Source organism: Colossoma macropomum, unplaced genomic scaffold (genome assembly GCF_904425465.1).
Source record: "Colossoma macropomum unplaced genomic scaffold, Colossoma_macropomum, whole genome shotgun sequence".
Classification (NCBI taxonomy): domain Eukaryota; kingdom Metazoa; phylum Chordata; class Actinopteri; order Characiformes; family Serrasalmidae; genus Colossoma; species Colossoma macropomum.
The window spans coordinates 840,791-984,969 of NW_023494807.1; positions in this window are offsets into that span (position 1 = coordinate 840,791).

The following is a 144,179-nucleotide window of genomic DNA, read 5'->3' on the forward strand; positions in this document are numbered from 1 at the left end:
TACCCAATCATGTTACTGACCTGTTGCCAGGTAACAACCAGGTGTTTTAACATTACACAACTTTACCAGCCTTTTGTCGCCCCCATCCCAACGTTGGAACATGTTGCTGGCATCAAACAAAAATGGGCATATATTTAAAAAAAACAATAAAATTCTCAGTTTCAACAATTGATATGTTTTCTTCGTACTATTTTAAATTAATTATTGTGTTTAAATGATTTGCACATCATTGCATTTTGTTTTTATTTACATTTTGCACAGCGTCCCAACTTATTTGATGGGGTTGTACCTTTGAGGGAACATTTACATTGTTTGTACCCTGATGAATGAAAAACCTCCACAGAACCTTTATTTCTAACAGTGTACGTGTGTCGTCAATAAACAACTGTGAATTCTTTTAGACACTCATGCTAGGAGGCCAAAGTTCTTAATCTGTGCTGTTTTCAAACCTTTCACTTCTAAGATGAGTTCAGATCAAACAGCAGAGCTCACCCTTGGTTCATGTTGTATATCGGTGCTCTTTTCAAACATGCACATGTACATGTTGTACGCAAAAATTTGAACACTCCTGGTTGAATTACATGTTGTGTTGATTTTCTAAGTGGAAATCAGTTAACGCATCCTCCACAGGGAACACACTTAAAAATGGATTTTTTTCAGTTTCTGTTTATTTGCTAAGTTTAACCAATTTGGGGAAAATAAAACATAAGCTATGACACATTTTATGTTTTATGTTTCATTTTTTTCCCTATTCATTACAGTACAGTAGTTTATTTGCTTGCTAGGAGGCCAATGTTCACACAGTAGTGTGTTCTCTGTAGAGGACTCTGTAGTGTTAACTTATTTTCAGTTACAAAATCAACAAAACATTGACCACCGGCAGGAGAAACAGTTAAGATTTAAATCAAATGAGCCATTAAACAACAGAACATTTTGTGTTATGGCTTATTTGTTTTTATGCAGGATGTGTCATGCAGCATAATTATTCAGTTCAGTCATATCTCACTATCTTTTCATTTCTCTCCCATTTGCACCTCTTTTCTCTGCTGTTTTCCTCCAATATCTGTCTCTTGGGCCAGTGTTCCCATGGTGATAAATGTCTTTGAATGATCACTTTTCAGAAGATTGAAGATTGATGATGAAGTCTGTGCTTGACTCACATGCAGTGATTTGTAATTGGCTTTGAATGCAAGGCTATGGACGCTGCAGTGAAGGTGAAGGCAGACATTTCTGTAATTAACCTTTTTTTTCTCCCACAGTAAAACTCTGCTTTCTGTACACATTTCATAAGCAGCTAATGGGTTGGAGCAGATACGGTCTGCTTTCTTTCTTTTCGTCGTTTTTTTCACCACCTCCAGGCAAAAGGAGTCATCGATTTGCAACATAAGAACAAATGCACACACATATATACAGAAACATGCTCCGCCAGTGACCAAAGACAAATTGCTGCTTTCATTAAACCCAACTTAATCCTCTTGAAAGGGTAATTGGATGGTTCTCCTGGTTCAGAGGCCACAGCATCCAATTAAAGAGACAAAAACAAGGAGGGAGGCACCTCTATCTTCACCTGCCGTTGATATCTAAGCTCGTATGCAGTGATAAAAAAACATTTTTATCCATACCGAACCACCCTAACTGACCTAAGCATGAGCCGTCCACAAATGTGCTCCGTTTAGCGACTGTTTCCATGTTGGATCTGAAGTATTACAGAACGTTAACAAAAATCTCATTCAACTTAATGAGAAACCGTAGCTGGACTTTTGCCAAAATTTGCAAATTCAAAAAAATATGAAATTGTATTTATTTTCTATCAAAGTGAAAAAGTCATTGTCAAACTCAGAGTACACTGTTTGTGGGTTGGAAATGGGCTAGAATGCACCGAAATCCTGTTCCAGCAGTAAAAGTGCTGCAAAATTTTGAAAATCTCAGTAACTTTTTTAATGGCAAAACCATGTATGGTTGTTTTAAAGTGTGTGCATGAAGCAAAGTGTCTGGTAAACACTTCAGGTTTAGCCTGCAGCCCATTCAGCCAAGGGAATGGTCCCCCCACCCTGTCCGCATGGTAATGCAAGCAGTGTGTTTGGAATGTGGAAATAGCCAAAACCCTCCATTATTGGTTGGTTAGCTTTCTAATTTCCTCAAACCTTTGCAGCGTTCATTTGGATATCTACATTCACTTGTTTTTTGCTCAGTGTGAAATGTCCTTGATAAATTATCATGTTAGCCAAAACAACACGAGTGGAAGGCAATGGCTGACACTAAGCTAACTAGCCTGCTAATGTCAGCTATTCATTATGAGCTAGGTAGTTGATTACTCTTCTGAAGTTTGTTCATGAAGCGAAGTGTCTGGTGAACACACTTTAAATTTGCTCTACAGCCATTCAGTCAAAAATCTCACTTCAGTAATGTCCGTCCACTCAGTCTCAATGGTGAAACGTGGTGGCGCACGCAATGTGAAAGTAGCCAAGAAACTCCAGAACCGGTAAGGAGGTCAGTTGTTTGTTCTAATTTCGGTAACACTTTCTATGAATGTCACCTTTGTAAGCATCTATAAACACATTCATAACATGTTGTAATGCATTCATAAGGCAGTATAAACATAGCTATAAATATTTATAAATATGCATTACACGTTATAGCCATGTTTATTATGCATTATGAATTGTTTACATAATACATTATAAGTACTGATCATAACAAATTATAAGAGCTCATAAGTCGTATTAGTCCGCTCTAAGTAAAGTGAAGCGTACTGTACTAAAGCCTCCTCCAGTGTTCAGAGTGAGGCTTCAAGTTGAAGTATTTACTGAAGGATTTACTGAAACACTAAAACATTCACAGTAAAGCACATTACAGGCTTCAAATGTCAGAGTTTAAACTAGAGCTGCCATCAGTGTTTTACCCAATGTGGGAAAGGTAATGTACACCACCGTTAGCTTGGTATTTGTCTTTACTTTACGCTCTCCAAGCTGGGACTGACTTCTTTGACACTGACAATATAACGTTATAACAGTGCCAATTTCCCACATTGGGTAAAACACTGATGCAGCTCTAGTTTAAACTCTGACATTTGAAGCCTGTAATGTGCTTTACTGTGAATGTTTTAGTGTTTCAGTAAATCCTTCAGTAAATACTTCAACTTGAAGCCTCACTCTGAACACTGGAGGAGGCTTTAGTACAGTACGCTTCACTTTACTTTGAGCGGACAAATATGACTTATGAGCTCTTATAATTTGTTATGATCAGTACTTATAATGTATTATGTAAACAATTCATAATGCATAATAAACATGGCTATAACGTGTAATGCATATTTATAAATATTTATAGCTATGTTTATAATGCCTTATGAATGCATTACAACATGTTATGAATGTGTTTATAGATGCTTACAAAGGTGACATTCATAGAAAGTGTTACCCTAATTTCTTCTAATTTCTGCAAACCTTGGTGGCTTTGTTTGGATATTTAGCCTACTAGCTGTAATTAATATTTTTGACAATTCATGTATTTTTGGCCAAAAAAAAATCATGAAGCTCAGTTTAAAATGTCCATGATGAATTAGCAAGTGGGAGGTAAAGACTGAAACTGAGCTGACTAGCACACTAATGTGACAGTATGCTTTACCTATGATACTCAGGTTTGGTTTTTTAAGTTTGCTGTGTTGTTTTTTCATCTTTGCACATCTCATACGTATAATTTTATCTCATGTAATCTTCTTTAGGTCCACACGTTTGGAAACTGTGTCTACCAAACTGGTCTACCCACTTTTCACAGGCCTATTGCCAAAAATTAATTCTGCCTAAGGTCCCTGAATCAGACAAAAGACCACAGGTTGTCATAGATCTTGACTGTTTTAGTGATGCTAATGTACTTAAACTGTACTTAGTTTACTCTGTAAGTTCAGTGCAAATTTCAAACTTTGACCAACTGTGGCTTTTAGTGGTTTGGTTCTGAGTTTAAGTTTGGTGAGGCTGAAACTGGCGTCGTATCTGCCAGATTCTTATTCAAACATTCTGTTCCACCTTAAATAGTGCAGCAGTCACAGGTGTCAGATCATGACTGCAGCATCATTTAAGGTGGATTGGAAAATTCGCAAGAGAATCTGGTGGATAAACTAATTTCAGCTTTGTTTACATTTTTGCAGTAGCAGACAGAAATAAAAGTTTTGGTGTTTTTGGATGCTGTGTGTAACTAAACACGTGACCACCTTTAGCCCCAGGGCCCACGAGCAGGTTGAAGCACCCCGGTTATCTCAACCCTTAGTAGTAGATTGAAAGAAAGTGACATTACATTTCAAAACAATTTTTATAACATGTGTAAAACTCTTAGCTTATTAACCAATTCACTGATATTTAAAAATGGATATATAGCATTTAAAGAGCCAGACTGAGCTCCTTTTTCCTGACTATTCTTTTCCTGCTCTCCTTTGAAACAGTATCATCTGTATTTAGGTGAAATAAATATTTAAGGATTGAGGTTCAAGGTGAAATAAGCTGTTGTGTGGCTGAATTCCTGATGTTTAATCTAAGCATTAATAATTATAAGGTCTGTAATGAAAACATCTAGGCTGGATAAAAACCTATTATTTGCAACAGTGAGTCAAAAACACTGTTGTTGGTAACATGCAGAATTTGGGTTTCGGTTCTTTCAGTTTTAAAGGGGAATTTTTAGACATTTCTGCGTAATTAAATGGTTGAGATCAGAGCAGTTTGGTGTGAAACACTCTGTTCTAGAGAAACTTACAGAATTGTTCAGAGTGGTGTAAAAGTAACCAGACGTCTGAAGGGTCTAATGCCTCTAAAAGCTCCCTGACAGAGAGCTACAAAAAAAGGAAGGATTTAGGAATTTGTTACCTGATGTCTGAGACATTGTTTTACAGCAGTTTTGAGATCATTTGGCCTAAAATGTGTTTTTCGAGAGGAATAAAAAGCTGTCCACATAATGATGCTCACCGTGTATCACTTTTACACAGGAAACCATTGTTTCTGATGGTTTGCTGTTGTGCTTTGCCTTTTTAGTGGGTTGATATCACAGTGTAAAGGATCTTAATGGTTCAACAAGTGACCAGTGGCTGATTGTAAATGCGTTTGATCATGCAAAGTGTTCTTTGAGTGTTCATTGTCCTTTATAAAAACATTTTCTGTACTAAAGAACCCTTGATTTAGTTGCATCATTAAGCTCTGTTAAAACTACATATAATTAGAATATATATAATTACAAAAACAATAAATGCATTTTAAAAATATACTGCACAAATACATTTTTGGGGTATTTCCATACATTCTAATACATTTAGAATATATATTCTTCTCCATATGGGCAGTTTCAGTTTATTTTGAAAGACCATACATTGGGCAGTTCTGGACTACTATCCAATCCATCCTATCCACATTACATTTACATTAGCACTCAATCTATTTAAAATCCACCCCTCACCCAGCTTGAAAACTGCATAACAGAAATGGAAAACATGGATGAAGCACAACTTTCTCATGTTAAATAGTGACGAAACAGAACTTATTCTTATAGGATCCAAATCGACTCTCTCTAAAACTTCTCCTTTCTCTCTTTCCATCGACAATGTACCTCTGTCCCCTTCGCCTCTGGTACGAAATCTGGGCGTTCTCTTTGACTCAACTCTCTCATTCAGTGCACACATCAACTCTGTAGTTAAAACCTCTAACATTGCAAAAATTCGACCGTCACTCTCTCAGTCTGCTGCAGAAACCATTATTCATGCATTCATTTCTAGTCGCCTGGACTATTGTAACTCTCTACTTGCTGGTATTAACTCCTCCCATTTATGCAAAATCCAGATGGTACAGAACTCTGCTGCTCAAATGTCCCTGCACCCGTGCACATCAGCACATTACACCCATCCTGCAACATCTCCACTGGCTTCCTGTAAAATACCGCATACAATTCAAAATTCTTCTCCTCACATACAGAGCTCTACATAACCTCAGTCCTTCTTACCTCTCTGGTCTACTTATTCCCTACAAACCAACTCGCACTCTCAGGTCTTCCTCTGCTGGTTTACTCACTGTCCCACCTTCCAAACTACATGGGTACGGTGATCGTGCTTTCTCTAGGCTGGCTCCCCGACTCTGGAACTCTCTTCCCTCACATATTAAACAGGCCAACTCTGTCTCCACTTTTAAATCTAAACTTAAAACTTCTCTTTTCTATTGCTTATAACTGTTCTCAGTCCTAAACCAGCTCTTTGCCAAGTCCTGCTATGTTTTGCTTGTGATGTTGTGATGACTGTGCTTCATGTTCTCATGTTTGTCTTTACTGTTCTGTATTTCGAAAACCTGTAAGCGTCTTTGAGTTCTTGAAAAGCTCTATATAAGTATAATGAATTATTATTAGTATTATTATCCATTCGTCATACTAGCTAACTAGCTAAGCTACCCAAAAATGATCAAATTAGCTGGACAGTCATCCATATTTCTAAACATTCAACTGTTGTGCTTTAACACTTTAACACTCTGCTAATGCAGTAGCTCACTTCAACTACACACTGAGGTTTTGAGTTTTGCCATTTCTTCCAAGAAATTTAGTCTATTTTTATTGTGCACATTTCATCTGCTTACTTTCCATTTTTTTCCCATGTGAAATTGTTCTGCATTCAGGGTTAAATCTATAAGAATGATTGGATCACCTGTAATTCCATTGCGAAATCCTGAACGTCTATCAAACCCAATCAATGCGGAGCAATCAGGAAAAGTACAGTCCAGCCAGAGAGAGAGAGAGAGAGAGAGAGAGAGAGAGAGAGAGAGAGAGAGAGAGCAGGAGGGAAAGAGAGACTACACAGAATACAGTCAGGTCCAAATATATTTGGACATTGACAAAGTTATTGTTATTTTAAAACAGCTTATTGGAATTAAAATTAAGAAGTAATGTAATGTGAGGTTGTTTAAATCCACGTCAGGTGATTGGTGTAGTATTTACAACGATTTTCATACATATCCTCATATTTACCAACAGGTCCAATGGTAATTGGACATTTGTCTGCTCAGTTGTTCCATGACCGGGTGTTGTGGTGCATCATCATCACCACATGTAGTGAGACACGGTGTCACCAGTAGTGTGAGGCTACAAGCAGGAAAGAAGCCTCGTGTTCCCTTTCAAGTAATGCCGCACACACGTTCAGGTGGCTTCAAGTGCTCTTAATCATCTATTAAGTGTCAGTCGCCCAAAAACAAGATATTTACATATTTACAGCAGTGTTCGAGGTTTAAAAGCAAAACTAGTTTTTAAGGTGACTCCTTTAGCTCATCAGGTAATATTAGACAGTCTTGGTGATGTGTCCTGGCCACTGACATCATCATATCGGGTCTGTTACCTAGAAGAAAAAGGTCTAGACGTGATATTAAGGGGGCAGTTTTCATTTGGAATCTGTTGCACTTCAGTATGAAGTTCAAAAAGCTTCACTCTCAGTAAAGCAAGTCATCATAAGGCTAAATAATCAGAACAAACCCATCCGAGAGATAAAAAAACATTAGGTGTGGTCAAATTAACTATTTGTTAAAGAAAAAAAAACAACACACCACTGAGAATCTGGTGATGTCTGTGAGATTTCAGATTTCAGGCAGTCGTTGACTGCAAAAGGACTTGCAATCATTTATTAAAAATGACCATTTAATGACACTTTGAAAATATTAATTTGTCCAATCACTTTTGAACCCCTCACAGTGGTGGGCTACATATGAAAATAGCTGAAATTCCTACACCATTTACCTAATTTTGATATATACCCTCATATTAAAGCAAAAGGTCTTTACTTTCAGCTCATATTCATCAACTCCAACTGTAGTAAACAGCTAAAATAACAATAATTTTGATGTGCAAATATTTGTGGACCTGACTGTAGAAAGGAGAGGTAAAGGGCAATATAGTGGTGACAAAAAGAAAGAGAGAGAATGAGAGGTAAAGAACGAGAGAGACTGCATATTATTTAAAGAATTGGAGAGGTATGGAAAAAAAAAACAAAAAGAGAGAGAAAATGGACAAACAAACAAAAGGAAGAGAGAGTAAAAGAAAGAGAGGATGAATGAAAGATGTCTATAGGGCTATTAAAGAAAGAAAGAATGGGAAGAAGAGTAAAAGAGAAAATAAGAGAGGAGAGATTGAAAGATGATTGGATGAGCAGTAGAGGTGAAGAAAGAGCAAACAGAAAGAAAAGGAAGAGAAAGAGAAGAGAGAATGACGGAGAGACTACACAATATAGACAATTTGGAGTGACAGAAGGGAGACAGGAAGACTACATAATACAGAACAACCAGAGAAAAAGAACAAAAGAGAGAGAGAATTAAAGAAAGAAGAGATTGTGACTACACAAAATAGAGAAAGGAGAAATAAATAGTGAATTACAGAAAAGCGATAGAGAAAAAGAATGGACCAATAACAAATGCTAAAGACAGGGAGAAAGATAGATACAGTGGTGCTTGAAAGTTTGTGAACTCTTCAGAACTTTCTATATTTCTGCATAAATTTGACCTAAAACTTCATCAGATTTCCTAATGGTGGATAAAGTGAACCAAATTAAGCAAATGAGGCAAAAATATTAGACTTGGTCATTTATTTATTGATGAAAATGATCTAATATTATATATCTGTAAGTGGCAAAAGTATTTTGATTTGCTTTCAGGATCTGGTGTGACCTCCTCATTCAGCAATAACTGCAACTAAACGTTTCCGGTAACTGTCGATTAGTCCAGCACCTCGGTTTGGTGGGCCATTCCTCCATATAAAACAGCATCAACTCTGTTATGTTGGTGGGTTTCTTCCCCTGAACTGCTGCTTCAGGTCCTTCCACAACACTTCTATAGGATTAAGGTCAGGACTTTGACTTGACCATTCCAAAACATGAACTGTATTGTTCTTTAAACATTCTTTTATAGGACAACTTGTGTGCTTAAGGTTGTTTTCTTGCTGCATGACCCACGTTCTCTTGAGTATCAGCTCACAGACAGACGTCCTGACATTTTCCTTTAGAATTTGCTGGTATAATTCAGATTTCATTGTTCCAATAATGATGGCAAGCTGTCCTGGCCCAGGTGCAGCAAAACAGACCCAAACCATGATACTACCACCACCATGTTTCACAGATGAGATAAGGTTTTTAAGCTGGAATGCAGTGTTTCCCTTTCGCCAAACATAATGCTTCATATTTAAACCAAAAAGATCTATTTTGGACTCATCCGTCCACAAAACATTGCTCCAATAGCCTTCTGGCTTGTCCATGTCATCTTTAGCAAACTGCAGATGTGCAGCAATGTTCTTTTTGGAGAGCAGCAGCTTTCTCTTTGCAACCCTGCCATGGACACTATTGTTGTTCCGTGTTCGGCTGATGGTGGACCTTAACATTAACATTAGCCTCTGTGAAACAGGCCTTTAGTTGCTTAGAAGTTATCCTGGTTTCCTTTGTGACCGTGTGGACTATTACACACCTTAGACAGGGTGTGACCTTTGGACTTATATTTTCAGTCCATGACGGTTCTTGTATCAGTGTATCCCTCTCTTCTCTTGCCAAAGGCCAGTAGCTGGGACAGGTAGTCATCAGCATGTTCTCTTTGCCTGTCCTATGACAGACCTTGAACTGGAATGGTTGTAGCTCAGGGTACCACTGGTCTTTCTGCTGTTCTGGTTTTTCCTGGTTTGAATCCAGGTCAATGGATGGTGATTAGCCTGGAGATTGAATTCTCGGCCCAAAAGATAGTACCTTACACTGTCCAAAGCCCACTTGATGGCAAAGCTTTGCTTCTTAACAGTGGAGTATCTAGTTTGGCAGCAACTTACAGCTAAGATACAAGACTGGCTGCTTCTTCCCAGAATCACCTTGTGCCAGAACAGCCCCAAATCCCTATCCAAAAGCATCCACCTGCACCAGGAACCTTCTACTGAAGTTTGGGAGAAATGAGCACAAGTGCCAACAAAACTGAGGTTTACTTCACCATGTCCAAGCAGACAATCCAGATATCAAGACTCCCTCTTTGCTCATTCACATTTCTGGAGCTTGAAGATCAGCCATGCATTGATCTAACCCAGAAAGTGGTCTTTCCAGCTATCACTGAAGATGACCACATCATCTAGATATATGGTGCCGTTGTCTTCACATCCCATTGGAAGGTTGCTGGGGTGCGATGGAGACCAAAGGGCACAACCAAGAACTGGAACAGCCCTAGAGGAGTCTGGAAAGCTGTCATTGGCTGGGACTGTTTCTCCAGAGGGACTTGCCAGTAACCTTTACAGAAATACAAGGTGGTGATAAATCTGGTGTTGACAATCCTCTCCAGAAGATCATCGATACTTGGCTTTGGGTAGGTGTCAAAGAAAAAGCAACTGTTGTAATACAGTCAGATTAAATGTTAAGTTAGTTCACACGGTTGCATGACTGAATGAAACAAATGCATGAATGAGAGAGGGAGAGAGTGCACAGTAGAAAAAAAACAAAGGAGGGATACAGTAGAGCACTACAGAGAGAAAGAGTAGGTCAGAGAGAGAGAGGGAGAGAGAGAGAGAGACAGAGTAGGACAGAATGATAGAGAGACAGAGTGACAAAGTAGTACACAGAGAGAGAGAGAGGAAGAAGAGGTGAAGTGAACATACTGTGCTGCTGTTGAATGCTCAGAGAGAACACGCTCAAGATGAGCTCCTAGAAGCTGCAGAGTGCAACTGTCGACATGTAGACAAAGTCATTCAGAGTGTTTTTTTATGTGAAATGAAAAACGTACTCACCGTAGTGGTGATATGAACCAGACATCTAAAGAGTTTCATACCTCTAAAATCTCTCTCACACAAAATATCGATAAAATACACGTCCTGATTCCTGAGACAGTTCTCAGATGAGCTTTTGGCCAAAAATATGCATTTTTTAAATCCATTCGTGGTGCAGAGTACATGCAGGATGTTATAATGTAATGGTACCCAGATGGTTTTCCAGATTTACCACTATTTTACCATCACTTAAACAGAGAAACTGCAGCAGCGGCGAGCCGCTCTACCGGGAGAACACCAGAGTTCTTGTGAGTTAGCATGAGTTACTTTTGATGATGATAACTTTGCTTCTTTAAGTTAAAGTTTGCTCTCTCAAAGCACTTTTTCAAACAGTTTGGCCAATCAACCATCCAAGGAAGACAAACCTGAAGTTCACTTTTTATTTGCCAGCTTTCTACTTAAATTGCTATCAGATGCCAGAGTGTAACTGCTGCAGCGTTTAAGGTGGAATGGAAAAGTTGAAAAGAAGCTGGCGAATAAGAAGCTAACTTTAGCTACGTTCAAGGCAGATTAACCAAAACATTTTTTCCCACCTCTGAGAGCAGTGCAGCAGTTATATTTAGGAATATCATGGATTGTGAAAAACAGAACTATAGAACTCTCACATTTTATAGCATGACATCTGGCTCAATTTGATTCATAGCATGTGATCCCCCTATTAAAATATGAAAACATGGGTTTTGTGACACCCCTAGTTCTGTGTTTGTGGTCCAAAAACTGTGAACAGATTTCTAGGGGTCCTTTGACTATAGGACTAAAGCTACAGGCCAAGCTGCAGCAATCTCTAACCCAACATCTTGGGAAATGCCATTAAAAATCACTTGTCCAGGGAAACTACTTTCAATGGCCACTGCTTTGCTTTCTTTCCTTACCAATGACCATAGCTCTCCCTTTCCCCCTCTCTCTCTTTAATCCTCTTTTTTCCCCCAGGCACTTCTCTATGGACCCTGTGTGCTACGGCCTGATCAAACACTCGTCTCTAATCAGGGGCTTTTGATCAGGAGAGAGCAAATGCTCGCCGAGAGCCTGATTTTGAGTGGAATGTATGATTGAGCTTAACACCTACCATCCCAGAGTCCAAGAGAGGAACAGGCAGAGTATCGTATGGAAGGAGCACACCTACAGAGCACAGAGAGGAAACAAAATCATGTCTAACATGAAAGAAAAAAGGGAAGAGACCACATACTGCCAGGGTTGGAATGGTTACTTTAGAAATATATTCCATCACAGATTACCGATAACCTGTTAAAAATGTAATCTGTTACTCAGTGTGAAGTATTGCTACAGTCATAAATATTTGGACATCAACAAAGTTACTATTTTAAATTATAAAGTTGAGTAGTGCGAACTCTCGCGTTCTCCCGTTCATAGGAGACGCGAATAAACAAAAGTATAGCGGCTCCTGCTGTTTTCTGTACTCTGACACGGTACAGAAGCAGCAGGTAAACGTTTAAGTGAGACTAATGGATTTAAAAATGTGATCAGCTGGTATTTTTTAGAAGTACATGAACTCGATAAGCTTGATTGTGCCTTAAATTCAGCTCATTAAAGACCTTCGCTCCACACTCGAGTGATTTCTTGCCATTTTTCTGTGATCCAAAGATCTGTCTGTGCCCCTCAAACTCTACTCAATTCTCTCTCCAGCTGTCCATTCCAACAGACCCAGAAATCTGCAGACTAGAGCCGACCAGCACAGACTCAGCCAGTCTGAGAATCGGGGCTAAAATCAGGGTAAAAGTTGTGTAGAGTAACTCTGGCTTTAGCTGAGAAGGTTTCTAACACTCAACATGCAGAGTTTTTATGAAGAAAGTCCCACCCTTCAATAAAGAATAGCCAATCACAAGTGGGAAAAGCTCCCCCTCATTGAGGAGATATGCAGTATTTGAGCCAAACTCAACAATATATTTACTGCAAATTTGTCAGATTTTCTGACCAAACGATTTCAAATGCTTTTCAAACGATAATGTGGCTTTTAATTTGGGGTTTATCGGTTTTTCCTTTCTGTTTTTATTAAAATACATCCTTCTACTGTCTAAAATTAAAGGAAAGTTCTGGGTAAGTGATTAGAAACTATTTTAACTTTTAATTTTTATCCATCTAGTTTCCATTTACTCCCATTCATTAAGGACTCGCTCGTGGTCGCCCTCTGCTGTTTTACAGTCATGTTTTTGATATAATAGGGGAAATAGGAAGTAGCCAGGCTCTAGCCTCGTCTCATAAACAGAAATGGCGTGCAGTGTTGCTGTGAGGAAAGGGCGGAGTTTTGAAACAGGGCACAAATAAGCATTTACAATTTGCATAATGGTGCATATTCATAGATCTTCACATTCTTAATGAGGGTTAAGGTTTAGAGACACTCTTATAAAAAAATTTAACAACTTAACAATTATTAGACTTTTTTGTGCTTTAATTTTTGGCTTTAGGGGCACTTTAACAAAATGATATTTGTTCAGAGAAAAATGTCAACTACTCAGAGGGCTATAAAGGCAAGGCAAGTTTATTTATATAGCACTGTTTACACGACTGTGGTCATTCAAAGTGCTTTTACAAAGGAGAAAATTCAAAGATGATTCAAAATAAAATTTAAAAAGATGTATAAAATAGAAATTAAAATTATGATTAAAACACAATTTAAAAGAGAAGAAATAAAACATTAAATTAAGAATCAAATTAAAAAGTATTCTAGGATAATAAAGTGCTGTTACATAAGAGGAGTGAAGTAGAGCTAACAGTGTTAAAGCACAGAGATGGAAATGTCAAACCTGTTTTTCCCACCATGGCGTCGGTGGGCTCATGTTCGTTGATGGGATCATGATCACTCTGAAGCGTACAGAAGCATTTTGGATGTAAACCTGCAGAAGAACTGCTCAAATGATAATCATCTGAAACACAGCAGCCACCTCTGAAAAGGTCTCGGAGTTTTCTGTTTACAATAAATGCCGCTTGCTTTGACATTTTGTTTTGTAACACAATGAACTTAGTATATTTTGCTATATAAGTACAGCACAAATATCCAAAGACTTTTTGGGGCCTGTTGTTTTTCATAACCTTAAAGACATTTTGATCTAATGCTTATGATTGTTTCTAAGACAAACAAAAGAAAAAGAAAGGTAAAAAAAAAAAATTAGGGCTGTCAGTGTTAACAAGTTAATGCTTGCGTTTGACTCCAACGTCCTCCCACAATTCCTGTGCGGATTTACTGAAAGACGCAAACATAACACAATGACTGAGGAAAAGGTGGGCGGAACGGCAAGTTTTGTTTTAAAAGGCTCTCAGATGGAAAGTTTAGATAAAACTAAAGTTCCATCTGGAGCTGGGTGACTAAAGGTCACCACTGTAGGAACAGATAGCGCTCGCAATATGAACACAGCAGCAAGGAAGCCACCATTCGAGCATATATATGCCCTGATAGCGTCCTAATACAAGAACAGAAAGATACTGATCAGATTTATTTTATTTTATCTTCTACTTTCCTATATTAAAGGCACCTCCCAAAGTTCCTGCATAAATATCTGGAAGCCTGTTTAATTTTTCACTTTTAGCTTTTTAGCCACACTCCCATTCATTGAGGACTTGTCCTCTAGCATTTTATGCACCTATGTCTTTGATATAAATAGGAGGTGGCCAGGCTCCCTTTAAAACCTGTTAAGATTACATCTCAATATCTACACACACAACCACAGTGCTGGGAATCCCACCAACAAAGCACTGATAACATTATACATTGCATAATGTAGTTATTTTGAACACCAACCAAACAAAACAGCAGTAAGAGATGCTTGACATTTATTAAACCAAGTTTCTGTTATGGTAAAGAATGAGTCATGTTCTCCGGAGCTCCTAAACAGAGTTGCAACTCCATGAAAGTTAGACAGCATAGTGGATAACTTAACAGCCATGCATGCAATTTCAATTTCAGAACTCTGCTTTGGCAGCTACTGTGAAAAACTCTACACACTTAAAAAAGGTTTTTCAAGAGTTCTTTAGTAAAGAAAATGGTTCTGCATGGAAACATGAACAATCAAAGAACCCTTTCTGATTCTTTCCATCATGAAAGGGTTCTTAACAATATGCTGTAGATGGTTCTATATAGAACCTTCTTAAAAAGCTTCTATATAGCACCCAAAAAGGTTTTTCTATTGTTACAAGCTTGACTTTGTAACAACAGAAGAACTCTTTTTGGTTCTATAGAGAGCCCTTTTCAAACCCTGTCCTTTACTAAAGAACCTTTGAAGAACTTTTTTAAGAGTGTACATACGGAAGTATTTGACTCAAGTTCAACTAATTTTGCTCAAGTTTGAACTAAGGGTTCTACATAGCACCAAAGGGGTTCTTCTGTTGTAACAAGCCTGACATTGTAACAGTAGAAGAACCCTTTTGGTGTTATATAGAACTACTTTCAAACACATTCTACAGCAGATTCTCCATCAATCTGGAGAACTCTTTCACCATGGAAAGAACCCTTTAATCGTGCAAAGAGTTCTTTGAGTGTTCATGGTTCTATATAGAACTTTATTCTTTATATAAGATCTGTTGAAGAACCATCTTTTTTTAGGAGCGTACATTTGATTTCAACTGAAACATGAAAACTATTTCTTGATAGGAATGTTTGAAATATGCTGTTACATAAATTTAATTCATGTTCATCTTGCCAGTTTTTTCCTCTGGAGCACCGCACCCCCAAAGTGTCTGTGCACAGGCCTGTTCTCACCGGTGTGTCACAGATGTAATGTGTTCAGCAGCGCTTCTTAAACGAAGCTCATGTTTTTTCACTGCTAATGTACTTTCAGGAGAGTTGCTGTCACACTGCCGTGACTCATCAAGGCTCTCTTTTATTCTATAGTGCTTGATTTTTTTTTCATGAATCTTCAGAGCAATTAAAATGCTTTTATTCCTCCTGATCTGTATCTGTCTGCAGCTCTTTATATAACATGAAAGATTCACAACTGAAAGCTCTAAACTTTGCAATAATGAACAGGCTGATAACTCTGAAGGCTGGTTAGCTGATACGTAGCGCATTCTGAAACTGAAGCATACAAAGACACGGGCGACGCTCGCCATCTGATGCAAAACATTTGAGCAGTCTTTGCAAACTTTAGTGTCACTGATATGATACTGAAACAGTGCAGTTCACCTGATACTGATGAATTGCAGGTCAATGCTTTGATGCCATCTGTGCATTCATACAAAACAGCACAGCAACAAACTATAAAGTAGAAAGTACTGGCAGGTGTATTTTTAAACAATAAGAATAATAAACAGATAAAACAGTTAAAACATTATTCATATGTGGGATTGGAGGGGCAGGTTGATTAAAATTTGATCAAAAGTGGGTCATGTTGCCTTTCAGTCATGTGCAGTGTTGGGGTTTGAGGGCATTGCATTATGCAGCCCACAAAAATGACACAAAAGCTTCCGTAGATTTAAACGATCAGATCATCGTTTCCTGATTCACCCGATGAGAAGGCTGATTTGGTGGCTGCCTAGTGCTGGATGGCAGGCTGGGGAGAGGAAAGCTGTGAATAGATTTCTGGTTCAGTTCAACAGGTTTAAATACATATTCATTATGTTTAGTCTCTGAGTGACGATGTAAGTTCATTTGAAAACACCTCTGAGCAAACATCTAAGTATTTAGCCGTTAGCCCATTATTACTAAGTTATGCTCATTTTACAACTATGCTCTGCTGGTAATGATATGCTAATTCAAGTTGTTTTGCTAAGTCATGGCTGGACTGGCCATCTGGCAGATCAGGCACGTTCTCGGTGGGCCAATGTGACATTTGGGCCAACACAACTGTTCATTTTTTTTGGCCAACTGGCCCATCAGACAGGTAGATTGGCCCACTGGCCCGAGCACAGCTTTAAACACCTCTCTGGCTTCAATCAGATTAATGATAGAGAAGACCAAACGCAAAGGAGCCGTGGAGAAATTGCAGGCCAATAAAGACAAGCCTTTGGGCCAAGTGCTCTAAAGTAACTGACATGTTTGCTGTGGTCAGTGACGGTGGTGGCGTGCACAGTGAGGAGGATGAGGAGAGGGAGAGAGATGAGGCAGAGAGAGAAGTAAGCAGAAACTAACAATGAGCTGCCCGGCTCAACAATGTGTCATGAGAGATTATGATGATTAGCATTAGGCTAAGCTGCACTGGAGTCCAGGAACCCATTGAGATCTCACTGATAAAAGGCAGCAGTGGTGAACAAACTAGCTGGTGTTTGCAAAGTTATGTTGAAAACATTATAATAAAACTAATTCTGTGTGCTTTGCTGTACTTCAGTTTAGCTAGCTTACTATTTCTATGAACGCAGGTGTGGTTTGTAGGTATAATGTCAGTGTTGCTGTGTAGGGAGGTCACAGTGGCTGGCTAACACATTCTGCACAATTACTAAGACTGTTAGTAAACATTTGCTCACAGCTAGCAGGCCAGCTTTTTAACGGTTTCCCTGGTGAGCTAAAAATTTAGCCAACTGTGTCTGAACACATCGGAATTAGACCTCCACATTTCACCTGTCCGTGCAGTGAAACACCACATACACTAGGGGGCAATGAGCACACTTGCCCGGAGCGGTGGGCAGCCCTATCCACGGTGCCCGGGGAGCAGTTGGGGGTTAGGTGCCTTGCTCAAGGGCACTTCAGTCACGTACTGTCACTGTCAGCTGAGGGGATCGAACCAGCAAACTTCCAGTAACAAGGCTGGTTCCCAGTCAGCTGGCAGCATTTTTTTGTTTTTGTTCATTTATTTATGTATTTATTTATTTTATTGTTTTATATGTGCTTTGTTTTGCTCTCTTTATATGATAATGGTGATTACACTTTAGAGGTAGGCAATATGACAATATTTTATCATTATCCAGATACATTTTGGTATCGCAACAAGCAAAATACTTTTTTTTCTGATGATAATTTTTATTATTTATAAACAGTACACAACATACAGACGGGAAAAAAAACATTTGGGAGCCAGCTTTTGTGTGGGTGATAATGGACAATACATACAAATGAAATTGAGACATCCATGCATTTATTTATTTTTTAAACAACAGTTTGTCCATTACTTTTACTGTATCGTTTTCTGAATATACCTCTTCATCAGGGAATCTAATAATCCTGGCCCTGACTGTATCATTATTTAAAACCTCACCATCTCGGTTATCCAGGTAGAGCTAGAGAGAATAGCAAGAATCAGGAGGATATAGATTCCTTTGCCTGCCCTGAGCCTTTTTTTGTTATAGATATTTTTCGATCACCACCCACAACAGAATACCAGAAATCCAGCAGGAAGTGGCTCACATATTGCAAGGGATGTCATACATTGTTTAGTTTTGTATGTCTGGCATTTGGGGAGAGGACTGATACTAGCATATTCATTGCTGGAATCTCAGGTTGGAGGAATGTACACCAGCATAGAGGAGCACGAAACTACAGGTACTGCACACTGAACCTGTGCCAAAGCTTTTTTCCTAAAGTGCTTAAAATCAACAGCATGTTGGCTGGCAGTCAGATGTCTGCTCATGGGGAACAGGTGAGAAAGAGACGCCAAAAGAATGAGGAATGAGGCAGCGTATACAGTGCTGTGAAAAAGTATTTGCTCACACTATTTCTTCCTATTTCTTACTATAACCCTTTCCAGACTGGTAGATTTCAATGACTCTCAATGACTCTCTATAGAACGTGGCATCATGTGCTGCTTTTTGAGACCTAGTCTGCTTCACATTGCCAGACAGGCTCTTTTTAAGCAGATCTTTAGATTCAACAGCTCTGGCAGTAATCATGTCTGGATGCGGCTAGTGAAAATGAACCCACAAGCCAAATGAATTTGGTTAAGTGGTTGATTTACTATCTAAGGGGGCAATTACTTTTTCACATAGGGCCAGGCAAGGGCTGAACAGTATTTTTCCTTCAATAAATGGAATCAAGATTTAAAGAACAGCCATTTGTGTTTGCTTGGGTTATCTTTGTCTAATATAAAGAGCAGTTTGTTGATCTGAAACATTCAAGTCTGACCAATATGCAATAAATAGATGAAATCGGGAAAGAGCAAATACGTTTTCACGGCACTGTCCACTGCATGACAACAATATTCACCATAGGAACTTTGGAGCTCATCCTTTTATTTAGTAAGTATAGAAAAGCAAGAAATTACATCAATACAGCAGAAGAGTTAGAGGGTCTCGTATCACCCTACTCTCCAAAACTACTGTGAGCTCAGTAATAGATCCCATTGGGCACCTGATGCAAGAAAGTATCTCCAGTGATATCAGACAGCTGGAATTCTCCCTGTTCAGCTGGACACAAAGAGCAGAATATAATCTCTCAAGATCAGTGTTCAGTATTCTTAAGGTATGTTACTAAGGTCAGACATGAGAGGCTTGCTGCTTTAGTGAAATGCCATGCATCCTCTGGGTAATACGTCGTGAACTCAGATCATCTGAAACTGGACAAAGCCATCTGTACAGTGTATGCAACAGATGGGGTGTCCAATGTGAGGGCCAGTACAAAAGTTTCTTTTTTCAGCACTGAGGACCATCCTGTCTCCAGCTCATGTGCATGTGTAGCGCTACGCTCACATACTTAGATCCAACCCCATTTCTTATTTTTACCCTTACCCCTTGTGTAAGAGCGTCACTTTGCCCCTTGGAACTGAGTTACATGGGGTAGTGGTTGAAATCTTACTCCTCAAATGGGCCAACCCTCAAATAAAGAAGAACATTGCTTCATTAACGGGCTACTAGCGGTGTGACGATCTAAGATGGCAACTCAGGCCGCACCATTTAAGGTGGAACGGGAAATTTAGCTAGCTAGCTACTGAGATTTTTTATTCTTGTTTTGAAAAAAGGACCATAATACACTGAAACAACATTAAACTAAGCTAATACAAAAGCTATCATAACAGAGAAAATACCCTCATCTGTGGGTCTCTTTGATCTCTTGCACAACCAGTTTTTCTTTTTTTCTCGTAACACTGTTTGGAATGTACCTCTGAAAAATTTTGGAGGATCATATAGCCGTAACACTTCGCCCATTGTCCTCTATCTCAACAAAAACTGGGACACCTTACGTGCAAATTGGAGGGATAGGGCTAAGTGGTAGGGGCGAGGGGTGAAATGGGATTGGGCCTTAATCTTGTGCTGGCTGAAACTACTCAAATTCAAAAGTGGAACATTGTCCAATCTACTGAATGACATAACTTTGTTCATCAGGAAGTCCTATCAGAGGATCAATCTGTGGGAGAAACAAACCTAGAACAAAAGCCACAGATGCCTCTCTCCATTTGGAGAAATATGGTGGTGGGCCAAGCATGATGCTCGTAGCCTCTTGTGCTCCTTGGAACCACCGGTGGTTCCAAAACGCACTTCGTCATATTCTTCATAACTTTCATATTTCATAAGCTACATTCAAAAGGTGGGGGTCATATAAGAGCTGTCTTCTATCCAGTCAAATAGATGGGTGATGTAATTTTAAACCCTTATAATAAAACAAGCTGAACTCACATTTTTTTTTTTCTACTGAAAGTCGACCCATTTTTCCACAAATCTGGGCTATAAACTATAAACAGATGGCGTCTCTTCAGTGATCTGCTCTGTAAACATTATTTTTATAAAAAAATACAAAGAGCATCTAAGATTTTTAGCTTTCAGCAGTAAATTGTAAGCAGGTAGCAATATGTGTATGAATTTGAGGGGAGCTTTTACAAAAAATAAATAAATAAATAAAATACAAATTTGCATTTATTTCATGCAGTTACTGAATTATTTGTCTTACGATTTGGTAATGTGAATTCAGATGGACAAACCAAAATATACCCTGGAGAATAAGAGGTTTAAAAAGTGGACATTTTGGTAAACCAGAGCCTTGTCATCGATGCAACGCTCACACGAGCAGCCAGCCATAGAACAGAAGGCAAATGAAAAGCCAACTATATGTCACAGCAAAAGGCTTTAAATAGGGCCTCCTGATGAATGAAACAGTAATAACAGCGCAGATGTTCCTGAGACTATTTGGCCAAACTGTTCCACTCTATCTAAGTACCCCCAGACAGAAGTAATGGACATCCTCTCTGCCCATCGAATGGGGACTGCCACACAAGAGAGCCTCAAAAGCATCGCCAGGGATTTTACAACTGTGAAGGCACCTGCAGGCACATTTGTCGAAGGGACAAATGAAATCATTGAAGTGGAGGCGGCACTGCCTCAGAAAAGAACAAAGAAGAAAAAAGCAGGGCCAGAGAGATGGCGACCCCGAGACAACATATGAGGTGAATGCCCACAGCACAATTCTGGACACAGCTATCACGGCCACCCACAAAAATGTATGATAGTCTCTTTGCTGATTTGGTTTGGCTGGACTTCAGCAACTTTCATCCAGTCAGGACCACTTTTGTTCCCAATAATGCACTCCATGACAGCAAAGGTCTGATCAAATTTGACAGATAAGCTATGATGGACAGTCTACAGTCTGAGCTGAAAAGTTTACCCGGACAGTGGGACAGGCTTAACACATCACATATGACATGACCAGAACAGTGGAGGATGAATCTGCAGGAAGGAAGAGGAGACATTTATCCTGAATAAAAACTGCCTACTGTGCTGCTATGAAATCCTCAGGTGGTTCACCATGTTGTCAGCTCCTTATCAGCTCCTCGGGCTTGTGCACAAGCTCCTGCTGACCCTTTCCTGGACTCGGGTGGCCTGTAAAAGAAAATTCTCAATGTTCAAATTCAAGCAAACTGAGGAGCAGCCTGTCAGCAAACAAGCTGGAGACGTTTATGTTGATGACCACTGAGAAAGACATCCTCACGGCACTGGACTTCGACCTGGTCATTAATAGGGTCGCTGAGAAGAGTGAGTTTTTGAGAAAGCTCTTTTATAATAAATAAGGTGAAATAAATAAAATGATTATGAAAAAATATTCAATGTAATGTAGCAGCTCCCTATGGTTTCCTCAAGCCTGAACCTCTGCCCCTCCCCTCTCCGACAGGATGCCATCACTTGTTTTTAAGTGGTTTTCTTTCATTAAAGGAGTTCACCTGCATCCTTTCTGAACTGGTCGGATCATCTGATCAATTATTTATCATATCTACTCTCTCACATGCACACAGGATGCCCTCACTTGTTTTTTAAGGAGTCATCAAAGGAGTTCACAGGCATCCGTTTACCTTAGTGAGTTCATAATGTATTCAACACTTCTTTATCTGGTAAACAATCATCGGATCAATCATTCATCATGTCTGCTTTCTCTCTCTTACTCAGACAAGATGCTTGTTTTAGGATTCACCACTCTTAATCTTCCGTAATTCCCTCTTAAATATGACCAGGCTTTAGGGATTTATTTGGATTTTTTTCTAAGTTTCTTCCTAGTTTTAGTTTTAGCCTTAGATTTAGTTCAATCTAATTTCACTCACTATTTAGGCCTCCCCCCTATCACACAGTACCACCAGCACATGGAGGGCAAAACTCGGACTCCTCCGAGTCATGTGAGCTGCCACTGATGTTACATTAGCCAACAGACACACTGCCTAGCATTGGCTGTGTGACGGATGGCTGTAGCATCACCAGGGATCGAACTTGTGATTTCCTGATGATAGGGCCAACGCTGATGGTTGCCCCTCAGGAGCCCCTGGATTTAGTGTTTTTAAGGAGTGGCATGGTTGGTATTCATATTCAGGTGACTGTGAAGATGGGTGGTGTGAGCGATTGATCCTAATGGGCCGGTCTGTGGCAAAATGCCAGGTCTGAATTTTTCCCCAGTCCAGCCCTGTGCTAAGTTATGCTACTATTAGAATAAGTTATGATCTAGCTTTTATTAAAGCTCGCCAGTGCTGGAAGGCCACTATATCTCCATGTCAGCAAGAAATTAATAAATCCCTCTATGATTTCAGCCTTGCTGATGGTTTCAAGAGACTCATCAGCTTACAGTGGGAGTAAATGTCTGTGTTTCAATAATGATTGTGCTTTTTTTTTAGCCACAATAAAGGTGCACCAACCAAATACACACAATAATTACAAGAACATTGTTAATTACCACAATTAAGGACATAAAACTGCCTCCCTTCTTCTGACTTTAGTAACAGTTAACAAGGCAACTCCACCTGCCATCTGTCACATTACATGACTTCAGTGTCTTTTCTGAGGCGAAAAATAAACTGTTTAGATACAGCCACAAAAATCTCTTCATTATTTGTGCGTTTCATCATTAAACTCCCTGACTTTCTTAGCTATTAATCTACATTCTACCGACTGCTGACCTCTGAGCACAAACTGGACCGACAGTGCAGGAGTAGAGCAAATAAAAACAGTTTGGAATATGAAACCTGACTCAAAGGCAAGGAAGCCTTAAAGCTACAAATTTGATAAATTTTGCAAAAGATTTTTGCACGATTAAGCTAATGTAGCTAATGAGTAAGAGAAGCTAATTCTGTATCAGGCTACATCACATGCTTTCTTAAACAGCACGGAGTTAAGTCATCTCAAATAGACTAGCTTCTGTGGCTTCTGACACTGTGTGACACTTAACAATGGACAGTTAAATGGACAAAAGTATGGCCAAACTTCAGGATCATACAGCATCAGAAACTATATAATTAAATCTGTGTGGGATTATTTAACAACTCAACAGAGTTTGTGTGATGATGTAGGCCTGCAGATCACAGTGCTAACCTGGCATCTGGCATCTTCCATTACTTCTAATATGTAAAGAAATACATGGAAACACAAAATGTATTTCGGAATATTTTGCCATATTAACCAATTTTCACACATTGCAAAAAATATGTGATAAATACATTTGGAATATATTTTTCCCCATATGGGCTGTTAGCAACATTAGCGTCGTAGCTCAGATGCTAAAACTAAAGAAGTAAATTTCACACGCTAAAAACGTTTCAGCGGATCAACTGCATTTACTGTGTAAAATAAATTTTTGGCCAAGCCAGTGCTTTAAGCTGTCCTACCTATCTGGTCATTCTTGGATCATTGAGCTGTTATGGGATTCACTTGATGTATATCAAACCAGTGGCTAAAGTGAGCCTCCCTTTGCATTTAGGCAACCGTGCACTGAAATAACCGCGTGATTGTAACGGATTCTGCCTTTGTCCCTCTCAGTGTGTCTTTCGTCCCCTCTATGGTAGCCATGTGCCTTTTGTTTTCTTGTACCATGTGCTTTTGTTGTTGTTCTGTGTCTCCTCCCTGGTCCTGCCTCTTGTTATCTGTTCCACCTGCCTGTAGCTCCGCCCCTCATTAGTCACAGGTGTTTCTCATTTCCCCTGTGTATTTATACCCCTGTGTTCGGTCAGTCTTTGTCTGGCATTGTGGATGTACTCTGTAACTTGTTTTCTTTCATTTTGTAGTTTTGTTTTTTGGTCATGGACATGTCTGTTTTTCAGACTTCTGCACTTAACTCTAATTTAAATAAAAACAACTCGCATTTGCATCCCTGCCTCCTTGCCTCCACCATTACAGTGTTATCACAGATTCAAGAAGAGTCCATTTTACATGAATTCTGATGGAGATAAGCATGTGAAGAGAGTGGTGAGCTAACCAGAGGCAAAACTGTGATTTGTCACATGCTTATTTATAATTCTAAAGGTTATAATGTCAGTATTGAATGTTAAAAGTATACAGACCTGGGATACTTTTACATACAGCAATAAAAACTTCAAAATGAGGACAAAACCTTAGGATAAATAGGGGTCTGAATTCATGTGTAGGGCAGTTTTCTCAAAATAGGAGCTGTGGGGTAAATAATGCCCAAGTCTTGGGGTAAGTTGAGCCAATGGCCCATGGTAAATCCCACATCTGAATTTTCAACATAGGCCTTTAAACATTAGATCACCCCCCAGAAATATAACATAAAATAACATACCAAACCCTTTTTCATTAGAAAGAAAACAGTGCATATATGCATCAAAACCTTCAAGGTTACTTACACTGAGCTTGAAAACTGTGTTTTCCCAAAAATGACCTTGTAGGAGCAGCAAAACCATACACAATAAACATGTTCGCATACCACCAATGATTGTGTTCTCACTTTTTTATGGGTCATTCTCCAGAAACGTCCACTTTTCTCTCTCTCCATAGGGGTCAGTGGTGTTACTGATCCTCATTGGTGTTACACATAATAAAGGAACACCAGAGACGTTTTTAATGAACAATGCATTTTACAAAACGGCTGCAACAGAGCATCAAACCACATGTTGTCAATCATGGAATATCCACTAAAATATGTAATTTAATACAATTGTATTCTATTGTTTTCACAGTTACCTCAGAATAAAGTCGGTCACACCAGTGACTTCAGCTAAAAGCTTCATATGAAATCATGAGCTAAATGAGAAAATCTCTGATAACTGAAAGACACAGTGGACTCACCATGTGCTTTTCTTCATAGATCCTCAGAAAACAGGTAAAAGGAAGTCAAGTGATGTCATCAGTGTGGCTTTTATTTCAAAATAAGAGATTTTTTGTTAAGCAGTAACACCAGTGACATGACTCCTGTTTACTTTCATTACGTATTTTATAATATTTATTTTGAATTTGTCATTTAAATCATATATTTCATAGTCATCTATAGATTATTGCAGTTAAAATTGCTGAAAAATATGTTTTTTACCTCAAAATACGACACTTATCCTTTACACATGACTGTGAGGATGAGCTCTTGTGTGGTGCTTGGAATTCTATATAATTGTTTTAAAACCAGTAAGTATTAAGCCAGTGGTTCTAGTGGTTCTAGTGGTCTTTTTTCAGCAGGGTTGCTAACCAGTTCCACCCTCTTGAAGTGCAAAGACCTTGCATTGAAAACTGACATTCTTCCCTCTAAACTACATAACAAACACAACTACCCTTCTTTGTCTATTACTTCTTTGATTAATATTAAATCTAGAGTGCAGAATCACCAGAATGGTTGTGTTCTTTATGTAGGCAAGTTATTTAAGGGTGGCACTTTTTACCCCCTTCTGCCTGGGGGCAAGTTGTGCCAAAGGACCAATTTTTTCGATGGGTCATACTTCTAAAACTGTAATAGCCAGATGTATTTTTTTTTTTTATTTCCATGGATGCACAACAAATTAATCGTCCAGAATAAACACACATTTGTTTTTCTGTAAAATCATGAATTATAAGAAGTAGCTCATTAAACTCTGTTCTCTCTGACTGATCATTCTGATCTTTTCACTTCCAACAAAGAAGGACAGGGGCACTGTGTTTATTGCAAGTGATGCAACCACTGAGAAATGAAGGCCATTTGCAGGTTGGCAGCACATTTCCATAGAGAAAATACCATCTGAAGCCAAACACTTCAAGTAGAACTGCTAATTGTATTTGTTGCATAAACAGAGCCTGGTAAAAATCAATGCTCAATGAATTGAGCCATGCCTATTGACCTTGAAAATAACCCAAGGACCCGAGGACTTCTGACTGTAATCAATATATGCATGTAACCGAAAACAACACACAGTGTAATGTAAAAAACAATATCAGTCAAATGTACAAGGAATATGTTCCTTGTAGTGTTAGCCTTTTCAGTCAGATCATGGTTCTGCCTCCTTTGTGCTATATATGTGGTTTGCACTTACACTTGGCACGCAGACTGCTAGTCACCACAGCAACGCAATCTCGCCTAGCTAGTAGTTAACGAAGCAGCAAAGAGGAAGACTTAAGACGAACATCGATAATTTAGAAATGAATTGACTTATTAGCATTTATAAGCATTTACGTTTGTTACGTTTAATCTGCAACGAGAATCTGTCAAACACTAAAGTCTCAAAGCTTCTTGTTCAAATTTTTCTGTTCCACCTTAAATGATGCAGCAGTTACACTCTTGCATCTCAGGCTCCATTTAAGGTGGAATGGGAAAATTCAAACAAGAAGCTGACGAATGAGAAGCGACTTCAGCCTCGTAAAAAGTTGAATATTGAGAGACATTTTTACAAGAAACTGTTCTACTTTCACTGAGAAGTTTCCTGCCGGAGATGTGAGAAATGCAGCTATAGCTGAGCTAAAGCTCAAAGCAGAGCAAAGTGAGTCTGTGTTTTTGTTTATATATGTTTTCAGCATATACTACAACATATTTACAGTCAAGATGGTAAAAATGACATAAAATGTTGTGGCTCCCAAGGTGGTTAGATTTTTGTTGAAAGAACAAAATGGCTCTTCTTAACAGAAGAGGGCTAAGCATAATTACCCATGCAAAAAATCGCCTTCAGTGAATATAAAGGCCCAGTCCCATTTCTTCTTTTTACCCCTACCCCTTGTTTTCGAGTGTCACCCTAACCCCTTGGAACTGAGTTACAAGGGGTAGTGGTTAAAAACTTGCCCCTATGAAATGGGACCCTTCATTAACAACCTACTAGCGCTGCACTGCAGGCGACCCAGCGCGTCTTCAGTGGTCGCAGAGAAAGGAAAAGTTCAGCTGCTGGGCTTTAGTTACATTTAGCGCATCAAATGCTTTTAAAGAGGGGGGATAAGACAGTTAGTTATTATCCCCCACGCCAATTATTTGGTGATACGAAGCTGAAGTCATCTATTCGCCAGCTTCTTGTTCGAATTTTCCCGTTCCACCTTAAATGGTGCAGGAGTTACATTCTGGCGCTTCTGGCGTCAGAACTGCCGGACTATTTAAGGTGGAATGTGAAAGTTAGCTAGCTACTGAGAAATTAGCATGCTATTAACGATTTTTATTTTTTTTTGTGCTTGTTATGAAGAAAATGACCATAATACATTGAAACGACATTAAACTAAGATAAAACAATAGTTATTGTGATTTTTTAATGGAGAAAATTCTCACATTTGTGGGTTTCTTCGGTCGCTCGCGCAGCCATCTTGCCGGTTATTCTTTTTTTTTTCATAACACTCCGTTTGGAGGGCAATGTACCCCTAACACTTCGCCCTAGCCCTCTATCTCAACTAAAATATGGACACCCTTACCCTAGATGTGAACGCGCAAAACAGAGGGCTAAGGGCTAAGTGGTAGGGGCGAGGGGTGAAATGGGATTGGGCCAAAAATTACAATGGAACTGCTTAGTTGCATAGATTTCCTGAGAACCATCACAAAAATACATCATTTTACTGTTGAATGGAGACCTTTTGATCTTTTTGAAGTTATAAATAATAAATATCATTTTGGGAGTCACAAGATGTAATGAGGGCTATGGAGGCTTAGTCTGGAATCACTCTTATCGGCACTGGTTTACTCTTTTTCATCCCAAGTGGTCATTTTTTATTACATGGCAGCTGTAGTAGCAAGTTCAAACCTGAAAATGCCCGGTAGACAGAAGAGTCTGACGACTCGAGTCAAAATGGCGAGACAGACGATGCTACGTGCTCCCACACTGAGAATGGCTGATGACATTGCCAGCATATTCTCAATTTTGAAGCAAATGTTGGGTGAAATGCAAAGTTTGAAAGAGACTTGCAAAGTTACACTCTTTAAAAAGATGGTTCTTTAAAAAACAAGTCATACTGGATTCAGATCACGGCTGCCTTTGAAATTGGTGTATCTGTAGAAATCAATAGAGACTAAAGCTTGTTCCAGGATTCAATTTAACAGGCTATTTCTAGAAACTGAGCTAGTGTACTGAAAAGTTTAAGCACTGTGGTGTGGGTTGCCAGATTGCAGTTTTACAGGTAATACTATTAAATGAGTCTTGTGTAGATTTGGCAGTGCAGTGTGACAGAGCAGCTCACACAAAGCAGTGACGTTTAATTGTACAAAGACAAAGCAGTCTTCAATAAAGTTTCAACTGATGTGATTAGAATGAATTATTGGCCTGTTGTATTAAACATAATAGCTCTGGCTGTTTCATTAGGGCAAATATTAGCTGCTAAAAGTCAGACATTGTGATAGTGTGATTACTCCTGCCACTGTTTACGCTCTGTATAAATAATTGTGTTGACTCTGTTATAAATCATGCGTGTCAAATTCCAGACCAGCGGTATCACACGTTTCCCTGTTTTCCTCACTTTAGTCTGCCTGATTCATCTCACAAACTCATTATCGAGCCATTTATAACATGAATAAGGTGTTAATTTCCTTTTAGACCCTTCTGTCCCAGGTTTATTGCTTTATTTATCCGAAGCCTCGAAGTAGCAACGAGGAAAAATGTGTATTCAGGCATTGTTGTTTTTCTTATTTACTGTGCTTTCAGTGTTTATAAATACATCTCTTTTTACTATGAATATGAACAAAAACTGTATTCATGTGCCTAAAGATACATTATATGGCCAAAAGTTTGTGGACGCCTAACCATCACACCTATATAAACTTGTTGAACATCACCATAGGAATTAATATGAAGATATAGGACATGCGGTCAGATAAGAAGCTCTGGCTTGTAATCAACATTTCAGTTTATGCCAAGGGTGTTCAGTGGGGTTAAGGTCAGGGCTCTGTGCAGGCCACTGGAGTTCCTCCACACCAAACTCATCAAACCATGGCTTTATGGACCTTGCTTTGTGCACAGGGGCACAGTCATGTTGACAAAGGAAAGGGTCTTCCCCAAACTGTTCCCACAAAGTTGGAAGCAGATTATAGTCTTCATACTAGTCTTTCTGGGCCCAAACCCTGAAAAGCAGCCCCAGCCCATTATCCCTCCTCCACCAAACTTTATTGTAGGCACTGTGCAAACCCAGATTCGTCCATCAGACTGCCAGATAGAGAAGCATAATTCACCACTCTAGAGAACACGTTTCCACTGCTCCAGAGTCCAGTGGTGGCGTTCTTTACACCACTCCAGCTTGGCATTGCGCATAATCATTTTAGGGTTATGTGCAGCTGCTCAGCCATGGAAACCCCTTTCATGAAACCCCCAGTGTACAGATCATGTGTTGATGTGGCTTCTAGAGCCTCCTTGGAAAATAAAACAGCAGTGAATATGATTAATCTGTGTGTATATTAGTGCTGCATTATTAAGTGTGCCTCTGTCATCAGACAGTGATGTGGTCTCGGGTCTTGCTGCAAGCCAAGAAATCCTCAGTTGAACTGCTGCTACTGACGTGACTGTAATATTTACTGAACTCCTGCAGAGTCTGACGCTCAGAGATGTGAGTGTGTGGTCTAAGATGTACCTATGATACAAATGACAAATGAGATTTAGATGTGAAATAACATTGAGCAGAGCCGGAGATGCTGCTAATACGCGCCACAGATTTATGTATATAATGTTCGGTTCTGTTTTTAACTGTTTTGCACAGAAAAAAATATTTGACATGTACTTGAGTGGTTAAATAAGGTTCTTACTAATAATTATGTAATATATGAAGAGTTCATTAGCAAAAACAAATATCTCCACTTAATGAATTTTCATAAATCACGTTTTTTATTCTGCATTCCGGGTAATATCAGTCGAACTGCTGTTGGGTTGTTTTGGTTAAGTGAAAATAACTCAGTAAATTACATGTAACTTACAAAATTAAACTTATTAAAAACTTTATTGTTTATATTTTGTGTTTTTTTTTGTCAAAAGCAGATAACACCAATGGTCATTTTAATGTTTCAGAGTTAAACAAAGCCTTTTAGTGCACACATGTTTTTTGTAAGTGCAATATTTAACATTATTTAACATAAAACAAGCCAGACAAACAAGTCAGTATTAAACTATAAGATCAGACCATCAGAAAATCCTAAGGCTGCATCTCAGAAGGCTCACTGCTCCCTATATAGTCACTATATGAGTTATGAAATGTTGACTTTTACATCCAAATGTTGGTCTTTATGTCCAGTTTCATAGCCGTGGAGTAGCCGTTATTTTAAGACCCACATGCTGCACTTTGTAGGGAGAAGGGAGCCGTTTAAGATAAGACTAAAACAGTTGGCAGCATTGTTGCGAATATATATATATATATATATATATATATATATATATATATATATATATATATATATATATAATATAACAAAAAAGTCATGGTAAAATTGTTATTTGGAGAAAAGAACCATGGGTATTGGCTGCAGCTGCTCAGCCAACACTACAGGACTATGCACAGCCTCTAAATGAATTTCCAGAGCAGCTGTTGACCCCAGAAGCTAGTAGAGCTCTGGCATTAGCATGGATGCTTGTTTGAGATGAAGGCAGAAAATTATGCAATAGGCTACCGAAGCTGGAAGCTGTTTTGATTTGGAGGTGCTGACATAAATGCTGACGTCATGCAGAACGCCTATTTTAAGTTTGAATATTCTGAATAAATTATATCAAGCACAATGCGCCAGAAAAAGAGCTATGATTTTTAAGAGAAGAAGTGCTGCAAACAACAGTAACATAGTAAAAAAAAGCTGCTTTTAATTTTAAACTCAAGAAACAAATTTCTTCTCTTCAAAATTATGTATATGAAAATGAAAAAAGAGCATCTTAAAATTTAACTTTCAATTGTAGGAAATTTTTATCATATACAGTGTCCTTTCTCATTGGTAAGGATTCAAGCCTTTTTCCAGTTCATTATAATTGCAGTAATACTATTTACTTACTATTTATGAACTAAAGTTTAACATCTGGTTATTTTTATTACAATTTAAAAATAAACTGACGCTGCAATTCGAATTATTATGACTCATTTTAGCTTTTATTTCCTACTTTTTTTGGACTCAGGATTTTAATTTACCACTTAAAAATTACATCTTAACTAGTAAATGTTTCATTCTTGATATCCGAGGTTTGATTTGCACACTTGCAGTGAAAAAACTTCCGCTAGTAAATATAAAATTTAGAATAAAAATTCTAATTTTGACTAGTAAAAAATTAATGCGCTGTGGCGTGCGCCCCCCCCCGCCCCACCCTATGTCATGCACACTTCCAGCCTCGACTCACACAGGGACTCCAGAATCCATTGGGAAATCACGTCACTCCCCAAACCCAGCACTCAACATATCATCATTTGAACTCTCCTGAGTACTGATCTGATAAAAATGTGAAGAAAATTACTTCACATTTTTAAAAAAAAATTTAATGTTGTTTTTTAAAAGATCTTTTTGATTTCTTAAAGGAAGTTCAAAGGATATGCAGGTGGAATAAATGTGGGTTTGTGATAAATTCTTGTTTGTATTTTAACTAAAAGATTAACACAAACTATTGTTTGAACGCTTAAAGACACACGATAAATACTACACAAACATTAGCTTATGAGCTAAGTAAGCTTAATATCGCTCAAATCCCTTTGAATTTAACCTCAAAATTGATCATTTGCTTAAAAAATGTGTGAGCTTTATGTGTACACTTACACTATATGTGCAGGATTAAAACGTTACCTCAAAAAGGCTTAAACTGACCACAGTATTAAGCTTTAGGCTAAAACAAACTTTCATTTTTGAATGCATATAGACATTCACAGGGTAAATATACACAACTTCAGCTTATGCAGTCCGGTAAGCTAATGGGTTTTGTAGACACCCCAAAATGACATGAACAGTTCCATGACTTCTATGGTTTTGAATGTAAAATAAAATGGGGTCCTTATTTCATCGTCCTCATCAAGAAGAGCCATACAGTGTATATGCAGTTGTGCAAGAGCATTCAGTGCATCGCCCTCCGCCAAGAAAAGAACTTGTGTTGTCAAGCATTTGTTCTACACACTTAAAAATAATGGCTCTTCAAAGGTCCTTTAGTTAATGGTTCTATAGGTAAATGGTTCTATATCGATCCATAAGCACTCAAAGAGCCCTTTCCATGATTAAAGTGCTCTTTGCATGGTGAAAGTGAAATGTGTTGTATATGGTTCTATAAACCTTTATGAAAGTAGTCCTATATAGCACCCAAAAGGGTTCTTTTATTGTTACGATGTCAGGGTTGTAACAAAAGCAGAACCCTTTTTGGTGCTATTCTTAGTCTGAACTTGATTCGTTTGAACTTATGTAACCTCTTAAAAAAGATGGTTCTTCAAGGGTTCTTTAGTAAATAAAATGGTACTAGATAGAACAATGAACACTCAGAGAACCCTTTGCATCATTAAAAGGTTCTTTGCACCATGAAATTGTTCTTCAGATTGATGGAAAATGTGCATGAATGGTTCTATGTAGCACCAAAAAGGGTTTTATCTATTGTTACAAGCCTGAGATCGTAACAATAGAAGAACGCTTTTTGGTGCTATACTGAACTACGTTCTGAAAGGTTTAAATAGAACCATCTACAGCGCATTCAGGCACATTTTCCATCAATCTGAAGAACGCTCTCATGATGCAGGGATTTCTTTAATCATGAAAAAGAGTTTTCTGAGTGTTCATGGTTATATAGAGAACCATTACCTTTACTAAAGAACCCTTGAAGAACCATCATTTTTAAGTGGGCTACAGCAGATGTTGACTTTTCTCCAGTCATTGTCTTGAGCAAAAACCTGGTTTCCACACAGAAAGGAGCATCATGTCCGTAGATACTGCATCAATCTTAGAGATTAGATAAAAAGAAAATGCATACAGAAAGTCAGAAGTACGACAGACAGAGTTTTAATATCAATGAGTACCATAGACAATATCACTAATACAGCATCAGTGAATCAGAAAGAAAGTGATCACTCAGTAGAAGAGACAGGATTGGATCTGCTTCCAGAGAGGGCGTCTAATTTGCTTTCATGTATGCATTAATTCCACGTACATTCTTTCCCTGACAATTGATCTCCTCAGTAATTATTATGACTGACACAGTATCTAATTCTCAGCATATCAAATGCAATTAGTGAGTGCAATCAATTGTACCGACATACCTGATGTATTCCAGTTATACCGATCACTTCGGAACAGCAATTGGTAATCTGTAATATTGCACAAGGTATGCAGAAACATAAGTAATTAGGGCAGGGGGCGGCAACATGCGGCTCTGGAGTCACATGTGGCACTTTTACGCTTGCCGGGTAGTAAAAAATAATCCTCCTTTACAGTAACATGAAGCTTTGCTGATCATTCAAACACACAGTCCCAACAACAAATGGTCTTAAATGCTGCTAATTCACTTGTTTAGACTTCTGGTCACCATAGCAGCACAGACAGCAATTTCACCTAGCTAGTAGCCTAAGAAATGGCAAAAAGAATGATTTAACGAACATCAATAATTTGGAGACAAATGGACTTATTTTTATTTATAATCACTCCAGCTGGTTTTCCAATATGTTTAATCTGCAGTGAGAAACTGTCAAACACTAAAAAGTCACAAAGCCAAAGTGAGCTTCTCATTCTCCAGCTTCTTGTTTAAATTTTCCTGTTCCACCTTAAATGGCGCAGCAGTTACATTCTGGCACATCAGGCACCGTTTAAGGTGAAACGGGAAAATTCGAATAAAAAGCTGGAAAATGAGAAGCGACTTCAGCCTCATAAAAAGTTCAACATAGAGAGATGTTTCACCAGAAGCTGTTCTACTTTTGCAGAAAAGTTTCCTGCCAGAGATGAGTGAAAAGTGGCTATAGCTGAGCTAAAGCTTAAAGCAGAGCATAGTGAGTCTGTATTTTTGTGTATATAATATTTTTTAGCATATTTTAAGACATTAGCCCATACTGTGACATATTTACAGCCAAGATGGTAAAACATTACATAAAAAACCCTGAACTAGGGCTTTGCCAATTTATGTGTAGTTGTGTCGTGGTAAAGAGAACTTCCTGATTCCGCTTCTTGACATAAACTCAATGACATGAAGTCAGACCGTTTTACTATGGTCAACTACTGGCTCATCTGGAGTCCTTCTTGTGTCCTGAACATAATCATGCTTGAAACCGTGTTCAGATATTGAGATGTGCAATTATATGAGTTAAATAAATGAATAAATTAATTTTTAACAAACATTTTGTTTGGATATTTTTTAATCAAACCAGTGCCTTCTGACCAGAATGTAGAGTGAAGTTCCTGGCAGCTCTTGTGGCATGAATGTTGTCCAGTGATGTCAGATGTCAACATTCATCACCACGTATCACACCACAGACTGAACATGATCCAGGCCAATCAAACGCCTCACTCACCACTTGAAATCGCCATTTGTGTGTGGGATATTTCAGCAGGGATCTCAGAGGAAACTGCAGTTCCTGGAATAACAAAATGAATCTCTAAAACGGAATGAAACAAAACACTTTTATAACATTTAGTACAGTGCTTTTATTATTATTATTATTATTATTATTATTATTATGTTTTAAAACATTAGGTTACGTAAGGTACAAATATGTACTTTTCACCTGGAAAAACTTCAAAGCACTGTTGTACCTTTGAGGGAACATTTACGTAGTTTGTACCGTGATGAATGAAAAATGTACCTGCACTGCACCTTCATTTGTAACAGTGAAGGACAGTTTGGCTGTCGACGTTCATTGAAACCTCAACTCCATTCTGGATTCTGTTCAGCCTTGCTTTGTTTTTTTTCTGCATTCATGTGATGAACAATGTTCCTCATCAAGAACACATGAGCAGAGGGCTGGCTCATGTTCAGGAAGTGTTTTTTTCATAGTTTGGCAAAGAGCTCTGCCACTTGGCTGTTTACTTCCAGGGAGATTTTCTGTCATCTTTTGTATTTGCCTCATGAAACTTGTCATACAGGTAATAATGCTCTGCTGAACCGGTCACTGGGTGACCCCCTCACTGTCTGGGACTACTTCTCTCCAGCCAATGTAGTGAAACCTTCACCTTTCCTTGTTTTGCAAGGCTATCTCTTTCTTTAGAACGTGCCAGTAGATGACCTTCAAAGGGACTAAAGGCCACCCTTTCTGGTTCCCTCAAGTTAGTATGGATGGCCAGCTCACATGCAAAGTCATACAGTTGCTGTCGGAACAGAACCTTGTATCTTCATTTTGGTTGTTTTTCAGTTTTTGACATAATTTGAAAATGCCTGTTGTCCCTTCAGCTGTGTGTGAATTTCATGATGAACGGACCAAAAGAAACTGAAAAATGACCTGGAAACATTCTGGTTCCATTGGCTTTCATTGTTTTTTGCTTCTCCTGTAAAGATACAAGGTTTTGTTCAGACAGCAGCGATACATAGCTACATTCGGCATGTGGGCTCCATAACAGAAGGATGTCTGCAAAGTCACGTAGACTCTCAGCACGAATGTTATGTAAACAATCCCACAGGGACTGCCCATCCTCCTGAGACAGAATATATGTACATGAGACCACAACGACGTCAGAGCTAGAAAATGAACTGAAAAACAGCCATTACCCATCACAATAACAGTCATTCTGTTTGAGTACAAAACATAATTTACATTTCAAATAACCTAAAAGTGAATGCATCATAATAAGGTTCCTTCCATGTTAAACCTCAAACATTTTAAAGACGTGTCGTTATACACTTTTCCATACTGAAATATGCACCTTTCACAAACAACACTTTGTTTCAGTCAAAAATGGAATTACCTGAGGCGGCCCAAACACCAAGTGTGTCTGGATTTCATCTCACAGGAAAGTCTAAGAAAGAGATCATTACGAGATCCTCTGGAGTCTAAGCCACACTCTCTACATAATTTTCGTATTACTCCCACAGAGTCAACAAATTAAAAAAAGGACTGCAAGGCAAAGACAAGGTCCAGCTCAAGGTACAGTAGTTCTATTAGGAGAAGATAAAATTACATAAGATTAATTTAGATTTAGTCACAGTCAAAAGGCACCACGAAACAAAGTTCGGCATCCACCCTGAACTGTAAGTTTTCTTAGTTTTCAGTCATATTTACCTTTTTTTAGAAAGCTCATCTGCCAGACGGTCCTCAGTGACAGTTAACTCTTCTACTTCAGCAACTGATTTCGGAGGATCTATTTGGCAAACTCAGATTGAGCACAATGTCAGACTTGGTTTGTATGCGGACCAATCCATGGAGCCCAAAAGTGATAGGTTGGTGGGACTGCAAACGAACTGTGTTTTGAACCTTGAGAAAATGCCAAAAAAGAGTTATTTGTTATATCTTGGTCTATTATGCATGTAACACTGATTGCATAAGGCCGTGTTTCCCAGTCCTGGACCTGGATCACCCCTGCCCTGCATACTTTGCTGCTTTTCCTCTTCTAACACAACTGATTGAATTAATCAGCTAAATAAGAAGCCCTTCCTGAGATAAAGTGGGTTTGTCACAGCTGGAACCACACACAAACACGGCAGGGGTACCCCAGTATTGAGAAATGCTGGCATAAGGCACACTTTCTCAGGTTGTCATTACTTGTTACAAATCCATGACCAATCATCTGCATGCAAGGGCATCCCAAAACCTCTCAATGTCCACTTTCTTGGTGTAATTCTCTGGGGGTCCTTCCAGGTCACTTACATAAGTAGTGTAGAAGAAAAACGTATAACATCACATTATTAAATACTTTCAATAATTTACAAAATGCAGAGAGCAATTGCATCTGTATGTTCTACAAAAACGCTCTCACCTGACAAATGAAAAGCACCCTTTTTATGCAGTTATCCATTATCTCCACCGGTGACACATGAATAGTTGTATTCATAATCTGTGAGGGCCTCAAAGTGCAGATATGCATGGAGCGCTGTGTCTTTTGAGGGGAGCTTTTCTTCTGTGGTATGTTGGAGGTAATCTACCACCCTGCTGACTGCTGCTGCACAAAAAATGCAATTTTAAAGTAATAGCCAAAGACATTACCAAAGGTACTTTTCTCAGTATGGTACAGGCCAAGTAGTATGCGGCCTCTAAAACTGTGCACACTATCCTTCCACTCTTTATATCAGCAATACAAGTCACAGTGGAAACATCTAGCGATTGGATGATTCAATAAGAGACACATTAATGTTAGGAGAGCAATAGGTTGAGAAATTAGGCACATTTTTCTCAAAGCACTGCAATGTAAAAAAAAAATGGTGGATACAGTTTTAACCTACCTTGAACATTACCAAAGCTGGTCAGGATTCTCGTTGTGTCAGTGAGAAGTCTGAGAAGCACAATCCTTGGACACCAGTGGCATATAATTTCCTCTGGAATGAGTTTTCTTGGCTACTGCAAAACCTCTGATGGGAGGCGTAAATGATGCGACAACACAGCAGGCGTCTTCTTGAGTTTGAGTATGTACTTCACCATACTGCTCAGACATTCATGCTATGTTGTGCTAGCAATTGGATCCACCACCTCTTCTGTGCTTCAGATTGTCCTAAACAATAAACCAATACACTCCTGAGGTGGTTTTTGGAATTCACATAAAAAAAACCCTGGGTTTCTAAGTTTACAGTAATCATATTTTCTGAGTTGTATGGACTCCACACTCCCCTCCAGGCTTTTATTTTATAGTTCTGTTTTAAAACATGAGGGGTAACACTTTCTATGAATGTCACCTTTGTAAGCATCTATAAACACATTTATAACATGTTATAATGTATTCATAAGGCATTATAAACATGGTTATAAATATTTATAAAAAAGAATTACACTTTATAGCCATATTTATTATACATTATGAATTGTTAATATAATACAATATAAATAGTGTTAATAACATGTTATAATGTCAGTGCCAAAGAAGTCAGTCCCAGTTTGGAGAGCGTAAAGTAAAGACAAATACCAAGCTAACGGTGGTGAACATTACCTTTCCCACATTGGGTAAAACACTGATGGCAGCTCTAGTTTAAACTCTGACATTTGAAGCCTGTAATGTGCTTTACTGTGAATGTTTTAGTGTTTCAGTAAATCCTTCAGTAAATACTTCAACTTGAAGCCTCACTCTGAACACTGGAGGAGGCTTTAGTACAGTACGCTTCACTTTACTTAGAGCGGACAAATACGACTTATGAGCGCTTATAATTTGTTATGATCAGTACTTATAATGCATTATGTTAACAATTCATAATGCATAATAAACATGGCTATAACGTGTAATGCATTTTTATAAATATTTATAGCCATATTTATAATGTCTTATGAATGCATTATAACATGTTATGAACGTGTTTATAGATGCTTACAAAGGTGACATTCATAGAAAGTGTTACCACATGAGGTTATGAAAAGGTACAAATATGTACTTTAAAACTGTGCATAAAACTGCAGCTCTGCTGTCAGACCCTTCTCTCTGGACCCGCTGCTCTCCATGTCGAGACCCTCGTTAGTGCTCTTCTTGTAAATGCCCTAAAAATGAAGATTCGTGAGCAGATGGTTCGCAGACACAAGCTCTCTTCATACATGCATTTAATGAATGAACGAATTAAAGTATTAACAAATGCAAATGTGCCGTATGTCTGGTTTCTGTACACATTGCATCACAAAACCATCTGAATTCGACAGCAGCTAATCTCAAAGCACACAAGAAAGCTAACTGGAATGTTCATATCATTACTTTCCTCTTGGGCTATGCATTCAGCAACATACACATTCAGATATGGCAGATAAATCTGTAAAATTCATCCTTGTCAGCTTAGCTAGGGATCACATCCTCTTTTAGTTTACTAATCTAAACAAGTCAATTGTTAACTCACACTATAAGTGCTTAGATTACATGAACTAAGTGTAGCTTTATCTTTCCTTTCTGCTAAAATGTTATGCTATGTAGCTACAGCACCACCATTAACTCTTTACATACATATGCTCTAACATTGAATATAAAACTATATTGAACAAATAATTGAATTTTTATACAGCATTCCCACCTAAAAATGAAGATTCGTGAGCAGAAGGTTCGCAGACAGAAGCTCCCTTCACTACATGTATTTAATGAATGAAGAGGAAGAGAGTTGGCTGCACCCCTAGGGAAATAACGGAAACACTGGAACTGCTTTAGAACAGATTTACCGAATTAAACAGCTTTGAATCTTCATTAATTTTGACCTCTCACATTCTCACCTCAGCTCACATTTCTTACCCTTTCACAGCAAAATGGAAAGAAAAAAAGACATTCGGAAAAAGCCGGTTATGATTAGGTTATCATTACAATAAACCCAAGTACGAGTGTAACTACCTAATAGTAAGTAAGTAAAGTTTGTTTATATAGCGCTTTTTACAACAGGTGTTGTCACAAAGCAGCTTTACAAGGAAATCAGCATTACAGAAAGAAATCCGGGTCTAAGCCCCCATGAGCGTCGCCAGTGGCGACAGTGGCAAGGAAAAACTCCCTAGGAACAGGAAGAAACCTTGAGAGGAACCAAGACTCAGAAGGGGAACCCATCCTCCTCTGGTCAACACCGGATAGTAAACATTGTTAGTACAAAAACAGGGAAAACAGGTGGAGCAATGATTAATTTGATTAGTTCATGCAGCAGCAGCAGCAGCATCAGTGGGGTCAGGTTGTGAGGGTGAGGTTTGCACGGCGTTGTACAGCAAGAAGCTCAATGGTGGTCAAGCCGGTCCAGAGGGCTGGCGAGCAGTGGCACCCGATCAAGGCAGAAGAGGCAGCAGCATCAGAATGAACAGGATGGGCAGCTGTTCAACTCGGCAAAGGAAAGAAAGAAAGGAAAAACACACAGAGATATATGTCTGAGGAAGAGACTGACTGTCTGTGTGTGTGCATGTGTACGTCACTCCTTCATCGGCTGACCCTCTCAGAGTCGCAGCCGGGCAGAAAATTTAGAAAACATCGCTTCCTCACTTTTGTTAATATAAACCAGGGTTGCCAGTGTAAACAAACTGAATTAACTCATAAGCGACAGCCCAAAAACTGAAAGTGAGAGAGTGAAGTGAGGAGAAGAAAGGAGGTCGTCTGCCAACACACATGCATGTGCAGTTGGGAGCAGAGGTGATGATGTGTGTTCTCGCTCAGTGTGGTGGGAGAGAAAGATATTATTAGTAAGTATAATTTTTCTCTCCCGCTGGAACACGGAGACACAAACAAGCGTCAGATGGCATTTAGAGGCGAGCAAAAATCACTCACTTCGATCAAATGTTATGGAGGAGCAAGAATTCTGTCTTTGGTATGACAGGACACAATGGATTGAGCATAATGCAACAAATGGAAATGAGCGGAGGTCTATTTTGCTTTCAGCTTGACTTTTTAACCTCCATTTAATGTAAAGGTTCTACACCTCAGGTCAAGATTTTTCCCAGACCCATGCGGCCAAGCCAGGCACCATTTGGGAACCTTGATTTTTAAGATCAGTCTCTAATATTGACTCTAATCCTGGTGTAGAAAGTGTGGGTGACTGTGCAGGTCCTTGATTTACCTCTTCTAAATCGAGTTGCGAACTGAATCACTCATTTTCAGAACATTCCAGAAAAAGCATCGGTAATATACTTTCTATATTATGAGATTTTATTGCTTCATTTCTTTATTTATTGCCTCAGCTTCCATATTGATTTCTTTTTTTATATAGCCCAGTCTGTGGAGGCCTTGTGCAGTCATGCTTTTGTTTATTTATTTTCCTTAAAAGTGCTTCGTCACAAGCAGAAAATAATCTGGCCCGCAAAATCTCTGGCTGCTCAATTCATAATCATACTTTGTCTTTTTTTTTCCATTAGGCCTTTTTCCTAATTTGCATCTCTCCAGAACTGAGCTGCTGTGCAGGCCTGTAGATCCTCCAACTGAATGTCTGTCCGTACAATATTGCGTTTTTTAATAAAACACAACATCCTTTGATCTCATTCATCCTTAGAAGCTTATACACACCTGAATAGTACCTTTCATGTTTCAGAAAACCTCTATAATGCATCTCATCTGTAACCACAGAGAGCTAAGACTCTGTCAAGACGGTTTAAATTTCCTGTTCCTAATAATTCCTAACAGGCCATATGAAACAGGTGAAACAACTTTCAATATTTCATAATCAGTGTGGTTCCTCAAGCTCAAGCGCTGCATTATGATGCACAGATGGGGAAGTGTGTGCGTAGGAATTATCTGACAAGTGCATGATTTGTTTAGTTGGCAGTGATTTTCCCCAGGCAAGTACATAGTTATTGAATGTAGACCTTGCTGGGTTGGAAACTCAGAGCTGGGTGAGGATGCTAATGAGGCATCCTGATTGAGCCAGTGCAGTAATCCCCTAAGCTCTCAGTGAGCTTCACACCAGAAATCAGCTTAAACCCAACACATGCATTTAGATTGCCATATTCCTTTAAAGGGACCGAATCCTGCAGTTTTTGAAGTTATTTTTTTTCCCATTTCTGTGTATTTATTTTATTTTTCCCATTTGTGTCCCATTTCTGATGTCTGTGTAGGTGGACGTACCAAAAGCAATCAGAATTTACATTTACATAACTGTTTCCAAACATCTTTTTATCCTTTAGACTTAAACAGGTTGTTTTTGTTATTTTGTCTCTAACACACTATATGGCCAAAAATATGTGGACGCCCCTTCTATTTATTGAGCTTAGGTGTTTCAGTCATACCCACTGTTTACAAGTGTACAAATTCAAGCACATGTATAGAATGCCATCTTTGCCACAAGTCAGTGAAATTTCTTCTTGCTCTGTCAGCTGGTAAGTGCTGTTATTGTGAAACAGAAGCATCTAGAAGAAACAGCAAACAGAACGGTAGACCCCGTAAACTCACAGAGTGGGGTCACCGAGTGCTGAGGTGCGTAATGCGTAAAATTGCCCATCCTATGTTGCATCACACACTATAGAGCTCCAAACTGCCTTTGGAAGCAAAACAGCACATAAACTGTGCATCAGGAGCTTCATGAAATGGGTTTCCATGGCTGAGTCGCTGCATACAAGCCAAAGATGACTCACACTGGACTCTTGAGCAATGGAAACGTTCTCTGGAGTTATCAATCATGCTTTACTATCTGGCAGTTTGACAGACGAATCTGTTGTTGGCGGATGCCTGCAGAATGCTACCTGGGCCTGTATGTCTTGGTCTGTTTTTCAGGCATTGGGATCGGCCCCTAAGTTCCAGTGAAGGCAAGAGCATCAGCCTCAGCCTCCACCCCATATATGTGTCCCACATGTGGAAAATCCTTTAGGTCTCTTATTGGCCTCTCCATCTACCTCCGGACCCACTGATTTCGCCTCAAACCCCGAAACCATGATCATCTTCGATTTCAAAGGAGAAACAACAACATAGGTGTAATGGTCAGGTGTCCACATACTTTTGTGGATCGTATAGTGTTAATCTTTATATTTTCACTGTGAATGTATGAGGCTAATCTGCCGTAGGCTGAAAATGTGGATGTATATACTATATGGCCTTGTTTCTTGTTTCACATCCCATCCCATTATTGTACATTGCTGCTTTGTTTGATGATATATTGATGCCCCCCTCCCCCCTTGCAGTAACAACAACATCCACTCTTCCCACTCAAGACCATTTGTGAGGTCAGGCATTGATGTTGGAAAAGAAGCCGATGTTTTTATTGTGTGTTTGTAAGATGTCCTTGAGTGCGTTGAAAGGCACCTTAAATAAAATGCAATATTATCATTATTATTAATATTATTATTACAAAACTTTGGCAATTGACATGGAGCTTTGCAGCTATAACAGCCTCCACTCTTCTGGCAGAAGCATTTGTGAGCTCAAGCACTGATGTTGGCAAGACACAGATGTTCCAATTCATCCTAAAGATGTTCAATGGGGTCAAGGTCAGGGCTCTGTGCAGACCACTGGAGTTGCTCTGCACCGTAGAGTCTTAGTGGAGCTCACCTTGTGCACAGGGGCTCAGTCATGCTGGAACAGGAAAGGGTCTTCCCCGAAACTGTTCCCACAAAAGTGGGAGCATATATTTGTCTAAGATGTCTTTGCTGTATCGTTAACCTCACCCTTCCCTGGAAATAAGGGCCTGAACTTAGTCCCCAGCCCATTATCCCTCCTCCACCAAACTTTGCTGTTGGCACTATGCATTATGGTAGGTAAAGTTCTCCTGGCATCCTGGCATCTGTTTATCCGTTCATTAGAATACCAGATAGTGAAGTGTGATTCAACACTGGAGAGAATGAAACATGCCTTTAGTTGATATTTTATACATATATACATATATATATATTACAAATAAGAAGCTTCACCTACATTTGAGACATGAACTAGACGTTTAATGCAGTTTGATCCCACTTTATAGCAATTCATATAGACTCTATCTGATAGAAAGTTTTTGAGAGAATATATGAACCATCACTATCATACAGGGAAAAGAAGGCATTGCTGATAGAACTACTTTGTTGAAATTGTTGAATGTTTTTTCTTTATAACAATTAAAAGCCAATAATGATGTTTTTGTAAGTGTAATTGGCATTTATAGCTGCTGGCATAATTGCACTTCATTAGTATTATATTTTGCATTATATTAAGTGCAAATTTCTGCTTGCATGAAACTGAAAATGAAATGTAATGTTCTACATTTAGTTCCTCAGCCCAGTAGTGTTGGGTTAATCATAACAATGTTACATAACTAAATAATTAGTCAGAACATCCCAGTATATTGTGATGTTTTTCTGGTTGTTATTTAAAGTGCTTCATTCTCAATGAATTGACCATTTAACAGAACAAGCCTAAAGGTTATTTCAATCCATTCAGACTTACATAAAGGCTTTTCTGCTCCTGCATATCATCGGGTTTTACATGGTTGTGCTATTTCTGACAGTAACATCACATTATAGCTCTACTGCCAGATTCAGTACAAGCTATTGAGATACAGCATTGAGTAAATACACAAAAATAGGAAATATTAGTCTATAAACAAGCCCAATAAACACTTTTGTATACTGGATTAGAATATGACAGTCCATAAACAAGCTCAGTAAGATATATTCGTCCATATATAACCTCAATAGGAGATATTAGTCCGTAAACTATCCCTATACACACTAATATACATTAGAATATGAGTCAATAAACAACCTCATTTAGAAGGTATTAATCTACAAACAACCTAAAGTAACATTTCTATATGCTACAATAAGAGACATTAGTCCATAAACAGCCTCGATTGGAAAAAGTAAACAACCTTAATAAACACTTAGTGCTGTAGTAGTTGAGTCCATAAATTAACAGTCTTGGTCTTAGTCTGAACATCATTTGGGCTCAGTCTTGTCTTGGTCTCAGGGTGAGATGGGCTCACAAGACCAGATGAGTGAACTTTATTTCTATCATTATTTTCTTCTTATTATTAACAACTTGCAACAAAACCTTATAAAAACTTGTAAAATATTTCTTTCTCTACATCATGAGTTTCAAAGGACCGACCCACGGACCCACCTCGGGCATAAATCTGTAATTCTTTTATAGTGATCAAATGTTTTTATTTTTAAGATAAAGCCCCACTGTAATATCAAATGCAGTAGGCAAAACAAAAACAAGTAGCAACAAAATGGAGCGCTTACCCCCCAAAATTCCCCACCCACATGGCACCCATTAATTTACCATTGATTTAAAAAATCCCTTTGATTAATATATCATGTAATACAAAACAAACCAGAATAATATAATATTAGAGAACATAATACCAGCTGTAATAATACAGTAATAATGCTGCCAGAAATAAAACAGCTTTCACAATAAGTTACCAATCCTCTGACCTGCACTTTCCAAAGTGTGTAAGGTCCTCCAGCTAGCCCTAAGGACCCTTGCAGCTTAAAGTTCCATATTAATAATATCCACAAAGGTAAGGATCCATTCCCACCAGTGCAGAGAATGTGGAGGTTGCCAGAGTAAGGTGCATGTGGTAGCATCCACAGGGAGTTAAATAAGATCTGTGAATAAAATTATAATGAATAAGCTGGTGATTATAGAGGCCGATGGGATGTTATTCCAGACAGTTTTCCAGTTGATCTGACTATACAGCATGTAGTTCAGTAAGAATAAATCTGTAATTCTAATGCATTCAATCTTCCACCCTCTGGATACCCAAAAGTCATGGAGCAAGCAAGTTAAATTAAATTTATATTGGCTTGTTGGCAAATTAAATAACACAATGTTTTCCAAAAAAAAAGTTGGACTGCTGTGTAAAATGTAAACAAATGTAAATAAAACAGAATGCAATGATTTGCAAATCTCATAGACCCATATTTTATTCACAATAGAACACAGAACACATATCAGATGTTGAAAGTGAGACATTTTACCATTTCATGAAAAACATTAACTCATTTAGAACTTTATGGCAGCAACACATCTCAGAAAAATTGGGACAGAAGCAACAAAAGGCTGGAAAAGTGGTACTAATAAAAAAAAACAGCTGGAGGAGCAATTTGAAACTCACATGACTGGGCAAGAGCATTTTAGAGAGGCAGAGTCTCTCAGAAGCAAAGATGAGCAGAAGTTCACCAATCTGTGAAAAACTGTGTCTAAAAATTATGGAAAAAGTTCAGAAAAATGTTCCTCAATGTAAAATTGCGAAGACTTTGGATATCCCACCATCTACAGTACAAAATATCATCAAAAGATTCCGAGAATCTGGAGAAATCCCTGTACGCAAGTGACAAGGCCAACTGTCAATATTGTATACTTGTGATCTTCGGGCCTTCAGACAGCACTGCATTAAAAACAGGCCTGATTCTGTACTGGAAATCAATGCATGGGCTCAGGAACACTTCCAGAAATCACTGTCTGTGAACACAGTTCACCATACAATCCACAAATGCAACTTAAAGCTGTATCATGCAGAGAAGACGCCATATGTCAACACGATCCAGAAACGCCGCCGTCTTCTCTGGGCCTAAGCTCATTTAAAATGAACTAAGGCAAAATGGAAAACTGTTCTGTGGTCAGATGAATCAAAATTTGACATTCTTTTTGGAAACCAACAGTGGCACTGTAATAGGATACCACTGTTGCAGCCAATCAGTTGGTGCAATATCCCTCCTAGATATTCCATGACTGTAAGTGGTATTATTAAAAAAGTGGAAGCATTTAGGAACCACAGCAACTCAGCCACGAAGTGTCAGACCACGTAAAGTTACAGAGTAGGGTCATCGAGTGCTGAAGAGCATAGTGAATAAAAGTCGCCAATGCTCTGCTGACTCAATAACTGCAGAGTTCCAAACCAAGCGTCAGATGGAGTGATGTAAAGCACACCACCTGGAGGAGGGATAATGCTATAGGGTTGTTTTTCAGGGGTTGGCCTAGGCCCCTTAGTTCCACTAATGGGAAATCTTACTGCTTCAGCAGACCAACACATTTTCAGCAATTGTTTGCTTCCAACTTTGTGGGAACAGTTTGGTGGAGGCCCTTTTCTGTTCCAGCATGACTGAGATCCACTGCACAAAGCAAGGCCCTAAAGGCCTGGCTGGGTAAGTTTGGTGTGGAAGAACTTGACTGGCCCACACAGAGCCCTGACCTCAACCCCATCAAACATCTTTGGGATGAACTAAAATGGAGATTGTGAGCCAGACCCTCTCGTCCAGCATCAGCGTCTGACCTCACAAATGCTCTTCTGGATGAATGGGCAAAATTTCCCACAGACACTCTCAAAAATCCTGTAGCAAACTTCCCAGAAGAGTGGAAGCTTTTATAGCTGCAAAGGGGGACCAACTCCATATTAATGGATTTAGAATTAAAGCTCCTGTAGGTGTAGCTGTCCCAAGACTTTTGTCCATATAATGATTGTACACATTTTTAATAATCTGTAAAAAAGGTAAAGCATGAAAAGGCTCAATGTGTTGTCAGACAGCAGACACCAAAGTGTGGCAATGCATGAAAGTTGCAATGGAGGGGAACTTAATCGTTTTGACAGCTTACATTCAGATCTATACTGTCCAACTGTGAAGACTGATGTCTACAGCGATTAGTTTATTTGAAAACCATACACATATTTTTTGCTTTCTAGGACAGAGAACAGCAACTGCCAGCAGTTTCACTTATGAAATTTCATGTGTGAATGAGTTTCATGCTCAAACAAGTCCCAGTAATGTAGTGGAGCAACAGAAATGCAGATCCATGCCCACAGACACACCTACAACAGAACAGCAATGCATATTAAAGCATTGTTGATGGGGACCAAAATGTCTTGTGAATGCAGCCACGAATGCAAAAGCCGAGCAATGCAACTTTTGCACACTTTCAGTTTTTGCTATATGCAATGTTTTCTTTAATAATGTTGATGGAATAAATTTCAATGGAAATGTGTGAACTTGATTCTCATCTTTGCAAGTGAGCAAGCAAGTCAATGTTTATAAAAGCTTTTTTGCAGCTGTGCATTTTTTTATATGAAGAAAGCTGCAGTTGTGCTGTTTGTTCTGTTTCAGCATGACAAGCCTTGAGGAAAGGTGTGAATTGTTTTCAAGGCAGGAGCTCCCCTTTAGACCTCGTTGCTCACTAGCAGCTCAACACAGAGCCCTCACATTTCACAGAAAGAGCCAACAATGTCCTAATTAATCTGACAACAGAGTTATGAGGACAAATATTTTAATTGATTATATGAATTAAAAATGAATCCACTGGTGGAATGGACACCAGGTCTGCAGCTTTTCAATTCATGTACATGTAATTTGTGACTGCAGATGAATGCATACTTGCAGTCATGAGATCTTGCTGGCGTTTTTAAACTAAATGTGAGCCAGTGAGCTTCCAGCCAGGTTCACTGCACCACATGCATGAATATAAATGATCAAACTTTCTTGTATGAAATGATTTATTCATATAAACACCGGGAACATTTCAAAGCGTTTTTCGGTAACACTTTCTATGAATGCCACCTTTGTAAGCATCTATAAACACATTCATAACATGTTATAATGCATTCATAAGGCATTATAAACATGGCTATAAATATTTATAAAAATGCATTACGCGTTATGGCCATGCTTATTATGCATTATGAATTGTTAACATAATACATTATAAGTACTGATCATAACAAATTATAAGAGCTCATAAGTCGTATTTGTCTGCTCTAAGTAAAGTGAAGCGTACTGTACTAAAGCCTCCTCCAGTGTTCAGAGTGAGGCTTCAAGTTGAAGTATTTACTGAAGGATTTACTGAAACACTAAAACATTCACAGTAAAGCACATTACAGGCTTCAAATGTCAGAGTTTAAACTAGTGCTGCCATCAGTGTTTTACCCAATGTGGGAAAGGTAATGTACACCACCGTTAGCTTGGTATTTGTCTTTACGCTCTCCAAGCTGGGACTGACTTCTTTGGCACTGACAGTATAACATGTTATCAACACTACTTATAATGCATTATATTAACAATTCATAATGTATAATAAACATGGCTATAAAGTGTAATCTAGTGTAATTCATTTTTATAAATGTTTATAATCATGTTTATAATGCCATATGAATGCATTATAACATGTTATAAATGTGTTTATAGATGCTTACAAACGTGACATTCATTTTTTATGTGCTTAGAAATAATTTGAGTGGGAAAACTAGGTTTGAACTTTAGTGGAGTGTAAAAGACTCAGTAATTAAATGAGCATGTCAAAAACGGGGGGTCAAATCTGTCTTTTAACGATGCGTGCCATTTGGGAGAAACTCATAATTCTGATCAGTTTGTTTTTGTGTACAGAGCTTTTTATGCACACTGTTGCTGAATTTCTACCTTTATCAGTGAAATGCTATCTTCTCCCAGGCCAAATTCAGCTGCAGGCCTTTGCTGGCCTTGCTGACTGGGGAACTGTTAGTTTGTGCCATATTTCAGCTGTTTGAATTTGACAGTGTCAGCTTTTGTGAAACTTGCAGTTGTTTCTGCTGTTTCTTTTTGCTGAGATTGCTCAGATCCTGACCACAGCAGGCTGAGTTTCATGTAGAATTTATAGTATATGTTATACATGTAAGGACTGTCTTTGGACTATTACAGTCTTGCTTTTGCTATCATGGTGAGTCGAGACGTGACAGTAGAAAATCGAGCTTGAGGTTTTTCCTCAGTGCTGCAGCCAGAGACAAAGCCTGGGGCTCACCACAGGGATGCAAGGAAAAACACAATTACCCTTCTGGAGTATTTCCACCACTTAAAATCCCAGATGAATGTCATATGACACACTGATGCACAGCAGATAAGTTGTTGATTTCCTGGCTTATGTGCTGGTCATGGAGGTGCTCTACTACATCCGACTCCCTGACGCTAGGAGTGAGCGAAAATATATGTCACAATGTTTGTCTCTTGTCGCTAAACAATAAATCCATAGTAAGAATTAAATGAGACAGATTGACCCTCAGCAGAACAAGAATGACGACAGAGATGATGATTAGCGGTGTAATAAAACATGAAATTCAGAATTTGATTCGATATGATACAATGGTGTCTCGAATTAATATGACAAAAAACTAAAACTGACCCCACGATGTTCAAACTGGACATTCGGTTTCATACAGTGATCATTAGATGACAGTTCTTTTTTTAATTAAAATGTGTGGCAGGCAAAATGTTAGGCCAAAATTTTGTGCACTCCTTTTATGTCACCATGATAAAAGCTCCCTTGCACATTCTTAGCATCTATGCGGGGTACCATAGCAACTGCCTAGCAACATCCTAGCCACCACCTGGGAAACCACAGTTACCACCTAGCAATACCCAAGCAACCACCACAAAAACCTGAGCAACTGATTAGCAACATCCCAGCAAACACCTGCAGTAACATTGCAACCAACTAGCAACACCCTGGCAACAACCTGCGGCAACATTGCAACCACCTAGCAACACCCCGGCAACCACCTTGCAATGTGCAAGCAGCAACCTGAGATACCACAGCAACTGGTTAGCAACACTCTAGCAACTATCTGGGATACCATACACTCTCAGAAAAAATAGGTACGAAACTGTCACTGGGGCAGGACCCCTTTTGTCACTGGGGTGGGACCCTCAAGGGTCCATCTCAGTACCTTTAGTCAGGGAACATAACTGAACCATAATCCACTGAAATGATATGTTCTGAGCTGTACTGACTCCACACACCCCATCTCGTCTCCAGGACTTTATTTATTGTTCTGTTTTTAAACATTTGGTTATGAAAAGGTACAAATCTGTACTTATCACCTGGAAAAACATATTTATTGGATCTTAAAACCACTGTTGTACCTTTTGACGGTACATTTACCTTGTTTGTACCGTTATGAATGAAAAATGTATCCGCACAGAACCTTTATTTCTAACAGTTTCTAAAAGAACGCCATCTGAAAACACCTCAGCAAACAGCTGAAAATTGCAATGCTCAAACACTGGAAAGGCAGTTTTGTTAGTTTTCGCGGTGGGGCTGCCAGACTCTTTAATAGCATTGCGAGTTATCATATGCTTTGAATACAATCATCAAAGGCCTGATCATCTTACAGTTACCTTCTGTTAATTCAGAGGCAACTAAACTGGGGATTTTTTGCTATTTTAAGAGCAGGTGGATGGCATCCCCTTGCATCCTTTCCCAGATTGTGCCCTGAGTTTACCTCCCATCACTACCAGACAGTAAGTGCTGAACTTTCACGTTTAGCCTCATGCCTGAGTGACTAAAGTGGAAGCGCACAGTAGGAGTGCAGATATCCACAATCAGAGCCTGAAAGGAACTGTATTTTGCAAGGTTTTTTTTTTGACCATTCTGGTTATTGAGTATGAAAGAAGGAAAAGGCTTACAAAGCTGAGACAAGATACATGCACAGATTTTGTTGGTTATTCCCTGACAATTAACCGAATAAGCCATCCCAAATCTCCCAATCCAACTAAACCCATACCAGCCACTCCCCTACCCTCATCCACCCACATCCACCCCGTCACCTGTGTCGCCACAAAAAAAATTAAATAAGATTAACAATTAAATTATCTACTGTGATATTCTGGGAACGTCAAACTGCTTGAAAAAGTGACCCCATACGCGAAGAAAGTGATGTATGTCGCCTTTAAGTTTGTGTCTAATTTTTTCCAAGTAAAAAAAACGAGGCAACATCATTAAGCCAGCGTTCAAATGAAGGTGGAGTGGGACTTTTCCACTGAATCAAAATTAGACATCTATCTTAAAGGGTGCAAAAAGTAGTAGAATCTTTGAGCGATAAACCAAACAGAGCGACTAGTGGACAAGGTTCAATTTTTGAATCGAGAATAAAGGAGAAGCAACAAACACAGACTGCCAAATGGATTTTAAAGCAGGGCAAAACCAAAACATATGAGACAAGGTAGCTGGAGCTTGGGAACATCGATCGCAGGATTTAAGGATTTACTGAAACACTAAAACATTCACAGTAAATCACATTACAGGCTTCAAATGTCAGAGTTTAAACTAGAGCTGCCATCAGTGTTTTACCCAATGTGGGAAAGGTAATGTACACCACCGTTAGCTTGGTATTTGTCTTTACTTTACGCTCTCCAAGCTGGGACTGACTTCTTTGGCACTGACATTACAACATGTTATTAACACTATTTATAATGCATTATATTAACAATTCATAATGTATAATAAACATGGATATAAAGTGTAATCCAGTGTAATTCTTTTTTGTAAATATTTATAACCACGTTTATAATGCCTTATGAATACATTCTAACATGTAATAAATGTGTTTATAGATGCTACAAATGCGACATTCATAGAAAGTGTTACCAACATTTCTAACATAATTCCGAATTTGCAAGAATGTAAAAAAAATGAGATTTAAGAAGAGGAAATCGATTACCAAGCTGTGAGAAAGTACAGAATGTGTTATCAGCATACATATCTTTGATCCTCTTAATACCAGCTCTGCGCCAGCTAAGAAAAGCAGAATCTATCATCGGAGGTGGAAATAAGGGATTGGCTGTAACAGGCATGTTCATAGATGGAGATTGAAGACCAAAATGATGCTGGTGCCAAATACATACTGAAGCATTTAATGTTGGGTTAGCAAAAGATTGATTAAAGCCAGGGGAGCACATAATACTGCCATCAAAGAGATAGGCCTTGCAGCACCAGTCTCCATCACTGTCCATGCAGGAACCCAGTCACTCAACCTGTAGTGGCCTTCACACCAAAATAAAATGCTACGGATATTTGCTGCCCAATAATAAAATAGGAGGTTTGGAGATGCAAGGCCACCTACTTGCTTAGGGCTTTGAATAAGCGCTTTGCGGATTTTGGGGGGCTTACTGTTCCAAATAAAATCATAAATATATTCGTCAATAGTTTTAAAAAACGATTTGGGCAAAAACAAGGGAATTGATTGAAAGAGATATAAGAATTTGGGGAGTATATTCATTTTAACCGAATTTACTCGGCCAATTAAGGACTATTTTGCAAGGTTGATCACACAGCAAGTGACCAGTCTGCAGACTTTAGATAGCATCCGCATGACAAAAAATAACCAATATACATTCTTTGCTTATTCAACTGTGCGAGATCTATCAGTGTTGAGGGTAATGCAGCACAAAGTGAAAGCTTGCAGTAAAGTCATTTTTGCCGTGGTGAAATGCATTACAATTGTACATATTTTGGCGGGCATATCAACATTTAATCATCAGCTAAACCATATGTATAGATAAGTGTTCTGTAATGGAACAATAAACAAAGGAACTTTGACTTTGCAATCATTTATTTCACTTACTTTTTTCTGCTAAAGAGTAAGAACACCTCTGGCTTCGCTAACTGGTATTGATCCTTTTGGTAGAAACGACTTTATATAGGCCTTTACTACAACCAGTTTGAAATATCTACTGGGTAAAAACATTGCGGTTTCTTGCATGCCCAAATCCCCATATAGGATTCGGATCTGGGCTTTGACTAGGTCGTTCCACAACACTCCATTTCTTCGGTGGATGTACTTGTATGTTTAGGATCATTATCCTGTTGGAAGGTCCACTTCTTCAGCTTAAACTTTTTGGCAGATGGCCTCATATTTTCCCCAAGCATTCTCTGGTATGAAAGAGAATTCATAGTTAATTCTCTGTTTGCCAGTTGGCCAGGCCCTGAGGCAGCAAAGCAGCCCCACACCATGACATTTCCACCACCATCTTTTGGTTTTCACTAAACATGGATTCGGGTACTGTGGCCAAACAACTCTAACATTATGTTCAACCCCATGAAGTGTGTCTATGGACATCTGTGCCCATTCAGTCAAAAGAGCATTTGTGAGGTCAGACAGTGATGTTTCATGAGAAGGCCTGGCTCACAATCGACATTCTAGTTCATCCCAAAGGTGTTGAGGTTTAGGTCAGGGCTCTGTGCAGCCCACTGGAGTTCCTCTACACCAAATGGTCAAACCATGTCTTTATGGAGCTTGCTTTGTGCACAGGGGCTCAGTCATGCTGGAACAGTACTGGACCTTCCCCTAAACTGCTTCCACAACCACTCCAGTTGACCCTTTATCTCCTAGCACTGTTAATCTTATCTACATTGACAAAGGTTCTTTGACTTATGAGGTTTTTTCTAACAGCATTTTAAAAATCTCAGACACTGCAGACACGATATCCACTATCCCCTCTTATTACCTTTGTGTGCTAATATTGATGATAAAATATTACAGTCATGGTGGTGAATAATGAAGAGACATAGCTGAACGTGTGTCTTTTTATGAGGAAGAATAACATTAGCACGCTCAGCTAAAGCCTTTGGGAAACTGAAACTGAAACTGGGGAGTGTCACGATATCCATAACTTCAAGTTTATTGGGCTTTAGTTTTGTTTGACCTTGTTTACATCAGTAAGATCTGTCTGGCTAATGTACTTGATTATTTTGATTACATGTTTACACAGTTTCACCTGATGCTGAAACTAAGATTTATTCCTGTGTGAGTGCACACATCATGACACGTACAGCAACAGCCAAGCATGTGAAGCACGTGAGCGAATTATTTCACAATGAAAAATCAACGAATGATAATACGCTAAAATAAAGTATTAAAAATTACATTTAAAGGTCAAAATCAGATGTCAGTCTTATTAGAACAGTGAGAACAGCAAGTGACATTTGCTTTATCTAGGATCGGGCAAATGTATGATATTCTGTCTGGGAAAAATCTATATACAGAATATCACTGTGGAAACAGAGTGATACAAACAGCAGCCCCAAATCCACTCATTTCTTAAGGAGAATTTCAGAGTGTACTGTGAAGGCTGGATAGACCAAAGTCACAGTTCTCTTAGCCTGTTAATGGTGCTTGTTCTAACACCTTGTTGGTCTGAGCGCTATTTACTATTCGAAATGCTGAACATCTTAAACAGCTTAAGCATGGTGTGGTTACTATGGCAACTTAACCATATAAACAGTGATGCATTGTAATGAGACAGAAACCTCACGGTTAGATTAGGCTATGCTTGAAGTTGGCTGACTAAATAAATAAAACATTTTATGAGACAGGCGCTGTGCTTTAAGAAACAATAGCAATAGCGCTAGCAATACCCAAGCATCACCGGTTGTGCTACGGATCCCCACAAGTGAATAAATCTGACTTTTAACGCTTTTGTAAGTGTATTGAAAGAATATTCAAACAGAACTTACTCAAAAGTTGGTGTGTCTTTCAGGGATGCGAGTGAATTATCTACAATATGCAAATCATATAAACCCTATATTCAATTGAAAATAATATAAAGACAACAGGTCAAATGTTGAAACTGTGAAATTTTATTGCCTAATTTAATTTATGCTGGCAAGACGTTCCAAAATAGTTGGGACAGGGAGCACATTAACCACCGTGATCCATCACACACACATACATTTTCTAAGCTTATCCTCCTGGGTGTGGGGGGGGGTGGTGGTGCTGGAGCCTATCTCAGCACTCATTTGGCAGAAAATGTAAGGAAGCACCCTGGACAGGTCGCCAGTCACACACACACCTAGGACCAGTTTACAATTTTGCAAACTCCACACAGAAAGGACCCTGGTTGCCCAGCCGGGGAGTTGAGCCCAGACCCTTCTTCCTGTGAGGCAGCGGCGCCTCTGTGCCGCCCATGTTGGATCTCTTCTATTTACAACACTCTGTAAGCGTTTGTAAACTGAGGAGACAGACTGTTATAGTTTTGGAATGTTTTCTTGTTCTTGCTTCATATAGGATTTTAGCTGTTTAACAGTTCAGGGTCTCCTTCGTCATATTTTTATTTCATAATGTAGCAAATATTTTCAATGGGTGAAGGTCTGGACTGCAGGCAGGTCATTTTAGCATCCAGACTCTTTTAGACCAGAGCCATAGTGTTGTAATACATGCAGAATGTGGTTTGACATTGTTTTGCTTAAACACTTTACTTACTGCCATCTTACATAAAGTAAAACCTCTCAGGTAGATAATCATGCCTTAAAGCTCTGCGTTTTCTTATATAATTACAACTGAAAAATATAGCTGTTTTGCTACAGCTCAGCTGCAGTTATAAACTGTAATGCTGGTAAAAGTAATATTCACTATGCATGTGTGACAGTGATGTGCATGTGCTGTACAAATTAGTACAAAGATCAAGTAGTGGCAACATCTATTATAACGTCAGGTAAAGTCGTTTTCAAAAGATATTGGGTTACTCACTATTATATTATATAAAATGTGGTTTTATTAAAGGTTTTTATTAAAACTGTTAACATCCCCCAAGACAAGTCTAGTCAGCTCTACTCAAGTCAAAGAGTTGCTTCAGTTTTCAGTGTTTTGTGTGATTCAGATCTCTAATTATATACTGTACAGAAAGCTTTGCCTCAGATAAATGAAAGTCCTTCATTAGAACCCATTCAATACCTGCTACACCGGGTCTCTAACAAAATGCACCCCAAAATTCACAACCCATTGAATTTATATGTAGCTTTAGAAAAGTCATTTGAGCACGGTTGTATAAGGCCAGTCATCTTCTAGTTTGAGTGTTTCAGTGTCCAGCACCTCTTCCAGGTAATTTTGCTTGCGTAAACCTGCTGTTTGGGAAGCAGCCACTGATCAACTGTGTCTCACAGTGATAGACTGAGAAAGGCTTAATGGTGCCAGCTCCACAGCTTATGCTGAGTTTCCTGCACAACACCTTAGAATTACTTCTTTACCCAAGATGTTTTCTTCTCAGTGGTGTGTAGGACTCTCAGCCGTTCACTCCAACACAAAGGGTAGTGACAGTTTTCAAATGCTTGTTCACTGTATACAATGACAGGACAAAAATAGACCTTCAACAATGATGTTTTCTTTCAGTCTGTCAAGGATGAGAGAAAACCTCCTGCACCTTTGCAGGACTCTATATTTATAAAATGAAGTAACAATTTACAGGATGGAAGTTTTAAAGTTGTTAATGCTGCACTTGAGTAAAAGAGTTTTGTTGAAAATGAGTGAATCAAATCGATTTAGAACCTTTACATTATGTGGAAGTTCTCCAAACTTTGAACCTGAAAGGTTCTTCAGTCTTACGCATGTGGTGATACGGCAAAACATAAAAAAAGCATTTTCAGGATACATAAATGTACCATGTTCATCATACACAATGTACCATTACATCTATGCTATTCAGTTTTACATTTAAAGTAATATCATGTAGGTTTTGGGGACTTGGAGACTTCTCTGGTGGGGACTTCTCAGGCCAAAGGACATTTTGTGACATCAGTTGTGCTTCGGACCCCTTCCCCAAGTGGATGAATCTGATGATTATGAGCGCGTTGAAAGAGTACTCACAGAGAACTCGGTCAAAACTGAGGAGAAGGACGTGTGTTTTGATGGTCTACGTGAATTATATATTGATGTCATTATATCTTCATGGGTATAAGGTTGATTTTGCATTTAAGACCTAAACATTGAGCCAGACCTTCATTTTGAGCCTGTGCATGTGACAGTAATGCGTAAAGTGTATGAGGTGGTCTGGAAACCCCCCACCAAATTTGAGCGCCTGACCGCATTTACATTTTGAAAAATTAGCTATTTTAGAAAGAGGAGGAGGAAAAATCAAACGATTTGGTAGAAATAAATAATTTGGTACCACAACGTATCTCCAAGTGAAATACAGTGTCGGGAAGAGTCTCTGAACCAGCTGAGCATTTCTCTTGATGACAGGCAGGAGGGAGAGATGAAACATGATGGAATGTTTCAGAGCAGTGTTTCTCAGGCCTTGTCCTGGATGCCCTCTGCCCTGCATGTTTGAATGCTGTTCCTGCTTTAACTCAATAATGGGCTGTGAATGAGCTGATTGGTTCTGGTGTGTTGGGAGCAGGGAAAACACTTTCAATAATCCGATCATAATCAGATTTCTGCAGTTATCTGATTATTCAAGCGGTCCTGTAAACACCATGCTCTGATCTAGAAATTTGATTAAGAAATCCGATAAAGAGAGCTGGATTTTAGCTCAGGAATCAGATTTCGCAGTGCATTTACACTCTTACTCCGATTTATATTGGATTTGTCAGTCTGTGCATGCGCGAGAACAGACGGTGGATGTCGCGAGATGCAGCAAAACACTTTTGGAGAGGCGCTGAAACCAAACACGAAATAAAGAATTGAAATATTTCTCTTCTTCTAGATGATGTTTGTTCATATTTTCAGGTAAAGTTGTGTGATGTTTAAAAAAAAGCCGCGGAGTTTTACGTTATGTTTACATCACGTCTTCTACTGTGAGCTTATTGGATGGTTGCAAAGCAGAAATCCAGTTACTGCTTGACTGATGTAGTTGCAGAGTTTTCCATTATCTGATTGATCGGATTACTGACAAAATCTGATTTTCCGCAGTTATCTGATTATTTAAATGGTCATGTAAACAGCATAGTCCGATTTCTTAGATCAGAGTAAGGTCTAGAAATCTGATTAAGAAATGCAAAAAAGAGAGCTGGATTTTATCTCAGTAATCGTATTTCTTAGCGATGCTGAAACCGACTGCATTCTTGACAAAATGAAGAATTAAAATATTCTTCATCTTCTAGATGATGTATGTTCATATTTTCAGGTAAAGTGGTGCGACGTTTTTGTTTTAAAAAATTAAGTTTTATGTTTAAGTTTATGTCACGTCTTCTTTTGTGAGTTTACTGGCCGGTTGCAAAGCAGAAATCCGATTACTGCCTGACTCATGTAGACCAAGAGTTTTCCCATTATCTGATTACTCAAGTGAAGTGAATTTGCATGCCTCAAAAATACTTATCAAATTACAGAGCTGACCTGAGGTGTGTTGAAAAGCTTTATTTTTTTGCATATTATTATTTGGCCCTTAAAAAAGCTACTGGCATGTGATTTTTTTCTCTTTTAGGAGCCGGTGGCTCCTTACGCTAATTTTTTGTCTGGATCCCTGTTTTATTCACATTACCTGATGGACTACAACTACCATAAACAAAAGATCTTAACCTGCATCACAGCTGTGCAATCACCAGGTAACTTGGTCAGTGGAGATATGTTTGTTATCACATGCACCATTAGGATAGAACTCAAATAGGCTCAAAATATTTAAACGTCCATAAAATAATAATATAATAATATAATATTTAAATCACATGAGTGCGGTTAACAGTGGACTTGGTACTGAATATTATCCCAGGTAAAAGCCAGTGTGTGACCATTTCAGCCTAACCATTCACATAACATCAGAATCAAATAGGAGTCTGAATCAAAACAGCAGGATTTTGTAATTCAGATTTTGAATGTGCGGCACGTATGTGCAATAAGACACGCCTCTCAGTTATTAACCCTGAGTTTCTGTATGTGTGTGTAGGGCTGCAACCAACATGTCTGAAGTTGTTCCAAAGTGCTTGGGCAAAATTTTAGGTTGCTAACTCAGATGATTGAAGACCATTTTGAAAACATGTTTTGTTGCCTTTCTCCTCAGTTTCTACTGTGTGTGTTTGTGTGTGTGAGAAGGGATCTATAATCATAGCACCTACCCATCTGTCAGAAGACATAAATGCTACATGTGGAGATCACTGCTTACATCACAAATGGCAGCACAACACGGAGGAATATAAGTGCTTTTCCGGAATGATCCAGGCTCAGCAAGAGCAAACAGAAGATTATCTATAAACTACAAAGCTGAACACAAGCCAAGCAGGTCAACATCAGAAGCTAGCAGACAAAAAGGAGTCAGGAATAAAAGATATGGCAAAAAAAAAAAAAAAAAAACATGGAAATATAGCTCAGTAATTCAGGCATACACACTACAACAATAGTAATACCAGGTTTCCACAGATTCTCATAAAGTCTCAAATTAGAAAATGAAAATTTCAAATCATAAAACGTCCTAATGGTGAAATCAACTGATTTTTACAAAATTCTGTACAATTCCATGTTTATGTAAACATGTAAACAAAGTCACTGAAAGTGGTTTGATGTGAAATGCTCTGTTGCTGTTCAAAGGGGTGTTGATAGGAACCAAACGTCCAAAGAATTTAATGTATCTGAAAGCTACATTACAGAAAGTTATTAGATAAAATGTTTGGTTGGTACATGCAGAGGCCAAATGTTTAAGATTTCGGTAACACTTTCTATGAATGTCACCTTTGTAGGCATCTATAAACACATTCATAACATGTTATAATGCATTCATAAGACATTATAAACATAGCTATAAATATTTATAAAAATGCATTATATGTTATAGCCATGTTTATTATGCATTATGAATTGTTAACATAATGCATTATAATACTGTTCATAACAAATTATAAGAGCTCATAAGTCGTATTTGTCTGCTCTAAGTAAAGTGAAGCGTACTGTACTAAAGCCTCCTCCAGTGTTCAGAGTGAGGCTTCAAGTTGAAGTATTTACTGAAGGATTTACTGAAACACTAAAACATTCACAGTAAAGCACATTACAGGCTTCAAATGTCAGAGTTTAAACTAGAGCTGCCATCAGTGTTTTACCCAATGTGGGAAAGGTAATGTACACCACCGTTAGCTTGGTATTTGTCTTTACTTTACGCTCTCCAAGCTGGGACTGACTTCTTTGGCACTGACATTATAACATGTTATTAACACTATTTATAATGCATTATATTAACAATTCATAATGTATAATAAACATGGCTTTAAAGTGTAATTCAGTGTAGTTCTTTTATATAAATATTTATAACCATGTTTAATGCTTTATAAATACATTATACCATGTTATAAATGTGTTTATAGATGCTTACAAAGGTGACATTCATAGAATGTTACCAAGATTTCTTCTATTTTACCATAATCAACATTACATATAAATTTCACAAGACGTGTAGGTTCACTTGTCATTTTGCCCTGTAAATAAAATCGCTAAGTTTGTGTTGTAATGATATGACGGGTTCCTACTACCATCATTACAACGAAATGCCAAGTCAGTATCTACAGTTTATGTTTCAACTGCTTCAAACCACTTGGAATGACTTTGTTTACATATCGACAATTTAATTATGCAGACATTTTAGATAAATCAGTGGAATTCCCCTTTAAAGCTGCACTATGTAAGATCTTCGGATTTGGAGACCTCTTTGGTGGAAATGTGTAACTGCATGCAATATATGGAAGAACATTTTGTAATGTGGGTTTTGCTTTGGACCCCTTCCCTGAGCGGATGAATCTGATGATTGCAAGTGTTGAAAGAAAATTCAAAGAGAACAATCTTACATAGTGCAGCTTTAAAAGGTCTAACTTTTTACTGTTACAAGTATTAAATTAGCTAAAATAAACCTGATACAGTTCTGACATTCGGTTTTGTTTTGTAAACATAATTTATGCACAACCTGCAACAGTGATGCACGTTTTCAGAATATAACATAGTCATCTAAATATCTACTGTTTGGGGGGGCTTTAAGGTGGAAAACAAGAATTTGTAAAATCTACAGTGTCTATGTTTCTACTGTGTCTGATATGGATATTCTAGCTGTTTTCTGCTGTTTTTCATGAGTGACATGCCTTCAGAACCATGTACAAAATAGTAAGTAAGTAAGTAAGTAAAGTTTATTTATATAGCGCTTTTTACAACAGGTGTTGTCACAAAGCAGCTTTACAAGGAAATCAGCATTACAAAAAGAAATCCGGGTCCGAGCCCCCATGAGCGTCGCCAGTGGCGACAGTGGCAAGGAAAAACTCCCTAGGAACAGGAAGAAACCTTGAGAGGAACCAGGACTCAGAAGGGGAACCCATCCTCCTCTGGTCGACACCGGATAGTAAACATTGTTAGTATAAAGTATTATAGTACAAAAACAGGGTAAAGGTGAAGGAAACAATTCATTTGAATAGTTCAGTTCATGCTGCAGCAGCAGCAGCATCAGTGGGGTCAGGTTGTGGGGGTGAGGTTTGCACGGTGAGCAGTGGCACCCGATCAAGGCAGCAGAGGCAGCAGCATCAGCAGCAGGATGGGCAGCTGTTCAACTCGGCAAAGGAAAGAGAGGAAAAACACACAGAGTCAGTTCTACAATGAGTGATTGATTAATTTGAATTAGTTTGAATGATTGATTGGTTCAAGTGAATAATTTTGAATAGTTGCAGCAACAGCAGTAGTATCAGTGGGGTCAGGTTGTGAGGGTGAGGTTTGCACGGCGTTGTACAGCAGGAGGCTCAATGTTGGTAAGCCGGTCCAGAGGGCTGGCGAGCAGTGGCACCCGATCGAGGCAGAAGAGGCAGCAGCATCAGACGCACAGGATGGGCAGCTGTTCAACTCGGCGAAGAAAAGAAAGGAAAACACACAGAGTTAGTTCTGTAATGGGTGACCGATCACAAATTACAGTGTTAGCAGAGACTCTGGCAGGTATAGAACTAACAGGGAAAACTAATTACCAAAGGCTTGACTATACAAGTAAGTTTTTAGCTTAGACTTAAAGACTGAGGCTGTGTCTGAGTCCCGAACATTAACAGGAAGACTATTCCAAAGCTGGGGGGCTTTGTATGACAAAGCTCTCCCCCCTGACGTAACTTTATTAATTCTGGGTACTAATAGTGAGCAGCACCTTGTGATCTAAGTAGGCGTGATGGTTCATAGTTCACTCAGGTACAGCGGGGCGAGTCCGTTTAGTGCTTTATAAGTCAGCAAGAGAATTTTATAATCAATCCGAAATTTTCCTGGTAACCAGTGTAAGGCTGATAAAACTGGACTGATATGGTCGAACTTTCTGGTTCTAGTAAGAACTCTGGCTGCAGCGTTCTGGACCAACTGAAGCTTGTTAACGCTTTTGCTGGGACATCCAGCCAGCAGGGCATTACAGTAATCTAGGCTTGAAGTAATAAATGCATGAACTAACTTTTCTGCATCCTGTAGAGAGAATGCATTTCTCAATTTAGCAATATTGTGGAGATGCAGGAAGGCTGTTCTAGTAATATTAGTTATATGTGCGTCGAAGGACAGATCAGGGTCTATAATGACACCAAGGCTTTTTACAGATGAGCTTGATGCAACTGAGAAATTGTTAAGTTTAAGTGTTAAATTAGACAGTTTGTTTCTGGCTGCTTTTGGACCAAGAAGTAGAACCTCCGTTTTATCTGAGTTTAGAAGGAGAAAGTTACTCGACATCCAGTCTTTTACGTCTTTTATACAGTCTTCAATCTTGCTAAGTTTAATTCTATCATCTGGGTCGCTTGCTAAATATAACTGAGTGTCATCGGCATAGCAGTGGAAGTTTATGCCGTGTTTACTGATAATGGTGCCTAGTGGCAGCATATATAATGTGAATAATACAGGTCCTAAAACAGAGCCTTGTGGAACACCATATTTTACTTTTGTGAGAACAGATGATTCACCGTTTAAATTAACAAACTGATAGCGATCAGTGAGGTAGGACCTGAACCAGGAAAGAGCTATTCCTGTTACCCCTACAAGGTTTTCTAGTCTGTCAAGTAAGATAGTGTGGTCTATTGTGTCAAATGCTGCACTAAGATCGAGGAGGACTAACAAGGACACATGATCTTGGTCAGAAAATAATAATAGATCATTTACAATTTTTACTAGTGCTGTTTCTGTACTATGATGTGGCCTAAAACCAGATTGAATTTTTTCGTGTATTTGATTCCTATGCAAATAGGAGCTTAATACACTTAATACACTTAAATACACTACCTCCTCTTTTTTGTCTTGTGAGATGCGACTGGTTGAAATTGAAAAATCTTCTACCTTACAGGCTTCACAGCCTTGTGGTTTTAAACCGCTGTTAGCAGAAACATCACATTCAAAAATAAGAAAAGTGCAGCTACCAGGAGGCTTACAGCAAAATTCATCAAAAAAATATTTAAAAAATCATGAATTTATAACATTTTAAAATGGTTATTTCACATAAAGTTGTCCACAAAAAATTAGATATACAATTTTTGTTCTCCTGTCTGCTCTTCATCCTGCCCCGCCACCAGGTTTTTGTGTCCAGCTGCCATCCAGGCATCCTCGCCAGCTGTTTTCCAGACATCCTCACTGTCCTCCAGCCACTGCTTGGTTTGCCATCTTCACCGCTTTTTGCGCTGCTTCTTCTTCCACAGGTTTCAGCCAGGTTTGGCTTTCTCTGCCATTTTCTTTTGAGCTCGTTGAAGCGCCATTCCTTACCAGGCTGCTGGTTTGCACTACTTCACTGACTCCCATTTCTACTTTACGTTTCCTGTGACAGAGTTGTCACATTTCCCCTCCCTCCCTCCTCAGTCCTACCTAAGTATATCAAAAAAGGAGGGTCCTGCCTTCTGGCTTAAAACAAAAGCCATCCAGAACTTTAGCTCAAGTTCTGAGAGTTTTCCTAATTCTGTCAATATGAAGTGTCTAAATACTTTATCTTTGTTTAAACTAATGAATACATATTTTTGTTCATATTTTAATCATTAAAAGTAATAACCATTAAAAATGGATGTCTGCACACTGCACATCTCGAAGCTGCCTTATTTATTCATTTATAATTGGAACATTTCAACCTCATTGGAGCTGATGAAGACCCTAGAGGTCAAAACTTTGCACGTGCTATATGAATAAATTGATGTGAATTAATCTATCATCCATTTTAATAATCTTCATCTGTGTCCTAAACCTCAGGTGGGATATGCACAGTCTTGCTTTGCATGTTACTCTCCTGCTACATATGTTCAAAGCATGGTTTGAATAAACAAACACCTTTAACCCTTTCTGTAGGCCCCATTAATTCAGATATTTTTAATTAATACAATGAAATTAAATATTTTCCCCTGTAACCCTGCTATCAGATTGACTAGGACCCTGTTGACTCTCTGTGTGCGACATGTTGTGACTCTGTGTTGAGCTGCTAGTGAGCAATAAGGGATAAAAAGGGAGGAGCTACTGTGAAAACAGTTTACACCTCTACACAGAAATAGCTATAACTGAGATAATTCTGCAGCATATTTGGTGCTTAAAAAGTCATTTAAACACAATAAAACCACTTTTATAAATCATGATTTTCTTGCTCACTTATAAAGATGAAAATCCAGTTTGTTTTGTTTTTGTAAATCATACAATTACCACTGAGATATACAATATATGGCCAAAAGTATGTGGACACCTGACCATCCCACATATGAGTTTGTTTGACATCCCATTCCAATTCCATGATCGTTAATGTGGAGTTGCCCCCACTTTGCGGCAACTAACAGTCTTCAAGGAGACTTTCCAGACTTCAGATTTGTGCCCATTTAGTTAAACGAGCATTTTTGAGGTCAGGCACTGATGTTGAGAGGGCGTGGCTCACAATCAATGTTCCAGTTCATTCCAAAGGCATTCAGTGGGTTGAGTACACAAAAAATGAGGCTTCATCTCAGTATTAAATGGACTGAGCATTACGAGTTCATTTACGATCTGATCTTGTGTTTGTATTTCATTTGTGGCTCTTACTTTTTGGCTGAATTGAGTGAGAGAGGATTTTCTATTGTGGTTCTACTCTATTCTGCAACCGAATAGAGGTGGACTCTACACCAATAAAAACACCTGAATAGGGCTTAAGACTGGCATATGTAAATGAGCTCTGTTCTGAATGGATGCCCTACTATTGTATTTTACTCAAAAAGTCACAGTCTAGGCCAAAACACACCTTATAACTTCAGCGTGAATGGCTGAACATACATAAATGAACTCGTTTTCATGACATCACAGAAAGTGTGAATTCAAAACTGGACTAAATGACTACAAGCCAGTAGTCCTGACCTCTGTAGTCATGAAGGTCTTTGAACACCTGGTCTTAGCCTAGCTTGGCCCTGCACTTCATTCTACAACATCTCAACAGTCAATGATTCCTTATTCTATCATTTACATCACCTTTGATTTATCAACATCTACCAGAATTCTGTAACGATTTTTTAAATTATATATATATATATATATATTATATTATATATATATATATATATATATATAGACAATTTAATCTTTTCTGGAGTGAAGGTGGTGCATATATCAAGTAGCCACTCCCATCTCTGTCATTTCTACTGGGATTTTGTATCCCATGCGAATTGTTCATAAACATTATGAACGTCTTGTGGTAAACTGGCAACCCCACCTCCTCATGGAAAACTAATCCTGTCCGAATATATATATATATATATATATATATATATATATATATATATTATTTTATTTTTTTTTTGCTACTATTTGTTTATATCTGTTCACATCTGTGGGTCTATCTCAAGCATGTGGCCGGGGACAATGGGCCCCTCGCCTCCTTTTGTTGGCTCTGCCTCTACCTAGAATGCCTAACGTTTTGAGATGTTAACTATTAGTGGAGTATGGAAATGTATGCGGTGTTGTGCCAATTTTCAATTTGTTTTTGCCCCCATGCCTCCAATACTCCATCTGACAAAGTCATTTTGACGCTGGAGCTGCCTTTCACAAGCAATTTTATAACATCAGCCCATCAGCTATTTGCCTGTAAACATTTAGCACTTCATCAAAAAAGCCGCTTTTACCCTTCATTGTGCCATTTAATCACTGTTTATTCCAGCTGTCAGATGGTAAATTAGACTTTTATCAGCCTTTAATCAGAAACCCACCGTCAAAATGCAAAAGTTATTAATTAACAACACTGCCTGCTGAGAAAAGCACGTAATCTTTCATCTGTTCTTTTGTTTGTGCATTTTTGCTTACTTCTTCATTTACGTGTTTACCCCCCTCAAGATTAAATGCTCTTAATTAATTTATGAGTCTTCTTTGCTCACGACTTCTTTGTTTGTCATGTCTTGCCTTCCACGGTTAAAGTGCATGTATATGTGCTTCACACACTACTTATTAAAAGTCTGGAGACACTTTGTATTCAGAAGAAATGTTTAATATGCTGGTATTTTTCAGTTAATAGCCCACTATGCCACATTTTTCTTGATTTATTTTTTCCCCTGAGGTCCAATTATAAGTATCTTAAACAATGAGCTCTTTTGACCATTTTCCAACCTCTCTTTCTCCCTTGGAATTAAAGAGGCTGTTTTTGTTACCTGCTTTTGAAGCTCTATTTCGGACAGGATTCGTTGTCCATGAGGAGGTGGGGTTGCCAGTTTACCACAGGAGGTTTGTAATGTTTATGAACAATTCGCATTGGATACAAAATCCCAGTAGAAATGACAGAGATGGGAGTGGCTACTTGAAATATGCACCACCTTCACTCCAGAAAAGATTAAAATGTCAAAACATTTTGCAGTTGTTTCATTTACCTTGCTTTCTTAAGTGAATTCAGTGTCACCAACATCACCATTAGCTTGGGAATTCGCAGCAAACTGTCACACAGGTAACACAGGTAAACACTTCTTTGTGCCTCCATACTAGAGAAACTCCTTTTCCACAGAATATGACAGTGTTTTAGACATGCTGCATGGGATTCATATAACCTGAAGTTATTTCTGCTTGTTTTTTGGAAGATAAAAGGTGTTGGAATCTTTAAAGTGGAAATGTGCAGTTGGTAAAAATGACTAACATGCTGCATTTGGGCTGGTTTAAAATCAATAAAAACACCTGAATAGGGCTTAAGACTGGCATATGTAAATGAGCTCTGTTCTGAATGGATGCCCTACTATTGTATTTTACTCAAAAAGTCACAGTCTAGGCCAAAACACACCTTATAACTTCAGCGTGAATGGTTGAACATACATAAATGAACTCGTTTTCATGACATCACAGAAACTGTGAATTCAAAACTGGACTAAATGACTACAAGCCAGTAGTCCTGACCTCTGTAGTCATGAAGGTCTTTGAACACCTGGTCTTAGCCCAGCTTGGCCCTGCACTTCATTCTACAACATCTCGACAGTCCTGGAACGTATGCTAGAGTTCTGTTTGTGGACTTCAGTGTGATGTTCAACCAGCTGCTCCAGGTCAAACTGTACCAGCTGTCGGTGTCAGATCCCATCTGCTGGTGGATCATGGATTTCCAGACAAACAGGAAACATCAGGTGCAGCTAGAAAACACATGTCAGACCTCTGGATCTTCATTACTGGAGTACCACAAGGTTATGAACTCTCGTCCCTGCTCTTCAATCTCTACACCAACGACTTTGTTGCTAAAGAACCAGCTGTGAAGATCCTGAAGTTTGCAGATAACATCACTGTGGGCCTTATAGCCAACTGTGGTGAGTCTTTCTATAGAAAAGAAGTCAGGCAGTTGGTATCCTGATGCTCAACATGGAAAAGATGGTGGAGATGGTGGTGGACTTCAGGTGCAGCCCCCCTCCATACCCACCCCCCCATCAATGGCTTTGTGGTTTCCACTGTGGAGTCACTCATAGCTGAAGAAATTCAACCTGCCGCAGAACCTGATGATCCAGGTCTACACAGTGATTATCAACTCCATCTACACTCCATCCATAACCATCTGGTTTAGTTCCTCCACCTCACAAGAACCAGCCAAACTTCAGCACATAATCATGACAGCAGAGGCGATCATCAGATGTACACTATATTGCCAAATGTATTTGCATGTCTGCCTTCACACGCATATGAACTTGAGTGACATCCCATTCTTAATCCATAGGGTTTAATATGATGTCGGCCCACCCTTTGCAGCTATAACAGCTTCAACTCTTCTAGGAAGGCTTTCCACGAGGTTTCAGGAGTGTGTTTATGGGAATTTTTGACCATTCTTCCGGCATCAGCCATCTTCTTCTTCGAATTTTCCTGTTCCAGATTAAATGGTGTATCAGCCAGCATCTTGTTTGAATTTTTCCGTTCCACCTTAAATTGTGCATCACCATCTTCTTATTCGAATTTTCCTGTTCCACCTTAAATGGTGTATCAGCCAGCATCTTGTTTAAATTTTTCCGTTCCACCTTAAATTGTGCATCCATCAGCATCTTGTTCAAATTTTCCCGTTCCACCTTAAATGGTGCATCAGCAAACTTCTTGTTCGAATTTTCCTGTTCCACCTTAAATGGTGCATCCGCCAGCTTCTTGTTCACATTTTCCTGTTCCACCTTAAATCAGAAAAAAAGCTGAAAAAGAAAGCTGGTGAATAGGAAGCCAACTTTAGCTTCGTCCTTCTTACTGTGTTTTGGGAGGTTTATTTTATTTTTATGTGTATTAAGATTAGAAGTGATTCACACTAAATATATATTTTTAACCTCTGGCTCCAGAGGGATTTATCCTTATATGAGAGTGTTCTGTTATCTAAAGCTGAAGAATTCTCTCGCTTTGTATCCCTCACTCTCTATCTTTGTTAGTGAGTCAATTGCTTATGAGATCAATAAAATATTTTTGGACACTGTCTGGAAAAATCTTTAAAAAAGCTTGTGCATATTTTCCCCGCATAGAACCCTTTTATGGAAATAACTATTAGGAATAAGTCCTTGTTCTTTTCCAAATGGTTTTAAAGAAATGTTGGTAACACTTTCTATGAATGTCACCTTTGTAAGCATCTATAAACACATTCATAACATGTTATAATGCATTCATAAGGCATTATAAACATGGCTATAAATATTTATTAAAATGCATTACACATAATGGTTATTATGCATTATGAATTGTTAACATAATACATTATAAGTACTGATCATAACAAATTATAAGAGCTCATAAGTCGTATTTGTCCGCTCTAAGTAAAGTGAAGCGTACTGTACTAAAGCCTCCTCCAGTGTTCAGAGTGAGGCTTCAAGTTGAAGTATTTACTGAAGGATTTACTGAAACACTAAAACATTCACAGTAAAGCACATTACAGGCTTCAAATGTCAGAGTTTAAACTAGAGCTGCCATCAGTGTTTTACCCAATGTGGGAAAGGTAATGTGCACCACCGTTAGCTTGGTATTTGTCTTTACTTTACGCTCTCCAAGCTGGGACTGACTTCTTTGACACTGACATTATAACATGTTATTAACACTACTTATAATGCATTATATTAACAATTCATAATGTATAATAAACATGGCTATAAAGTGTAATTCAGTGTAATTCTTTTTTATAAATGTTTATAATCATGTTTATATATATATTTATAATGCCATATGAATGCATAATAACATGTTATAAATGTGTTTATAGATGCTTACAAAGGTGACATTCATAGAAAGTGTTACCGAAATGTTAATAATATTCTTTCTTCATTTGACCATTCTGACCATTATGATCAATTCATGGCTACACATGACTTCCCAGTCCCCTTTGATTAGAGCTATTCCTGACGACTCATTCACCTTGTAAAAAGACATTTAAGCTTTAGTAATACTGAAATTATTGCTTTTGGGTGGTATAAATATACTTGATAAAAATGTGAGGATTAACGGATTCGATATATTCTTCAACAAAGAAGCTAAATTTCCCTTAGGAGTAAGTTCTATTGGATGTCCTTTATTGAGGATATCAATTGGAAAAGCGTGTGGCTTTTGCCTCATAAATACTGTATGTCCAATATGATCAAATGATCAAAGTTCATTTTAAAACTTTACATAAGATAATTCTGTTATTTCCAAATTTTGTTGACATTGATAGCTTTGCTCCTTCTGTGGATCTGCTGATGAAACTTTGACCCTATTTTTTCAGTGTGAGAGAACGAATGACTTCTGGTCCAACTAACGTGCTCACATTTTTAACCCTGTCAAAATGACTCCAATCCTTACGTCTTGTAGAAACTAAGAAAAGTAATAGATTTTTGAATTACTATGACCAGCTTTAAGGAGAGTAACCTGATTGACTGGCTTTCCTCTTGTGTGTGTGTGTGTGTGTGTGTGTGTGTGTGTGTATGTGTATGTATGCATCCGCCTTTAGACATATAGGTTTTTATATGCAGGTTGTTGGGTTGCATCCTTACTCTCTGACATCATGATGTGCTCGGAGGGTATGATGACATTGCTGAGAGTACTGTTCACATAGTCTGATCTGGTGTTGTCTGATGATGTATTGGTCTGATGTTGGTTGTACATTTGTTAAATTCTTTGTATATAATAATAAAAAAGGAAAAAAAAAAATTAAAGTTTCTCTTGAAAACCCCAAACAAAAAAATCCAGATCTCAAAATCAAAAACCCAATACCTACCCAACGAATGAACATCTGAATAGTCGAATAATCAGGTCGAGCCCTAAAAAAGACTAAACTAAAACTGTTACTTAACACAGCCCATCAGCCGTTTGCCTATAAACATTGAGCGCACTATTAAAAGGCTGCTATTACTATTAATTGTGTCAATCTCTGTTTATTCCAGCTGTCAGATGGTAAATTAGATATGTAAAAACATCTTATCAGCCTTTAATCAGAAACACACTGTCAAAATTCATAGGTTTTTTATTAACAGCCTGCTGTTAATAACCTATTCTTCCTTTTGCACATTTTCTGTACTTTCACTAAATAAAAACTAAACTAACACACGTTTAAGACTAACTGAAACTAAACTGAAATCAAAAACCATATATAAATATAAAAACTACTGAAAATGTCATCGTTTTATATGGTCAAGTGGCTAATAAACAAACTAGTCAAATATGTCAAGTCACTGGTTAGTATCTAATCCATATGCTTCATGTTCCATCTGCTCATTTCTCATCACCATGGCCCTCCTCTATCTGGGTTGGGGTGGAAGTTTGAAGCTAGACTGACTCCAAGCGTTACATCACTGTAGCAATTACTGAGCTAATATCCAGTACTCCCCTTAATCCTGTCTAAGAAGTGTGCTGTTTATATGACCACGTGAATAAACTGCTGAAATCTGATGATGATCTATTATTGGTGCGCATGTAAACACACTCACTTAGAAAATCAACTGAACATACAGAGTGCCAAAACTTTTGCAAACAAATGGGGCCAAAGTGTCCTCCTTAGCCTGAAGAGCTTTTTTTTTTTACCTAAATAATGTTTTCCAAACTATAAAAGCACATATTGAAACTCCATTTTCAGCCCAAAGGTTTGAGTGCTGTTGAGTGCTCCAGCTTCACAAGGGGATAAAATGTGGGCTTTGGCTTTATTACCAAGGAAGGACTTTTTGCACAAGCGCTAACAGCTTTCTGTTTGATATGTGAAGTTGTTTCAAATTGACGATGAAAACACAAATTTGAATGAAGAACATTTTCAAAAGCTAGGAGTCCCGAAATGATTGATGTAGGCAGTATATATATATAAATACAGAGAGGTTGATAATGCACTAACTTCTGCTGTGTGCTGTGCATTGATTTCCAATAACACATCGTGTGATGTATATTCATTGTGTGTCGTAGTTGTTTGTGAGTGAATGTCTGTGTGTTTGAGCTCCTTAATGATGTCTGCTCTGAGTGCCTACCTTAGAAAGCTGGAAAGAACAGCAGCGTTTTAGTAGCATTATAAAAAAGTTTCAGGATCAGGGTTATGACACATGCCTTCTGCCCTTCACCGTGTTTGAGTGAATGAACAAGCAGGCTGTAGGATCTTCTCACTATGTTCAAACTGATGAGGCTCTTAAGGGATTGAGGACCCAAGAAGTAATCTGCCAGTAGGTGAAGACACATTAAAGGTGTCCTTTCTCACTCTTAAGTGCTTGAAAGCATTCCAGCTCAGAAGCAGATTGAACACAAATTGCCACTGATGAACAAAAGAATGCCATTTGTGTCATGATATCGTCCATTTACTAAAAGCCATCAAGAAAATGAGACATGACTTTAAAGGAGTAGTTTGTCAAAAAATCAATCATCCACTTACCTCAAATGCAGTCCATCAGCCGAGACTGAAGTTTCTGAAGTTTACTTCTTCATGTTTTTTTATACTGGAGTTCCAAGGCTGATGTAGTCTCAGCCTCAATGTCTGGTTGTTTTGCTTATTAAGCTTTAAACTTTTGAGATTTTGCTAGTTGCTCCGCATGTTTTATCTATCTAATAGGAAACACATTTACAAGTAGTTGCCCACTTTGCGCACCCCTTGTTTTTGACTGGCACCCTGCCCATTGGAACTGAGTTATAAGGGGTGGTAGTTGAAATCTACCCCTATGAAATGGGACCCACAAATAAAAAGAGCATTACTTCACTAACAGCTACTAGCAATGCTCTGTAGGCGACCCTGCCAGTCTGCAGTGACAGCAGAGGAGGGTAAAGTTCAGCTCCTCACTGCTGGGCTTTAGTTACATTTAGGGCATCATATGCCTTCAAAGAGGGGGGCAATTATTTATTATCGCCCACCACTAATTCTTCAGTGATATGAAGCTGTAGTCAGATATTCTCCAGCTTCTTATGCCTGAGGCGCCAGAATGTAACTGCTGCACCATTTAAGGTGGAACAGGAAGTTTAGCTAGATAGCTACCAACACATCAGCATACTACTAGTGATTTGTATGCTTGTTATGAAGAAAAGGACCGAAATACATTGAAATGACATTAAATTAAGATAATAAGATTTTTATTGTACTTTTATCAGATATCTTTACAATACTCACTTTGTGAATACTTACTTTTGTGGGTTTTAGAATACTTACATTTGTGGGTTTCGTTAAGGGCCGCCAGAACCGCAGTGGCGATTGAGCATTTGACCCACCTCTTTTCATTGTACTGAGGTGACGCCCCACGAATTTCTGCTGACCTGTGCAGAATTAAAAAACTAAATGAATGGCTAAAATGTAACTGAGTATGAATATTTCTTTACTCACTAATATACTTCAGCAGCAGTAAGCAAGGTATTCAAAAATACTACATAAAATAAAGTACAAAGTACTGAAAAAATACTCAGGAGAGTAAAAACCCATCAAAATTTTACTGAAGTACATTGCTTAAGTAAATATAACTAGTTACCACCCACCTCTGAATAGGTTTATAAAGACGAGTCATTAGCAAGATATGAAAGGTAGTTTTAGTCAGTGGCCTAATTGCATTTTGCCCCACCACTTTTGGAAGTGTGGTGCCTCCCCTGGTTATAACTGTCTGAAAAAAAGAGAACAAAGGACCAGCAGAGTCAACAGAGTGTGTGTATCATAGATATGGTGTGTGTGATCTACGCCCTCTGAGTTTGAGTTTCTCAGGCTTAATTTATCCCTTTAAACTCTCTCATACCTTCATTTGTTCGATCGGTAAGCTCAGCAAAGCTTCTCATGTAAAGTCTTATTGTATTTTATATTAGTATCTGTGCAGGTAAACTTACTGGTCTAATCTACCAGCTGAAATGTTCTTGTTTTATGCAGAAGCTCTATGCTGCTGTGAGAATTGCTGAGTTTCATTCGTAAATATGTCAGTATGTCTTCCCACACATACAAGTGTTTTATTGCCGTGATTTGCAGCAGACACGTTGCTGAACAAGCTACGCACATACAAACATAGCTCTTTAAGGGTTCATTAGTGAAGAATATGGTTCAGTAACACTTTCTATGAATGTCACGTTTGTAAGCATCTATAAACACATTTATAACATGTTATAATGCATTCATATGGCATTATAAACATGATTATAAACATTTATAAAAAGGAATTACACTTTATAGCCATGTTTATTATACATTATGAATTGTTAATATAATGCATTATAAATAGTGTTAATAACATGTTATAATGTCAGTGCCAAAGAAGTCAGTCCCAGCTTGGAGAGCGTAAAGTAAAGACAAATACCAAGCTAACGGTGGTGTACATTACCTTTCCCACATTGGGTAAAACACTGATGGCAGCGCTAGTTTAAACTCTGACATTTGAAGCCTGTAATGAGCTTTACTGTGAATGTTTTAGTGTTTCAGTAAATCCTTCAGTAAATACTTCAACTTGAAGCCTCACTCTGAACACTGGAGGAGGCTTTAGTACAGTACGCTTCACTTTACTTAGAGCGGACAAATATGACTTATGAGCTCTTATAATTTGTTATGATCAGTACTTATAATGTATTATGTTAACAATTCATAATGCATAATAAGCATGGCTATAATGCATAATGTATTTTTATAAATATTTATAGCCATGTTTATAATGCCTTATGAATGCATTATAACATGTTATGAATGTGTTTATAGATGCTTACAAAGGTGACATAAGTGTTACCTATGGTTCTACATGAACCGTGAACACTCAGAGAGCCCTTTGTATGATTAAAAGGTTGTTTCCATCATGAAGTCATTCTTCAGATTGAATGTGTTGTTTATGGTTCTATGGAAAACGTTTTTGAAAAGGGTTCTATATAGCACCAACAAGGGTTCTTCCAAGCTTGGTCTCGTTACAACATATGTGTATGTAGACATGTATGCAGATATGTGTATGTATATGTGAGTGTTATTCACTCCAGGATAGTGAGTCAGCACTAAACCACAACCTTTTCTTTTACTCACCGTCATATTTTGTATATATGTAATGTAACTGATTTTATGTAATCACTGCAATGCTTTCATAATGCAAATGTAATTTTGTTATGTAAATAAAACATTTTTATTTTATTTTCTGATTCCCCCAAAAATGACACCCGTCTTGGTGTGGGCAGGCCGCTCCTCCCACCGTCCCACCCTTCTGAGCCATGGGGTGAGTGAGAGTGGGATTCAAACCCACTCCTTCTCATCCCACAGTCCAGGTTCGCAGCAGCCCGACCAGCTCGCAGTACCATGTGCCAAGGCGGGTCACCGATTATGAGGTCAGTACTGATCTAATAAGGTTTACATTAACTCTTCCCTTCATTACAGCACATTGAGTCCCGAGCACTGCAATGATAGATCTCCATGGAAACCGTGCCAAAGATAAACTTTCCTCAGAACAGCTATTCGACCATAAAACACAAATGTCTGATAATGATGAGCTACCACCTGGAAAATGACAAAAGTAACATATACATTTATATAATGAGTATTGTATGTATTAAAGTTTTGTTTTTTGTTTTTTTTCTTCAAACATATCTAAACTTGTGTTTTCATATACATACAATGGGTATAAAGAAAGAAAGCAAAGAAATATCACTGTGTGTGTCTGTCTGTGTGTGTGTGTGTGTGTGTGTGTCTGTGTGTGTGTGTGTCTGTGTGTGTGTGTGTGTCTGTGTGTGTGTTCACTTTAAAACATTTAAGGAGGAAGCAAAGTGTTTTCAGGTTGGCTGGTTAGCATGATCTTTATGGCAGGTTCATTAATTTATTGTGCTTTCTTGCATTCCTAGATTTCTTTTATGTTGTAATCACATGGTTATAACCAGGGCCGCCAGTGTTGTATCTGATTCAGTTCCCCCTCAAATTCACACTGCCTTTGACAAATCAGGTCTTCAGGCAGACACTTTCACTGAACAGATAACAACACCAACAAACGCTGGAACTATGAAAAGCCAAAAGGTTAAAAAAATGTACTGAACGGCTGCGTGTTTTCACCCAAGTATAAATTCACCCAGTACAAGTGACCCAAGATAACACGGCATAATTAAAATTCTGTGATAAACACTGTTCGTCTCCAATTTGGGTTCAAGAAAATAGTACAAGAAAATGATACACAGGCAACATATCAAATGTTGAAACTGAGAAATTTTATTGCTTTTCAAATATTTGCCCGTTTTGAATTTGATGTCAGCAACATGTTTCAAAAAAGCTGGGACAGGGACATGTTTACCACTGCGCTGCATCACCTCTTCTTTTAACAACACTCTGTAAGTGTTTGGAAACTGAGGAGACACTGCTGTAGTTTTGGAAGTGAAATGTTTTCCCATTCTCGCTTGATACAGGATTTCAGCTGCTCGACAGTTCAGAGTCTCATTTGTTGTATTTTTTGTCTCATAATGTGCCAAATATTTTCAGTGGGTGAGAGATCTGGACTGCAGGCTAGTCAGTTTGTCCAGTCCAGTCACCTGGACTCTTTTAATACGGAGCAATGCTGTCGTAATACATGCAGAATGTGGTTTGACAATGTCTTGCCTGAAAAAGACGTTGTCTGGATGGCTGCATTTGTTGCTATCATGTTTATATCATTCAGCATTAATGGTGCCTTCATAGATGTGAAAGTCACCTATGCCATGTGTTCTAATGCACCCCTATACCATCACAGATGCTGGCTTTAAAGCAGTACTGTCTGAGGGACCGAAGATCACCACCAGCCAGTATTGGTTTTCAGCCTCGTCCTTTGCGAACAGAGATTTCTCTGGATTTTCTGAATCTTTTACTGATATTATGTAGTGTAGATCGTTATCTTCATACTATTTTCAATCAAATATAGAGTTTAAATTATTTGTACATCATTGCATACATTTTGCACAGCGTCCCAACTTTTTGAGATGGGATTGTAGGGCTCAGGGTCATCATTGCACTTCTGGGTATAGCTCTAAAGTGGCTGCAGTGGACCACAGCATTGTGGGACCATGTGTGTTCAAACTCAAGTCATATACAGAACACGAAGAGACAGGATACAGCAGGATGTTTCCAAATGTGGTTTACGTTCACGTTCAGAGCCCTTTTTTTCTTTTTATTGTTGATATTATCTCGCTGATTTAGCCAGTACATACAGAAATTTAGCATTAACAGTCATACAGACCCATCAGAAACGTCTATGCAATGTGTGCTTCATTTGGACTCCTCCAACACCTCAGTCTGATTACTAGTCTGATTAAGGTCAGAACTCAGTGCTCCAAGTTGAAAGGTCACCAATGTAGCCTAGTAATTACATTATTTTTAAGAGCTTTGCCAATAACTGAGATCTTCAATCACCAAAGGGATGCAAACAATCATGTTACCAATTAAACCAAAATACAGAAACTAATCAGGTGTTTACTTCCCAATGCAAGCTTGAGCTTGAAAACAAGACCCTCTGGATAGCTGACATCTAACGACAGCACATTATCCTCATCCACAAGATGTTTGCTGCATAAATGTGTTGGAAACGATAGAGGTGGTGATGACATTATGAAAGCTGGGAGGGTTGGTGGGTGTAGTTATTCTACAGAAGGGGGGCACTACTTCGCTGTGATGTAGAAAAGGGAAGAAAATCCCAACAACCTCGAGCAGTAGTTCCCAAACTTTTTACACTTGGACCCCCTCAGACATTAAACTTCCTGCTGCGTACCCCCTCTCGCTCCTTATACACACATACTGTATATTGCCATGATGCATATATAAGACATTTAGACTCCATCTTAATAGGTATGATATATAAAAAAAGTAGGTGGTATCCTCAAGTATGTCTTCAGTACATTTAGTTAGAAAACATATTTTTTCCTCAATCAATAGCAGTTATGTACATTTTTAACCCTTTAAAATCCCAGGCTTGTTACATACTAAGGCTTACTATTCAGTAACTACAGGGACTTTGATGCAAACTGGCTGAGCTATTGATTCCATATAACACAAAAGTACATATTTGTAAAAGTACATATTTGTACCTTATTATAACTGAATGTTTTAAGACAGAACAGTAAAATAAAAAGCCTGGAGACGAGACGGGGTGTGTGGAGTCAGTACAGCTTAGAAAACATCATTTCAGTGGATTATGGAACAATTATGTTCCCTGACTAAAGGTACTGAGATGGACCCTTGAGGGTCCCACTCCAGTGACAAGAGGGGCACTGCCCCAGAGACAGTTTACTACCTTTATTTCTGAGAGTGCAAATTACAGAGGAATCTGATCCTAGACCACCACTCTCACTCTGAGAAGCTTTGTGAAGCTGTGTAATTGTTGGCTGATGGAACAAAATTAAATGAAGTTTAATGTCAGAATTTTCTGACATAACCCCAGAGTCATTAGACACACCCCTGGGGGTGTGCCTACCACAGTTTGAGAACTGCTGGCTTATAGAATCACATATCACTTTCAGTAATATCAAACAGACTTGCTTATGTGTTTTCTAATCCTATATGACACTGTTATGTTTAAAAACTAACAAAAGTACAGTGGTGTGAAAAAGTGTTTGCCCCCTTCCTGATTTCTTATTCTTTTGCATGTTTGTCGCACTTAAATGTTTCAGATCACCAAACAACTTAAATATTAGACAAAGATAACACAAGTAAACACAAAATGCAGTTTATAAATGAAGGTCTTTATTATTAAGGGAAAAAGAAATCCAAACCTACACCCCCCCAATTCCATAATTTGAGGGATTTCTTTTCATCTCACCTGCAGTGGGCTGGTTTCCCACCCCCTTCCACGTTCAACACTGAAAATTAGTCCTGCACCCCAAGATATTGTGCAAATCTCTAGTGAAAATTCAGAAGCAGAGTTGTTTAAAAAAAGTAAACGCAAATAGAAAAACATCATTAAAAACAACATTAAAAACATGATTAAAACATGATTTAAACAATATATTTAAAAGACAAAATCATTAAATTAACAACCAAATTAGAGATTAAATTAGGATAGCTAAATAAATAATTAAATGAAAAACAAAGTTAGATTAGGATTTTAAAAAGTGCTGTTACAGAGGGGCTAGAAATGCTAACAGTGGTTTAAACTGAGCTGAAAGCTGCTCAAACAGGAACGTTTTGAGGCTTTAAAAAGTGTCCAGTTTGGGGCTCTTCTAATGCTCTCTGTCAACTGGTTCCATTTAAGAGCAGCATAGTAGCTAAACGCTGCTTTTCCATGTTCAGGCTTTACCTTCAGCAGGACTAACTGACAAGTTCCTAATGATCTGAGAGTTCTGTTTGGCTCATATCTCTGCAACATATGAAATAAATATGCTGGTCCTGCACCACTGAGCGATTTATAGACCAGTAATAGTGTCTTAAAGTCTATTCTGTAACAGACTGGTAGCAGACTGGTAGCCAGTGTAAGGTTTTGAGAATATGGGTGATGCGTTCCCTTCGTTTACTCCTAGTGAGACTCTGGCAGCTGCATTTTGAATCGTCTGAAGCTGTTTGATTGTCTTTTTTGGGAGTCCAGTTAGGAGACCATTACAGTAATCAATCCTGCTAGAAATAAAGGCATGGATGAGTTTGTCCAGGTCTGCTTTAGTCAGAAAATCCCTGATCTCATTGATGTTCTTAAGGTGATAAAAAGCTGATTTAGTAACTGCTTTGACATGACTGTACATTAGTACACCAAGGTTACATACTAGTTCTTTAGATTTTAGGGCTTTTGAATCCAAATAGGCAGCTGGTCTGTGCCTCTCATTGCTGTTCCTGAATGAAATAATTTCTGCTTGTCTGTATTTAACTGCAGAAAGTTGTGTTCCATTCAGTTAAAGTTGTGCTCAAGGCACTTACAGAGTGAATCAAGGGGACCATAATTGTTTGGGGAGAGGACGGAGAACATCGAAGTATCATCTGCATAGCTGTGGTAAGATATCCAATAATTTTGTAGTATTTGGACAAGAGGCAGCATGTATAAATTGAATAAGAGTGGCCCAAGAATTGAACCCTGGGGGACACCACAGATCACTGGCACTCTCTCAGAAATATTATTTTTTAGTTTCCACAAAGTAGTCCCTTCCTTGCAAGTATGAACTGAACCATTTTAGGACAGTGCCTGAGAGTCCAACCCAGATGTTAAGTCTATTTATGAAAATTTTATGGTCAGTGGTGTCATAGGCAGCGCTGAGATCGAGCACTAATAGAAGAGATGTTTTTCCAGAGTCTCATTAATAATTATATATATAATAATAATAATTATATATATAATATTTAGTTCTACCAGAAAGACTCCAGAGATGAACGTGAAGGAAGGAAAATAGTTTAATCTAACAGAGGGCAGAGCATACCCCCTGGGCAACCGAGTGGGGACCAACTGGTGGCGGCGGGGAGGAAGGAAGGGAACGATGAAACGTCAGCATCTGAAAGCAGCAAAGCAGGTGTGTAAGTCGAGTCGTTTTAAAGACAGGTGGAAGCTTGTGATTGGTCAGAGTAACGAGTGACGTAGCTTTGGAGTCTCCCTGGCAGAACTAGACTTGACATCGGCCTGTAATTACTCGATAGAGTTTCTTCTAGATTTTTCTTTATTTTAAAGAGGCTTCATGACTGCTTTTGTTAGGAAAATCACCCGACAGTGTGAGGTGTTCACTATCTGAAGTATGTCTGCTGCTATTGAGAGAAACACATTCTTTAAAAAGTTGTTTGGTAACATGTCAAGACTACAATGGGGGACTGGGACATTTTAACCATGATATCTTTATGTGATGATAGAGAGGACATTGGCTCTTTGGTGGATATAGATATATTAATGGATTGCCTGATATTATATATTTTAGTGCTAATAATGTAACAAACATTACATTTCTTAGGTAATACTAATTCAGGGTACATATGTGTAGGTGACTTAGTTTGTCAACCATGGCAAAAAGTATTCTGCTGTTGTTAATATTATTGCTGATAACGCTAGAGATTGTCTAACAAAGCATTATTGTGTTGTAATCACGCAGCCTATCTTTGAAGATTTCTTTGTAGATCAGTTTTACGCCATCTGTGTTCAGCCTTCCTTCATTCTCTCTATAGGAGTTTAACTGCAGTAGCAGTCACTGTCATTGGAGTTGTCAATATTTATGTTAAAATCACCAGGAATAACACAACGATCAAAATCAGTGGAAACAAAAACATCTGTAAATTCATCAATAAAACCAGCCTTGTACTTCAGAGGCCTGTAGACAATTACTAGTAATTTTGTGCCCCTTTCAGAACCACACAAAGATACTCAAAGGATGAGAAATCACCCAATGATAACTGCTTGCATTGGAAAGAATTCTTAAAAAGAGCAGCTCCACCTCCTGACAGCATGTGAGACATTTATAAAACTAAAGTTTGGTGGAGCCGACTCGATTAAAACGGTTTCAGCACTGCATTCAGGTAACCACGTTTCTGTTAAAAGCATAAAATCAAGCCCATGAGCTGTAATAAAATCATTAATCAAATAAGACTTGTTTGTGAGAGACCTTATATTAAGGAGAGCTAACATAATAACCTCTGCACTTTGCTCCAGAAGCTGTGACTCACATTTTTCATACTGCAAATAAATTCAGAGTATCAGACATGAACTCCCTGTTCTTTCTGTTTCTGGTAAGTATTGGAATGGCAGAGATTTCTGGAACACAGGGTTTGAGCTTGTTTTGAAAACATGTATTGCTGACATCCTCTCTGTAGCAGCATGGACCGGGAAAATATCAGTTTGCCAGATTACTTGAAAATGGTGTGACCTCTTCCTTTCCAGCGGAGGTGGGTGGCTGGAGCTCCTGTTGATGATAAGGTAGACAGTGAAGCTGCCTTTCTGGTGGTTGAGGGGCTTATCTCTTTCTTTCATGTGGTGCAGGTGTTGAGAAAGCTCTGTTTAATAGTTCATCCTTGATTGGTGCAGGAGGGGCAGGAGGGTTGTTGGGTCCCTGAGGAAGTAGGTGAGGGTGGAGGAGAAGCTGGGCTAATTTTTCACTGAACCTGAGGACACTGTGGGCAAGAAAGATGCACAGAGAAGACTTGCCAAAGTATTCCTTTCCTTACTCTTGGTCAAGGGTTTTCAATTCCACTCTTGCGACCCACCGACCTGAATAGTTCTAAGTATTTTCTGCTCTAGCTAGTCAAACTCATGAAGGTCATATAAATTGGCTGATTGGTTGGATCAAGCGTGTTAAATCAGACCTGCAACTGTCCAGAGCAGTAGCTCTTCAGAACTGCCACGGGAAATTCATTAAGAATCATTTTGGATATGCAAATCTCTTTGAGTAAAATTAGGCCACTGTCACCTTGTTTACGCCTTTCTGCACAGCGTTACCAGAATATATATATATATATGTATATGTATATATACACATATATAAGCCAAGGTCACCCTGTGTGAACTGCCCCTGTTTTGCACTGGGTTCTAATGCTTACAGAACCGTCAGGTTATGCAGAAAATGTAATCAGAATGGCCCTAGGACAAAAGGTGAGAGAAATAAATGGTAACGGATAATCTAATTTCCATTCCCCTCCTGAGAGTGTCTCGTCCTTCTCCTGCATGGCAATGAAGCTCATTCCTTTTCTCAGGGGCAAAAGGAAAAGGAGAATACGGTCTCTGGGTGTAAGACTATGTGTGTGTCTGACAAGTTTTTATGAAAAAGTTTTGATCTAGGAGAGAGGAGACAGAAAAGCAGTAGAGAAAAGGAGAAAATGCTTCAGAAAGAAGGAGGGGAGTGCAAGAAGCCACAGAGGCCATTTATTACAGACCCCATTATAACACGACTCCTTTTTTGGATTTCATACAAACCGCATTACAGCACATTTTGTATTGAATTTCATACAAAACACAGTGATAATGCAGCTTTTATTAAATTTGATATGAACACCACTACATTCTGCTGCAGTTTGTCCCCAGTATAAGTTGTACTTATCTTCCACCTGCTGTCTGAACCTGAGCACTAGCTAATAAGGGCGTGTGAAGGTAAGCACAGAACCCTGAACCTGCATGATTTCCATGCTGGTGTAAACTGGCTTATATTGGTTGATGGTGGTCTGGTGCTGGTTTCGCTTGTCACTCAGCATGGTCATGGTTTCTATATGTGAGGCAGCAGATTCTCATGATCAGAGCTGGCCTGTGGATCTATGGGGCCCTAGATGAGATCTGGGCCCACCAACTGACTAGTTTGAAATTTAATTTTCACATGTGTAAATTAAATTCCTGAGCTCAAGAAAATAAAAGGCTAAAACAGCTTGAATTTTAAAATGACATTAAAATGTTTAATGTCAATTTAGCTTTTAATTGCATGGGAAAATGACCACATGTTAAACGGTATTTCATGTTAGTAGAAGTGCTACTTTAATTGCAATAAATTGGCTTAAATTCTTACCACTGAGAAATAAAATTTAACATGCTACAAAATAATTCTTACAATTAAAAGTGAAATTTTAATATGTTATAATTTCATTTTTAGTTATGTCCTTTTTTTGCTAGTATCAACAACATTTTTCTGATAAAGAAATTTATTTCTTGATTAAAATTTAAAAAAACAAACAATTCACCATTAAAATCAAACAATGTATTATTATTTGACTGTAGTTTGTCCTTAAAATTCTGTAGTTATTTTCTGAGGATTTTTGCTTTTTCATTTAATTCATTGGGTCTTTTCTGGTAGCCATCCGGAGTTTCACTCGGAGTGGGTCTTTAATATGTTTGAGTTCATTTACATGTAGATTTTGATTGGCTCTTGTATAAGACCCTTGTGAAAATATCACAGCATTAGAAAGACACCAGAGCACTAATGCCTGCCTCAGTGATGAATAGCCTTTGTTTACTGTGATGCACAATTTGTAGCTGTAGCGCTGTTGCTGACTGTCCCAATGTCTTTTGGATTACTTTGTCAGTAATTGTGTTGATGTAATGTGTATATATGTGATGGAATATGTATATATGTATCACACCCAAATAATTTACACATTTGAATCAAGCATTATTTTTTTTCCGGTGTACGCTTTTTTAATTCGCACACCGCTTAATCTCAGAGACGCCACGTATCCTTCAGCTTTCTCCAGACTAATGTCAGTGAGTTCCATCTGACGAAGATCCGCGCAGGCTAAGCTAAGCTTCCTCTCAGGTCATTATAATTCTGTCACTGAAATATCACTCGCACAAAGTTTTTCTCACCTTTATCTTAGATAAATCCTTTCAAGATTAACTTTTTCTGAAGACGGATTCACAAAGGCTCTTTGAGTGTGATGGTACAGCCAGATACAGATGACCTGCCAACAATGCCACCGAGATGAAGAAGAAAAACAAGAAAATTTGTGATGGAGTCAGAGTCGCATCACACATTTCAAAGTTGCAGGTATGATGAAAGAGAAAGAAAGAAAGACGTGTTTAGGACTAAAAAAGTGTGTTTCAAATTGTATTTTTTCTAATTACCGCTGTTGATGATGGCTGGATGGATGTGAGTGTATGGTTGTATGCAAAGGTTTGGGCCCTGCTGGTCAAAGTAGGTTCACCACATCACCTACAGAGATACACTTCTGCACACTTTAATACACAATTACTGTAGAGTTGCTGAATTTTGCATAGTCGGAACAAATAAAACTTATAATGGCCTGTGCATATTTTATGTTTTATTGTTTTCTAATATGCTAAACTCAGCAAATAAATAGAAATTGTGCTCTGAATTTGCAGAACAGTGCTATACAATCAGTGTGTTCTCAGTAGAGGATGTGTTAACTTATTTTCACTTAGGAAATTAGTAAAATGTCATTTAGCCAGGGGTGTTCAAACTTTTGCATACAGCTGTATACCGATGAGCCAAAACATTATGATCAATATACTGCCTAATATACTGTTGGTCCATCACATGCCTCCAAAAGAGCACTGACTCGCAGAGACATGGACTGTACAAGACCTGTTACGATGCCTAGTGGTTTCTGGCACCAGGACATTAGCAGTAGACTCTTTAAGTCCTCACAGATGCTTGTTTGGACTGAAATCTGGGGAATTTGGAGGCCAGTGCTACACCTTGACCTCTTCATCATGTTCCTCAAACTATTTCCGAACATAATGTGCAGTGTGGCAGGGTGCATTATTCTGCTGAACACCACTGCATAACAAGGTGTGCCTGGTGTGCAGTGATGTCTAGTAGGTGGCATGTGTCAAATTGACATCCACATGAATGCCCAGACCCAGGTTGTCCAGCAGAACATAGTCTAGTGCATCACACCTCTGCTTCTTTCCACAGTGCATCCAGGTGCCATCATTTCCCCAGGAATAATGCATTTGTACCCGGCCTTCTTCATGATGTTAAAAGAAAACAGGACTCGTCGGGGCAGGCCACCTTCTTCCATTCCTCCAAGATTAAGTTCTGCATTCATCATTAAAAAATCATCAATTAAAATTCTGTGACTTGTGCCACAGTAGCCCTTTTGTCCGTTTGGATCAGACAGGATAGGCTTCATTGCCTTTTGTATCAATGAGCCTTGGGTGCCCAACACCCAGATGCTGGTTTATAATTTGTCTCTCCTTGGACCACAGCTGATAGGTGCTGTTCACTGCTGACTGACTGCTTGCTGTATCGGAGATGCTCTGACCCAGCTGACAGGCCATATCGATTTGGCCTTTATAAAAGTCACTCAAGTCTTCACTCTTTCCCATTTCTCTCTCTCTCTCTCAGTTGACTCCAAGAACTGACTGTTTGTTTACAGTCTAAAATATCCCAGACCTTGACATGTGCAGTTGTTATGAGATAATAATTATTATTTACTTCATTTTTGAGCGGCCACGATGTTTTGGCAAAAGTTTGGACACACCTACACATAGAAGGGTTTCCTTCAGACAGATCAAACCTCTGAAATAATACATATAAAATAATATAGAGATAAAGATAATGTGTTAAACAAATCTAAACTTTGTCTTGATGCACTTTTGCACACTATCCTGCAACAGTGTGAGGTGATTTTCTAACAGGACAGATGATTCACACATTCAGAGACCTTACTGCAGAAAATCACTTGTTGGGGCATTATCATATATTGTCTTGCAAATCCTCCCATGATAATCGTTGTAGGCTTCTACACTGGACATACACAGCTAGCAGCTGCATCACACCAAGTTTCACTTTGTTTTTTTGCCCTGTGCCACTATTATAGTGTGTATAAAGGGTAATGGCTTTAGTGGGGCATTGCCCCCTCCAATGCCAGGCCTGGCAGCACATGCTTCACTCAGCTGCCATTCATTTTAGTTTTCATTTAGCATGATATTGTAAAGAAGACGGTGAGAAACAAAGGGGCCGATGCTGCAGAGACCCTAAACAAAGCCGGAAAAATACACAGTGCACAGGCTATACTGAACCTGCACAACACAACAACTTACCTGAGGGCTACAATGCCTCAACAGCTAAACAGTATCCGGTCCAAACGCAGAGCAGCACACACCACCAGAACATCATTACTTTGAGAGATTAGAAAGATAATATTAAAAATCATGTACCTGGCCTTACTAACAAATCCTTACAGCTGTGGTCCAACATCTAATGTGAAGCTGAGTATGTCAAGTCTTACATACATTACATCATCTAAACCACTTATCCTTCTGGGTCGCGGTGGGGTGCTGGAGCCTATCCCAGCTGTCATTGGGCGGAAGGCAGGATACACCCTGGACAGGTCGCCAGTCCATCGCAGGGCAGACAGACAGACATACACAGTCACAGTCACACTCACACTCACACCTAGGGGCAATTCAGCATGTCCAATCAACCTGACTGCATGTTTTTGGACTGTGGGAGGAAACCGGAGTACCCGGAGGAAACCCACGCAGACACGGGGAGAACAGGCTCCACACAGAAATGACCCCGGTCGCCCGGCCGGGAATCGAACCCAGGCCATTCTTGCTGTGAGGCGACAGCGCTACCCACTGCGCCACCGTGCCGCCCTATCAAGTCTTGTCAAGTCTTGTCAAAGTTTATTTATATAGCACTTTTTGCAACAGGCGTGGTCACAAAGCAGCTTTACAGAAAAACCCAGGTCCACGCCCCCATGAGTGTCGGCATAAGCATAAGAAAAAAACCTTGAGAGGAACCAAGACTCAAAAGGGGAACCCATCCTCCTCTGTTCGACACCGGATAGCAAACAATAACAGCAGAGAATGAGTTTATGTGAGTGGTGTGGAGTGGGAGCGGATCAGGCATTGGAGCGCGTGATTTTGCCCAGAGCGGAAAGTTGGAGCGTTGGTGTTCTCTCTCCAACACGAACTCCGAAATCACTCCAATACCGCTCCATCCCATGAGCCAGTCCTTTTTTTCCACAATGAATACCCTTGGTAGTTTTCTGGCTTGTGATTGGACTATTGTTTCAAGCCTATATCTACCAATATCCCTATGAACACCCTTGAGTTATTAGTGTTGTTAACACTATTTATAATGCATTATATTAACAATTCATAATGTATAATCAACATTATTATAAAGTGTAATTCAGTGTAATTCATTTTTATAAATATCTATAACCATGTTTACAATGCCTTATGAATGCATTATAACATGTTATAAATGTGTTTATAGATGCTTGCAAACGTGACATTCATAGAAAGTGTTACCAGAAACTGTACATCGGATCAAAAAAGCTGTATACAAACACACCATTCCCGATCAGACCAAGAATTCTGGAGTTGGAGCGGCAAAGCGATGAGCAGTCACTAATAATATACCATTGGATCAATAGTGCTGCGTATTGATTTGCAATGTGGAATCACTAGTAAAATAAATTGGATAACAGTAGTGTTGGGCAATGCTTTGCAGTGTGCAGTAAGTAAGCACTGGTATGATGAAAGAGAAAGAAATAAGATGTTTTTAGGTTTAAAAATGTTTCATATTGCATGTTTCAAGCCTATATCTACCAATAACAAGCCTGTGTTGCACAGAATGTTAACTAGTTTTAATGAATTAATTATATGTTTAATGAAATAAAGTGCGTAGTGTCAAAACACAATATACTTATCATAAGAAAGGGTAAAATAGAGCAGGTTTTCTCTGACGTGTGAGTGAGGAGTGAGAAATAAAGACCTTGAGTGGAGCTGGAGTGGAGTGATTACAGAACGCTTGAAGCGATTAGCAGAAATGTTCCAGTCAACTTGTGTACTCTGGTGTAAAGCCTTTGCAAAAGATTAGAGAACATTACTGCAGTAAAGAGCAGGGCAAACTCCTTATGAATACCCTTGAGTTCAGAGGAAGTGCTGGATGAGCAGATGTCTATAAACATGTAGTTTACTTGGAGTTCAATCTATTAACAAGGTTTAGGTTTAAATTATCAAAAATTAAAACTTTTTGATTCAAATCTGTTCAGTTTAATCATATGAAGCTTATGACGCTTGATTTTCTCCTCTCTCACAAAGATGAAAGCTTCACATGCTGTTTATCTGAAGGGGACAGTGTTGGTGGTCTACTAAGTGTTGCATTGTTGTTAGGAATCTCATTAACTATGTTTTCATCATTATTTGAACTTCAGGTTTGGAATTTTCCCTCTTATTTCTCTTTGACTTTCTTCCCTTATCATGCAAGTGGAATATTTCATATGTAATATGTAATGCAATAAATCAATACTACTTTTTTGACTGGAAATTAAATAAATGACTTTGGCACATTGCTGTAGAAAAGACAATAGAAAGGATGCTGGATACGGATATACACTTGCTGGCCACTTTATTAGAAACCCCTCCCTAGTAGTCCCTTTCTGTGATTGAGGTCCATTGATGCATTGTGGTCCTATCATTGAAATAACTTTTGGAGGTGGTCAGCAAAGAAGGACCACCTAATCAACTGTGTCAGTATAGCTGAGACCAGCATAGCAGCATAGCTTCATTCTTTGTCTCATCTTGTTTATAAGTTGCGTTAGCAGTCCATGATCTACATGCGTACATGAACAAGAACTCAGCACATTTTGTCTGACAGCAAATTTTCAGAAATGAAAGGTCAAACCAAAGTCACACAGCTCTGCTGAATGAACAGAGGATGATGAGAAGTTGCCATTAAATAATATGCTTTCAGTTTATCTTGAAAAAATGGAAAAAACTAGAAAAGTTCATTTCCTGAAGAAAAGGCAGAGTGATTGAGCAGCTTAAGCTGTTGCTGAACATTAGTATGGTGTTTTAGGTAGTTGCAAAAGTGTTGATAGATGCACTTTTGCACCCCATTCACTCCTATGAGAAAAAGGGTAATTTAATAAAAAAATTGTATGAAAACTGGGTAACACTTTCTATGGATGTCACATTTGTAAGCATCTATAAACACATTTATAACATGTTATAATACATTCATAAGGCATCATAAAAATAGCTATAAATATTTATAAATATGCATTATACGTTATAGCCATGCTTATTATGCATTATGAATTGTTAACATAATGCATTATAAGTACTGATCATAACAAATTATAAGAGCTCATAAGTCGTATTTGTTCGCTCTAAGTAAAGTGAAGCGTACTGTACTAAAGCCTCCTCCAGTGTTCAGAGTGAGGCTTCAAGTTGAAGTATTTACTGAAGGATTTACTGAAACACTAAAACATTCACAGTAAAGCACATTACAGGGTTCAAATGTCAGAGTTTAAACTAGAGCTGCCATCAGTGTTTTACCCAATGTGGGAAAGGTAATGTACACCACCGTTAGCTTGGCACTAACTTAACACTGCATATCCAATAGAATGCTAGCAGAAATTAGCAGCACTGTACTGTAGTGAGGTGATGTTACAGAGTGATAAAGTATAACATGTTATTAACACTACTTATAATGCATTATATTAACAATTCATAATGTATAATAAACATTATTATAAAGTGTAATTCAGTGTAATTCATTTTTATAAATATCTATAACCATGTTTATAATGCCGTATGAATGCATTATAACATGTTATAAATGTGTTTATAGATTACAAACGTGACATTCATAGAAAGTGTTACCAGAAACTGTACATCGGATCAAAAAAGCTGTACACAAACACACCATTCCCGATCAGACCAAGAATTCTGGAGTTGGAGCGGCAAAGCGATGATCAATAGTGCTGCGTATTGATTTGCAATGTGGAATCACTAGTAAAATAAATTGGATAACAGTAGTGTTGGGCAAAGCGCAATCAGTAAGTACTGCTGCTGTTTGCTGCTGTGCGTTTTTTAACACAATCATCCTCATCAGGACTCATGATATTGATGTGTGACGCATTACGCATTTTCACACACACACACACAAACACACACACACCCACACTCACACACACACACACACACCCACACACACACACACACACACACACACACACACACACACACACACACACACACACACACTCACACACATATCGCTCTGTTTTTCTCTCTTTCTTTTTCAGTCACTGCATTGATTTCAGCTTTGTTATGTAAATACATCTTATCAGTATAGAATACGTTTATCTAAATGAGTGAATAGAAGAAAGAGCTTACCTGTCAATCAGCACACACTGAAGACCCAGGCTTTGGCAGCCTGGACAGGTGTCTAATTGCTCTGTCTCCTTTGTATTGCCCTCATAAACACATAGAGGCCTAATGAAAGAAACCCAAACACCTCTTCAGGGTTTTAACCTTCTTAATCAGAATCGACAGAGTGAGATCATTCACAAGGAGCTCGTCTTAGCAGTGCACTGTATGAAGTGAGTCAGATTTAGATGTGTACATCAATTCTGCATGAACAAAATACATTACATCAACTCAATTATTGCCAAAATAAGTTGTAACATCCTGTCTTGCCTGGTCCTGTCTCTGTTTCTGTCTTTGTTTTCATTCCCTCGTGTGCATTGCCATGTGCTTTTATTGTTGTTTTGGTCTGTGTCTGCTCCCTGGTCATCTGTTCCACCTGTCTGTAGTCTGTAGTCCCGCCCTCTCATTAGTCCCAGATGTTGTTTCACCTCCGTGTATTTATACCCGTGTTCACTCAGTCCCTTTGTCTTTTCTATGTGACCCTGTTGCTGTTAGGTTTTTGTTTAAAGTTCTGTTTGTCAGTCCAGTGTTCTGAGAACACCAGCAGCTTCTACTCCACATCCTTTCAGACCCTTCAGTGGAAGGATGGACAGAAACACCTGTGGATGTTTTCAGATCTGGAGCAGCTTGATTTTCTCCTCTCTCTCAAAGATGAAAGTGCTGTTTATCTGATGAGGACAGTCTGGTGGTCCGCTGCCTCTTACACAGTCCTTTGAAGTCCCATTTCTCTGCATGTCTAATCATTTTTTGAAGTCCCGTTTTAGAAACTTTTTTCAGTCATTTTCCTTTGAATTTCCTCTTCGTTATAACAGCAGATTGTCTTTAATCTAATCTCATCAAAAATATCACCTGTGAAATTAATAACTTGTACTTAATGGCCAATTTGACAGGAAATGTAATAAATAAAGGGTGGTCTCCGACTTCTCCTCCCTTGTAGTTCCTTGCTGGTGTAGTTAGGCCTCATTCACTCCTGGCTTTAACATACAGCTTAGGTGATCCGATATGAGTGAACGGCTAAGTATAGGTGAGAACTGGCTCTAATGTGTCATTCCAGTCGAGTGCAGCTGGGTAGCTTTGTCTTCTCTCATGTTTGTTTATAAGCTGCGTGCGCAGACCATGTGATCTAAACCTTTGTTGCATGTACACACATAAGGACATAAAGCATGTTTTTGTCTTAAAAACAAGCGCAGTGAGAGATTGACGTTGCAAATGTGCATTGGATCCTTCCCTCAGTCACGAAATTTGACCATAAGTGGTCAGAGGCAGTGGTCGAGTTGTAACAAATTTCCAGGAGGGAGGCTGGGTTTTCAGATATGTCATCTTTATTGTGATTAGCCTTCAATTTGGTGTTAAGAACAACCACTTTCACTGTTATAATAATCATTTTACAATAATTCATTTTATTATGATTGTCTTTGGCGTATTTTATGATACACATGAAATGTTTCAACCTCAGATTTCTAATCAAACCACTTTCATGAGCTCTACTTAGCTGTTTTGTGGTTTCTGGCAAAATTTTTTAGGTCTATAACAGAAACGTCTTCCATCCTTAAGAAAACTGTAAGAAAAGAGCTACACAGCGCTGCTCATTGCATGTAATACTAGATGATTTACTGGTGTCCTGTGATCTGTTAGTTCTGAATCACCTCTAACAAAACTCTCCACAGTTATTATTATTACCAGCAACATTTAGAATATCAGGCATGATGTTCAGCCATCATTGTATCGTTAACAACACTGCAGCAATTCTCATTCTGAAGACGCAGCTGGCATACATACACACACACACACACACACACACACACACACACACACACACACACATCGTCTAAACCGCTTATCCTTCTGGGTCGTGGTGGGGTGCTGGAGCCTATCCCAGCTGTCACTGGGCGGAGGGCAGGACATGCAGCTGGCAGTGCCACCTTTTTATATTATTTTTACTTTTTATTTGCATAAATACTTAGATAATTCCTCTAAGATTATAATATGAAATTGTCAGTTATATTATCTTTAAACATCTCTCACTAGTTTTCATGTATTTTTAAAGATAGTCTAGACAGCTTGCTGTGCTTTTTTTGGTGTTTTCTACAGCAGGCAGGGTTGCCAGGGCCTGCAAAACTCTCCAGCTCAAAGTTCTCTTAAATGCCTCCAAAGCTGAAATGTAAGCAGTTTCAAACTAACCAAAGTTGGGGGGGAAAACTGGAACCCTGGCAACCCTGATGGCTAGTGCGTGAAAAACGTGTGTGGTTCTACGTACTCGCCTCTTCTGTAGGCCCTGATAGCTCTGCACTGATAGTAACTCACTTGTTTGACATGAACGTCAACAGTGAGGAAATCTCATACGTGGATGGAATGAAAACATAAGTAATATTGATCTCAGGAGATCCAAAGGGGCTCAAAAGGGGGATTGTCATTTTACAGGGGGGATCTCCTCACATCCCCCCTCAAATCGAGCCCTGAGCACTGGAGATGCACTCAAAGCCCATAGAAATAGAAATTGTGAATGCCAATACATCTTTCTGTCCACTTATAATCAGATCACTTGAGGCAGATGTTAATGAACAGAGTCTGTAGCCCATCTGCTGATGGGCCTCCCTTTTTTTTAATAAGAGGAAAAAGATTAAATGGATTCCTTGAGATGCAGCAGAAATAATTTACCATTTTTCTTTCAAGCACTGTTCTAAATGACGCACACAGTAGGTAGATCTCATCCTATCTGAGGCTCTGCTTCTGCTCGTTGCTCCCCTCTTTAAAAGGAGCACTCATTAGCCAGGGAAGCGAACAGTTTGAGGTTCCTTGTGGGCTTAAAAAGACTAGAATGAACATAGATAAACTAAAAAAATGCTATGTTCACTCAATGTAAAAGATGGCATTAATATATGTGGGTTTGCTTTCAAAACTTTGCTTTCAAATACGTCTCTGTGCAAACAGGCCTTTAGACGAAAATAATTTTGCATTGAATGACCAAATACCTTAATTATGTTGATTGCATTAATATGTTTGTCACTTTCAATACAATAAGAACACCTTCAAAACTTTACCCAATGTTTTGATATTGACTATTATGGTAGTGATAATTTTTGCTAATTTTAATCATAACTCAAAATTGCAGCCAGCAGATAGCAAAAAAAGCACTGAGCACATGCGTACATATAAAACATTATGTGTTTATTAATTAAAACACAAAAAGCGTTACTTAATTGCAAAAAAAAATGTGTTTTGGGAGTGACAGTTCTTAATGTCACACACTGATGATTTTCATCCTTTGGGACACATTTACTCCAAAACAATGGGATCTAACAGCTCACCATGTGGCCATAAGGGACAGGGATGCAGCCTCACTTTCTGCTCTAAAATGCAGGGGCGTGGCTAAAATGAGGCTCCGCCTATGGATTAAAAGTTTATGTTTTGGCAGTGACCTGAAAATGTGGGACAGCAATTCATAATTGAAAAATTAAACTCAAGATTAATTAAATCCTTCAGCTTCACTTTAAAGGAAAAGATCAAAAAGATCAAAAAGATATTCCTAAAAACAAATCCAAAAAATGTTAATGATTATTTCAAGGCAAAATTTAGGGGTTAGGGTTTGGGACAGACACCTCTACATATATTTAGCTTGTTACTGTCTCAATTAATGCATTGGGTTTAAAGAGATTATAACATAATCACTGTAAACATTGAGCTACTGTAATGCCGCAGGTTGAACTAGTTCGGTAAATGGACCTATAAAGCAGATGGGTCTCACAAAGTGACCAGCAAGAGGACGCACAAGGTAGGTGTTTGTGATGAAGTCAGTTTGTACTATTGATCTGAATACGGAAAACAGTTACCACATAAAAAAGTGGTTGCAGTTTGTTGAGTCTAAGCTGTTGTATTGATTAGACTGCAGCACATGAAGCTTGTGTTGATCGAGTTGAACCTCATTAAGAGAAACTCAGAGGTCATGAATACTAACGAGGTATATCCGGCCTGTGCTAATCCTGCCACTACCTCAATTACACAACCACAAAGACTTGGCTATTTAATCGAGTTGGTGAAAGAGCTGCTGTCAGGCCTTCAGAGCGTCTAGCACCTTTACCAGCTTCTGTTAAAACAATAGTTTGGTGAATATTCTATGCTATGACATACTGTTATCCAGTAATACTGTATAGACTGTAGGGGGCAGTAATTATGTGAATGCTTAAGAAATATTCCAGTGTTTTTCTCTATCATTGTTTATCGTTATCTGTTACGTATGTAGCATAATGTTAATTATCATAGACAGTAATTAAGGCACAATTCCCTGAACTGAAAAGCCAAAACTGAACTGAAGGCTCAAAACTAATAGACACAATAGAATTCCATTAAAACATGTATGAAATACAGGACTTTATAGCGCAAATTTTAGAGATGAAAATGGACAAACAGGCTGTTTCTACATTGGAAAAATAGTTAGACAAGGCTGACCACTATCACCGTACCTGTTCAACCTGTATGCAGGACATAAAATGAGAGAAGCAGGACTGAAGGAAGATGCTCGAGGAGTCCTACTGATGAAGAACCATCAAAAACCTTTGATATGTGGTTGATACATATCAAAGGTTATCGATGTTTCTTCTGGAAGACATAAAGGCCCTTAAAGGAAGGTAAAAGAACAAAGTGAAAAGATGGAACTTCAGCTCAATATGAAGAAGATTAAGGTTTTGATGACGGGAAACACCAATACGTTTACCACTGATGGAGAAGATGTGGAAATGGTGGACAGCTTTTGCCTAATCAGATTAATTATTAATAATAGAGGATCCAGCTCTCAAGAAATACAACACAGATTGACGCTTTGCAGAACAAGGATGAAGGAGCTTGACAAGGTTTTAAAATGCAATGATTTGTCTCTACAGACAAAGATCAGAATCAGGATTGTCCAGGCTGTGATCCTCTGTAGTTCTTTTCTGGATGTGAGCAAGCGAGACAGGAAAAATATAGATCTATCTATATTTATCTATCTATAAATCTAACACTTTACAAATAATTTGAATGGTAATGAAAAAGAGAAATAGTGATGGTAACACTTTTTATGAATGTCACCTTTGTAAGCATCTATAAACACATTCATAACACGTTATAATGCATTCATAAGACATTATAAACATAGCTATAAATATTTATAAAAATGCATTACACGTTATAGCCATGTTTATTATGCATTATGAATTGTTAACATAATACATTATAAGTACTGATCATTACAAATTATAAGAGCTCATAAGTCGTATTTGTCCACTCTAAGTAAAGTGAAGCGTACTGTACTAAAGCCTCCTCCAGTGTTCAGAGTGAGGCTTCAAGTTGAAGTATTTACTGAAGGATTTACTGAAACACTAAAACATTCACAGTAAAGCACATTACAGGCTTCAAATGTCAGAGTTTAAACTAGAGCTGCCATCAGTGTTTTACCCAATGTGGGAAAGGTAATGTTCACCACCGTTAGCTTGGTATTTGTCTTTACACTCTCCAAGCTGGGACTGACTTCTTTGGTCCCGACATTATAACATGTTATTAACACTATTTATAGTGCATTATAGTAACAATTCATAATGTATAATAAACATGGCTTTAAAGTGTAATTCAGTGTAGTTCTTTTTTATAAATATTTATAACCATGTTTATAATGCCTTATGAATACAATATAACATGTTATAAATGTGTTTATAGATGCTTACAAAGGTGACATTCATAGAAAGTGTTACCAAAGTGATTAAAAACTTAATTTCCTTCGTTCTTCTACACATTTCAGCACAGACACATTTAAACAGTTAAAGCAGTGGCAGATAAACAATGTGGAAAAATGTAATGACAATCTTATGTTGTCCGCTTCTTCATAAATTAATTTTTACACTCTCCATATTCACACCAGTCAGTAACATTCAGCAACCTGCAGCTCTACTCTGTTTCTTCTAAGCCTCTTATCCTTCTGGGTCGCAGGGGGCGCTGGAGCCTATCCCAGCAGTCATTGGGTGGAAGGCAGGAAACACCCTGGACAGGCTGCCAGTCCATCACAGGGCAGACAAACAGACATATATCTCCACATTCACACACACATCTAGGGGCAATTTAGCATCTCCAGTTGACCTGACCGCATGTCTTTGGACTGTGGGAGGAAACCGGAGCACCCAGAAGAACAAAAGAATAATAGCCATGTAAAAGCCTGTATCGGATTACATTCCCAACCGGAAAGTCTAAGTACGTTCTGTGTGCGTTCGTGTCACAACAAAAGTTTATAATGTTCATCACACTGGGAGCAGAAACTGGTCTGCAGAGGAGACAAAATTTATGCTTTAAACTTTAAAAGACGGCGGTGGGACGGACGTCCAGCTTATGTGTCTCAGAACACGACATCTTCCTCTCGGCCTTCTTTAATAAGGACATGTGAAGGATGTTTTCCTGAGTCTGACATCGTTTTGAAGTAATAAAAAACACAAGCACCGCTCACTGCTGCTCATCTCACTCTGACTGGACTCATGTGATGATTGCTGTCATGGTAACATCTACACGAAGTGGGAATTTTGGTTCTGATCACTTGTGCATGTACATAGAGATTATCATCAAGATTGTTGAGGAGTGAGCATATAAACACCTCTGTCTTAATCTATAATCAGAACGTATTCGGTCGGATTGGTAAAACTCTTTGAATGTAAGCAGCCAGTGTAGAACGCTGTTTAAAGATGACTGGAAAAATGCTTGTCAGCTGCCGTGAGGTTGTTTTAGGTGTGAGAGTTCTTTGCAGTACTGACATATAACACAAATACACTGGTTTATACCTCATTTATGGCTTCTACAATTAAATTGTAATCTTGGCTGTATGAGGAATTTTCTGTATAGCAAACCCTACTCACAGTGAAGTATGGAGGTAGGAGCATCATGGTATGGGACTACTTCTCTGCCAGCAGTACTGAGGCATTACACACTGTTGAAGGAGACATTTTAGGGAAGAGTTTTAGCTTACTGACAAAGAAATTGAATCTGGGGAGAACATGGACATTCCAACAGGGTAACAACCCCAAACATACAGCCAAAATGACCCAAGGCTGGTTTCCAATAAGAGAACCTGAAGGTGCTCGCATGATCAAGTCATCTACTGACTTCAATCCCATTAAAAATTTAAGTAGTAATTTGAAATTATGAGTCCATTATTGGGACCCTCATAACCTCAGACAATTGAAAAGGGTTTTGAAGAAACCCTGCTATGTAATGTGTTTAGTGCTGTGTTATACACCGATCAGGCATAACATTCTGACCACCTCCTTGTTTCTCCACTCATTGTCCATTTTATCAGCTCCACTTACTCTATAGGTGCACTTTGTAGTTCTACAGTTACAGACTGTAGTCCATCTGTTTCTCTGATACTTTGTTAGCCCCCTTTTACCCTGTTCTTCAGTGGTCAGGACCCCCATGGACCCTCACAGAGCAGGTACTATTTGTGTGGTGGATCATTCTCAGCACTGCAGTAACACTGACGTGCTGGTGGTGTGTTGTATGCTGTGCTGGTACGAGTGGATCAGACACAGCAGTACAGCTCTAAACACATTACATAGCAGGGTTTCTGAAAAGATTCAGTTTCTTGGTCAGTAAACTAAAGTTCTCTCCTTCAATGGTGTGTAATGCCCCAGTACTGTTGGCAGAGAAGTAGTCATTATATTCAGTACTATGTGAGCCTGTACTGTGATTGTATTTAGATCATTCTGTTCTGCCTATTTTAGTTTATCCCCTCATAGTCATGTCTGTCACACCTGTCACTTGTCATGTATAGGCTGGGTCTAATCTTGGCATCAGTCCCGCTATGAAACTGCGTCAGTCTATACAGGCTGGCTAGGTGTCTGGTACTTGCACGCAAGAAATAAACTTCAATTCTCCAGACGTATGGCCAGTTCCCTTGTTTGGGACGGGGTTTGGATTTTTCAGTTTGCTGCAATGCTGCAAAAAGCTCATTATGTTTTACTGTAGATGTAACCTTTGCCCCATCAATTTATTTTTCTATTCATCTTTAAGCTAATGAAAACATAAGTCTGTGTTCATATTTATACGTACAAGGTCAAAAGGCATTATGTGTGTATTTTAAGTGGATATATGCACTGAAAGTATGTTAAATAACAGAGACTAATAACAGAATTTCTCATCACTGTACAAACAGCAGTACAACTGTCATATTCATAAGCCTATGCAATATGCTACGGTAACAAACTGAACACTTTGCATGCTTTCAAAGGCTCATACTGTTAATACATAACAAAGTTCACGTTTAGAGGAATGTAAGACAGAGAAGAAGGATTGTGGAGAGGTAAGAGGTCTGAATGGATGTGTGGAAAACCTCACACGGGGATTACTGGGGTGCAGACATTAAAGAAAAGAACAAAAAAGGGGGCTTTTAGGACTTTGAAGTGGAGAGGAAAGGTGAGAAAGGTGAGGAAATGAAAGCAAACCAACAGAATCCTGCCAACAGGAGACAGGAGTGCACACGTGTGTGAACAGGAGAAGACTTGGTTAAATCCCAAAAGCTTCAGGTTATCTCCTACTTTAATACACCTGGATCAGTGTCTGTGGAATGAATTTGATACGAGTGTAAAGATTAGATTAATCATGATTATATATACATATATCTTATTATTATTATATTCCAAGATTCCTAGCCTTACCCTGCTTGGGGTGTCAATCACCATCACCTCCTGGACGTCATTTGGCCAATCAGCTTGCAGAGTTGAGCCCAAGGAGGTGGAGCTTGGACTTTAAAAGCAGTGTGCCAGAGCTTGCATTATAGCTTTATCAAGCTATAGACTGTTTGCACCTACATTAACGCCAGTAGGTATTTTATTGTCTAAACACACTAGTTTAAAGGTAGGTACTACTCACTATATGCTGTGTTAGCTTAGCACAGGGTGGCAGGTAGAGCTTTTTAGCTCTTAGCTTAGAATAGTTTGATTTATTTATTTCCTTTGGTACTGTCTGCAGTCCCCTCATGGGTAGACTGCCCAGTCAACTTTTACAGCTTTACCACAGTGACTGGTTGTTCACAGCTTAACGTCTTACTTTTTTGTGTTTTCTTTGTATAATAAAACTGCTAAAAGTTTATCTGCTTTGTACTGGTCTCTGTACCCCTTTATTGTGCTCATCCATCCTCTCGTTACTGTCCCTCTCTCCTCCTAGACCAGAGCCTATTTTTGAGATGTAACACGTGATTAATATGCAATTTATGATCGGGTCATTTCCCTCTCTTTCTATGGATACCACTGTGTTTAAATCTCCTGCAGTCAGTTTCAGTCATGCCTAAGACATTATAAATATGGCTATAAATATTTATAAAAATGCATTACACGTTATAGCCAGGCTTATTATGCATTATGAATTGTTAACATAATGCATTATAAGTACTGATCATAACAAATTATAAGCGCTCATAAGTGGTATTTGTCCGCTCTAAGTAAAGTGAAGCGTACTGTACTAAAGCCTCCTCCAGTGTTCAGAGTGAGGCTTCAAGTTGAAGTATTTACTGAAGGATTTACTGAAACACTAAAACATTCACAGTAAAGCACATTACAGGTTTCAAATGTCAGAGTTTAAACTAGAGCTGCCATCAGTGTTTTACCCAATGTGGGAAAGGTAATGTTCACCACCGTTAGCTTGGTATTTGTCTTTACTTTACGCTCTCCAAGCTGGGACTGACTTCTTTGACACTGACATTATAACATGTTATTAACACTATTTATATTGCATTATATTAACAATTCATAATGTATAATAAACATGGCTATAAAGTGTAATTCAGTATACTTTTTTATAAATATTTATAACCATGCTTATAATGCCTTATGAATACATTATAACATGTTATAAAGTTTTTCTAATATATATATACATATATATATATATATATATATATATATATATATATAAAGCAAAAGCAAAGTGTAAAATGCCTTTAAATGGAATGTGGTGTATTTGTTTATCCCCTTTACATTCCAGGCTTATTAGATACTAAGGCTTATTATTCAGTAATTACAGAGGCTTCAATGCAAACTAATGGAGCTATTCTTATGTTATGGAAATGTGTAATACAATGTTTTGTTAAGGAGTTAAACTAATGTGCATGTAAAATAAGTACATTCACTTTTGTACCGGATTGTCATGTGCACACATGCTACCTTTGCGTGGCGTGAGTGATGCGGCATCGTGACCACTGGCCTTTCATACATGCTGCGAGAAAGTTAAACAACATTCTCTTTTCCAAATAGGTAAACAGTCAGATTAGTCACGCTGCTCAATAAAAACAGAATTTATTTAAGAACATGGTACATTTGTTTACCCTCAACACTGACTTGTAATTATTAAGCCTGGTAGACCAGCTGGGAAATCTGTGTGCAGCACAGAATGTTTAACTAGTATTTCATTTAATAACGTTCATGAATTAAATGAAGTTAAAGAATATTTATTTTTGTGGTGTATTTCTGTGTATTTCGTGGTACTTGAAAAAATACACTCCTGGTCCATCCTCTGAATGCCATGTCTTCTCAGTGCAGCATCTGGGATGCTCTGCCGCTTCGCTCGTGCAGCCTGTGTGAGCGCTGACCTGTTAACATGAGCGCGGAAATGAAAATCAAGCCAGTTCCACGTCGATTACACCATGCAGAGGTAGTCTGTGTGAATCAGGCCTCAGCCGATGAGAGAGCAGTGTAGATGAGAGAGATCTGGAGAGGTGTGCGTGGCTGATTGCATCATCACTCTACTACTAAAGTCACTGGCAATCCCTGAAGCTGCTTTCACTGAGCTCAGCAGAAAGCCCTTTGGAAAACAGAGTCTGTGGTGGCAGATGCAAGGGGTCATAAAAAGTTCAAATGTTTTCAACCTTTTTGCAGCCAACAGGAGAGCAGTACAAGCGTCTGGCAGTTTTCTCCAACATGGATGAAAGGCAAGTTTTATCTGTGTGTGAACATGAAGAGCTGTACAGCACCAAACCTATCATGACCTATCAAGAACAGCTTTAGCATGGAAGCAGGTGTTGGCCCAAGTTAGTGTTCTAGGTTTGTAGTTACCAGTGTTTAAACTAGATAAGAAGAAGTAGAAGTGTGATGTCTCCAACTAGCCAGTATATGTGTATATATATATATATATATATATATATATATATATATATATATATATATATATATATATGCAGTGTGTATCATAAAAGCTAAGCGTACAATCAGCTCTAATGACGGATTTTGCGTCATAAATCACACCTTGTCTTCTCAGCTTTATAACTCAGGAATGCTTTACCGCAGCAGTTCACTACGCACATCCTCAGAAACTGCGGAGTCTCCCGCTTCTAAACACAGCGGCGCCATCGCGGTCCGACGAAGCGTCTGTGAGTAATCCACTGTGGAAAAACAGTCAAATAGACGCTCCTTCACAGTTTCTGTTTTATTCTTCTAGTAAAGTTCGCTTTATTTACACTACTATTGTTTATTATAGGGCTTCTGAAATGTTTACACGGTGTTTCAGATCTAATATCTGATTAGTTGAGTCAGTATTATCGACCGAACACGCCTTTCAGCGCCTCTCAGCGCCTCCGCCGATTAGCCGCTCTGAAGCTCCAGGCGCGTCTTTCACCGCCCTCCTCTAAAAAACCGCTCTTCTGCTCCGCTCCTCGCGCTCCGATCACCGCGTGCGCGCGCATCTCGCTTTATTTCCACTACTATTGTTTATTATAGGGCCTCTGAAATGTTTACACGGTGTTTCAGATCTAATATCTGATTAGATGGGTCAGTATTGTCCACCGAAAACGCCTCTCAGCGCCTCCGCCGATTAGCCGCTCTGAAGCTGCGCGCGGCTGGGCAGTGTTCCTGCTGTGTTTGTGCGCGTGTTTCCTAGCAACGGCGCGTTGGTCACGTGACGCGCATCTAGAACAGAAAAGCTGCGCGCGCACCTTCCGAGTCTTCTGGCGTCCGTCCAACCCCGCTGGACTGATCCAGATTTCAGGTTTATATTACGGTACAGACTCTTTATTGTGTGTTTTCTAGATAAACCAGTGTTTATTTGATCATTTCTGGAAGGATTCTTTATTATAGGAGTCATTGTTATTATAAGCAGCTGATAATAAACACCCAGTGTACTAAAACAGGGCTGTATTAGCTGGAATATTAGCCATATTGGCCCTGAACAAAAAACCCAAAGGCTTGACCTGCTGTGTCAGTCTGTCACATGCAGTTTTAGCAACCTGCATGTCTCCTTTAGGTGAGAATATCAAGAAAAATAAGTCTGCCTGATGCTAATCACATACCATTTCACAGTAATAAGCCATATAATGAACAATCATCAAAATTCTTATATTTTCAGCTCATCGACACTTTATCCTAAAACTTTCTCTTTGACATCTAAGAGGTGTAGTGATGTTTTGAACAGATACAGTCAAAAATAAGTAAAACAGGCGCTTGGTAAATTTTTGATCAAAACATGTCCAGTTTCATAAAAATATCATAACTTCTGTGGGCATTTACAACTCAGGTGATTACATATTTGAGAAGCCACATGTCTTCTGAAAATAAAACAACATATAACATGTGGCTGTCTCATATAATTACTAGAGTTACAACAACTGAAAGAGGAACTGACAAAAACGGGGGGAAAAAAACACCTAATAGTGCTAGGGCTCTAAGGGTTAAGTCTAATTATTCATGGTGTTAGTTGTACATCTGTACAATCTGTGATAATACTGTAGTGTCAGTTTAGAAGAAGACCTGGAAAATATTGTGCAAATGATTTTATATTTTTAACAGCAAGGAAATAAACACTTCCAATACACTGTAACCCACCCTGCTCGGTCGCAATTACTCTTTCTGCCCTGATCAGTTACAACTACTCTTAGAATTGCTGCTCTCCTGTGAGGGAGCACAAGTAAGAACCAATGAGCCAGTGGCAATGAGGGCAGTGAACCATTTTCCATCTATGTTGCACTCGACCCAAAGTCTGCAGCGGCAGCCAATCTTCGCGTCTGGCTTCCCTTTCCCTGCTGGCTCAGTTTCGCCAGTTGAAGGCTGGCTGGTGCGACAGGCTATCTCAGCTCTCTGAGGGAAACCTCGGAGGAGGAATGACTGTTGCCTTCACTGCTGCATCCACATTCTCTGGTTTCACACCAATGACTCTGTGGTGTATCCTCCATGGTGCAGCCAGGATTGAGACAGGCGATGGTTAAACATCCTCTCCTTTTCGGTCAGGTTCCATCCAGGATATGTGAAGAATTCTTTGCAGTGTAAAGAACTTGTCTCCCCCAAAAATACGAGGCATTGTCCCAAGGTGCTGAGTACCTCCCAGTGGGGTATCTGCTGGGATATTGAACCTTTTTACAACCAAAGGCAGAGGCAGCAAGAGTTCCTCCATCACTGTAGCATCCAAAGAAGAGTTAGCTGGAGTCCACTACAGCCAGGAGCACAATGGACAATGTTCATTAGTAGTTAAAGTAGAGGGAGTCAGAGGATGCTGGTGCCTGGATAAGCACACACCTGCCATCTACAGCTCTAATGCAGTAAGGGAAGTTCCACTGCTGCTTAAATCTGTGTGCAACAGCTCTCAAATACTTTGCTGTTGCCACAAGCATAACTTCAGCCACCAAGCAATTCCAGATGGTTTAGCAGATGTAAGGTACAGTACTTGTGACAGTTGAGATCCCCACACAGAAACTGGAGGCAGTTGAGGTGTATGAAGGTGCAAGATATCTTTGAAATAATAGAAATAATAGACAAAATATTCAGATTAGTTACTACATATGAAAGTCTGGATGTACAATGCAAGATAATTGTTTTATGTATTTAAAAATACATTGACATTAATGTAACATTGCTCTGGCAATGTGAAAAAAAAATGATCTATAAAAGGGGGCTGTACATCCTCTGCAGGAAAAAAATTACAAAAAATACATTACAAACGTGCAATACAACGAGCACAACACTACACGGATGCTCTAAAGAAGTTTGTTACTACACTGCCCATCATTACAGCAACAATGAATGTTGTAGGGAGTCCTCACGTCAATAATATTGCATGGCCACATAAAATAGCTACAGATACAGCAGAAAATAGCCAAAGATTAAGTACAGTTAATGATGTTCTCTCAACAGATTTGTAAACAGTGTGATATGAACAGTAAAATTCAGCTCTCAGTAATATTATAACTCTTTTAATGCTGTTAACTTTTTTTAATATGTAGTTCCACCTTAAGTGTTACTACATATAAAAGTAGTAACATTTAATGTTTACATTTAATGTGCCTGAGATACCATTTACCATTTACTTGCCAGATACTTCTATGGTGGGGAAGGTTTCCTACGTGGGGTTATGTGATTTGTTGGTTTTGTAACATGACTGCTTTGACTAATCGCATCACTTCCCTTTTCACGCTTAGTGAAGGCGAGAAACAGGTTGCTGTGGACAGAAAGCGCTGTTCTATGTCACTTGAGTGTTTTTATCCCAGGAAAATGATAAAAAGCAACAAACAGATGAAGCTGCTGCTGACCATGTTGCAAACCTGCATGCAGAAAAGTGACATATGGAATTGTACAATTGATCCACAGTTTGTATGGAATTCCTCTGTTAAAGCAAGCCAGTGATAATGAGCCCCTCCCCCAAATGAGTCCAGAATTGGTCCTGGGTGTAGAAGTAAGTATTCGGGACAAGTGTGAAAATGCCCTTTCTGTTTATTCTGGTTTTGTTGATCTTCAGTAGTAATTTAGTGTCTAGTTAACCTCAGACAGATGCATTGGACTTGGTTGCTCTCGACAACTATTTCCAAGTTCACCTTAACCAGAACCCGAGACAAGACCAGAATGAGACGAGAGGAGACTATTTTATGGTCTCAAGACTGAGCCTTCAAAATGTGGTGATAGTATGAGGGAAGATTGATTGAGGCAGGGGGGCTCTCTGATAACTTGGGCTGGAGTTCTGGGCAGCTTCTGCCTGAAACTAGAAGGTCAGACCCCCTCACAGCTGCAGCAGGACTGATGTAGCACTGAGGAACAGGGAGGAGATAAGGAGGCGGTGGGGATTGCGAACGCTTTGTCAAAGAAACGGAAGGTGAGTATGTGAATTTATAGGGTGTTAGACTGGAAGAAAGAGTGGTTTCAGGCATGTACCTCCCCTCAAACTTCAGTATTAGTGAAAAAAAAATGTGCACCATTGTAAGAAATATGCAACTTTTAAATCTTATCTCAAGTAGCAAGAGGTTCAGCTGAAGAAATGGGCTGTCAGGGTGAAGTTCTCAGCTTGCGGATGCCAGGTTGCCCTTTTCTCACTCTTTGGAGGCTGCAAAATTGCAAATTGAAATTTGTTCAGCCTGATGTTGAAAGCAGTTTGTATGGATGTAAGAGGTGAGTGCTGCGTATATCACATTCAGTGTGAAAGCGGCTTGATAGCTTCAGGTAGTGAGTTTCCATCTGCTTGTGAAGTTAAAGTAAGTTCACTCATTCCATCCTTTCAGATTACAAATTGTGATTTGTATATTGTTGATAGGAATATAAGCCTGTTAGATGATGCACATAATGGCTGGTTCATTGTATTTTGTCTGTTGGTTGTTAATACAAACTAATGTGTTTAAATCAGTCATTATTTGAAGTAGGTTGTTGTATTTTATACATAATAATTGATGTGATGGTATATTTTTAATTAATTTAGACCTAAATTGAGGTTTCTTAGTTTATATACGTCGTTTTTTACATATATTTGTAAGGAAGGGGAGAGAACCTGCCCCAGGTGGAGGAGTTTAAGTATCTCGGGGTCTTGTTAACGAGTGACGGGAAGAGGGGTCATGAGATGGACCACAGGCTGGGACAGGTGGCAGCTAAAGAAGTTAAGAGGAAGCTGAGTCAGAAGGCAAAGCTCTTTATTTACAGGTTGACCTACATCCCAACCCTCACCTGTAGTCATGAGCTTTGGTTGACCAAAAAAGGAGATCGCAGATACAAGCGGTGGAAACAGTCCTTCTTTGCATGGTGGTGGTCAACACCCTACTTGACAGGGTGAGGAGCTTGGTCATCTGGGAGGAGCTCCTCCACATTGAGAGGAGCCAGTTGAGGTGAATCGGGTTTCTGATTAGGATGCCCCCCTGGCCGCCTCCCATTGGCGGTTTACCAGGCGCAGCGGACTGGGACGAGACCCCGAGGTCATCCTAGGACCCACTGGAGGGATTATATTTCTAAGTTGACCTGCAGGTCAGGATCCCCCAGAATGCGGGACACAGGGCCGTCTGGGATTCTCTGCTTTCCCTATTGCGACTGTGACCCTAGATCAAGTGGGTTAAGAAGATGAAGATATAGATATTTGTTGTTGTAGTAATTCCTGCTAAGTAAAGACCCTAAAGACCATAAGATGCACGCTGTCGTGTTCTGACCAACACACTGTGGTGACAACCAAACATTTCTGAATCAGCACATACCTCCCAGCTAATTTCACCGACAATAACCAATTTTCCAGTTTTTTAATGTTGTTTATTTGTTGACTGTGTGTGTTGATAATGCTGTGTTCTTCTACACACTGGTTTTATTCATTTAAGTAGCTCACAGTAAGTCATAATGTGCTCTAAACCACATCAACAAGTCTGCACAACCTCAATGAAGAGCTGGATGCAGTTTGAGTGACTTCAGATAAGTTTTAGTGAAGTATTTACGAAAACGATTTGGGTGTCTATTGCCTCATAGTTCCTGTGCTTAATTAAAGAAACAAAATTTGGACACCAAACACATCCTGGCTGGTTGACTGCATCTGGATTAAGTGGAAAACGATGTAAATGACGTGTCACCAAATCATTCCTTTAAGTATCATTTCTCTGTACTTTAACTGCGCTTATGTTTGGTGAAGATAATTTCACAACCTTCATGTTGCTTTGGACTGAAGACACTTTCTGCATGTTCACTTATTATTTCTAACATTGTCTCCGTACTCAGCTGAGGTCAAGCTTGAGACGTCCACTCTGACCTGGTGGAATATCTAATTAAAATAATTTATATGTAGAACATCGAGATTCATCTTTGGAACAAAACAAGGTCGTCTTAAACATTTCAACATGTCTGTTGCTGTAGGTCAATCATGTGTCATCAAACGCCAAATTTAGCTAAAATTGCCCACCCGGTCATTGTCCACCCTGTTGTTCACCTTGCTATGAGGGGGTGGACACTTCTTTTCATCTTCTTCTTGTTTTTATAAAATAGTAGTTTGTAACCGTTTCTGCAAGGTTTTAATGTCACGTCCTGTCCCTCATCACACTGCAGCAAGGGCCGAAATAGTCAGCATGACCAACACAGATACGCTCAGTCACTCACACACACACCCAAAGCCTCTCTGCGCTGTCAAATATAAGCATAGGTATTTATTATGGACACTCTGCTAATGAAGCTCCTGTCATTTCTGTGTATATAAATTGTTTTGTGTACCCTGTCGTATCCTGGTCCAGCCTGTCATGTCCTTGTCGACTCCATCATATTCATGTGTTTCTTCACAGGTAAACAAACCATTATAATCGATTTATTATACATAATGGTTGGTTATGTATAAAATACACTTGATTTCAATTTATGTTCAAAGATGTTTACTGTCACTGTGGTTTTTCGGGGTGGGCATGGTGTCTGATGTGGATACAGTGGGGAAACAAACTAATTTCATAACAAATTCATTCATAAAAAATCAATTACTGGTAACACGTTCTATGAATGTCACCTTTATAAACATCTATAAACACATTCATAACATGTTATAATGCATTCATAAGATATTATAAACATAGCTACAAATATTTATAAAAATGCATTATACGTTATAGCCATGTTTATTATGCATTATGAATTGTTAACATAATACATTATAATTACTGATCATAACAAATTATAAGAGCTCATAAGTCGTATTTGTCCGCTCTAAGTAAAGTGAAGCGTACTGTACTAAAGCCTCCTCCAGTGTTCAGAGTGAGGCTTCAAGTTGAAGTATTTACTGAAGGATTTACTGAAACACTAAAACATTCACAGTAAAGCACATTACAGGCTTCAAATGTCAGAGTTTAAACTAGAGCTGCCATCAGTGTTTTACCCAATGTGGGAAAGGTAATGTTCACCACCGTTAGCTTGGTATTTGTCTTTACTTTACGCTCTCCAAGCTGGGACTGACTTCTTTGGCACTGACATTATAACACGTTATTAACACTATTTATAATGCATTATATTAACAATTCATAATGTATAATAAACATTACTATAAAGTGTAATTCAGTGTAATTCTTTTTTATAAATATTTATAACCACGTTTATAATGCCTTATGAATACATTATAACATGTTTTAAATGTGTTTATAGATGCTTACAAAGGTGACATTCATAGAAAGTGTTACCCAGTTACTCCTGAAAAGGGGGCACAACACATCTCTGAACATGACTGCGTACAACATATATGTTGTGTTTGTCCACGGCAGGTTGGACACAACTTGCAGTTACGTCAGAAGAAGTTGGTTTGCCATTGCAAAATAAAGTGTTTAAGCTTAACACAGATGTTTTGTTCTAAGTAGCCTATAGTCTAATAACTAGTATGAATATTTAAAACAATTAAAAATCCGGTCACTTTTTGTAGTTATGAGATCCCAAAGGGCCCCATATGACTGCTAGACAGGCGTATGCATTTCTGTGTTGCACCCTACACACACTCTAGCTAAGAAAGGATTCGTACCTGAGGATGTAGCAACAGCAGTCAAGCATTTTCTTCAGCCTCAATGCCTGAAGCTAGAATTATACAAGATTATGAAAGAATTACCAAGCAGAAGAAACAGGTCCAAGAGCAACAGTAGCTTACAGTCCTGTCGCTTGTAAAGCCAGTCACCAGCAGCATAATGCCTTTAGCTGGTTTTTAGTGAATAAATGCTGTAGACACTCAAGGCCAGCATGAGGACATTCATCCCACAGTGTCCAATATAATGTGATATTAATATAAAGTCAGTTTCAGAAGGATGTCTGCATTTCTAGGACACGAATTAGACAGGTTTTATTTACACTAAGTGCAAATAGCATGATGTTGCTACGTACACTTAGTTCAAAGTAACATCATACTATTTAAATGTACATGTATGCACTATTTTATGCTACTTCCTGATATGCAGTCAGCAATATCAGCATGTATTTCAGCAATAAAATGATTCTGCTTTTCTTCCAAGCTGTACTTAACATCATTCTTACCAAGAAGAAGGTCTCTCTTTTGGGGTTACTGTGCCTGTTTGATTTGTTACCAGCATCATTCTATTGAGGTTTCACCTTTAACCTCTGCTACTTTGTTATTTATTTATTTATTTATTTATTATGTGGATTAAATGGACGATTGCACTCACTTATGTTCTGGTTGTTACTAAAGAACCTTACTGTGTTCCTCCTTTGAACTCAGCCTCTCCAAAATCTGCCTTTTTTTCATGGATGGTGTGAAAATTACATTACACTATGTGATTTAGTCACATGATTTACCAGGCGGAGATCGTGCAAATAGCCAGGCTGTGTGGTTAACAGTGTTTTCACTGTGTATATAGACACTGAAGTGTTGCTCAAACTTTTAAGAAGAAAATAAAACCAATAAAACATGGAACCATCACTCGCTGGCCCCTTTTTTAGAAAGACCTGCCTTGTACTTCCACTCTCAGGCCAATTTGTTATAAACTCCTACTTCATAGGTCCACCATAAACACTCAGCTCCATAATTATTGGCACCCTCGGTAGAGATGGGTAAAAAAAGGTCAATGCAAAAATGAGGAAACTCAAACCTTCAACTGAAGTAAATGTAGTCTCAGCAAAAATGTTTGAAATGTTTTATTTTATTGTTTATTTTTCACATTTGTAAATACAAAAATAAAACTACCAACAATGAGGGTTTTGCTCTAGCAGGACATTTGTCATTACTGGATATATTAATTAATATGTTCAAACTGTTGGCTATTTGGAGTTGAATTCCATGCTGGTTTAAACCGGATTTATGCCGATCACCCAGCATGGTCATGCTGGTTGTGCAGCATACCAGCATCCAAAACACATAATATGGTTTTGTTGGTTATCAGCATAATATCTCCCACTGCTGCTGACCAGCATCCAAAACATTACCTATACAGCAGGAGGGTAGAAGAATTGTGCACCAACAGATGGGCGACAATTTCTAACTGTACACCAGCAAAGAGGGGCTACAAGTGGCCAGATGAGCTACAAGTGAGCAGTTTTTATTTAACGTTTTTATCATTAGTTCAATGTAACCAGTCAGCAAGGTTCAGACGCGTGCGGATAAAAGTAAGAGTACAGGCTTTATTAACACTAGGCAAAGTCATAGTCGAAGTACAGGCAGGGGTCAAAACCAAAAGGCAATAAATGATCACACAGGTGATCATCACCACAGGCAAACAAGTTCAGAGGGCGAGACAAAAGGCAGAGTCAAAAGGCAGGCAAAAAGGTTGAAATCACAAATCCCAAAAACAAGCAAAGGTACAAAAGGAGCAGGCAAAAACATAGTCAGACAAAAATGAGATCGGGGTCAAAAACAGAGTAAAGCAAGCCAAAGAAAACGCTCAGTAAGTTCAGGAGTGAAACAATACCTCGCCAAGTTCCTACGCTAAAGCCCGGGCTAAAATACTAAACTAGATTAGTCATATGACTGAAACACACAGGTGAAAACACTCAGTATTCGGGTGACTGTGAGCGCTGATAGGTGCGAGGTCGATCATCACTAGTCACATGATCTCCACTTGGCTGCTGGGTAATGTAGTTCACAAGGGATTCCGACTCCATTGGGAAGTCTGCCGTCACGTGACCTCCCAGGTTCTCCTGGGAAATGTAGTCCGTCACACTAGACGAGTCTCTAGCAGGCGTGACATTCAAAAAGTGAACCACCTCTTCATCTCCATCGAACACAGTTTTGGAAAGTGGCCAGTATCTAAGATCGATGCTAAGTGTTTTTAGAGTACTGAAGAAAAGATGTTCAGTTAAGTATTGTCATTTCTAACCAAGCACTGAGAGGAAAAGTCTAAAATATCACTGCTGAACTATCATGTGTTCAAAATGAGATTGACTGACTTCTGGACAGAGCAAAATCATGTACATCATTGCTGTTTAAATGAAGTGTGTGTATGTTTCACATTTTACCTGGCTGTTGCAACCTGGGACAAAAAGGAGCATCACTTTTATGAAGCAGACACAAATGTTGTCAATCAGACAAGACATGTTTATTGGCCAAAATGTATTTCTTTAGTTTTCCACTGGAGATACAAGGCTAGTTTAGCTAACAACTAGTCCAGTGGAAGCCTTTAGCTGCTAGGTTAGCCTAAATCATCACACACTTCCTTTATCACACACACACACACACACACACACACACACACATATATATAGATAGATAGATAGATAGATATTATAGTATTACCCCTTATATAACAGGAAGCTAGTACACTCTCAGAAATAAAGGTATGAAGGCTCCAGCCTTTTTTATTTTACTGTTCTGTTTTAAAACATTAGGTTATGAAAACATACAAATACAAACTTTTCACCTGGAAAAACTTTAACTTAAGGTTCACACTCTTGCACCTTTGAGGGAACATTTACATTGTTTATACTTTGAAGAATGAAAAATGTACCTGCATAGCATCTTTATCCTGTAGGTGACAAATATAAGTTGGATATAACTTTGTAGCCACATTACCATCATAGCTGCAGCCCAAACTACAAAAGCTAACTTCAGAAACCAAACATTTGCTCAGTTTCTGGTCAAACCAGCGCAGCTTCAAGAACCACAAGTAAAGATTTAGCCTCTTTTACTTTTTATAAAATAAAAGTGGCAGTTTATGGTTAAAAAAAAAGCATTTTTCCTCATAGAGAACAGCCACAGTGTCAGATTGTTTACATCACTCTGCAGGGATTTTGGTCTTAGCAAGAGAAAAACACAAGGATAAAGTGAAGGAGTCGCTTCCAAAAGAGTCCAGGACGTCTGGGAGTCGACTGAGAGTTGAAATGCTTGGAGTCAACTCTTTGGCTGTGCATTTTTTCGTGGTAATTGGCTCAATGAACATTCTGACGGAAGCGCGTGTTGAGTTTGTTCACCAGCTCTATGACAATCCAACACTGCTCACCAGTCACTGATAAAAACATCAGCCACTATGGTGCACCGCTCTCCACTGTAACTCTGCATCGGAAAAAAACGAATTCTTCAAGATTTGGGCTGCAACAAACAAAGATTTAAAACGATACAAGGACAAAAACAACAAACAATAGTACATAATATTTTTCACAGAATGTGAATAACATGTAGCTGAATTTGGCTTATTCAAGTTTTCCGTGCCACCTTAAATGGTGTTGTAGTTACATGATAACTACTGCATTATTTAAGATGGAACAGAAAAGTCAAATAAGAAACGGGTGAATGAGCCAAATTCACCTCTTGGGAAGAGGAACTAGATAAGACTCTGCTGCTCCGGAATGAAAATTTTATTTTAAATCTGGTTAACTGGCTAATAATATTTTATTTTCATAGAATTATGACATTATTGATTTTCTCAGTACTCAGAGTATCACTCTGAGTTTTCCATCGAAGCTTGTGCTCCCTTCAGCAGCCTCATCATATGAAATACGTGAAGTTACGTGAATTTTAATGGTAAGATGTGTTGAAACATTAATAATCTGTAATCATTTGTCAAGCTACCTGATATTACTTGGCATAATTAAGAATGTTCGTCATGTCGCTGTGATCTGTAGCCACTCTAAAATGGGTAAACTACTTTAAGGATGGTTTAATATTAGCCGTACACCTTTTTTGACTTCATTGATTCCCATGACAGGACTCGAGAGTCAGAGTCCAGAAAACCCTGAGTTGAGGACACACAAATTTGTATGCATGTGTATGGTGACAGCAAAACTGGCTAGCAAAAGTGATGGGTTCTTTTTTGACCTCTTAACTAGTGTTGTTTGTCAAACCTGGCTTTGGATTATGTAATTTGAGCTAACAGCTTTTTGAACGAGGCTATGAGAGCAGATGATTGCAGCAGCGGTCGAAAGGGGAGGTCACACGTTAATGCAGCACTAAAACACTATAGTAGATAAAGGCTGCGGCTAATCAGCCGCCCCTGCGCTCATTAGCTGCCTGAAGGTGTTTCACCTTGTGCCCACTCAGGTTTAATTCTTCCAGTGTCCTTTCATTGTGCGGTAAACGTTAACAACAGCCTTAATGTAAACACCTGTAGGGCTATAAACTGATAAAAGGGATAGCCAGTACACCTTCTTATTAGTTCTAAGTGTTTCTCCTGAGAGCTCTTACCACAGGAATTAAATTAACTATTTTAATTTGTCATAGAAACAAATTTCAAGCATTTAAGCACAAATATTTAGATCTAAAACAAGCTTTCAATCGGGTGACTCCAAACTGTTGACTGCTACTTTGAACACACATTGCAAAAAGGATCTTGGCAAGTGAACACATTTTAAATGTACAACCCCATTTCCAGAAAAGCTGGGACGCTGTGCAGAATGTAAATAAAAATAGAATGCAACAATATGCAAATCAAGTAAACCATATTTTTTAAAGGAAAATACTACAAAGACAACATATCAAATGTTGAAACTGAGAAATTTTATGTTTTTTGAAAAATATATGCCCATATTGAATATGATGCCAACAACACATTCCAAAAAAGTTGGGATGGAGGCCTGTTTACCACTGTGTTTCATCACCTCTTCTTTTAACAACACTCTGTAAGTGTTTGGGAACTGAGGAGACACTGCTGTAGTTTTAAAAGTGAAATGTTTTCCCATTTTGTTTAACATAGAATTTCAACAGTTCAGGGTCTCCTTTGTTGTCTTTTTCATTTTATAACGTGCCAAATGTTTTCCGTGGTGACAGGTCTGGACTGCAGGCAGGCCAGTTTAGCACCCAGAGTCTTTTAATATGAAGCCATGCTGCTGTAATACATGCAGAATGTGGTTTTGCATTGTCTTGCTGAAATAATCAAGTCTTTCCTTGAAAAAGACGTTGTCTGGATGGCAGCAGATGTTGCAAAAACATGTATATATTGTTCAGCGTTAATGGTGCCTTCACATATGTGCACATCACCCATGCCATGCACACTAATGCATACCTATACCATCATGAATACTGGATTTTGAACTGTGCACTGATAACAAGCTGAGTGGTCTTTTGCCCAGAGGATCCATTGTCCATGATTTCCAAAAACAATTCCAAATTTTGATTTGTTGGACCACAGGACACTTTTCCACTTCGCCTCAGTCCATTTTAAACAAGCTCGGGCCCAGAGAAGGTGGCAGCATTTCTGGATCCTGTTTATATGTGGTTTCTTCTTTGCATTTTAGAGTTTTAACTTGCATTTGTGGATGCAGTGAGGAATCGTTTTCAAAGACACTGGTTTTCAGAAGTGTTCCTGAGCCCATACAGAGATTTCCAATCGAGAATCATGTCTGTTTTTGATGTGGTGCCACCTGAGGGCCCAAAGATCACAGCCAGCAAATACTGGTTTTTGGCCTTGTCCCTTGCATACAGAGATTTCTCCAGAGTCTCTGAATCTTTTAATGATATTATGTACTGTAGATGATGAAAAGTAAAAGTTCTTTGCTATTTGACATTGAAATTGAACTGTTGCACTATTTGCTCACACAGACTTTCACAGAGTGGTGAACCCCTGCACATCTTTACTTCTGAAAGACTCCGCCTCTCTGAGATGCTCTTTTTATACCCAATCATGTTACTGACCTGTTGCCAGTTAACCACCAGGTGTTTTTTTAGTATTACATAACTTTACCAGCCTTTTGTTGCCCTCGCCCCAACTTTTTTCGGAACATGTTGCTGCCATCAAATTCAAAATGGGCAAATATTTTTCAAAAAACAATAAAAATTCTCACTTTCAACATTTAATATGTTGTCTTTGAAGCATTTTCAATGAAATATGAAGTTTAAATGATTTGCATATAATTGCATTTTGTTTTTATTTACATTTTGCACAGCATCCCAACTTTTTTGGAAATGGGGTTGTAGGCCATATACCTATGAGACTCTGGTAAGAGCATTGTAAGATCATTCAACATATTTCTAGAGATGTTTTTAGTCGTTTTATCCAGTGAAATTATCTTAGAGCCTGTCTACTCTGGTAGAAAACAAGCATAGACCAGCTTGGCTGGTCAACAGCAAAACCAGCATATATTGTGTTTTGAATGCTGGTATGCTGGTCACCCAGCATGGCCATGTGCTGGAGTGAGACTTCTAAATTTGCATGCACACATGGACTCTTTCGCTACTTAAAACACTAATTTGGACTACAGCTCATAGTCATTAGCATGTAGACCTGTGGTTCTTAAATCAGTCCTCAGGGAACCCCTGCCGGTCCTCGTTCTACTCCAACGCAGCTCCAAACACCAAAGACATGAAGAACTCTTTCTAATGATTAGTTTCTAGGTTTTCATAATTTCATCCTTTTAATCAGGTATAAACAGCTGGATGGTTCAAAGACAGGGATCGTTAAACGGTGTCTACTGCATATTTCTTTATATCTAATAAAGCACTGAAATTAATTTTCACTTTCCAGCTGGCACAGATCTGGTTTTAGAAAATAATTGAGAAGTAATGAGGAGTGAAAGTACTTTTTTTTTCCAGGAAGTATTAAGTAAAGTAATCCCGTTATATTTTGAGAGAAGTAATCAATAATTTGTATTGTTTTACCTTTTTGAGTAATTACCCCAAGATGACAAGGATAAACAAACAAGAGTTTAAAGTAACAGTATGTAACAATTTCACCTAAAAATATTAGATTTAAAACCATTTGCATGGAGACTTATAAAAGTGAGAATGGTGTCTCTGTCATTGCGACTCTGGGCCCTGAATTCCTGCTATAGTACTATGTAACTTTAGAGGAGTGGCACCAAACCTCTCATGATGTCTGTGGCTTCTCAGCTAGGAAGTAACTTTATATTCCCAGTATGGACATCATGGCAGAGGCTGGGAAGAGAAGTCATTGTTATATACTTGTTATATACAGTAGACACCGTTTAACGATCCTTGCCTAAGGAAGAGAAAGAGAGAGACCGAGCAAGAGGCAGGACAAGAGTAAATCTCGCATTGGCTTTTACTCGTTGGCAAGAGCTAAAAGAGATAAAAGAATGCAAGACAGATGGGAAGGGAAAAGACAACCCTGTCTCACAGAGTTTTTAGTTTTTTTCGGAATCCAAAAGTCATCTAAACTTAGTCGCATTTCAGGCTAACATGCAAAGACATAATTCATCTCATCCCAAAAAGTTTGGTCAGTCTTCGTCAGTCTCACACCAATATAGCGTTAAAAGTTTGTAACCTTCTTTAATTAAATCCTGTAATATTACTCCACCTTGTAAGCTGATGTGGTTCTTTCTCATCTGCTGTCGTCTTTACCGGTGTTGTGCTGAATCAATTCAATTCAATTAACCAAAACTGCAAGTGTAATCTGTAGCATCCATATGCCCGCATGATGCCCGACGCAAAGGGGAGTCGGATTCTATATCCTTCAACTCGTCAAAAATGCATGTGTACAGCTGTCCATGAGGGGGCGCTCACAGCACGATTTGCAATTACGACTGTGGGGTAAAAGTGAAATACACTCTGCAAGTGTAGGGGGAGCCTAAGAGCAAAAAATACCAATTCTCGCATAAACCTGAACAAATAAATACAGAATTTAGTGCGTGTAAAGCTCATGGGATGGAGAGAGAGAAAGCGAGAGAGAGAAAGAGAGAGAGAGAGAGAGAGAGAGAGAGAGAGAGAGAGAGAGAGAGAGAACTATGCCCCAGCTTTTTGAAGTGCTCCTCACTCTGGCCTCAGATGTGACGCTCTGCTTCACTCCACTCAGCTCTCTTTAGCTGCACTACTGACATAAAAAAGGTGGAGCTGTGGTAGATGGAGCTGATGTCCTTTCAAAAGGCTACTATATGAACCAATCAGGTCTCGTCATGCAGAAAGAACATAAAATTGCCATGACGCAAGTTTCTTTTTGGTCGATTGCTTGGCTGAAGATTTATTTGTGCAACGTGACAGCTTGAAGACCCCAAATCTCAGGCCAAAATAGTAAAAGTTGGCAACCCTGAGTCCATATTTCTGGTCATCTCAAGCCTAATTCTTCATATTATACCACTTAAAAAAATTAATGTTTCATTTGGAAATACACGGTGACTGTGACTGTGGTGGACCTTGACATAAATATTAAAAAAAAAACACCTTCAAGACAATGCTAATTTCTGCTAGCGCTTCTGTTGGATATTATGTTAGCATTAAGCTAATGCTGACGCACATTAACCTGTTTTGGCCGCTCTAGATTAAACATGTATATTTGAAGCTTATAAAAGATGTTCCATACTTTATTTAAAGCCTGTGTCACACATCGGGAAGATTCGGACCTCATTTCCCAGCATGCATGCAGAGATCACGTGTCAAAACAACTTCCCTCGGACTCGGAAACCATAAAGGACTCCATTGCCCACAATCCTTCAGGAGATCACATGACATCAGACAATTGCATGCGCACCTATCAGCACTCCCGATCGCCAGAACACTAATGTTGTGCACCTGTGTATCTTGTCATATGGCCATATTAGTTTAGTATATAAGCCCGGGCTTTAGATGTAGACATTGCGAGGTATTGTTTATCCAAGAGCTTACTGAGCGTTATATTCTGCTTGTCTTTGCCCGTTATGACCTGTGGTTTGTTTCCCTGACCTTATTTTTTGTTTAACCCCTTTGTACTGCTGCCTATCGTATGTGGATCTGGGTTTTGGACCTTTTGGCTTGTTTTTTGACCGCGATTTTTGCATATTCCCTTTGTTCTCGTCTGCCTGGTATTATTATCAGGGTTGTGATCTGGCTGGCTTTTTTGGATTTGACCCATGCCTGTTTTCTGACCACGGCTTTGCCTGACGATAATAAAACGACTGTTGCACCTTTTATCCGCAAGCGTCTGAATTCTGTTGACACATCACAGCCTGTAATCGTGTAGGCTGGGCATTCAGAGGCTAAAATAACGGCGAAGCATCAGGCTCACCCTTTTTCTTCTTTTGCACGCTGCTGTTTGCTCCTTTCATTTCATTGTATAAAAGGTTTATTGACATATAAAAGCAAAAAATATAGAAATATAAAAAATACATATAAGCAAGCAACAAATCTGAACTGTGATTTTCAGTGCAAACCATGTGTTTATTCGATATTTGTGATGTTCTGTGGTGAAAATAAGATCAATACAGCACTGCACACTGCTGGCAACAGAAGCCATGTTAGCTAGACAACATGTGATGTCTAAGGTTATTTTATGTATATTTTTCAAAATGTTATTGTGCAACCTTTGCACACACTGTAACTTCATCTATATCACAACCAGAGCATATAGGTTTTAATTGGTAGGTAGGTCTGCAGGTATGCACTCTCTGTTCTTTAATTGTATCGTTATTCCTCTTTAAATACTGTGCCTGATGTAACATAATAACAGTATAAGACGTGGCAAAATTGGTTTTAATGACTATTATACGACAATTACATGTCTAGTCCACGTTTCTTTCAAGCTGCAGCTCCGCTTGTTTTTTTTCTTTTTTCCTTTTTTTTTTCTTCTTTTGCATGCTGATATGCGAGGTACATCTGCAGGGTGATTGCCACTGGTCTCATGCTATCTGCTTTTCTCTGTGAAAACGCTTGTGCAGAGTAAACCGAGGCAGATTCCGTCATTCAACACAATGCAGAGTGAGGCTGTGAGGGAGCCTGGGTTACATTTACAAGCTCTTAATAATCTGATAACTGCAGAAAACCAGATGTGGTCAGTAATCAGTCCAGTATGTTTGCATGTATGTAGGTAACCAGATAATGAGAAAACTCATCAATCATGAATCAGGCAGTAATCAGACTTTTACTTTGAAACCGGCCATTAAATACACAGAATGAGACGTGGCATAAACGTAATGTAAAACTAATCGTCATGCTGTTTTTTTTAAACATCGAGTCACTTGGAAAAAGTGAATAAACATCATCTAGTAGAACATGAAGCATGTAGTTGGTTTCAGTGTCGCTCCAAAATAGTTTTGTTGCGTCTTGTGGGTTTCCGGGACAGCACTTTGTTTTTGTACATGTGCAGACTGAGAAAAATGAAAGAAATCAGAGTAAGGGTATACATGCACTAAAAACCTGATTACTGAGCTATAATCACTTAATTAGATTATTAGGCGTTAATCAAAACCAGTTAGACGATCAGATTATTAATTGGATCAAGTGCATGTAAACACGCTCAGTGACTCAAAGCTCTGCCACAGAGCTGCCGCCGCTTTTTCCTGTTTACACCTGAAACCTCGTTAGACTACGGCTCATGTTCACAGTCACACCTCACTAAATTAGCCCCACCTATTGGAAACCAAAAACGTGATTGGTTGACTCTACTGTCAGTTACTAATGATGTTGGTAGCCCATCTAAGATGTCAGGTCCTGAAGTCCTACCCAATGGGAGAGAACACCTGGCTGTGTCTACCTAGATACCATGGGGGAAAAAACTTGATTGGACCGTTTTCCACTGGACATTCAAAAACATTGGGCAGTTCAAAAATTTCTTTTGTTTCCAACCAAAACTTAACAACAAAGTAAGAATAATACAATACGTGCAGAGTTTGTACACAAGAATGATGCTCAAATTAATATGAACTGAATATTACAGACATACATATTTTAACCCATAGAAATCATTAGGTCTTCTCTAAAGGCTTAGAAGGCCTCGAGGTTCCCCACTGGAAGTATATCACAGAAGAAAAATGCACTGGTTTTCTTAGATGCTTTCACTTTTCTATTATCATACTGAAAGAGCGCAAACATCAGCAGACATAATGGAAGTCGTCTGAATTTAAAAGGCCTCTTTATGCCGTGTGGCTGTGATAATTTCGAGGCTGTGTAAGCCCCAGAGCCAAACTTCAAGACAGCAGCTCAGCTCAGCTGAGACAGTCCTACAGAAGACTGGGATCGACACATAGACACACAGTTAATACATCATGTCAGAATATGACAGCTACAATATTCTCCCCCAGCGATAACACACACACACACACACACGCACACACACACACACACGCACACGTCTGGATGTCAGTGTTTGACAGCAGAAAGAGGAGTATACTTTATGACAGACTGACAGCAGCTGAACAGTGTGTACATGAAAGCTCTGACAGAACACACCGCTACTGTCACTAACACAGCTATACTCTCTCTCTCTCTCTCTCTCTCTCTCTGTGTGTGTGTGTCTCTCTCTCACACACACTTTTTCTCTGCATATCTTTCTCAATTAATTTCTTTCTCTCTCTCTCTCTCTCTCTCTCTCTCTCTCTCTCTCTTAAGGTGGCAGAACCTGCTGCTGTATCTCACTGTTGTTCACTGTATTTTGTGTATTTGCATGATGTATTCTGGTCATTATGGCCCGGATCATCAAGTCATGGGCCTCTGGGCACATCTGTTTGGTGGGCCTCTATCTGGCTACCCTTTTTGGATGGTCAGTGAATTTTTCTATGATATCACAGCAGATTATGAAGCCTACAAAACGCTATGATGGCAGCACACTAACTGTGGTTTTGGACATATCACTGCTGAACCGGAATCAGAATCACTTCATTTCACTAAGTAATGTTGCACATAGGGAGATTTTGTCTTGGTGAGTCACACATGAATGACATTTACATGCTAAACAGACCAGACAAGCACATAGAGTAGTAATAAATATTACTTTAAAAGATAAATAAAGTAAAAATACAGTAAAGAGAATGAATAATAAAGAGCCGCTGTGAAAGGAGCTAAAGAGATGTGTGAATATCTGTACATATGCACTTATGAATATCTATACATATGCAGGTCTGAGTAGACATATAACAACTATTACATACAGAATATTACAGAATATGAGCATTCGTAAAACTTAACATCTGTACAGCTGTGCAAATAAGCATTAGGTTACAGAGGAGACACTGTGATGCAGTAAGGAGGTTTGTCAGGTCCACTGTGGTTAATGAGCTGCAGCTCTGGGGAAAAATCTATTAGCATGTCCACCTGTGCTGGTTTTGACGCCTCTGAATCTTCAATCAGAGGTGATGTCCAGGATGAGGACTGTAGATGAAGCTTTGACAGATGGATCTGATGACCCTCTCTGCTGTCCTGATTATGTGCTGGAGTTTGGCTGGTTCTTGTGAGGTGGAGGAACCAAACTAGATGGTTATGGATGATATGAGGATTGACTCGAGGATCGCTGTGTAGAACTGGATCATCAGGTTCTGCGGCAGGTTGAATTTCTTTAGCTGTCTCAGGAAGAACGTTGTCTGCTGAGCTCTCTTGGCTATGGAGACTGTGCTCCTCTCCTACTGCACATCCCTAGATATGGTGGAGCCCAGGAACCTGACTGACTCCACAGTGGAAACCACAGAGCCATTGTTGTTGAGGTGGTGGGGTGGGTTTTTCCTAAATTACTAATAGTTAACCAAATTCAATTGACTGTTGGGTTCAGTTTCACTATCCACACCCAGACATGATTACTGCCAGACCTGCCGCTGCCACGCATGATGCCACGTTTTAAAGAGATTCAAACACAGATGCGTGTCACGCATTCGGTCAACTCTATGGAAGACACGGACTTCATCTCCCAGAATCCTCTGGGAGATCACATGACTGAACATCCGCTCAGAATCCAGCTCCGGAAAGAACTCCATTGCCCAGAATTCAATGGGGTCTCATGTGACTTTGGACTTTCACCCCCAAACCTATCAGCGCTCTCAATCCCCTGAGTACTAACTATGTTCACCTGTGTATATGATCATATGACAGATAGTTAGCAGTATTTAAGCCCGAGCTTTAGTCTGAATCTTTGCGAGGTATTGTTTCCTAGAAACCTACTGAGCGTTATTTACCTGTTTGATTATACGCCGTGTTTTGACCTTTGCTTCGTTTGTTCTGTTTTTGACTTTTTGCCTCTCCCCTTGGTACTTTCGCTGTTCTGACGGATCTGTGTTTTGACTTTTGGACTGTGTTTTTTGACTTCGATTTGAGTTGTGCCCTTTGCTTCCGGTTGGTTTGTTGTTAATAAACCGCTTTCTTTTTTTTTATCCGCAAACGTCTGATTTTCTGTCACGGCGTCACAATGCGAAACAAAGTCACTGAAATTTAGCAGTCTGGAAAGCTTTACAAAGCCATTGCCAAGGCTCTGGGACTCCAGCGAACCACAGTGAGAGCCACTGTCCACAAACTGATTTCCAGACATTTTAGCTGAGTTAATATTATCCAGCAGCTCCCGAAACTCTTTCAGTATATATATATACAGTGGTGTGAAAAAGTGTTTGCTTCTTCCTGATTTCTTACCCCCCCCCATAAATTAACTGTGATTTGTCACATCTTTGGAAAGCTGAGTTCAATTTCCCTAGCCACACCCAGGCCTGATTACTGCCACACCTGTTCTCAATCAAGAAGTCACTTAGATAGGACCTGCCTGACAAAGTGAAGTAGACCAAAAGATCCTCAAAAGCTGGACATCGTGCTGCGATCCAAAGAGATTCAGGAACAAATGAGAAACAAAGTGATTGAGATCCATCAGTCTGGAAAAGGTTATAAAGCCATTTCTAAAGCTTTGGGACTCCAGAGAACCACAGCGAGAGCCATTATCCACAAATGGCGAAAACATGGAACAGTGGTGAACATTCCCAGGAGTGGCCGGCCTACTGAAATCACCAAGAGCACATCGATCACTCATCCAGGAGGTGACAAAAGAACTCGACGACGAACATCTAGAGAACTGCAGGCCTCACTTGTCTCAGTTACGGTCAGTGTACACAATTCCACAGTAAGAAAGACACTGGGTGAAAATGGTATCCATGGGAGAGCTGCAAGGCGTAAACCATCGCTGACCAAAAAGAACACAAAGGCCCGTCTCACATTCGCCAAAAAACACATAGATGACCCCCAAAGCTTTTGGGATAGTATCCAGTGGACTGATGAGTCAAAGGACTCCTGTTACATCTGGCATGAAGCTAACACCACATTCCACCATACGAACATCAAACCAACAGTCAAACATGGTGGTAGTAGTGTGATGGTCTTTGGCTGCTTTGCTTCTGTTTCTGGACCTGGATGACTTGCCATAGTTGATGGAACCATGAATTCTGCTCTCCATCAGAAATTCCTAAGGAAAACTTCCACCCATCTGTTCATGACCTAAAGCTCAAGCGCAGTTGGGTTATGCAGCAGGACAGTGATCTGAAGCACACAAGCAAGTCCACCTCTGAGTGGCTCAAAAGAAAACGAGTCACAGTCCTGACTTAAATCCCTTTGAAATGCTGTGGCAAGATGTTAAACGGGCAGTTCATGTTCAACCCACTAGCGTAGCCAACAATTCTGCAAAGAAGAGTGAGCCAAAATTCCTCTCAGCGATTTAAAAGACTCATTGCAAGTAATTTGACTGCAATGGATGGTCCATCCATTATTAGGTTTAGGGGGGCAATTACTTTATCACATGCATGATACAGGTAAATAAATATCGTCAATAAATGAAATGATCATTTAAAAGCTGTATTTTGTGTTTACTTGTGTTGTATTTATTTTAGATTAAAATTAGTTGGATGATCTGAAACATTTAAATGTGACAAATTAGCAAAAATTGAAGAAATCGGGTGAGGGGCAAATAGTTTTTCACAGCACTTTAAAAACCCAAGCATCCTAGCTCAGGCACACTGCCACAGTGCGCATAATGGAGGATAGTGAATGGTTGCTAAGTAGTGACTGGAAGAGAAAATGAAGCGGATATTTAGGAAAGATATTAAGAGTGCCTGGATTATGATTGGCTGTACCAGAATTACATTTTTTTCCACTGTGCTGCTGGTAAAACTCCCACCATGACTCCAAACAGCTGTTTAAATGTAGTCAATATTGCTCACAGGGCTCCGTAGTGGCTCAGGCCCCTGGGCACATGCACACAAAGCCCAGCGGATAATCTAGGACTGATTATGAAGTATCTGTGTCGTGTAAAGGGGTTCAGTCCCCTGAAGTTCTGCTATCAGCATCATTCTCTATTCAGCTCCACTTGGCCTGGCTTATCTTACACAATTAATGATGTAACACAGAACATTGGGTGCCCTCTTTCACCAACACGGACAAAACCGAACCCACACACTGAGATGCACACAGTGTTCCCACTTCAACAGATTCAGAGAATGGGCACTCCATGTTATTTAAATTCCTCAGATCTTACATAATCGCACAGCTGGAAAGTCAATGGCTTTAGGTTTGCCAGGCTAACAAACCTCTGCCAGTACATCTGGGGGTACTTCACAAGCAGGATTTCTCAGTTAGCTGGATAACGTGAGCCAACAGTGAGGATTGTCCATAGGAATATCCCTCAGCTCTTTTCCTAATGGGCAGTTTTTTTTTGGGGGCCTAAGTTATCAGGCTAACTGAGAAATGCTGTTTTAATGAAGTACCCCCCCTAGTCAGCAACACACACAAATAGGGATTCTGGGTCTAATCTGCTTTTTCTGTGTTTAAAAAATGAACGGGAAAATTAAGAAATATATATATTTCCTAATGCATGCCTGCTGTTTTTCTCCTCTGCTGGGCCCTCTGAATAAAGCCAGTGAGGGTTTGTTAGTTGTTGTTCAAATTCTCTGAATGTAAAATGCTCTGTTCTAGAGAAACTCAGCACGTCAGCATTGTTCACAGTGGCAGTGACAGGAACCAAAGTGTTCGCAGTATTTAATGCCTCTACAAGCTACCTCACAGAAAGCTATTACATGAAATGTCACTGCCTGGCACCTGAGACCTTGTTCTGAGATCAGGCTTTGCCCTTATTTTTTTAAATCCATTGAAGACAGAGAGGTACATGCAGGGAGCTATAAAGCAAAACAGTCCTAAAAATCCCTTTCGTTGCAACTTAGCTCTATTTTACCATCATCAATATTGCACATAAACACTTGGTAGTTACGTTCCGGTCGTTTTGGAGAGTAAATAAAGTGTGATGAGATCTAGGGTTCCACCGATCCTTAAAAAGTCATAAAATGTCTGAAAATGTCTTACGTTATGCTATTAGAGGTATTAAATTCAGAAATGTCCAGGCGTGTTCTAATGGATCAGGTTTTGCCAAAAATCAGTGGTGTAGACCAAGACCCAGTCCCATTTCTTATTTTTACCTCTACCCCTTGTTTTTGAGTGTCACCTTGCTTCTTGGGACTGAGTTATAAGGGATAGTGTTTGAAATCTCCCCCTACAAAATGGGACCCTCAAATAAAAAGAACATCACTTCATTAACAGCTACCAGCGCTGCTCTGTAGGCGACCCTGCTAGTCTGCAGTGACAGCAGAGGAGGGTAAAGTTCAGCTCCTCACTGCTGGGCTTTAGTTACATTAGGGAATCATATGCCTTCAGAGAGGGGGGCAATTATTTATTATCACCCACCCCTAATTCTTCAGTGATATGAAGCTGAAGTCAGCTTTTTGTTAGAATTTTCCTGTTCCACCTTAAATGGTGCAGCAATTCTGATGCCTGAGGTGCCAGAAAGTAACTGCTGCACCATTTAAGGTGGAACAGGAAATTTAGCTAGCTAGCTACTGAGACATCAGCACTACTAGTGATTTTTATGCTTGTTATGATAAAAAGGGACCATAATGCATTGCAACGACAATAAACTAAGATAATAAAATAGTTATCATAATTTGTTAATGGAGAAAATACTCATATTTGTGGGTTTCTTTGGTCACATATTGCTGGTTTTTCTTTTTTTCTCATATCACTCTGTTTGGAGTGAGCCTCTGAAAAACCTCAGTTTGGAGGGCCATGTAGGCCTAACACTTCGCCCTACCCCTCTATCTCAACAAAAATCGGGACACCCTACCCCTAGATGTGAGTGTGAAAAGCAGGGGGTAGGGCTAAGTGGTAGGCATGAGGGGTGAAATGGGATTGGGCCCAAGATTGCTGGCACCATGGCATAAGCAGACATTTGACCACCACTAGGGTGACGACTCAGTACTGTCTGATTGAGTTCAGGACGCTTACACCAAAAAAAAAATCTCTGCTCTTCCTAAACTGCACAGAATGCTGATCTATACACACGAAGCTAGAAAAAATCATTGGCAGAATCAATCTAAATCTCCATTCTGCTGGAAGGTGGGACATTTTTCATACCTTTGAGAGTTAGTGCTTAGTGAGAGGAGCTGCTGCTCACGTTCATATTACTACACATATTACAACATTTGAATTTACTAAATGTCAGTTTGAAAAAAATTCAACTGAGAGCTCTTTCACATCTATCTTGTTTGGTGGGTGGCTGTGTTCCTTTTTACTTAGTCTAGTCCATTTTGAATGGTGAACACTTCTTTTGTATTGAGCTCCACTCGCACCAAAGAACTGAACTGGTCTGGCAAAAGTTGACTGTCTCTGTGGGCTTTAGTGACCCCTGCTTCAGTTTCCTCTGGCAGGAACTTATTTTAACGATGGTCCACAACAAGGGAGAGAACTAAACACCGAGTGTGCTTTTCTCAGTGTACATTGGTGCCATACTGTCTGTATAATCTCTCGGTTTAAAATGTAACGATAATAGTAAAAACAACATAGAAAGCAAAAGTGAAATATCTATATAAAAGGTAAACAAAAAATGTAAATAAGGCTACTGTTTCTATATAAAGTGTGTCTCTCTCCATCTAGCTGAAATGAGTGAGAGAGGATTTTCTAACATGGTTCAATCACCCCCTTAGCAAACTGCGGAATCCACAACCGAATAGAGGTGCAAAGCTACATAGCATAATGTTAATAGCACAAAAATTCAAAGTTTCTTTATCTTCAAAAGTTTTTTCTCCTCATCTTCTTTTTTTCTTCTCTATTTTTTGACTCCAGGCTCCCAAACATTAATTTTTAGGACATGAATAACCAGCTGCTCCCCCCTCACTCGAGCGTCTCAGACAACACAATGGCATAGTAATCATACAGACTTTGTCAGGGGACCCCCTGGGGCTGCGGGCCCCTAAGCAGCTGCTTATGTTGTTTAGTAGGACAACTGTGGCATCATGGGGCATAGAACTTACTAACACATTGTCCTCCTCATTTGACAAGTCATTTCTGCCACTAGAGTGACCTAAAGACAGTTTTATGATTGCAATATGATCCTGACTGGAGTGTGCCTTCGATCTGAGAGTGTGTTAATGGGCCTGCGAAAGACTGAGAGCTGGTGATATTAGGAAGAGACTGAGAGAAATTGAATGATACAGTGCAGAGAGAAGGCAGACTGTGTGCGCATCTGGCTCATTTGAGGCTGTCGAAATATATATGTCATTTTTCAGCTTACTGGTACAGTGACTACCCCTGCATTCACATTAGCATGCGACAGATCGACAGGCGGGCGGTGATTTCCTATGGGAGTAGATGTCTTGACTTGTTGCTGTGATTTAGCGACATGCTGCAAACCAAATTAAGATTTTCTCAATTTTATGTGATTATAAGTAATGTTGAGTCCAGCCAATCCCATGAACCAGTCATTCATATAGTCTCTATTCTCGTAAACTTTTATTCTGACTAATATTTTATTCATATTCCTGGTGGTGTCGCATACAATGGAACAGTTTTCCTGTACCTTGTGATGTATCTTTGTATGTATTCAAAGATACTCTGATTAAAAATGAAGCAAGGAAGAAAATAGCATATGCTGTCCCTAGTAGGGCTATCAAAATTCAGCATTAAAACATTCATCAAATCCAATTAAAAATGCACATTCAAATGTAAAATATCTGTATTTGAAGGTTTAAAGCGTCTGCTGCAGCTACTAATGTGTTCCAAATAGATAGTAATATTATCACAGTGACTCCCAACAGAGGGACTAACATAGGCTATATTCACATTACCAGGCTGAAGTGGCACAAATCCAATATTTTTGCCATTACGTGACACGGAGCTCATGTTTTCATAGTTGTGTGGACACACAAATCTGATCTTTTCAAATGGGACCTTTCACATATGGCCTGAGATCAGATTCAAATCCGATTTGTGGCCATGCGACCTTAATGAGAATACTCGGATCATAATTTATGTGTTTTTTCACTGCGTGTGCGCCATCATTCAGTGTTAATGTGGCAGCAGCACCAAACCTTAAGTTAGAGCCAGTAAACAATGCAAAAGCATCTGACGTGTTTTCATCGTAATCTTACTATAATAATGAGCAGCTGAGAGCTGTTCAGAGCTAATTATCTTCGAAGTGGAGGCTTGCTCTGCTGGTTAGTCTGCTGTTCATGATTTCTGATTCATTCACACATGAGCGACTGGCTGCATGAGTGACGCTACATCGCAGCTATGTGGCTGCCAGACGCTAACATGCTCCACAACACATACATACCATTATTTTCTAAATTATTTTTAAATTTGTAAAGATATTTATCTATTAATTAAACTATGTGTTTGATATTATGAGTTTAGCTCTTTCTAACTAGTTTCCTCCATCAGAAAAGAATAGAGATTATTTTCTCATTTGTGAGTTTATTATGCCAGAGTATGTTATTCTTCATAAAGTTAGTGGTAAGCTAAACTGAGACAATTAGGCTATGATAGCATGTTTTCATCAACAATATTTTGTCACTGAAAAGAAATACCTTTGTGTATTGCCGTGTGTGTCGTCCATCATCGTCATCATGTGTGTAGTCGTGTGTCCATCATTATCATGTGTGTGTGTTCCTGAGTCCGTCATCATTATCATGTTGTCCTGAGTTCATTATTGTCATTATCATCAGCATCATATGTTGTCCTGAGCCCATCATCATCATGTGTGTTGTCCTGAGTCTTTTATCAATTGTGTTGCCCTGAATCCATCATCACCATCATCATCATCATCATCATGTGTGTGAGTCCATTATCATAATCATCATCATTGTCATTGTGTATACTGTTGTAAACCCATTATCATGTTTGTTGTCCTGAGTCCATCATTGTCATTAAGTGGTATCCTGAGTCTATTATAACCAACATAATCATGTCCATCATCATTATCAGCATCATGTGTGTCACTATGTGTGTTGTTCATCATTGTTATAATATGTCGTCCTGAGTCCATCATCATTATTATGTGTGTTGTCCTGAGTTCATCGTTGTCATTATGTGTTACTCCACAGTTCTGGGTCTTCTTTGCCGGATTTTTCGCCAAATGTTTTCTATTGGTGAAAGATCTGGACTGCAGGCAGGTCAGTTCAGCACCCGGACTATTCTTCTGTGAAGCCATGCTGTTGTGATGGATACAGTATGTGGTTTAGCACTGTCTTGCTGAAATATGCAAGGCCTTCCCTGAAAGAGACGCTGTCTGGATGGGCGCAATTGTTGTTCTAAAACCTTTATATACTGTTCAGCATTGATAGTGCCTGTCCAGATGTGTAAGCTGCCCATGCCATAGGCACTAATACAACCCCAGACCATCACAGAGGTATGAAGATCACAGTATGAAGAGCCTGAAGATCACGAGCATCCAATATTGACCATCGGTCTTGTGCCTTGCGTACAGAGATAGCGTATCCAGTTAGCCTGACTGCATGTCTTTGGGCCGTGGGAGGAAACCGGAGCACCCAGAGGAAACCCACACAGACACGGGGAGAACATGCAAACTCCACACAGAAAGGACCCTGGTTGCCCAGCCAGGAATTGAAACCAGGCCCTTCTTGCTGTGAGGCGACAGCGCTACATTCATACATTCATGTAAATATACAACTCATTATAATTATAAACAATATGTACGATATATATGCAAATGTTCAACATCATATTTAGGTCGATCTCATTTCTATGTAGCACCAAAAAAGGTTCTTCTATTGTTACAGACATCGTAACAATAGAGAAAACCTTTTTAGTGCTATATAAAACCCTTTCTTAAACGGTTCTATACATATATAAATACTACATAAAACACATTCCCCATCAATCTGAAGAACCAATAGCCAAACCTATAATTGGTTAATTGGTAAATAATTTAATTTAACTTAAAAAATAAAATAATAATTTAATTTAACAAATAAATAAACCAAAGCCTTATCAAAGACAAATAAACAGGCAGAATGTCTTTGGGCAAATATTATCCTATTTTGCTCCTCAGAAAATGGGTGAATGATGACACTGAGTGGAGCTTCTTTCCATTCTGGAGCAGTGAAAGGATCACTGACAGGCTCAGAGATCTTTTTTTTAATAAAGCTTTGAAGCCAAACCATTTCAGCTGTCAGTTGGAGGCTAAACAAATATGCATCTAACCTACAGAACAGAGCCAGACCTCCTTTAGCAACTTTCATTTCTTCGGCATGTCATCTGCACTTCAGCACTTGCTATCTGCCAGACGACATCAGCAAACTCATTAGGTGAGTTAGAAAATATTCGGTTATTAATTAGCGGTTGTTGTGTTTTGAGGCCACCTATGAAATCTCAGTTTGTTTCTCTTTTATTCTTTTTGCATTTGTGATAAAAAGGTGAATATTCAAATTTGAGATATTTCATATATTTTTTAAGTTGTTTACTCTTTCTGGGTGTCTGCATTACCTCTCGTTTTATCTTGACAACATTACAGTATAGCTAGTGTTACACACAGTAAAGGAAACCTGGTGATTTTTATTTTGGTTTTCCCTAAAATGGCCTTTATATTCCAGGCCATGACTGTTTATTGCATGTATCCTGAATGCACTACATGACATCACCATAACAAGCAGCAATGCAATCTGCCAATGCAGTTTAGACCATACACAACTGAGAGTTAAACACGTCTCACCATTTTTGCTAGATCTAAAATCAGATATTGGTCAGACGTTTCACTAGAAAAATGTCTATTTAGTGTGTCTTACGCTCTTAAAAAAGACGGTGCTTAAAGGGGTCTTTAGTAACGCAAATGGTTCTATATAGAACCATGAACAATCAAAGAACCCTTTGCATGATTAAAGAGTTCTTTCCATGATTGAAGTGTTCTGCAGATTGATGGAGAATATGCATGAAAAGGGTTCTGTACAACACCCAAAAGGCTTCTTCTATTATTACAAGCTTGACATTGTAACAATTAAAGAACCCTTTTCAAAAAGGTTCTATATAGAACCATCTACAGCACATTCTCCATCAATCTGAAAAAAACATTTAACGATGTAAAGAAGTCTTTAATCATGCAAAGGGTTCTTTGAATGCTCATGGTTCTATATAGAACCATTTTCGGTAACACTTTCTATGAATGTCACATTTGTAAGCATCTATAAACACATTTATAACATGTTATAATGTATTCATAAGGTATTATAAACATGGTTATAAATATTTATAAAAAAGAATTACACTGAATTACACTTTATAGCCATGCTTATTATACATTATGAATTGTTAATATAATGCATTACACATAGTGTTAATAACATGTTGTAATGTCAGTGTCAAAGAAGTCAGTCCCAGCTTGGAGAGCGTAAAGTAAAGACAAATACCAAGCTAACGGTGGTGAACATTACCTTTCCCACATTGGGTAAAACACTGATGCAGCTCTAGTTTAAACTCTGACATTTGAAGCCTGTAATGTGCTTTACTGTGAATGTTTTAGTGTTTCAGTAAATCCTTCAGTAAATACTTCAACTTGAAGCCTCACTCTGAACACTGGAGGAGGCTTTAGTACAGTACGCTTCACTTTACTTAGAGCGGACAAATACCACTTATGAGCTCTTATAATTTGTTATGATCAGTACTTATAATGTATAATGTTAACAATTCATAATGCATAATAAACATGGCTATAACATATAATGCATTTTTATAAATATTTATAGCTATGTTTAGAATGTCTTATAAATGTATTATAACATGTTATGAATGTGTTTATAGATGCTTACAAAGGTGACATTCATAGAAAGTGTTACCCCATTTTCTTTACTAATGAACCCTTGAAGAACCATCTGTTTTAAGAGTGTAGGATCTAATGATTAAAAAACTGCTCTTCCCCACATTCACCTGCGAGAGCTGGTTCAAAGAGCCAACACATTCATGAATGACACATCACTATCTTGCTGTTCTTGTGCACATTTGGAAAAAGGGACACACTTGAATGCTTATGAGTGTGCATATAACACACAAAATTGCTAGTGTGAAATTTGGGTTGGGGGGTACTTGGGGCAAGAGGCTGGTGAAGAAAATGTGTGTGCCTGTTATGCTCATCTACCTGTAAGCTCTGCAGCTGTTCTCACTCAGTGTGAAATACATTTTCCAGACTTCAACTTTTGGCGGCCAGCAAAGTGTGTGCAGTGTTGTTTTTTTTTGTGCACCATCTGTGAATAATGAGTTTCTAGTCATTTTTAATATCTCTCTCTAACATCAAACATCCACCAGCATTTTTCATCCAGAAACAAGGAGACACCATGTTCAGGGCTGCATCATGGAAAAAAATAATTTTACTCACTTTTTTACATATAAAAGAATTTGTTATTGTATGTAAACATTGTTAAAGTTTAAAAGCATACTATTCACTCCCCAGTCCATATGTGTCATGAAAATCACTGCATTTATATATATAATCCACCTACTCAGCCTACAGCAGTCACGCTGAAGCTATAAGGAGCACTGTAGCTCAGACTGCTTTCTGAATAAGGCACAGTACAGCACAGCCAATCAGAACAGACGTCATTTCTGTACATCAGTCATTTTTTTTAGAATGGAATGCGTTGGAACTGAATGTGCGTTAAATAATATTATACAACAGTTGGTTCCAGCCACGCAAGCTGATTGGTTGAGCAGCGTTTTTCACAAACACTGTATCACTGAGACAGAGGTTTGACAGCTGTAGGAGACGCTCAAGACATTTGAACGTTTTTACTTCTTACTTTGCCACAAACACAAAATGGACACTTTTAAGATCACATTTGACCGACAGCCGATTTGGTCAGACTCTGAAGATGAGACGACACTAAATTTCCAAACTGTCATCACCACTGAGCAGCTTTTCAGTTGGCAGCTGTGACAGAAGATCAGCTAAACAACCTGGAATCAGCCAGAAATGAACCCAACACCATTCGCCAAACTAAATGGGCTGTAAGATGCTTTACAGACCGGCTGGAACAAAACAAGGAGCTGGAGAACGAACTGCCGGCTGTGCAGTGAGTGGGCGGAGTTCGTTACTCTGACGTAGCAACAAGCTGCTTGTTAAGGAATTTATAATTTGAAGAAGTTGCTAACATTATACCATACTAAACGCCGCGTTCACAGCCCAATTTATTTATTTCTTACATTATTTATTTAACTGTTGTATAAAAGCACATCGAGGGAGTGTATTATCGAGAATAACGTAACGGCTGTGATGACTCGCCTTCGACTTGTGCCAGCGACCAAATCACAGCCATGATGTTATTTTGCGATAACACACTCCCTCTCGAGTTCTATTGCTTAAATAGCAACATGTTTTCATTAAGTACTTTTGAATGGACATGGGAACATGATAACAGTGTGCTAAAGCTCTTCAAGAACATACAACCCCATTTCCAAAGTTGGGACGCTGTGCAAAATGTAAATAAAAACAAAATTCAATGATGTGCAAATCATTTAAACTCTATATTTCACTGAAAATAGTATAAAGACAACATATCAAATGTTGCAACGTTTCTCAACATAAAATAGCAAAGAACTTTTGCTTTTCATCATCTACGGTACATATTATCATTAAAAGATTCAGGGAATCTGGAGAAATCTCTGTATGTAAAAGACCCTCAGATGGCACTGCATTAAAAACAGACATGACTCTGTAGTGGAAATCACTGCATGAGCTCAGAAAAACTTCTGAGCACCACTGTCTGTGAACACAGTTTTTTGCTGCATCCACAAATGCAAGTTAAAGCTCTAAAACACAAAGGTGACATTCATAGAAAGTGTTACCGTTTTTTCTTTAGAATGGAATTGAATTCGTGTGAGAAAAATTAATACAATATTCTAAATAATAATAGCAACATCTTTTTATTAAGTATTTATGAATGGACATGGATGGTATATGATAATAGTGTGTGAGCTAAAGCTCTTCAAGAACATTTGTAAAAATGCGGTTCAATAAAAGCTGTGATTGTTGATCATCTTTAATTTGAACCATGAACCTGTAAGTAATGTTGTGATTAAGAACAGATGTTTAGCTCAGCCCAGTGTCTTCTTTTCTGAAGTTTGACTGTACTTGTGTGTTTTTCCCAAGACCTGAAGCTGTTTTGTCTGATGGCTGAAACCTGATGCTGTGGAGTGAGGACATTCTAAAATAGATGAACAGCTTTTTGTAGGCATGATTTCTGTCAGCAGCATCGAGAACATAAAACTAACGCAGCTAAAAAGTCACATTTCTACAACATTCTCATCTATGTGAGGTACAATAACTGTGGTATTAATGTAGGACATCACATCACCCTGTCAGGTTTACAAGTTCAGCCGTGCTCATGTGTGGGAACGCTGGTGTCTTCCAGTGATTTGCATGAAATAAATCAATAAATGAGTGCCGCTCCCCTAGTGGCCATTCTTCCAGCGGAAAGAATAATAGACGAAATTGCCTCTGATATTTCTCATTAAAATAATTCAATAAAATGCCTTTCCCCATAAAATGTTTTGACTCTGTGTTGGACTGTTAGTGAGCAATTGGGGTGAAAGGAGAGGGGTGAGTTAGCATTTTTCATAGAGGTTTCTTCCTTCATTTTTGAGTTTTGATATTTATTGTCCTGAACTGAAGGCCTAACTCTAAGTCATGTCGCTGCTACGCTTGCTGGCCACTATATTAGGTACACCTAAGAGAAACAGGTGAAATACAGTCTGTAAAAGTAGAAAAACTAAGTGCTTCTTTATGGTAAAAAGAGCTGATAAAAATGGACAGTGAGTGTAGATACGAGGTTGGTGCACTTCATATAGTGGCCAGTGACTGTACAATTATTGTTTTTGTTTTTAAGGAATTTTTTGTACATTTCATTTTGTTGTACTCTTTTTGATATATGGCAGCCCCCAATGTGTTTATTCTTTAATAAACACATTGTTCTGTGATGACAGAACAGATCAAATGGACTCAAATGCATTGCCAACATGAAATAATTAGATTGACAGCAACATAGCATTAAGGCCACTGCACAACGTCCAAAAAGAAAAGCAACTATTCATTTTAATGAAGGTTTGCACACTGTAATGTCTGATTTTCTCAAAATATTTATTTATTTTTATTTTATCACACTGGAAATCACACTTGTTAAAGTAAAAATTCTTTCAACCTAATGAATCACAGTTTGAACATGAAACAAGAATAAAAATTCTTTTTCTCCTCCTATCTAGGAAAGAAATAGCTTTTATACAAAAGCAGGTGTTGGCAGGCTGTCAGTAATTAGCGCCTTTTTATTTCTACTATTTTTAATGAACCTTTCATCTGTTGTACAGCATTTTTTTAAAAAAAACATGCTTTACAAATAAACATGACTTGACATGAAGTGTGGAGGGAGAAAAAGAGAGAGAAAGACCTTCTGCACTGTAAATTGGCTTCAACTACAATGGTTTGAAAAAGAGGTGAAATATTGTGCAGCATAATTTATCATACTTTCAATATTTCTAGAAGTCCAAATATAAGACAAAAGTACGATGTCTTTATTCATCACACAAGGTTGCTTCTTCTTTCTCAATAGACTCATTCTGTAATAAATCAAAACTTCTGCCAACTGCATAATTTGCTTTTCAAATGATTTTCAAAGGTTTTTTTTATTCCAGTCATGGAAATTTCTAAAACATTTTTAGAGATTTTTTCTCTCTCCTTATCTACAGTATTATTACCAGGCAGGACTGTAAACAGACTGTTTTAATATTCATAGTAATACACACTTCCACTGGAGAGTCCTAACACTTTTTGCTGGGTCACGAACTGCTTTCGCCGAAGGTAAATTTCACTTAAATCCTTTTTGGAATAGTCATTATTGCACCCCTCTAAAACATGTGTCACCCAAAACCTCAAACAGCAGGCTTCAAGAAGGCTGCTGTGACTGTTTTCAGTTATGCAACATACTTGCTGTCCATTTTTATAGACAATACGGTAACACTTTCTATGAATGTCACCTTTGCAAGCATCTATAAACACATTCATAACATGTTATAATGCATTCATAAGACATTATAAACATAGCTATAAGTATTTATAAAAATGCATTATACGTTATAGCCATGTTTATTATGCATTATGAATTGTTAACATAATGCATTATAAGTACTGATCATAACAAATTATAAGAGCTCATAAGTCATATTTGTCCGCTCTAAGTAAAGTGAAGCGTACTGTACTAAAGCCTCCTCCAGTGTTCAGAGTGAGGCTTCATGCTGAAGTATTTACTGAAGGATTTACTGAAACACTAAAACATTCACAGTAAAGCACATTACAGGCTTCAAATGTCAGAGTTTAAACTAGAGCTGCCATCAGTGTTTTACCCAATGTGGGAAAGGTAATGTACACCACCGTTAGCTTGGTATTTGTCTTTACTTTACGCTCTCCAAGCTGGGACTGACTTCTTTGGCACTGACATTATAACATGTTATTAACACTATTTATAATGCATTATATTAACAATTCATAATGTATTATAAACATGGCTATAAAGTGTAATCCAGTGTAATTCTTTTTTATAAATATTTATAACCACGTTTATAATGCCTTATGAATACATTATAACATGTTATAAATGTGTTTATAGATGCTAACAAATGCGACATTCATAGAAAGTGTTACCGATAATACTTTCATATTGTACCCTTTCAGAAACCACATAAGCAAGACTATTTGAGATGACTTAACATGCAGTTAGCACAATACTTGTGCTTCAGACAGCAGAGACCAAAGCTTGTCATTAATTAATGGCCTTTAAGGTATTAAAGTATTAACAGCCTCTACTCTTCTGGAAAGGCTTCACAATAGATGTTGGAATACTGAATGTGATTTCTGACAGCCATGAGAGCTTTATCGAAGGCAGGTACTGATGTGGGATAATCAGTTCTGGATCAACTCATCCCAAAGGTACTGAATGGATTGCACTGCTCCACAGTCCAGTGCTGGGGGCTTTATACTCCTCTAGCCAATGCTTAGCATTAGACATGGTGACTTTAGGCTCATGTGCTGCTGCTACAGAGCAGCCAATTCTATTGGCAATGCTTTTCTATGGAGATTATACTAGCTGTGTGTGTGTGTGCAATTGAATACCAACATTAGCAATGGGTGCACCTTAAAGTATGCATATGCACACACATTTCATTTTTGGAGTTTTTCACTTTTTGCACAATTTTAAAAAAATCTAGCTACACTTTGTTGCATTGTGTTCAAATTTCATAAAGAAAGGAGCAAGAGAAAAGGTCCAACATTACTTGGCAAAAAAAAAAAAAATGTTCTATTAAATGTTAACTTCCATTATTTTTTTTTCCCTAAAAGCCCAAAATTGCTTGGAAAAAAAACTGGTTCCATTGTGTTCGACATATATATATCTACAATCAGGGTCCATTTTATCAGCTCCACTGACCATATAGGAGCACTTTGTAGTTCTACAATTACAGACTATAGTCCATCTGTTTCTCTGCATACTTTGTTACCCTGTTCTTCAACGGTCAGGACCCCCCAGAGCAGGTATTATTTGAGTGGTGGGTCATTCTCAGCACTGCAGTGACACTGATGTGGTGGTGGCGTGTTAGTGTATTATGCTGATATGAGTGCATCAGACCTAGCAGTGCTGCTGGAATAGTTCCCTAACCAAAAATATCCAGCTAGTAGCGTCCTGTGGGCAGGGTTCTGTGACCGCTGATGAAGGACTAGAGGATGACCAACGCAAACTGTGCAGCAGCAGATGAGCTATCGTCTCTGACTTTACATCTACAAGGTGGACCAACAAGGTAAGTATGTCACAGAAAGAACAGTTAGTGGACACAGTGTTTAAAAACTCCAGCATTAAAATAAAACATAAAATGCGGCCTGCGCAAATGTATGTTTGCATGTTTTGGTTTTTCAATATGTTAAACTCTGCAAATAAATAGAAAATGTGCACTAAAAACTAAAAAAAATTCATATCTGATATCTTCTCTGTAGAGGATGTGTCAACATATTTTCACAGAAAATCCCAAATGTTTGCATATGAGTATATATATATATATATGAATTGTATTGTAGCATATTATACTGTAACATTGTATTGTCAGTGGTATGTTAGCTTGAGGTTAGTGCATTAGCTTGGGGCTGTGATATTAGCTAGTGGCTAGAGTGTAACACCAGAACTCTATAAAGCACAGCTTTTGTTTCAATCATTGTACATTCATAAAGCTGAATGCTCTAATAAACTGAGGAAGGCAACCAAAGCACAGCTGATACAACAAAACATTCTCTTATACATTGTGTGTATTTCCACATTTCCACCAGAGAGGTCTCCAAATCCCGAAACCTTGAACAGTGCAGCTTTAACATATTAATGAAATAATAGTTTTGTGAATCATGCACCCCTAATATAATAGAAATTAATCTGAAGTTGGAGCTCATTTAACTACACACATTGCCTCTAAGCTCACCTTTGGGGGACTCGGGATTTCTGTAATAAAGCTCCTTCCAAAGCAGCACAGTTTACTCAAAATTCATCAAGCTCAACTAAAAACTCATTAAGAAGACTTCTGTGGGGCATTTTAATCAGAGATAAAGTAAACGATAACCCCAGTGATGGCATAAAAATGAAAAATATATCTGTCAAGTGATTAAAAGTCTCCGTGGATCTGCTTAATTAACCATTATATTTTGTGAAATGTGTTTAAATGAAGCCCACAAAGGCCTGAAAGACATAAAAACAGGTGGATAATAAGTCGGACATATTTTCTTATCAGTTTACAGTTGCAACGTACCACAGTTCATCTTTCTTTTCCACAGAATAAAGCTGGTGAAACATTTCTACATTTTTTTTTATTCACATAAGTGACAAAAAAGACTACAGAGAACATTTTTTCCCCTAATAGACAGTAAAATGAAATTAAATTATGTATGAGAGTGAACTGGAAGTATAAAGTTGAAGCAAGTCTGCCTTTAATGTACTTAATGTAGCTTTTACATCTAAAAGACAGAAATGTACTGCACATGTACATTAAAGGAATGATTATTATTAAGCCATTTCTGACTCCTGGCGACCATATGGGCAGTGTTTCCCCAGAACATCCTGTCTTCTGTTTGAGTCTTCAGGCTTTTGAACGGCTGTTTCGTAATTGCTTTGATTGTCTCCATCTGTCTTAGCTGCCCATCTTCTTCCTCTTTAACCTTTAACTCCTCCAAGCATAATGAGTTTTTTCAATGAACTGGTTCTTTTCAGATTGAGTCTTCTCAGTTTGGTTATCTGGGCTTCAAGTGAGAGGTGAGGCTTCATTTGTTCGAGGATCCGTTTGTTTGTTTTCTTTGCCATCTGAGGTTCTCGCAAAGTCTTCACCAACACCAAAGTTCAAAGGCATCAATATTTTTCCTGTCTCGCTTATTTATTGTGCAGCTTTCACATCCATAAATAACCTGAGAGAAGACCACAGCCTGGACATTTCTGATCTTTGTTTGTAGAGGCAGATCGTTGCATTTGAAGATCTTTCATCCTTATCCTGTTGACTGCCAATCTGTGTTGTATTTCTTGAGTGCTGGATGCTCTGAGTAGGCAAAAGCTGGCCACAATTTCCACATCTTCTCCAAAAATGGTAAAGTTATTGGTCTTTCCTATCATAAAACCCTTAGTCCTTTTCATATTGTGCTGAAGTCCCATCTTTTCATTCTGTTCTGTCAGGGCCTTCAGGTCTTTCACACTATTAGAAATGAAGGTGCTGTGCAGGTACATTTCTCATTCATCAAGGTACGAACAATGTAAATGTTCCCTCAAAGGTACAACAGTGGTTTAAGGTATAATTGTGCACCGACGTTTTTCTAGATGAAAAGTATGTATCTGTACCTTTTCATAACCGAATGTTTTAAAACAGGACAGTAAAATAAAAAGTGTGGAGACGAGACGGGGGAGTGGAAAACATTTCATTCATTTCAATTCATGGATTATGGTGCACTGATGTTCCCAGACTAAAGGTGCTGAGATGTGACCCTTGAGGGTACCACCCCAATGACAAGAGGGGTACTGCCCTAGTGACATTGTCGTACCTTTATTTTTGAGAGTGCAGATTTTCCACTATGAGTGTTGTATCATCACAGCAACTCAGCCACAAAGTGTCAAACCACGTAAAGTTACAGAGCAGGTCGCCGAGTGCTGAGGTGCATAGTGCGTAAAAGTCACCAACTCTCTGCTGATTCAATAACTGCAGAGCTCAAACCTCCTCTGGCATCAACACCAGCACAGAAACTGAGCGCCTGGAGCTTCATGGCAGGGTTTCATGGGTCGAGCAGCTGCATGCAAGTCTTACATCACCAAATACAATGACAAGCGTTGGATGGAGTGGTGTTAAGCACGACGTCACTGGACTCGGAAGCAGAGAGACGCATTCTGTTGAGTGCTGAATCAGCTTCTCTATCTGTCAGTCTGAGTCTGGGTTTGGAGAACGTTACCTGCCTGACTGCACTGTGCCAGCTGTAAAGTTTGGTGGAGGAGGGATGATGATATGGGGCTGTTTTTCAGGGGTTGGTCTAGAACCCTTAGTTCCAGTGAAGGGAAATCTTAATGCTTCAGCACCAAGACATTCTGGACAATTGTATGTTTACATTTCTATGGGAACAGTTTGGTGGAGGCCCTTTTCTGTTCCAGCATGACTGAGCCCCAGTGACCAAAGCAAGGTCCATAAAGACTGGGTGAGTTTGGTGTGGATGAACTTGACTGGCCCTCACAGAGCCCTGACCTCAACCCCATCAAACACCTTTAGGAATAACTAGATTGTGAGCCAGGACCTCTCGTCCAACATCAGTGTCTGACCTCACAAATGCAGACACTCTCCAACATCTTCTAGAAGCTTCCCAGAAGAGAGGAAGCTGTTAGAGCTGCAAAGGGGGACCAACTCCATATTAATGCCTCTGGAGTTAGAATAGGATTCATAAAAGCTCCTAGAAGTGTAATGTGTGGGTTTTCCTAATACTTTTGTCCATATAGTGTATGTTCTACATAAAGGTCAAACAGATATGGTGACTTTTATGACTGTGGCTTGTTGATCAGTGTGGCGATTCCTCACTAGACTGATGAGATGCTCTGTTATTTTACTCAAGGCTCTAGTCTGAATTAAATCTTGATCTTTGCTTTGTAGTTTAATATAAATGTCTAGTTTTTCACTTAACCAAAATACAGTCAGCCAAGACATGTTTGGTGTCTGAGATTTGCTACTTTAGTTGTGCACTGGAGCTACAAGGTTAATGTAGGTAACACATAATGGAAGCCCTTACATCACCGCTTAGCGTTGCATTAACTGCATGCCTAATTTAGGCTTGCTAATATGAATTGTGGAATATTATATTACATCCTGTCATCTATAATCTTAGTCAAAAGTACATAGCATAGCTGGAAACAGCAGCAGCCACCTAAAAGCCTCAATTTTGTCTGTACTTTTGTCCATTTTTATAGATAACAGTGCCATTCAGTGTCCTCCTCCATTATGTGTTAAATTACCTGCATTTGTCTCAATGGATCCATCAGTGTCCCGTCCAAAATGTCTCGGTGATTATTTACTTCACTGTGCTCATTACAGATTGAATAGAATCAGTAGATACAGCCATAGGCCACTGACCTCCTCATTCGGAATGTACACTATACTGGACATTTTTTCCTTAGATAATTTTGCTCTACAGAAGCAAGCATGTCCCCACAATTGCTTTATAGGTTTAATAGAAATATTTTTTTTCCATCTTGTCATAAAAAAAACAAATGTATGTAAATAATTAGTATAATAGTCTCCGGCATAACAAAACACGATCATTCAAGAGTGTTTGTCTTGTTAAAGGTAGAATCTTATGGTTTTAAGGAGTGACAGTAGATGATGTTCTATGAATTTGAGGAACGTATTGTTTAATAGTGATCTCACTGTCCAGTATGCTGCATCTAACTGATTTTGAAAAACATATTTTTTTATCATGTTAAAAGATTACAACATAAACTAAACATTTCCTGCTTGCTTTGTGTGTGTCACGCTTCCGGCCACTCATCAGACGGAGCTAGTTCCCTCGCTCGCGTGTTCTGACACGAACTCCATTTCCCAGACTCCTCAGCAAAGTCACATGACTCCAGAGAGATCCTCATCCTCCAATCATCGCTCAAGTTCGCCTGAATACTAATGCTTTGCAGCTGTTTTAGATAGTATTTAAACCTGGGCTTTAGTCAGAATCTTTGCGAGGTGTTGCTTTCTCTACGAAACTACTGAGCGTTTTCTTTCTGATTGTTTTCCTGGTTATGATTTTATTCTTATTGTTTTCTCTGACTCTGTTTTTTGGATTTGCCCTTTTGTACTTCTGCCTGGTTATTTGGATTGGTGATTTTGACCCTTGACGCTTGTTTTCTGGACTTCGACCTGTTTTGCCCTTGTCTGTTATGGTAGCCATTCTCATCTTGCTGTGTTTTCTGGAACTGACCCATGCTCGTTATCTGACTACGGTGCTCATCCCTGATTCCCCAAGGAAAGCTTCCTTTTTGTTTCCAACCGTGAGCGTCTGCTTGCTGTTCATACGTTACAGTGTGTACTTTTTCAAACACTCTCACATTACATATGCTTAAGTCCAAATGTCCACTTTCATGTTTCCCAGTAGGAAAAATAATGTTTTATGTTTTTAGTGTGCAGCAGAAAACATTTCATAACAAAACATTGTATTTTTATATTGTCCAGTCTCAAGACTGTGGAGGATAATCAGCCACTCATTCATAAGGCTGTATTGGTAAAGGGGAAATTCCACTGAATGTACTGAAAGTTTCTGTATAGTAAATTTTCGTAAGATGTAGAAGTCTTTTAGAGTGGTTTGATCTAAAATGTGGTTTTATATATCTATTTTATTTATCCATTTTATCTACAATAATGGGTGAGTTGTGAGTTTTATATGTCATGTTGCTAATGGCAAAATAGTGGTATATCTGGAAAAAAATTAGTTTTCTTTGGGGACTATTTTGCCTCATAACACCCTGCATGTATCTCTACATGATATAGCAATTTAAAAATATTTTTAGGCCAAAATCACATATCAAAACTATTGTGTACCAATGATCCAGGCATCAAGCAGCATGTTCATGTATAACTTTTCTGTGTTGTAGCTTTTAGAAGTGCTAAATGCTTTGAACGTCTGGTTCCTATTCTGGTATCTAGAGTTCCATGTGTTATCTGACTCTGTAGGTTTGGAAAGTTTAAGTTAGGGGGCCCCTGGTCCAAAGGTCCTAGGGTCAAGGTCCCCTTCCTCTTTTAGTTCCAGATGGATGAGACTATTTTAAGAAGGACCATATGTTCTGTCTCCTTTTTTCAACAGCAACCACCCTATATAAGCAGTAGGCTGTATTGTTCTAGAGGGGACACTTCAGAATTGGCACGGATCCTCTCTCAGGTACTTTATGGTGCTTGATATGATACTATTTTACTTTGTAATAAACATCTTATACAAGCAAGACGGCATGCTTACAGAGTCGAGATGTTGAAGGCTCAAGAGAGCCAGAAGAAAATGTGGAAAAACATGCAGAAGAAGATGAGATGCATACTGATCTCCAGAGTCAAAATCCAGAAGAGGAGGTTGTCCATGTTGTGGACAACGCTGGTGATTCTGTGCACCTTT